Source organism: Phocoena sinus, chromosome 20 (assembly GCF_008692025.1).
Source record: "Phocoena sinus isolate mPhoSin1 chromosome 20, mPhoSin1.pri, whole genome shotgun sequence".
Lineage (NCBI taxonomy): Eukaryota > Metazoa > Chordata > Mammalia > Artiodactyla > Phocoenidae > Phocoena > Phocoena sinus.
The window spans coordinates 27014248-27131691 of NC_045782.1; the positions used below are offsets into that span (position 1 = coordinate 27014248).

At 43.4% G+C, this 117444-nt stretch overlaps 2 protein-coding genes across 11 annotated transcripts; one reads left to right on the top strand and one right to left on the bottom strand.

The window, feature by feature from the left end:
• Positions 1-25806: 25806 nt before the first annotated feature.
• On the bottom strand, positions 25807-51122 carry C20H17orf67 (chromosome 20 C17orf67 homolog). The gene is made up of 4 exons (XM_032617446.1): positions 51054-51122; positions 49770-49870; positions 28325-28462; positions 25807-26174 (listed from the first exon to the last, which is right to left on the bottom strand). Exons 1-3 carry the CDS (start codon positions 51106-51108, stop codon positions 28346-28348), a joined length of 273 nt encoding a protein of 90 aa, XP_032473337.1. The 5' UTR covers positions 51109-51122; the 3' UTR covers positions 25807-26174; positions 28325-28345.
• A 10358-nt stretch (positions 51123-61480) lies between these two features.
• DGKE (diacylglycerol kinase epsilon) lies at positions 61481-111330 on the top strand. 10 transcript variants are annotated; one of them, XM_032616746.1, is made up of 13 exons: positions 61481-61667; positions 62214-62690; positions 70068-70227; positions 72008-72127; positions 74203-74346; positions 74591-74748; positions 75126-75177; positions 76269-76382; positions 77428-77499; positions 80166-80293; positions 80509-80620; positions 81004-81179; positions 81865-86320. In XM_032616746.1, exons 2-13 carry the CDS (start codon positions 62236-62238, stop codon positions 81890-81892), a joined length of 1719 nt encoding a protein of 572 aa, XP_032472637.1. In that variant the 5' UTR covers positions 61481-61667; positions 62214-62235; the 3' UTR covers positions 81893-86320. The 10 variants fall into 10 exon arrangements, 8 of the variants coding, with proteins under 8 accessions (XP_032472637.1, XP_032472642.1, XP_032472640.1 ...); XM_032616751.1 differs by having other exon boundaries at positions 62464-62690; XM_032616747.1 differs by lacking the exon at positions 61481-61667 and adding an exon at positions 61780-61949.
• The last annotated feature ends 6114 nt before the right edge of the window (positions 111331-117444 follow it).

Here is a 117444-nt window from a genome sequence, read left to right on the forward strand (position 1 = left end):
ATCTCTTCATCTATGAAGTGGATATACTGTGGGGATAGTGTGAGATGGTACATCTGGAGGGCCTAGCATAGCATCTGGTGTATAGAAGGGGCCCCATTGCACATTCATTGTTCTATGCTTATCATATAGCTCGGGCCTGTTGTGCTGGAGAGAACACCCAAGCACAAACCTCGCAAACACTTCATGCTTGTTCACACACTCACCAAACATTTACTGAGCACCTACTCTGTGACAGGCACTGCGCCAATCACTGGGAACACCGCAGGGGACAAAGCCACGTGTGGTTGGGCTCAGCGCACCAGATGGGCCACTATGGCCATAACCACGCTGAGAAGTCCACGGTTGTGACTGCAGAAAGCACAGGGCAGGTCACAGTGTTTTGAGACACCATCAGAAAGATGGAGGTCTGGTTGGTGAGGTCAGCGCAGGCCTCGCAGAGAAAGTCAAGCTTGGGAAGCAATGTGAACCATGAGCTGGGGGTAACCAGGCAATTGCCAAGAGCAAAGAAGTGTTCCAGCAGAAGGAACAGCAGGTGCCAATGTCCTGGGACGGCAGAGCGTGGTGGGTGTGAGTGACTAAAATGAAGCTGAAGTGGCCACAGCGGGGAGGGGCCCATCAGTACAGGAGGATGGAGATGGAGGTAGGGGCCGGACCACAGAGGGCCAAGTGCAAAGATAAGGGGTCTGGGTTTTATCCTGAAAATAATAGGACATTTAAGCAGGGATGCTTGGAACATAAACATGTCATTCTCTCAAATATATTAATTTATTCAACAAACATTTACCAGGTAACTTGTATGTATATAACACTGTTCCAGGCACCATGAGAATAGGAAAGATGCCCTGGGCACTAAGGCTCTAATAGAACAGTGGAGCAAATGGGTATGTTAGCAACGGTTTATTGTAGATGAGCCCTGGACTGTGTATCATAGACAGGGGTTCAAGTCCCAGCTCTGCTGTTTACTGAATAACCCAGAGTCCCTTGAAGACAGTGACTAGGTTTGATTATCTTTGGGTCCCCAGCATCTGGCACACAGGAGGATGGGTAAACTTAGAATAATCACATCACTGTGGATAATATCAATAAGGCTTTACGTTTGTTTAGTGCTTTATTGTCTTTAAAGCAATTTCACATACTGGATCTTATTTTATTCTCACACCATCCTCGTGAGGTAGATTCAGGACCAACTACATAATTTGTGAGGCCAAGTGCAAATGAAAATATGGGCCTCTTTGTTCAAAAATTAATAAGAGGGCTTCCCTGGTGGTGCAGTGGTTGGGAGTCCTCCTGCCGATGCAGGGGACACGGGTTCGTGCCCCGGTCCGGGAGGATCCCACATGCCATGTAGCGGCTGGGCCCGTAAGCCATGGCCGCTGGGCCTGCGCGTCTGGAGCCTGTGCTCTGCCACGGGAGAGGCCACAGCGGTGAGAGGCACGCGTACCACAAAGAAAAAAAAAAAATTAATAAGAATGTCATGACAGTGGTAGCAGAGCGTTAAACCAAGGTCAGTATCACTATAAGGATGGGGTCCTGTGTTACCGCACAAGCTGCACGTCCATGAAGCCAGTTCTGGGTAAATTCTATTTTATTCATTTTAACAGGTGAGGAAACTGAGGCACAAGGGAAAGTGACTCTGTCAATGTCACTCAGCTGGTACCCAAAAGAGTAAGCCTCAAAAGAAACCCAGGCCTTCTGCTTCCAGGTCCAGGATGCTTCCTGGTAAAACAGGGCTGACTCACTTCTGCTCTGGGTTGCAGCTCTGCTCTGGGCTGTGTTCCTGGCAGGGTAGTTGTAAGCATTGTTTGAAAAGTGATGTAGGCAGCAAAGTGGATTGCAATTGTTCATGATGTTGCATGAAACCCTTCAACAGGTCCCGTTGCTCTCAGGAGAAAGGCCAAAGGTGGAGTCCCTTTGCAGTCTGATCCCTGATGAAAATTCTCCAGCCGCACCACCCACCCCTGCTGCCTCATTCAAAATGTGCTTCCCAACCACACACACCTTCCTGCAATTTCCCAACTGGACCTTGCTCCCTCTGACTTCCAGGCCTTTGCTTGTACTACTCCCTGTGCCCCAGATGCTGTGCTATGAAGGGTGAGTTCAAGGTGGCCAACTAATGGAGGGAGCAGGGCAGGATAAGAAAAGGCATCTAAGGCAGATGACTAGTCTGTCTGCATCCTTGGAAAAACTATCCATCCATCCATCCAACAAATATTCACTGAGCCCTGTGTGCTATACACCAGGTATTAAGTAAGGCACTGGGCATCCAGAGATGAATAAGCCATACCTCCCACCCTCAAGAAGCTCACAGTCCAATGGAAAGACAAACAAGTGTTACCCATAGTGCAAAACCAATTTCATAACCTATGTGAATCCAGACTCCTTCCCATAATTTATGCAAATTCTTTCTTTCTTCTTCCTGATCCTGTCTCCATTCTTGTTCATAAGTGTCATCCCAGTATGGCCTTGAGACAGTTGGGACAAAGCCCTAAACCTCTTTACTACTTTTCCATAAGAAATACAATTCCAGTGATGATCTTATGGATTTGATGACTTTATTATATAGGGACCTGAAGAGTTATGGTACAGGATTATGTCTCACACTCTACAGCCTTCCACCATCTTGCTGGTTTGCCATCCAGAATCCTTCACTTCCCCAAAGCCCAGCGATTAGCATGGACCCCTCCCCACTGCACAGCCCCCTGGGAGTATCATCTAGTCCTCGCTCCCTACCCTGACACACCCCCCAAGGACAGCTGGCTCCCCAGAACCTGGTGAAGATAATGTGCTCAAAGTCACAGAACGGGACCACGACAATACAGGAAGTGGTGAGCGCTACAATGGGGCAAGTTCAGGGTGACCGTACAAGGCGTTACAGAAGACGGCTGGGTCCTGGGCAAGACTCCTGGATGAAGAGGCAGATCGGAAGAGAGAGAATATTCCAAACAGAACCAAAGACAAGGACAAGGAGGCCAAAGAGGGCCTGGCGATTTAGGGTCAACAAAAGCGGTTCAGCAGGGCGAGAGGATCAGGTGTGAGGGGCAAGGTGACACTGGAGAGGCAGGCAGGCCATGAGGCGTCGGAGGGCAGAGCTGAGGACCATGGACTTGAAGCTCTAGCTGCAGAGCCGCTGCTGAGAGCTCTAAAGCTGAGAAGTGATAAAATGATAAGAGAATTCAGAAAAATTATAGGGGCTGAGATATATGGGGTCACTCCATCCCAACCTGGAGGCTATGGGAGCCTCAAGCGCAGGGCCAACGTCATTACAAGGCAGCAATCTGCCCACCCACCCCACCGGGGAGTAGGTATGAGACCAGACAGAGCCACTCCTGGGGACAAGGTCTTGTGATAAAGACAGGCAGCAGAGCCCCAGGGTGGCTGTCCTTGTGTCCCTGGCGGGGGTGGGGCGAAGGTAGTGGCCTCACACCCACTCTGTTCTGCAACAAGTCCTCTTGGGGATCTGTTATCAGAGCAAAAACAAAGTCTGCGAGATTCATGGACTGTCAGGACCTGACAGAAGGATTCAAACTAATTTTCAAATGTCTTCAGGTCAGCAAAACCTCAAATGCACTTTTTCCAGAGCTCTTTCCTACCTCCACACGCCCACCACCACCCCATCACTGCTTCATTCTAGAAGCCGCACGGATTTCAAGGGAAATGGAATCAGCGTGGTCCTGCTTCTTTCACACTTGAATCCTCAAACAGGCTGTTTTGTAAGAGACCGAGCGCTTCCGAGACACCTTTGCAGACTCCCTGAGCATCTTGTTTTGAATCAGGAGACTGGATTTTGCCAGAACTTCATGTTCAAGTTCAATATTAATGTCAGAACCCATGAAATGTGAGTGGGTTCTAAATTCGGAGAAACATATTCTTCAATCTCTCCCCAAATCATTCCTGCAGCTACTGGCTTCGGAGGCAAGTTCTGTATTCTGTGTGGCTGTCCAATGCTGTGAGTCTTGTTTCTGTGCAGGACATCTGCCCTGACTTGAACTTTGACTCCCTACCAGTGTCCTTCCTGAATTATTTACACTGAGAACATAGCACCTAAAAAGATTTATTTAAAAAAAAAAAAGAAAAAAGAAAGAGCCGAGTGTCATTTTTAGAAAGGCGAGACACCCAACACATCCTACTCTGAGTAGATTTCTTTGACGGCTTATGATGTTGCCTGAATGGTAAATATACCCTCAGACTCCGAGTAAATAGTCCATGGCATGTAACTCGGGATAAAAGAGGAAATTTTACACAACGTGGCCACAGACGCCTTGTCATTTCCCGGAAAATTAGAGGGTCTTCCAGTGACCCTGTAAATTTATCACACAAGTATTCTTCCACGACTTCAGGAACAGATGGGGTCTGTTTTGATAATGTTTTCCAATCCCCATAGATAACACGGAGCGGGGCAGGGAGGGGAAGGGGGAGGGAAGGGGAGGGGGAGGGGGAGGGGGAGGGCGGGACGGCCTGCCATTGCCCCCAGAACGGGAAACCAGCGCTCAGGCAGGCAGCCGGGCGTTCTGTGCCTCTGGTCACTTGAAAGACACTTTGTTAGCACCGAGCATTTCGTTTTTGAAGGGAAGCAGCAAGGGATCTCGGGGAACACTCATTCCTGTACCTGGTAGCCCTTCACTAAAGCACTGAGGTGGGAAAGGATTGGCCGAAAGAGAGACTCAGATGCAGAGGAGGAGCTAGGATCAAAGACAGGCTGCAGGGCTTCCCTGGTGGCGCAGTGGTTGAGAATCCACCTGCCGATGCAGGGGACACGGGTTCGTGCCCCACCCGGGAAGATCCCACATGCCGCGGAACGGCTGGGCCCGTGAGCCATGGCCACTGAGCCTGCGCGTCCGGAGCCTGTGCTCCGCAACTGGAGAGGCCACAACAGTGAGAGGCCCGCGTACCGCAAAAAAAAAAAAAAAAAAAAAGACAGGCTGCAAGGGGTCTTGAAAGACACCCGTCTGCCTCCAGAGAGGATCACAGGGGTTCTGAAATCAGAGGGAGATTTCATGACTGCTAACCAACCAATTCCAGAATCTCAGTGGAGATGGAGAAATACAATCAATATCTTCCTGGTAGCAATTGTGCATTCAGTTTAAAAAGCAGATTCCACCACTAATAATAATAGCTGATATTGACTGAGGGATTCCCAGGTGCCAGGCACCGGGCTGATCACTCCACCAGGTTAATGCATCTAATCCTCGCCACCCTGAATGTGAAAGGAGGAAAATGAGGTGCAAAGAGGTCACAGATCTGCCCGGAGTCTGCGGCTGGTCAGGGCAGGGCTGGGAGGAGTCCCCGGGAGATGCAGGGTGATGCTATGCAAATCTCTGGTCTCTCCACAACCTGGATTCCTCACCTGTAAAGTGGAGCTGACCTCAGCAATATGACACAAGACTTTTCCTTTCTTTTTTTATCTTTTCTCTCTCTCTTTTTTTTTTTTTTACCAGGCCCGTATGCTTTTAAACCACAGTTTCTTTCAGGGTTCTCATTTCCAACTTTCATCACTCATTTGTCCATTCAGCACATGTGATTGAGCAATCACTAGTTATGTTACCGTCATCCAGACTTCCAATCGGGACCTTTGTAATTAGCCCACCCACTGCCTTTTCACGGTGGGCTTTCCCATCATCATCGTGCCTTTGACAAGCATCTCTTTATGCCATTGTCTGTTTTAAAAAAACTAATTATATCTGTCTTGTGCTTTACTGTTCACAAAATCCTGTCCCATAGACTTACTTACTTGTATGCGATCTTTATGACAACCTAGCAGAGAAAAGAGAAACAGATATGATATTTATTATTACTGTCATTTTCCTATTTTACACACAGTGAAAGCACAGCCCAAGCATTCCAAGTGAATGCTGGAGCCAGGATTCAAACTCAGATCTCAGGATGCCTACACTGAACCCTTTCTGCATAAACATGGCCCACCATCTGGGGGCTCACCCTCCTTCCCCGCAGTGGGCCACGTTGGTAAAGGACAGCCACACAGAGCACTGCGGAGCTTGGCGGTTACACACATGGACTCTTGAGCCAGATAACCTGGGTTCTAAATCCTGCCCCTGCCCCGTACTAGTTGATGACCTTGGGCAAATGCCTCCATCTCCTCATGTGTTAAAAAGGATTGTTGTGAAGATCAATATATATTAATTATGATTGATATATATCATATACAATATTAATGTTTATTATGTTACAAATTAATTATAATCTAGAATACTGATCAATTTAGTATATTAATAGAAAGCTCCTAGGACAGTGTCTCACGCTTAAATGCCATCTAATCGTTCATTCTTTTAACATAATTATGGAGGCATCTGAAAGCAAACAGAGACTGGGAAGGAAAGGGCAGAACAGAGCAAAGAGCTCTAGCTGGGGATCCAGGAGGAGGAAAACTAACTGGAACTGACAGTCAGGAGATGTGGTTCTACTCTCCACTCTGCCACAGTTACAATCTGTGCAACTGGGGACAAATCCGTCACTCTCCACCTCTTTGGTTTCCTCATCTGTCTGATGGGAGGGAGTTAAACCACTTTGGGTAGGGGAGACTTGACAAAGACTCACCGACTCCCTCATCTGACCCAAAGCCTCTGGCGACCGGACTGCTGAGCACGCCAACCACCCCACTTTGATTAAGACCAGTGAGTGAAGACAATCAGTTAGTTTCACTTAGAATCAGTCTGACAAACTCATCTCAGTTTGCCTGGGACTTTCTCGGTTCTCAAACTGAGAGTTCCACATCCCAGACACACAATCCCAGGAAAACCAGGACAACCAATCACACTAATTAGGTCAGCCCCTTAAAAAATTCTGTAATCTCATCCATCATTCTCGAAGCTTTGCCACGCATGTTATCACCTTCAGATATTGTGCCATAACCGGGTTCCAACTGTGAACTTACTCAAATACACTTATTTCAAAAGAAGGTTTTACATCATTACTGCAGCAATCAGGATAGGCCAGGTTAGCTGAGGTGACAAAGCAGAGAGCTGGAAATATGCGGGAATAGCACTACAACTGTGAAAGCAAACCTGCATCGTGGGCCATGAAGAGAAGGGAGAATAAAAATCAATGAAAATAAAGTGAATGACACTAGCTAGTAGAGCTGACTAAAGCTTCTGTCTGGTCCCAGGTACCTGCTCACTCTTTGCTAAAAGGAAAGATTAGTAAGAATTTAAAACATCCTGGGATTTTTCTCCTTTCCACAAACAGGATTGAAAATAAAGTAAATTTATCACTCTGTGATTTTATCTTATTTAATGTCATGTCCATCTACCATCTAAAATCATCTCCCACGCCACCAGTGGAGGACATCAAATACACTGGGAAAGACAGAATCAGAGAGAGCAGAAAGGTGAGAGGGCAAGGGCTGGGTCATGCATTTAAATGTTCAGATCTTCGAGAGGCACCCTTCCCTCCAAAGCAACTTTTACCACTAGCTAATAGCAAGTCAGACAGGCCACAAGCTGAGAGGGGACCCCTCTCCAGCCCTTCTTTTATCAGGAATCCCACCTTGCCTAGGGCAAGTACTGCAAGAGACAGAGAACTCAGGAGAGGTCCTTGTTGCAACAAGATCAGATGGGAAGAATTTCAACAAAGCAAAGCAGCCACAAAGGACCCATGACTTTTAAATCCCAACAAGGTTTAGGCAAGTCCCCAAAACAGATTAAGAAATGACTGTAAATTCTCATCATGTGGTTGAAAGGGCCTACGTCACTGCTACTTCTTCCAAAGCCATAATAGTACCAAAAATAGTTTGCCACCTGAGATTGGTTACCGAGACAAATGCCAGATGGTGCTGCAGGAGAGCCCAGCCCTGCTCTCTGTAGTCTCCCCTTCTCCACTCCTCCAATTCCATGAGTGCCATTCACTTTCTCCATTCCAGCACTGACATGCTTACTTGGCTGGGCCACCTCATCCACTTTATGGCTTTAAATGCCACCTACAATGGCCAATGACTCCCAATCTTTAACACCAGCCCATCCCATCTGCTGCACTTCAGACTCCAGACCCTACCCAATAGCCCCCACTTCAACGTCTCACCAGGGTCTCAGACGCAACGTGTCCAAGCTGAACCTACAGTCTGCTCTGCCCCAAGCCCACTTCTCCTCCACCATCCACTCCTTTGCTCAAAGGCAAAACCTGGGAGTCTTCTGTGATTCCTCTTTCTCCTTTGTCACCCCAAATCCAGTCCTATTAATTTTACCACCTAAATGTTTATAGAATTGATCTTCTCCGTCCCACCCCTCCCACCCCACTGCAGGCCACCCACCCACATCTCTCCCCCAGCCAATTATGGAATCTCCTAATTCGTCTCCCAAGATCACCTTTGCTTCTCTCTAATCCTTGCCAATCCACAACACAGCTATAAGCAACTTTTTAAATGTAAATCTTATCTTCTTTTTAAATCCTTCAACTGTACCCTATTACCCTTGTAATAGAAACCGTGGCCTGAAATCCATTTCACCTGCCTTCACTAATCAAGATCGTTTTAAGGCTTGCAAAGTCCTCCAAGCATCACATAGCCTAAACAGTAAGATGTTTGCCAGAGTTGTTTTCTAGGAACTTGGAGTCAGCTGCTCTAGTTGGAGCTGAGCTGGTTAAGACTGGATAGGACCACCGACCCTTCACCTGGGCATGCACGAGTATCTACACTGAGTGACCTTTTGACATCAGATGCCTGAAAACTCCACCCTCGGAACATGCAGATAGGGAAAATCACCTTTCCCCATGCTCCCCATGTCTTAGAGCACCCTGATTCTTTATTCATTAACCCAGAAATGCCGTGGGCCTCTTGCCTTCAGGGAGGTGGATTTGAGATTTGCTCTATCATCTCCTCGCTTGGCTGCCTGGCAAATAAACCCTCCCTTTGCTGCAAACCTCAGAGTCACAGCATTTGGCAAGCCAGCCAGGAGGTAAGACAAGACAGACATTTTGTCTGTGGCTTGTCGGCCTTTTGCTGGTATTGAACCTGTGGATGAGTCCAAGCAGCTGCCTGGTCCATCTGTTCCAGGGACCATCCCTTGGATGGTGAGATGCCATCCTGTGGTGAAATGGTCCTGGTGAGATGCCACCAACCTTTGGTGCTTACTTTTGTTTTGCAGCAAAGAGACGGTTTTGGGGTTTCAGGGTTTTGAGGTTCAGAAGACTTTTTTGGGGGAGTAATTTTGTTAAAGAAATCACCTATTCCTAGATTGTCTTTGCAATCCTGACCAAATGGCAGGTTGGAGGCCCACCTGGCAGGATTTTGGCAGGCAACATGAAAAGTTACCACTACTGCGGCACTCCATACCTGAGTTAAAGGCCCAGGGCTCTAGTTCTGGTTTTGTTTGTGTTGGTCTCTTTTGTCTGTGTCTGATTGTCTTAATTGTAAAGAATTGGCTATTGGGGATTGAGCTTCTTGGTGACTATAAGCAAGGACCCTTAGAAAGATTTCATTGCTGCTACCACCTGGAAGTAAAACCCCTTCAATATGGGATATGTTAATCCAATTCCCTCTTGCAGCCCTCTAGGCTGTATTCTTTTAATTGGATGACTTTCAAGTTATGAATCCATGGTAAAGAAAAAGATGATTTTTTTTTGTAACACTGTGTGATCACAATATCCTTTAGACTCAGGAGCAAGATGACCTGAAAATGGGTCCTTAAATTACCATATAATTCTGCAACTAGATTTATTTTATAAACGGAAAGAAAAATGGGATGTAATATCCTATGTACAGTCTTACGTTACTATATCAAAATAAACCTGTGCAAAGAAGATGTAACCTTGGACTTCCATGGTGGTGCAGTGGTTAGGAATCTGCCTGCCATGCAGGGGACACAGGTTTGAGCCCTGGCCTGGGAAGATCCCACATGCTGCGGAGCAACTAAGCCCCTGAACCACAACTACTGAGTCTGCGCTCTAGAGCCCACAAGCCACAACTACTGAAGCCCACTCTCCTAGAGCCCATGCTCTGCAACAAGAGAAGCCACCGCAGTGAGAAGCCCATGCACCACAATGAAGAGTAGCCCCTGCTCACCACAACTAGAGAAAGGCCGCGTGGAGCAGCAAAGACCAAATGCAGCCAAAAATTAATTAATTTTTAAAAAAGGAAGATGTAACCGTATAGTCCAACAGAAAAGGAAGGCAAAGAAATTTGTTTTGCTTGACTCTAATGAAAAGGAGGACAACTTTCTCAACTTGCTGTTGATTCAGCTGAACACTCTGACTGCTCCTCCTCCACCCACATACAATGGTGTTGCTGCTCTTTCGTTGCCAGCACCTGAGCCAGAGCCTCAGGCCTGGCCACCTCAGTCTCTGAGGGTCAAGAAATAAGAATGGTCTCCCCCTCTCATACCCACTAGGGCACTCCATTTGGCCAGGGAGCTACCCTACTCTAGTTGGAGCTGAGCTGGTTAAGACTGGATAGGACCACCAACACTTCACCTGGGCATGTACAAGTATCTACACTGAGTGACCTTTTGACATCAGAGGCCTGAAAACTCCACCCTCAGAACATGCAGATGCCAGTAACCTAGTTATGCAGGGGGGCAAGATTCATTAAGGCAAGTCCCCATTAGGGTTGTAAATGCTGAGACTGGGCAGTTGATGGGGTTGAGAAAAAGGAGTGGACTCAGATCAACTTCCAATTAATTTAACTGGAAGAGCAACATGCCATCTTATAGAGATGATCCAAAGAGAATGGAAAATCTTTTCATCGATTTTTTTTTGCAACCCACACCCCAACCTCGACAGATGTTCAAAATTTACTAAATATCCTCTTCACTTCAGAATAACATACAACAGTGCTGGATAAAGCTACGGAAGAGGTAGATCGGCTTCACACAGTACCTGGCAAGCTGGTACGGGAGGCAGCAAGGGTAGCTGTACCAGCAGTGGATCCTAACTGGGATGTGAATGCTAGGGATAGGCTAAAAGTTGAACACTACTAAGAGTGCATTCTTACAGGATTGTGAAGAGGGGCACCAAAACAAAGAAGCCTTAATAGAGTACAGGAGGTAAAACAGAAACCAAATGAGGATCCTTTGGAATTTCTAGAAAGGGTCTTTACAGCCCATAGGCAGTATACAGGTATAGACCTATGTTCCTGGAGAATTTAAAGATAGTTGATATGACTTACTAGTCAGAGTGCCCCCAATATACAGAAGAAACTGTAAAAGGTAGAAATGTTACTGAATTAAGTGGTATGGACCCTGCTTGGGCCCTAGTCCCGCCAAGGCCCTCTGCCTTGGCTGGGAAGGTTCTTTTTCCATTCGTGTTCATGCAACCAAAAACAAAACTGAAGCTGAGATGGAAGCAGCACAAGCTTTATGCAATGGCCAGAGAATGGTGACATAGGAACTTAGTTCACAAATCAACTTCTCCCCTTAAGTGAGAGGGATTTGCTTTTAAAGAGTAAGAACAGTGGGAGGAGGAGTGAGGCTAATGATGGGGAGGCATAAGCATTAGTTTTCTGGGAGAGAGACAGGGCTTTCCTGGAAGTGGGGTGTCACCCCTTTATGGTCTGTGACTTCCAGTCCTGGCCACTAGTAGGTGTGTCATTCATTATGCTAATGTAGTAAAATCAGCGTAGAATGAGACTCAGGGTCTGTTGGAGATCAGATTCGTTGCCATCTTGGTTTCAGCTGGTTCTATCTGGTTTTTGCTTTTCTCTTCCTATAGCTTCCTTTCTTTGTGTCTAGACTTTGTACCTTAAAGATATAAGTTAGGGGGGCTTCCCTGGTGGTGCAGTGGTTGGGAGTCCACCTGCCGATGCAGGGGACACGGGTTCGTGCCCTGGTCCGGGAGGATCCCACGTGCTGCGGAGCGGCTGGGCCCGTGGGCCATGGCCGCTGGGCCTGCGCGTCCGGAGCCTGTGCTCCACGGTGGGAGAGGTCACAGCGGTGAGAGGCCCATGTACCGCAAAAAAAAAAGAAGAAGATATAAGTTAGTTCCTGTTCAAGGGAGGGGGTTGATGGGTTTTGAGCAAGGGTCTGGTGGCAACCCTGGTAACAGAAAGTTTAGCGATGCCTATGTCTCAAGTTGTTGAAATTGCCTTTAAAGTTTTTGATGGCAGAGACCAGGTTCAGGAGAAAAGGGAACAACAGAGAATGAAGCAGGCCACTCTGCTGGCTGCTGCCCTAACACAGGGAAGAGAAGGGCCAAACTGAGGACCTCAACAAGGGACTCAGCAAAAGGGTTGCACCTGGACAAATGGACACAAAGTACCACCAGAACAGGCTTGTGCATTACAGACTCTATTGTTCCAATCCTGAAAAGAATAGCCTGCAACCATTCCAGAAGAATACACCAAAGAAGGAAACTCTTAAAGGAGGAAACAATGAACCTCTAGGCTGACATCTTGGAAGATTAAACAACCACAGGCCAGATCCATCCTCGCTGGACTGGACCTTACGAGGAACGCAGTGAGATATGGAAACCATGCTGCAGAAGAAAAACTGCAACCAAGATCATCCAAACCTTGGCTCATTGGACCCCCGACATTGACTTCTCTGAGTGGGCAGGGGAATGCCTAACAGATCTCAAGATCCTTTTCAGAAAGAATCTGTGAGGAAGAAATTAAGGTGATCGTCTTTGTCTGCAATACAGCAGTGGTGACTTTAGTAAGGTTAAACTCTTCAGAGGCAATTTAGATCACTTGTTGCATTACCAGAATGACTGTTCTCTGCTAGTTATGCCTTCTCAGTCCTCAAGCCCTTGTTAGGTCTACGCCCCTTATCAGCAGGAAGTAGCCAGAGCAATTGTTGCCTCTCTTCCTCAAGGGTGAGGAATAATCAAGGGGGGCTGAAACCGTGGCTTAAATCCATTTCACCTGCCTTCACTAATCAAGGTCATTTTAAGACTTGTATGTCCTCCAAAACTCACATAACCTAAACAATAAGATGTTTGCCAAAGTTGCTTTCCAGGAACTTGGAGTCAGCTGCATCTAGTTTGAGCTGAGCTGGTTAAGGCTGGATAGGACCACCGGCCATTCAACTGGGCATGCGTGAGTATCCACTCAGTGACTTTTGGACATCAGAGGCCTGAAAACTCCACCCTCAGAACATGCAGAACCCTGTAGCCTAGATATACCTGCACAGAACCACATTATTACACCGTCTTCCAATCACCTTTCCCCACGCTCCCCATGCCTTAGAGCACCCTGCTTCTTTATTTGTTATCCCATAAATACCCTGAACCCCTGGCCTTTACGGTGGTGGGTTTGAGATTTGTTCTCTCATCTCCTCACTTGGCTGCCGTGCAAATAAACCCTCTTTGCTGCAAGCCTCGGTGTCTCAGCTTGCTGTCCGTTGGGCAAAAAGAACCTGGCTGGATAGCAATGAATCCCCAAGTCCTTAAGGTGGCTATTAAGGCGCCATGTGCTATGCCCTCCTATATGTGCAGGCTTACCTCCACCCATGCTCCCTGCCCTGGGAGCCTCTTCACTCCTGCCCCACACACTTCCTCCACCTTCTCCTCAATGCCAGGGTGTTGAACAAGCTAGGAACAGGCCCTCTCTCTGCCTAGCACATTCCTCACAACTCAGCTTAGCACTCCTCTGGGAAAGCTTCCTGATCCCCAGGCCAAAGTAGGGCCCCCTCACCCCCATATAAACCCCAGAACACCCTGGCCTCCTCCTTCCCAATGCTCAACATAACAGCATTTCCTGTCCATTAGCTGTTGTCCATCAGGCTGCCTGTTCCTTGGAGACAGGGACCCACTGGTATCCCCACACCTAGTACTGTGCCCAAGGGTATAGCAAGTGCTCCATAGATATTTGGAGACTGAGTGATAACGATGAGAGTCACTCCCCAGTGGTCTGGGTCCCCACCCGCATGCCTCTCTGTGACCTTTCTGAAGAAGACTTAATAACATGCATTCTAGTCTTAGAGAACATGGGACCTGGTGACACCACTGGGAACACTGACAAAAATGTGTCTGTGGTGGGTTCACCCCGCCCTCAGGAAGGACTAAGGATGGACTCATGCTGCAACACGCACAGGAAGAGCCTGAGCTAGTGCTGCCGGCACGGGGTGTCCTAAGCCTTTGGTCTTGGCTTTCTCTTCCTAGAGTATTTATATCCATCCGGAGAAGCCGGCTGGCTTCATTAATTGTGAACGTATGTCCACCCAAAGCAGCCATAAGCTGAATGTATTGAATACCAGACCTTATATGGGCATCCCCTGTTGATTTATATGTTAATATGTGACATGAAGGGGAGGGCTAAGGCGGAGGACCAAATGTTCGCCTTCCCCTGTGATCTCAAAGGCGCGAGTCTGTTGGTGCATTGTTTGTTTTTAGTGGAGTGACTACCTTTCCTATGAAAACAGGGCATTGTAAGGCCCACAGACATTTGACGGCCAGCATAGGGACAAGCATACAGTTGAGAAGTGACAGCAAAAAGTGCACATTCTGTGTCCGTGTCTCCAATGAGAACCGCTAACATGCAGTAGATGTTAGTGCCCGGCACCCTCAACACAAATGCACCCACTCATTCAATCCCCACAATAGCTCTATGCGGCGGGAACTGCTGTTACGCGCTTTTTGCGAATGGGGAAAGCAAGGCCCAGAGAGGTTAAGGGATGGGCCCCGTTAGTAAGTGGCAGAGCTGGAATCTGAATCCAGGCAGTGTGGCTCCAGAGTCCTGAGTAGTCAGGACCCATGGGGATCCATTCAGTCTAAACCAAAGCCAAACCCAGGGACCCGCTTCCAGAGGACTCCAGCCCCTGCCCTGATTGGTCTTTTCTCTCTTGAGGGCTACAGAGAAGCTGCAAGCATAGCCCTGGCTTCAAGGAGTGCACGTGTCTATAATAGAACAAGTTAGCTAGTGTGAAGTGCCATGCCAGGGATCCAGGGGCCAGGGAGTGGGTCATCCAAGGAGGCAGAGGTCTTGAAGCACCGATCACCAGGTACATCCCTACTCTGCAGTTACCAGGTTCCATGGCAGCGGGCAAGTCGGCGGTTTCCTCTTGCGAGGCTCAACTTCCAAATCTGTAAAATGGAAATGCTGATGATAACATCATGCTAGTTCCTGTCTCCCAGGGATGGTGTAAGGATTGTGTGAGAGAAAACGTGCAAAGCATTTAGGACAGGGAATGTCTTCAATAAACATTGGTCCTATTATTTCTAGCCAGGGGGGTTCAGGACATCACCAGTTATTCATTCACAAACATATATCAAGCACCTACTAACAATGTACCAGGCACCACGCCAGGTGCTAGGCACACAAAGAAGGAGATGGCAGCCAGGCCTTCAAAGAGCACATTGTTCAGAGAGGCTGTGATATGGTTCTACACAAGGGACAGCGGGGGAGGGGGACACAAGGCTGGTGGGAGCCTTGGGTTCTTTCAGGGGAATCAAGAAGGTGCCACGGAGGAGGGCGACAAGGATGCAGGAAATGGGGCGAGGTTGTTTCCTACATTTGCAAGAGCACCAGTAAGGGGCCAGCTTCACAGCATCCAACAGTGGGGTCAGTGGGCTTGAGGAGGGGGGTCACCATCACACAGGGACTGGGTTCCAGGCAGGCAGCTCTGATGTGGTGAAGTCTACATCCACGTCCTCAAGTCTTCTTTATCTCCAGACTCAGCCCGAGACAAAGAAATAACTAAACATTGAAGCAGGAATCTAAGTTTGGGTTTTTTTTGTTGTTTGTTTTGGTGCCCAGTTATTTGCCTGTTAGCCAGCCCCGGGATAAGACAGAATTTATGTCTCACCAAAGAGGCACCAAAAAGGGAAGGAGAGAGAGACAGAGAGAGAGGAGATTATGCAGAGTTTTGTGTTTTTTTTTTTTTTTTTCCTTCAGAGTGTCTCCTCACTAGAATCCTGCCGCTCTGTCTCCGGGGAGCGGTTCGCCCTCCAGAAAATATGACACTTTATTTCCTGCCCTTGTTTGTTAACACACCCCATTACCATCCATCTCAGTTTCAAATAACTGCCAGCCGGCATTAACGCCCTCCTCCTCGCCGAGGCAGAAAATAGAAAGGGAAGAATTCAGCAGATTTTCCCCCATGGCACCCTCGGAGGCACCAAGATAACCAGAGCAGAAACCACAATTGGATTCTTATTCCTTCAGCCCAGGAATGCGAAGGACGGGACGGTTTAACCACCTCCTGCATTTTCCTGCAAAGAGAGGCTTGTTATTTCGGTTGTCTGGGCTCCCTTCTCTGCTACGGAGAAAGATACATTAATTAATTAATTTTTTTTTTTTTTTTTAACGTTAGGCAGGAGATGTTACAAACTGTCAGGAACTGTCAGTGGGCGCCTGCCCCAGTCAGGTAAGCGACCTGCGGCGGAGACACACTGACCCCTAGTGGCCGGCCCGGCCCTCGCAGCCCCGGCGCCCCGCCCTTACCCTGGGCTGAATAAAACCGCTCTTTCCTCCCTGCAGCATTGTGTGGGCTGCGGGGTGGCCAGTGTTGTGTGCCCACCGCCTGCCCCAGCGCAGGCACAGACAGACACACACAGACACATACACACACCATGTCCAATTTCTTCTCTCCTTTTCCAGTTCCATAGAGCATACGTTTCCTAAGAACCTTCACAGTGCCGGCTCTGGGTTACAGATAAGGCCTGTTTCTGTTTCTCTGGTCCTGAGCAGTTGCTGGAAAGGCAGACAGGGCCCCAGCAGGACACAGGGCTGGGAGGGAGGAAGGGAGCCGGCTTTGTGGAGGGGCTGCCTTGTGCCAGGCACTGTGCATATATTATCCCACTGGAGCCCCACAGTGGCCCCAATGGACAGATTTGGAAACTGCGGCTCTGGCTGTCCAGTGGCTTGCCCATGTCACAATGCTAATGTTTTACTGATTTTATTTATTTTAATAAGCAAATATTTACATAACACTTACCTGCCAGGCATTCATCTAGTGCTTTATCTATATTACAATTAACTAGATTGAATCTTTATCATGATCCTATGAAGTAAGTACTATTATCTCCATTTCACAGATGAGGAAACTGAGGCACAGAGAGGTTAAGTTACTAATGAGTTGTGGATCTGGATTCAGCCCCACAGTCCAGCTTCAGAGCGCTCTCGACCGTGGCGGGGCTCCGTGTACCCTGGATACTGGTAAGGAGGAGACCAGGACTCCAAATCCAAGCTCTTCCCCTGACCTCCTTTATCCCCTGAGGATAAAGTGCTGCAGCCGTGCAGGAGAGCGTGCGGTGCTTCTAACCGCTGCAACAGGAAGAAGCCTGGTAGAGGAGGTGGCATGGAAGCTCCTGCAGAGGAGCTCCTGCATGGTCACAGACCATGCCACTGACCTGCAGAGCCCCAGGCCTGGCACATGGTGGGGCGGGGTGCTCAATAAAAGCTCAGCTGGACTGGACCTTGAAAGAAGGTTCAAAGACCTTGAAGGACGTTTCGAGGAAGGTAGGAGAGAGGCTACGAGGGCTGCACGTACCACAATGCTGAGGTAGAAAAGTACAGGTCATGTTTCCATTACCAACCCCACAAAAAGGTATTTTCAAAACCGCCCCTGCTCTTTTGGGCCAATACAAGGGGATTAGCTAGACTGCAATTGAGCGCCCCCTGCCGCACACACCTGTGATTAATATCATCTAAAGTGTGTGTGCCCCTCCCCGCTCTGAATTTTATCTCATTTGAGCTTCACAGCAGGCCCATGAGATAAATATAACCAGCCTCACATTTAACATGAGAAAACGGAGGGCTTTTCCAAATGGGCTAAGTAACTTGTCCCCAGTGTCCCAGCTAATACATAGAGACCTGGACACCTAGGCTTCCTGACTCCAAAACTCATGCCCCCTCATGCTGTCACCATCAGCCAGGACCCCCATGCAGGGAAAGCCCAGCACCCACCCTGGCAGCCCCGTCCTTCTCTCATGCAGTGTTTAGAACTGGCCAACTTGTTCCCGTCCTGCCCCAGCCGTTCCCTCAGCCTGAAATGCTCTTCCTGTACATGGATCTTCCCGCAGTTGGCTTCTTCCTGTCATTCCGGTGTCAGCTCAAGTGTCACCTCCTCTGAAAAGCCTTCCTTGTCCACCCAACTGAAAATAGCCTTCCAGTCACTCTCTATTTGCATCACTGTTTTGTCTTCTTCCCAGCAGTTATTCATCCCTGATAATTTCGTGTTCAGTTACTATCGTTAGTCTCATCTCATGTATAATACGGGCTATCAATTACATGGCACAAACCTACCGTGTGCCAGAAAGGTTTCAAGAACTCTGCACACAGTAGGTCATTTACTCTTCACACTATCCTTTACTGTAGATTCTATTATTATCCCCATTTTACAGAAGAGGAAACTGAAGCAGGGGAAGTGCAGTAACTTGTCCAAGATTCCACCTCTAGTAAACACTGCTCTTAGCCACTACAAAGACATCAGCCCTTCAATAACAAAAAGACAAGGGAATTCCCTGGTGGTTCAGTGGTTAGGACTTGGCACTTTCATGCTTTCACTGCTGTGGCCCAGGGTTCAGTCCCTGGTCGGGGAACTAAGATCCTGCAATCCCCGTGGCACAGCCAGAAACAACAACGACAAAAACAAAAAGACAAACAATTGAATTTTTTAAATGAGTAAAGGACTTAAATAGATATTTCTCCAAAGAAAATACACAAATGGCCAATAAGCATATGAACAGATGCTTCATTAGTCGTTAGGGAAATTCAAATCAAAACCATAGTAAGATACCTCTGCACACCTACTAGGAAGACTATAATAAAACAGAAGATAACAAGTGTTGGCAAGGATGTGGAGAAACTGGAACCCCCATACATTGCTAGTGGGAATGTAAAGTGGTGCAGCCACTATAGAAAACAGTTTGGTGGTTCCTCAAAAAGGTAATCATAGAATTACCATATCACCCTGCAATTCTACTTTTAAGTATACACCACAACACTGTGAATGTACTAAATGCCATTAAATTGTATACTTTATAATGGTTAAAATGGTGGTTTATATTAATATATGTATGAATTTTAAAATTTTTTTTAAAAATTCAACCTTGTCTGTCTTGTTCATTTCTGGGTCCCCAGGGCTTAGAACAGTGCACGACACACAGTAGGTACTCAGAACATATTTGTTGGAGAAATGAATAAAGAGGACCAGGGCCCAGGCCTCCCAGCTCTCAGTCTTGGGTTCTTCCCATAGCATCAGGAAGCTCTAACTCAGTGGTTCTCAACCTCTTGAGAGGGCTCACTAAATCACCTCAGTCACCTGGAGGGCTCACTAAAACCAGACTGCAGGGCCTCAAGCCCTCGGGGTCTGAGAGTTTGCATATCTGACAAGTTCCCCACTGGCCTCAATGTAATAAAGGCCATATATGACAAACCTACAGCTAACATCACACTCAATGGCAAAAAGCTGAAAGCATTTCCTCTAAGATCAGGAACAAGATAAGAAGGTCCACTCTCAACACTTTTATTCAACATAGTTTTGGAAGTCCTAGCTACAGCAGTCGGAGAAGAAAAAGAAATAAAAGGAATCCAAACTGGAAAAGAAGTTAAACTGTCACTGTTTGCAGATGACATGATACTATACATAGAAAATCCTAAAGATGTTACCAGAAAACTACTAGAGCTAATCAATGAATTTGGTAAGGTTGCAGGTTACAAAATTAATACACAGAAATCTGTTGCATTTAGGGCCACACTTTGAGAACAACTTCCCTCTGTGGCCCATTAAACCACCAAAGAGAAGAGAAGAGGAACCTTGACATGACCAAGAGAGAGGAAAGGCAGGGCCAACATCTAATTAAAAGAGAAACAGAGAGATTTAAACTACCTAAACTGAACCACACAAAAAATGTTGTCAGTTTTTTTTTTTTTTTTTAATTTATCATTTTTGGCTGCGTTGGGTCTTCACTGCTGCGCACAGGCTTTCTCTAGTTGCGGCGAGTGGGGGCTACTCTTCGTTGCGGTGCACGGGCTTCTCATTGGTGGCTTCTTTTGTTGCAGAGCACGGGCTCTAGAGCACGGGGACTTCAGTAGATGCGGCACGTGGGCTCAGTAGTTGTGGCTCGTGGGCTCTAGAGCACAGGCTCAGTAGTTGTGGCGCACGGGCTTAGTTGCCCCACAGCACGTGGGATCTTCCCAGACCAGGGCTCGAGCCCGTGTGCCCTGCATTGGCAGGCAGATTCTTAACCATTGCGCCACCAGGGAAGCCCTGTTGTCAGTGTTAATCAGTTGAAAAATCTCTGAGGCAGAGACTTGTTTTCTATCAGGTGAGTTTACAGGTTTGGTGCAGAGGGTAACGGAACCAGAGGAGACTTACTACCTACCACCTCGTCTCAGACACTCTCCGCTCACTCCTCAGAGGTGAGGCCACACTGGCTTTCAGGAAGCTCCTACAACAAAGTGGCTCCTTCCCCACCTGAGGGCCTTTGCACCTGCTGCTGCCCCTGCCTGCAACAACTCTGGCCCTTACCCTTCCCTCCCTTTCTTCCCCACCTCCATCTCCTTTGTCCAGCTAATTACTTCACAATCATTGAAGGCTCTCCCTCTAGGAAATCTTCCCTGACAAGCTGTACTAGCTCAGGAATTTAAGGATGGTTTAACATTAGAAAAATCTATTATTATCACATTAATATTGTTACAAATAATATGGCCTTTTCTTTGGCCATGCCACTTGGCTTGCAGCATCTCAGTTCCCTGCACAAGGGATTGAACCCAGGCCACAGCAGTAAAAGCCTGGAACCCCAAACACTAGGCCACGCAGGAACTCGCAGTATATTTATTTCAATTAATGCAAAAGAGCATTCAAAAAATTAAATACCCCTTTATAATTTTTTTTTCAAACTAAGAACGGACAGGAACTTCCCTAGCCCCAAAATAGCTTTCTACCAAAAGGCTACAGGAATCATATTTATTCCCTTTAAAGTTAGGTATGAGGCAAGAAGACACTATTATGACCTCTGTTCAACACTGTTCTAGAAGTCCTAGGTACAGTGATAAGACAAGAAAAACTAATAAGGGTTATACCTCTTGTAAAAGAAGAAACAGTATTGTCATGGACAATAAGATTTTCTACATAGAAAATGTGATGGAACTTACAATATGTGAGGGACATTTGTTTCCTGTTTCTTCATGGTGGTAGCTCCATTAGAATAACACCATTGGCCTCTATTTGCTCCCTCACCCACCCTAAAAGAGTAATTTATCAAGTCTGGAGAAGGAGCTGAGCCTGCACAGCCCAGTACCCTCCTTTCTACTCACTTGGGGAACCAGCCTGCCCGTAGGAACCTCTCATCCTCTGCTCCTCTACTCCATGGGTTTTACAACGGCAGGGCCTGCAGTTTTCCAGCTCTATGTGCAACTAGGTACATTTAATTATGGAATTGAAACTGTGTAACTCAGATTGGGACTTGAACCCACGTTCTTTTAACTGAAATCACACACCTGGCTCAGGACTTAATGAAGCTCAGGTTCTTTTTTCTTCTTTTTCTTTTTTTTTTTTTTTGCGGTACATGGGCCTCTCACTGTCGTGGCCTCTGCCGTTGCGGAGAACAGGCTCCAGACGCACAGGCCCAGCCACTCTGCGGCACGTGGGATCCTCCCGGACAGGGGCACAAACACCGCATCCCCTGCATCAGCAGACAGACTCTCAACCACTGCGCCACCAGGGAAGCCAGCAGCTCAGGTTCTTGATGTCTCATGGCAGAAAGGGTTCAGTGAGAGACAAAGAGATAGGTAAGAAGTGGATTTATTTAGAGAGAAACACACTTCCCAGACAGAGTGTGGGCCATCTCAGAAGCTGAGAGCAGCCCCAGGGTTTGGGGTTCTCAGTTTTTATAGGGGTGGGTAATTTCATAGGCTAATGAGTGGGAGGAGTATTCCAGCTATTTTGGGGAAGGGACGGAGGTGTCCAGGAATTGGACCAACGCCCACTTTTGATCTCTGATGGTTGGCCTCAGAACTGTCATGGCGCTGGTCGGTGTGTCACTTAGCGTACGCTAATGTATTACGTATAATGAGGCTTGAGCGTATAATGAGGTTCAAGGTCTGCTGGAAGTCAAATCTTCCACCATCTTGGACCTATTTGGTTCTAATCAGTTTATGTCATGTCCTCGGGCTATGTCATTCTTTTAAATGCTGTGCCCTGCCTCCTTCCCTCCTGTTTCAGAATGGGGTATTAAAGAGTCTGTTGTAGCCACAGATTTAACCCATATTTTGCAAAGAACCTTATGAGTAATAAAGGTGATAGCTTGTACCTCTGTCCATCTGACTCCTGCATTTACTTCTCAATTTGTTCTAAACTTGGGAGAGGAGCAAATGTCATACATAGTAACCCTCTCAAATCCCCAAAGTATTAGAATTAATAAGAGATATCAGAAAGGTAGCTGGACACAATCAATATATAAAAATCAATATGATTCCTATACACAGCGGAATAACCAACTAGAATATGTAATTTTTTTTTTTTTTTTTTTTGGCTGCAATGCATGGCAGCTTGCAAGGTCTTAGTTCCCCTACCAGGGATTGAACCTGCACCCTCACCAGTGAAAGTGCAGAGTCTTAACCACTGGACTGCCAGGGAATTCCTTAGAAAATGTAATTTTAAGAAAATTCCAGGACTTCCCTGGTGGCGCAGTGGTTAAGAATCCGCCTGCCGATGCAGGGGACATGGGTTCGATCCCTGGTCCTGGAAGATCCCACATGTCGCGGAGCAACTAAGCCTGTGCCCTACAACTACTGAAGCTCACACACTCTAAGGTCCGCGTGCTGCAACTACTGAAGCCCAGACACCTAAAGCCCACTCTCCGCAACAAGAGAAGCCACTGCAATGAGAAGCCCGTGCACCGCAACTAAGAGTAGCCCCTGCTCGCCGCAACTAGAGAAAGCCCGTACGCAGCAATGAAGACACAACGCAGCCAAAAATAAATAAATAAATAGAAAATTCCAATTATAATTTTAAGAGTCCTGCAAGGTCTCCAGGAATAATGCTCACAGAACACAATCTTTAGAAAGAAAATCATAAAATTGTAACGATGGACGCTAAAAAATGGCCTAAATAAATGGAGAGATAGACCTTGTTCAGAGATAGGAAGTTTCAATAATGTAAAGATGGCAACTCTTTCTCAAGTAGGGAGACAGCCCTTCTGTATTCTGGATTCCCCCAACCACTCTCTACCACTTCTCTAAATAAGAAGTTTTAAAATATAAATAGAGAGTGAGAATTTATCTTGATTGATAAAATAATGCCCAAGAATTTTTTTTAAGTAGTAATGGCTACTTTTATGGAGTGCTACGCAGTAAAGGAATAATCACAACATTTTGAACTAAGTATTATTATTATTATTCCCACTTTACAGACAAGGGAGTTGAGGCCCAGAGAGGTTAATCAATTTGCCCAAGGACACACAGCTAGTCAGTTGGTGGAGCCAGGATTGGAATGCAGTCTGGCTCCAAGCCTGTTTTCTGCTGCTGTCAAGTTTGTCCTGAGGTGCCCTCACTCTCACTCACCTTCCATCTGAGAAGCTGCTGTGAGGGGGGGAGGTGACATTGGAGTGAGCTCACTGTGAACACAGAGCTCTAGCCCCTTTGTCTGTGGTCTCTGGGAAGTGTGCACCAGGTAAAGTAAGCACAGCCGGCCTGTGTGTCCAGAGGAGGAGGCTGAAAATCAGGGTCTATGTGATAGAAGAAGAATGCCCTCTGATCGTAAAAGGAGTGTTTGCCCCTGAGATGTGAGCTGTGTCCAAGTTTCCTAGAAACTCAAGGAGGCCCCTCCTTCTCTGCTGGGATGTGAGACCCTGGCTCCCTGTGGGTCTGCTTTATTTTTAATTCTGCTTCATTCCTGCTCTTCTTTGGAACCTATCAATGTCATTACCTTGCATCCTGTCCCCCACACACATGTGCAGCTCCTACTTCTTGGAAAACACTCTGAGACACAGGTGGTGTGGTGGCCTGAGCAGGATGGTTCTGTCTGCCACTACGCCCCATACAAGTCCCTGTATTAAATTTCAGAATCCATGGAATGGGTCTGGCACTCAAACAATGCCCCTGCTAGATGGGAGGTGCAATAGTGTCCCATTAAGGTCCCATTCTGAGCACTCAAGGAGCTCAGGTGAGAAAACGACTTAACCACTTAAGGCAGATGGATTTCAGGTTTAAGGGCAGAGGTGCAGAATGGTTGGGGGACCAGAGTAGTGAGGGGTTTCCTAGGGTCAGATTCCAGCTCTGGTAGCCCGCGGTAGGCAGAATAACACCTCCCCTCAAGATGTCCACATCTCCATCCCTGGAACCTGTAAATATGTTACCTTGAGTGGCAATGGGGAATCAAGGTTACTAATCAACTAACCGTAAGAATGGAAGGTTGTCCTGGGTTATCCGAATGGACCCAATGTAATCACAAAAGTCCTTAAAAGCGGAAGAGGAAGGCAGGAGAGCTGGTCAGAATGATATGGTCTGAGAAGAACTCAACTCATTATTACTGGCCTTGGAGACAGAGGAAAGAAGACACAAGATGAGAGAGGCAGGCAGCCTCTAGAAGCTGGAAGAGGCAAAGAAACAGATTCACCCCGAGAGCCTGCAGAGAGGCTGACACTCCGACTTTAGCCCCACGAGACTCAGGTTGGACTTCTGACCTCCAGAATGTAAGATAATAAACGTGTGTTGTTTTAAGTTTCTGGTCATTTGTTACAGCCAAGGTAGAAAACTAATACACTACCTAAATTCCGTAAACCTCAGTTTCCTCATCTATCAAGTGGGAATAATAGCCACAGCTACTGCACAGAGTAGGCGTTGTCGACTGAAGAAAAACGCACTGCCTAAATATTTTAAGTTTTATTCGGGGACCTTACTGAGGACTCTCGCCTGGGAGACAGCCTCGCAGATAGCTCTGAGAACTGCTCTGCAGAGGTGAGGGAGGAGCCTTATACACAGGAGTTTTTGCTGGGAAAAAAAAAAGCAAACACACAGGTAGCTGAACATTGAAAGATTACTGCTAATCACAAAAAACCAGACATCTCAAGTTAATGATTTTAGTGCTTTTCGATGTTTAGGAAGTTGCAAGTCTGGGCTCATTGAAAGTATTCCTTAGATATGCATCTTCACTAACTAGGGTCAGTATCCTGTTTTTCTCCGTCGTGAGTTCCCCTCAGGACGCACCCACGGTCCAAGGGCAGTTCAGTGGCTGATGGCTTGATGGCCAGCAACATTCACTGTTTACTGAAACGGCAGGCAACATTTTTTTGTCCACAGTGTGATGAACAAATGAGGCGCTGTATGTAAAAATCTTAGTGCAGGATTCAGCCCATAATAGAGATAAAATAAATGTTAGTATCATCATCGTTGAGAAGCTCAGTAACTTTCTCGTGGACAAGCCCTCCCGGCTCCCCTGGCACAGACCCTCCTCTGTAGCCCAGGGTGGACGAGCATCTCTCCTTATCCTTCTTGAGGATGTCATCACATTCTCCCTAGGACCACCTGGTCCACTTTCCCTTGCCCTCCCAATTTCTGCTTTTGTTGGTCTTTGATAGTCCAATCTCTGATTCTGGGGTTTGTGGGCAGGTGAGGGGCACTAGGATATGGAAGCTGCAACCCACTTTCCACAAGAAATGTCCCCTTGGCTAGAAGACCAGGGTGTGGAGCTGGTACTAAGTTACGGCTCTATTTCCAGAGCTGGCCTTAGGTAAATAATCGCTTTACCAAAAGAGATGGCTCTTGTGAAAAATTGCTGGGTGTTTGTATTTTTATCCATTCATCTATTCAAAGAACAGTAAATTTTCTGATCCAGGAGTCACAAAGATAAACAAGGAAGAAAAACCTCTGCTTCTCTTTTTGTAGGAAAGGAAAGGAGACAACCATGGAAAGCAGGCTTAACACCAGTGTTTATTAGAGCAGAAAAGGAGAGGGGAAAAAAAAAAAAAAGCAATGACCAAAACCCCAGCCGCCCCAAGTGGTGTGCTTCACTTAGCAGAACAAGGCTTGCTCGCTAAGCCCTCTCCTGTTCTGGAGGCCCCAGCTCCACCGGCCCCAGGAAGGATTCTCCCTCTGCTCACCCTGCCACAGTGGCAGGAAGGCCATTGCGGGGCAGGGAGGGGGGCCTGGAGTTTAAGCGATTGGTTTTAATGAGCTGTGCGCGTTAGTCAAATGAAGCAGCACAAATATCTACCATCCATCCCCAAGGCAACCTCTGCTGTGCCCACAGTTCACAAAGCCTGAAGACGCCCATTCCACAGCCGAAAAAAGAAACGAAAGGAGCCGCATCTTGTTTCAATAGTATCCGGGCCGCTGTTTATCAAAATGCTTGCTGGAAAAGAACAAGAAAAGAATGTTAATGTGATGATGATGTTGATAAAAAAGAAGAAGCGGGGGGGGGGGGGGAAGAGAGGAGGGGAAGGGGGGAGGGGGAGGAGGCGGAAAAAGATATCAAGCTGCCATTTCCCGAGCACTTCCTAGCATGCGCCAGGGCAGCGCTGTTTTCCCTGCACTGACTTTTTTGATGCCCAGAACAGCTTTATGAGGGAGGAACTCTTCCGTGTTACAGGTGAGGACACCGAGACAGAAGTTAGGAATCTTTTCTGAAATGGAGTCACAGTCTGAATGCTGCCTGACTCCAAGTTCCAAGTGGCCCCATCCCTCCAGCCACTACGGCCTGGTTTTCCTGGTTGAAATGGCTGTTGCCTGGAGCAGGGCCTCCGTGGGATCCTCTGTTTGGCAGGAGTGACCCCCGCCCCGCCACCACCAGCATCCCGGGAGCCTCTCCCCTCCCCTGGCCTGCACCACGGTTGACAAGTGCCCCTGCTCATGGAGCCAGTCACTATGCTCCAGGCTCTACCCCAGTTTACAGATATAGAAATGGAGACTCAGAGAGGGTAGGTGACTTGTCCAAAGTCACAGAGCAGGAACACAGAGCACCAAACCCAAGTCCGCCCAACTCCAGAGTCTGAGCTCTTAAGTACTCCGCAGTGCTGTGTTCTGAAAAAAGCCAAGAGCAGGCTTCTGGTGCTGGAGGAAAAAGGTCCCTGGTGCCAGGGGTGGGAGAAGCTCTGACCTAGAACAGGGATCCAGAGGCAGGGGGGACCAGAGCAGGATGTCAACCCAGCCCCTAGCCCTCAAAAGCAGAACTCCTATTCCATTCCTAGCAGATGCTCCTCTCACTGTCTGTTAAAGCCCCTCACAAGGACCGTGCCCGCCCCCATCCCCAACACACACACACACACACACACACACACACACACACACACACCCAGGTTCCAGCAGTACCGCCCGTGGAAAGCTTGCAGGATTTGGAGTTGTCAGAAGACAGACATACCAACTACTGCCCAGCATGACTTAGTAGCTTAATCACGCTCAGTTAGGTCCCCTATAAAACAGAGTTAAAACACACGCCCTGCGGGCTTCCCTGGTGGTGCAGTGGTTGAGAGTCGTGCCCCAGTCTGGGAAGATCCCACATGTCACGGAGCAGCTGGGCCCGTGAGCCATGGCCGCTGAGCCTGCGCGTCTGGAGCCTGTGCTCCGCAACGGGAGAGGCCACAACAGTGAGAGGCCCGCGTACCGCAAAAAAAAAAACACGCCCTGCAATGATCAGGAGTGTTAAGAGGATCAAATGAGAGATTTTGTGCGATAGCGCTCTGAAAATTATAAAGAGCAATCCTCTAACGGGAGTGTTCCTGTGTCCATTCACAGCAGCACAAAATAAACAACAAGGAAACAAGATTTCTCTTAACAACAAATGATCGAGTACCCAGTTATATCCTGTCCTGCTTAATACATACAAATTACAGAGGAGAAATGAAACGCACTAGGCTTAACCTCTGAAGGGATTTTGCTATGTAATCTAGCAAGAATTGGAAAGGGGACGAGGAGATGGACACAGACACACTGTGAGTGAAGCATCAAACAGCCTCTCGCAGGAACAGAGGTACAGAGGTGGGCTGTGCTGGGAATGCTGAACCATGCAGGTCAGGGGGACTGAAAGGGCAAAGCCAGAAGAAGAGGGAAGATGGGACACAGGCTGGGCAGAGTCCCAGTCTGGAAGGCTGTGGGGAGGCAGTAAAGAAGTTGCTGATCCTGGTGACAATGGTGACCGTTGTGATGGATGTCACAGTCAAGCCCATGGATGCTGACCCCACCTGGAGAGACCCAAGTTTCAGCAAGCCACGTCTCTCCAGATTTGTATCCCAGAGGGACCCTTTCTGGATGGCAAATAGGGTCACATCCTTCCCGTACTTGGGATCTTTTGGTGACTCAGCAGGAGTCAGGCCCCCATGCGCGTCCCCAGTGGTCCTCTAATCCTGGCTCCCACCGACCTCTCCTGCCTTGCACTTCCCGTTCTCCAACCCGTAACCAGCTCACCCGCTGGTTCCCCTAACACCATGCTCTCGAAGACCCCCGAGCCATGCCTGCACTGCCCACCGCCGTCTCCCTGAAACAGAAGGCCAGGGAGAAGGAACGTACCGGGGGCTGGTCCCGAGCTGCTTACACAGGATGGACCATGTTCCTGTCGCAGTGGGGCTTGCAGTGGGGGTTCAGCCAGTGCTCCAGGAACTGCTCCTCAGCACGGCGTTCCAGGCGGAGCAGATGGTGCATGTACTCCTGGCAAAACAAACCCACATCGAAGAGAAGCTTTTATTCACGGTTGATGGTCGAGCTGCCCATGTGCGGGGTACAGCTGTGGTTCTGAGACAGGGCAGCACAGCCAGGCAGGAGAAACCGCCACCAACCCTAAGTGCGGAGAGGGTGTGTATCCATGGGAACGCATAGACACTGCTGATGGAGAGTTACATGGAACAACCACTTTGGAAAACAATCGGTTGCCTGCAATCCAGAAATTTCACTCTTGTTTATAACCTCGAGCAATGATTCTCAAATTTCATCAGGCATCAGAATCACCCAGAAGACTTGTTAAAACCTACAGACTGCTGGGGCCCCACCTTCAGAGCTTCTGATTCAGTGAGTCTGGGTTAGGGCTCCAGAATCTGCATTTCTAACAAGTTCCCAGCTGAGAATGCTGCTGGTCACTTTGAGAACAAGAGCAGATACGAATGTTCATAGCAGCAACAAATCTGTAGTAGCAAAATTCTGGAAACATCTGGAAACATGTTAAATATCCATTGACAGGAGGATGGATAAATAAATTATGGTAGGGTCACAACGTGGAATATTATACAGCAATGAAAAAGGTGAATTATAGCTACATACAACAACACAGATGAGTCTTAGAAATAGCATAATGAGTGGAAACAGCAAGTCCAGGAAGACAGTGTTTATAGTGTGACACCATTTTAATAAAGCTCAAAACACGCATAACTAAATAATATATATATTTATTTATTTATGGCAACGCACATTCGCGATAAAATCATCTTTTTTAAAAGGCAAGGGATAACTGTGAGAAAGCTGGAGTTGCTATACTATTATCAAACAGAATAAACCCTAAAGCCAAAATAAAGTTGCTAGGGATAAGGGGCATTTTATAAAAACAGCCTGGTAGTTCCTTAAGATGCTAAACAGAGTAAACATTTGACCCCACAATTGTGTATACAAGAGAAGCGAAAGCATATGTTTGCACAGAAACGTGTACACAGCTGTTCACAGCAGCACTGTTCATCATAGCCAAAAAGTGGAAACGACCCAAATGTCCATCAGCAGATGAATGGATAAAGAATGTAATGTATCCCCATACAAGGGGAATACTATATGGCCATTACGAGGAATGATGCATGCTACAACCCGGATGAACCTCGAAAACATTGTTACATGAAAAAGGCCAGTCACAAAGGACCACGTGTTGTATGATTCCATGTCTATGAAATGTAACTGGCTCTACGTGTTGGTGTGTCCACAACAGAGAGCGGCTGATTGTCCGGTGCTGCCCATCTCCGTGACCAGCCTCTCCATCGACTCAGGAACCCGAGCCAGACGTGGACCAGCGTGTCTCCCTCAGACTCATCCTGAGACTGAGTGTGAGGACTCTGAGCCTATCTCCAGAAGAGTTCTCAGGTGACGCCCTCCATCTCTGCCACTTCTGCAGGTCGGGTCTCCACCGTTGCCACCCAGGCTGTCCCAGCTTCCTCACCCCTCCATCCGTCACTCTACCTCCCGTTCCGCCCACACCGCGTCCCACACCCCCCACCATTTCTGCTCCAACCTAACAGACTGATCTGCCCAAATGCAGCCCTGAAAGGGCCACAGCTCTTCAGAGGCCTTCGGCAGCACCGCCTTCCTGCAAGGAGGGAAAAGGTGATGACCAACTACCCCTTGGGCTTGGTCTGTGGCTCTGGATAATGTCACTGTAACCAGCAAGTGAGGACACCTCCTCGTGGGATCTACCACCTCCTGCCACTCTTCACAACAGCAGAGAGGGCCCCCTCCTGCCCTGGTCCATTGTTGTCACTGACAACAAAGCTTTGTTGGTCTCTGAGCCTCTCTAGAACCACAATTTCTCCTTCAGATGGTTCACCTAAAGGAACTTTAATGAAGGAACCATTCACAGGCGTGTAAACAGGGTTAAGGGAACCACTGAAGCACATTCCAGTACTCAGGGACTAGCAATAGAGAAAAGCCCCATGGCCATGCCTAGACCTGCAGGGCCCAGGGCAAAGGCTCAGCCTCTGTAAAGCAGGGGAAGAGCAGGAGACAAATACCCAGTCCTCTCTCTCCTCTTGCCCTCCATCTCCTGCCAACCCCACGCAGAAGCCAGCCGGCCAGGGATCCAGGCGATGCAGTTTCTAGGGGTCCACTTCCGGAGCCGGGCAGAGCCAGGTGGAGGACGGATGGGGGACAGGATGGAGAAAACCAGCAGCTGTACCAGGATGATGGCGTATGAGGGGTGTGCTGTCGCCCTCAGAAGCAAGTAAAGAGCGTAAATGGGGCTTCCCTGGTGTCGCAGTGGTTGGGAGTCCACCTGCCGATGCGGGGGACGTGGGTTCGTGCCCCGGTCTGGGAGGATCCCGCGTGCCGCGGAGCGGCTGGGCCCCTGGGCCGTGGCGGCTGAGCCCGCGCGTCTGGAGCCTAGGCCCGCGTACCGCAAAAAAAAAAAAAAAAAAGAGCGTAAATGATAGCTGTTACTGATGTTTGCTGCAAAGGAGCCGGCTTCTTGGGCTGTGCATCCGTCGATCAGCGACCTCTGAACACACTGATCCAGCTGGAGGAGGGGCGATTGTTCCTTTGCATGAAGTTATCGTCTCTCCGCCTCCTCTCCCTCAGTTTGCTCTTGCTCTGCCCTCGATCAACAGGAGTGTCACTTCCAGGTTCAGGGTAAGCCTCCTCTTCCCAAAGTGGCTTGATCTTCAACAAAGCCAGTTCAGGCTGTGAGTTTTCTGTGTATTGTTTCTCGTTGCATTATCCCATATAAATGATACACCAGGAAAATGATAAATCAATAGGATGCTTCTTAAATAAGAGTGAAGTGTTACTTCTCTTGTCTTAATCACTTACAGATTCTCTTCTCTCCCTCCATACCTTGCCTCTCCATGCCCTGATGCAAACAGAGAAGTGGTCCATGGGCATTGCCCAGACCACCAGCAGTAGTTCTCCACGCGTCTGGCCGTGACCCCACATGGCTGGTAAAGCAGAGTTCCAGCCTGTTCCCGGGCTCCCACCTCTTCCCCACTCTCCACCCCCACCAGCCAAGCAACCCCTAAATCCCGCGGATGCTCTTGGATCCCATCTCCCCATCCCCACTTCCCCTGCCCAATCTCAGTCCCCACCCTCCTGCTAGATCCCTGCCACTGCATCTGGAGGGTTCTCCCTGTCTCTCGTCTTACCTCCTTCCTCTACATTCCACCCCACAGCCAGGGTGGGTTTTTTTTCCTTTTTTCTTTTTAATAGACTTTATTTTTCAGAGCACTTTTAGGTTCACAGCAAAATGGAGCAGAAAGTACAGCAATTTCCCATATACCCCCTGTCCCCACAAACACACAATCTCCCCCATTATCAACATCTCGCCCCAGAGTGGTGCGTTTGTTACAAGAGATGAACCTATGTTGACACAGCGTCATCACCCAAAGTCTATAGTTTACATTGGGGTCGCTCTTGGTGTTGCATATTCTATGCGTTTGGACAAATGTATAATGTATCCATCATTATAGTATCATACAGAGTATTTTCACTGCCTTACAATCCTCTGTGCTCTGCCTATTCATCCCTTCCTCCCCTCTAACCCTTGCAATGACTGATCTTTTTACTGTCTCCATAGGTTAGCCTTTTCCAGAATATCATATCATTGGAATTATACTGTATACAGCCTTTTCAGATTAGTTTCTTTCACTTAGTAATATGCATTTAAGTTTCTTCCACGTCTTTTCATGGCTTGATAGCTCATTTCTTTTTAGTGCTAAATAATATTCCACTGTCTGGATGCACCACAGTTTATCTATCCATTTACCTACTGAAGGGCATCTTGGTTGCTTCCAAGTTTTGGCAATAATGGATAAAGCTGCTATAAACGTCTGTGTGCAGGTTGTTGTGTTGAACATAAGTTTTCAACTCATTTGGGTAAATACTAAGGAGCATGATTGCTGGGTCATATGGTAAGAGGACGCTTAGTTTTGTAAGAAATTGTCAGGCTCTCTTTGAAAGTGGCTGTACCGTTTTGCATTCCCACCAGCAGTGAAGGAGAGTTCCTGTTGCTCCACATCCTCGCCAGTATTTGATCATGTCAGTGTTCCGGATTTGGGCCATTCCAATAGGTGTGTAGTGGTATCTCATTGCTGTTTTAATTTGCATTTCCCTGATGACATATGATATGGAGCACCTTTTCTTATGCTTGTTTGTGATCTGTGTTCTTCTTTGGTGAAGTATCTGTTCAAGTCTTTTGCCAGGGTAGGTTTTTTGATTGTTTGTTTGTTTGTTTTGTTTGTTTGTTGCAGTACGCGGGCCTCTCACTGTTGTGGCCTCTCCCGTTGCAGAGCACAGGCTCCGGACGCACAGGCTCAGCGGCCATGGCTCACAGGCCCAGCTGCTCTCTGGCATGTGGGATCTTCCCGGACCGGGGCACGAACCCGTGTCCCCTGCATCTGCAGGCGGACTCTCAACCACTGCGCCACGAGGGAAGCCCCGGGGTAGGTTTTTAAAACATGAAAAATGAAAATGGTTTTATTGTTTTTTTTATCACAACAGTGATACATATTACTGTTTTGAAATTATGTAACAATAAAAAGTTATAAAGAAGAGAGTGAAAAATCCTTGTTGTTTGTTTTGTTTGTCTATCTCTTTATCCTGTTGCAAAGTGACATTTTTTAAAATCTACCCATGTTGTTTCCTCACTTAAAATACTTGAATGGCTTCCACTGGGCTCAGGAGAAATTCCAGTTCCTTAAATGTTTTGTGGGGCTCCCGATGATCCAGCCTCACCCATTTCCTCTTCTCCCACCATCAACCCTTTGCACTCCATCTTTCCCTGGATTGGCTACACTTGCTCTGCTCTCTAATCTCATGCTATTTTCTCTGCCTGGAACACCCCTGTGCCTTCTCTTTTTCCTGTCTCACTCCTATCTGACTTTTCAGCCCTCAGCTTAGATGCTTCTTCCTCCAGGCAGCCTTCTCAGGTTCCCTGTGACCCCATAGCTCTCTGGACTTCTCCTGGCATAGCCCTGTTACTCTGCTTAGCAGTGACCACATTCTGACAATAGGGACTTAATTGGGCCACATCAGATTTTTTAGTGGAGGTGCCATGTGTCTTGGCTCACATATTGGCACGTGAACTTTATGTTTCCCCCCAGAAGAGATAAAAATGACTTTTAATTTGTGGGATGTATGTTGTCGATATTGCCCTGAAATAAGCCTTGGTGCTGAGATTATGGGATGGGAATCATTGCAAAGTGTGCATGGAACAGTCCACATAAACACATACGGGTAACCCAAAGCTGCAGGCCATTAATCAGAGAAGTGGCATTTCACCTTGGGCGAGAGTAGTCATATGTGGTAATATAAGATTATTTTGGCATGTATAGATATAAAAATCCTAAATCATGAAAACCCTCCTATGGCATTAATGAAGCTTTAACAGACGGCCCAGTCGATAACTTTGAGTTTTTAAGTTTCAAGAAAAACCCCTAGGAAGTCTACATCCTATTTTAAATATAACATTTTTTTTTCAATTTAATGACTGTGCAAAGGATTGAATTAGGAGGTGTCCAATTTTCCTGAAATGTTTTTTCTTTCCCCCAGGACTCATGCAGTTTAAAATTGTTTTGATTATCGTTGTTTTCATTTAACTCTTCAAAATGCACCCTGTGTCCTGGGCGTGGAGTCTCCAGGGCAGCTGGGGAAGGGGTGGATGCTGGGAGGGCTCCTTATGGGATCCAACAAGGATTCCCCAGCAGCTTGCTGGACACGTTTGTGAGTCTGGGGCTGAACCCTGCCCTGTCTTCCCTGTCTGAGGAATCTTTGGCCAGAAGAATAGTCATTGGGAGGAACAGGAAGGCAGTGTGGAGGCTGGTAAATAAGGAACAAAGACTTCTCAGCATACAGTTTTGCTTATTCAACTGTTCCGTGTAAGGAGCTCACTGAAGGAAACCCACGTTGCCATCTTCTTGCCTGCCTGTTTGCCAGAGCGGTGTGATGGAGAGGGTAAGAGGTTTGGGTCTGGGTCCGGATCAGGGTCTGGTTCCAATCAAAACCCTGCCAATACTATTGCTTTACCTCTCCAGCCTCAATTTGTCCATCTGCAATGTGGGGATGGCCCTCGCACTTATCTCACTGGGTTGCCAGGATTAAATGAAATGGTACAAATAAAGCTCTGTGCCAAATATGTAGTCTCCATTTTCACTTCTAAACCCATTCTCTCCCCTCCTTCACCTGGCCTTTTGCACTAAGAGACTGACCTAGATGAACTGCAACCACAGAGCCTTGTGTCCTGGGGTTTCCGGTTGGGTTTGGCGTATAGGAGGCGCCAGCAGCAGCCTAGAGGTAGGAAGGGAGAGGTGAGGGTATGTACTCCCCTGCAACCTCTCCGAGGAGTCTCGGCAGGTTGGCTGCATCCCTCCCCTGAAGACCCAGCTCCTAGACGGCTGCCATTCTGGGTCTGGGAACCATACTCTTTCCTTCCACCCTCATGCCTCAGGAGTCTTAGCCCTGCATCCTTTATCATTTCTTGTTAGTTCACCTTCCTCTTGCCACACCTTTGTAAAAAGTCTCTTTATTAAGCCCTCCTCAGTTAATTTTGGTTACTATTATATATGGAAGATGTGAGCATGCCTTGAGGTTGTAGATGGAGCATCTCTCCCAGGAATTGGTCCACAGGAAACTTTCAATAAATGTTTGTTGAATGAAATATAACTGTGGTCCTCAAAGCATGGTCTGTGCTCCCCTCGGGGGGTCCATGATGTCAAAACTATTTTTCGAGTAATACTAAGACATTTGCCTTCTCACTGTGTGCATTGGTGGGTAAAACTGACACCTCGGCAGGAGTCAAGGCAGCAGCACCCAACTGTCCTAGTGGTCGACATATCCTTCATCACACAGTCGCAGTTAAAATAAATACAAATAAAACATTCTCAAGATGCCAGTTTCACTGAAGCATGCCCTGGTGAAGCCGAAGAAAATGACCAACAGGAAGCATGCAGGCAGCACTTCTGCTGCACGACAAAGTACAATGATTTTCTCAAGGAAAAGCACCTGGGGGACTGTTGGCGTCAACAGTTGAACTAGGTGTGTTTTATGCGTGTGTTTGGCAGACATCTTCCCAAAAGTGAATGAAGTGAGCTTATCATTTCCAGGAAAACTGACAGTGCTTGTTACAAAATGATAAAATTTGAGCTTTCAAGGGGAAATTAGAACTCTGGAAAACTTATATTTGTGAGCATGAACCTGACAGCTTCCCAATAGTTAAAGCCTTTTCCAATGAGATTGGTGGTGATAAGAAAGAATGTCACCACTGATACACAGCATTTATACACCACTTATAATTATATGCTCACTGGTATCCTTATTCATCTAATCCCTGTCCGTCTCAGCCAAATACCCAACTGGCTTTTTGACGAGAGTGTCCAAGGAATACCTAGTATACGGTTTAGTGCTTGGCACATAGTAGGGCCTCAATAAAACTCACAGGAGAAACGTATAAACAAGTGATGAATAAATGAAATGACTCTTCTTTCCCCATAATCCTACTAAATCCTCCTTGGGAGTCTCCTGGGCATCTGTGTCAATCTGCTCATTATAATGGCCCAGGCCAAACGTACATAAAAAGCATCAAAGAGTAATATGTATTTCACACCCCTAAATAGAGGCTGAAATCACTGTTGAAGAGAAACAACCAAAACAGACACACACATAGAGAGAGAAAGAAACAAGCCCTGGTTTCCATGACATTTCACTATTTATTTAAAATGTTAGGGAAATGAATAAGCCACAAAGGCCTAAAAGCAATCATTAGTCAAAGATGAAAAGCCAAACTGCAAATCTGCTGAAAACCACAAATTCAACAATTGTGTTGGCTAAGTTAGAAATGACCCAGCATTAATGGTACTCTCAAATGTTCCTGGATCAAGAAAGAAGGGGTAGATGAAAAATAAGTTTTCTTTTTTTTTTAGATTCCTTTTTTCAAGGGGAAAAAAATTAAAGCAAAACAAAAACTAATATCTGCATTTCGTGTCCAATGCCAACTGGAATGATTTAAGTAAATAATTTCTCAAGATTTAGAGCAGAAATTGGAGGGGGTCCTTTATGATGGCACAGGAAAGGTGTGATAATGAAATTAAATACCCACTGGAACCTGATCCAAGCTGAGAATCATAAAGTAGACAGTTAATCGATCGAGGTGGGATCTTTTTCCAAGAAGGCAAAATCCTTCCCGTGACATTTGCATGAAATTAAAGGTCCATCGACATTTGGATGAATTATTTTGCTCGTTAGTAAAAGCAAGATAATCATATAGGCAGAAGGGTGGCTCAGAACTTAACTGCTCTGGGCCACTTAGAAGGCTTAGCCCTGAAAGAAGGCAAATCAGTGATGTGCACAATTTGTATCTCAGTCGCTCTGAACTGGTCTTGGAGATCACAGGGAACAAAAGGGTAACGGAGTTACTACATACATTTGTCAAGGGGCTAAAAATGAAAGCATATTTCACAAAGCCTATTTACAATAAAGCTAATATGATTTATACTTGCCCCGCAAGAACATTCCTTAAAGGAACACAGGCCAAAATGGAAAGCATATTCCCAGGGCACACAAGTGCTTACGAATACAATCACAAAGGACATAATTTTAGCTCGGATGTCATCTTTTTTAGAGAATTTCCATGGTTCACCCCAGCAGTTGGCAATAATTTTTTCCCTAAAATTTGGGACGACTAAGAGAAATTTAATGAATTTAAGTGAGGCAATAGAAGATTTCTTTGAAATAACCTCCAGGTTCTATGGTAGAGTAATGTCCTACAAAATTTCTCCCCTGGAGAGAAGCAAAGAAAGGAATAGAAACAAGTATAAGGAGCATTTAGTAAATGTCAAATTCTGTGCTTGGTGCTGGGGACCCAGAAGTGAAACAAACAGTCCATCTGCTCAAGCAGTTTAGAGCAGTCTAGTAGGAGAGATAGATTTTTTTTTTTAAGTCAGAAATAGCAATTTTGTGCTGTGAGTACTAGGCCACAGGGATGCTCTAATCCATGGTGGGAGGGTAGGGGCATCAGGAGGGCCTCTTAAAACAGGCATCATTTCAGGTGAATCTCTACAAATGAGTAAGAGTTAACCAGGTAGACAAGAGCAGAAGAAACAAGTACAAAGGCAGGGGCTGTCAGAGAAGAACTTCAAACACACCATCATTCCAGACAACCTGCTTCTTCTTAGGTTTCTAATGCCAATGAGTGGCACCAAGGTGTCCACACAGACACCCACACGTCCCTAATCCTCCCTCACTGCATCCACTCTGCCCCAGAAATGGCCAACTCATATCCAATTTAAGATATTATATCATGCTCCCATTATCTTTACCTTAAAACCTCTACTGAAACATTCTTTTGGATGACAAGACACAAATTATTTTTTAAAGCTTTTAGAAAGCAATGTGGTAATATATACTAAAAGGTTCAAAAATACCATATTCATATCCTTGGATCCAATAATTTATTTTCTGGGAACATATCCTTAGCAAATAATTCAAAATATTAAAAGCACTTTAAGAACAAAATTTTAGAGTGCTGTTTATAATAGAAAAAATAGTGGGAAAGGGAACCTTCCTACATCGTAAGTTGGAATGTAAATTGGTACAACCACTGTGGAGAACAGTATGGAGGTTCCTTAAAAAAACTAAAAATAGAGCTACCATATGACCCAGCAATCCCACTCCTGGGCATATTTCTGGTGAAAACCATCATTCGAAAAGATACATGCACCCCAATGTTCATAGCAGCACTAGTTACAATAGCCAAGACATGGAAGCAACCTAAATGTCCATCGACAGAGGAATGGATAAAGATGTGGTACATATATAGAATGGAATATTACTCAGCCATAAAAAAGAATGAAATAATGTCATTTGCAGCAACATGGATGGACCTAGAGATTATCATACTAAGTGAAGTAAGTCAAAGACAAATATTATATGATATCACTTATATGTGGAAATCTCATAAGATGATACAAATGAATTTATTTACAAAACAGAAACAGACTCCCAGACTTTGAAAACAAACTTATGGTTACCAAAGGGGAAAGGTGGGGGGAAGGATAAATTAGGAGTTTGGAATTAACATATACACACTACTATATATAAAATAGATAACCGGGCTTCCATGGTGGCGCAGTGGTTGAGGGTCCGCCTGCTGATGCAGGGGACACGGGTTCATGCCCCAGTCTGGGAAGATCCCAGACGCCGCGGAGCGGCTGGGCCCCGTGAGCCATGGCTGCTGAGCCTGCGCGTCCGGAGCCTGTGCTCCGCAACAGGAGAGGCCACAACAGTGAGAGGCCCGCGTACCGAAAAAAAAAAAAAAAGATAACCAACAAGGACCTACTGTATAGCACAGGGAACTCTACTCTTCTGTAATAACCTATATGGGAAAAGAATCTGAAAAAGAATGGATATATGTATAACTGAATCACTTTGCTATACACCTGAAACTAACACAACACTGTAAATCAAATATACCCCAACATAAAATAAAAATTAAATTTAAAAAAAATAGTGGAAATGATCTAACTAACAAAAGAGGGTAATTCACTATCATTATGGTTATAAAGAGTTTCTAATAATATGAGGAAATGTGTATGTTATAATATTAAGAGAAAAACCAAGATACAAAATTGTAGAGTGTGATTATACTTTTTAAAAATACACACAAAAAGACTAAAAAGAAATACATCAAAAATGGCAATGCTGTCTTTGGAGAGAGGGAGTAAGACTACACCAGATTTTTTTTTTCTTCTTTTGACCCTTTCTTGGTTTCCAAGTTTTGTATAATAAATATGAATGGCTTAAATTTTTATTTGTAATTACACAAGTAACACATGAACGTATTGTTACTGTTTAAAGTTTAAACATCAAATATAAAGTTCCCTAGATCAGTACCTGCAATCTTAACCTCCTGAATGAGATGACATAATTAAGAGTCAACTGATCATATTTCTAGACCTTTTTCTAGAAATTTACATACATATAGATGTACCTATATATAGTATTGTTTTGTGAGTGAGTACTAGGAGGGTAGGACCAACTCAGGGGAGATAGAAAAAGTGACATTGAGAATGAAGAAGAGGGTACCAGGCATAAATAATGGAGAATAGCTCTGCAGGCAAAGGGAATCATTGGTGAAAGGATGCTGAGACCAGGGAGAGGATGGTTTATTTTTAAAAACAGTGAGAAGTTCCAGGTGGTTGGAGCATAAATGGCCTTGGACGAGTGGCAGGAAATGGGACACAATGGTGGCTTAGGGCTGGTCTGTCTCCCAGGCCAAGATACTTGGCCCTTATCTTATAAGCAGTGAGGAGCCAAAGAGGTTTTTGTTTTGTTATATTTTAAAAAGTATTTATTCAGCTGCTGCTTTGTAAAAAACAAGAAGAATGAGAGCCAAAGTCATCACTCAGGCACTGTGCTTTGCATGCTTCCTCTCACAATAAGTCTCTGAGGTAGGTTTGATTATCATATCCCATTTTATAGATAAGAAAACTGAGACTTACAGAGTTTAAGCAACCTGGCCAGGATGTGATAGCCAGTAAGTGGTGAGCTGGGATTCAGACTGAGCGCTCTGCTGCCCCACTCTTAAACCCTCTCCTGTGTTGTTTTCGGTGAAAACTACACATACCTTTATTAAAAATAAAAAACTGAATGTCCTGAATTGAATAATGTCCCCCCAAATTTCATGTCCACCTGAATCCTGTGAATGTGGTCTTATTTGGAAACAAGGTCATACTGGAGTAGGGTAGGCCCTAAATCCAAAGACTAGCATCCTTAGAAGAAGGAAATTTGGACACAGGGACACACAGGGAAGAAGGCCATGTAAAGACAGATGTAGAGATTGGAGTAATGTAGCTACAAGTGAAGAAATGCCAAAGATTGCCAGCAACCACCAGAAGCTAGGAGAGAAGCATGGGACAGATTCTCCCTCCAAGCTCCCAGAAGGAATCAACCTTGCCAGCTCCTTGATTTCAAACTTCTAGCCTCCCAAACTGTGAGAGAATAAATTTCTATTGTTGGACCTCCTTGGTGATCCAGTAGTTAAGACTCTGCACTTCCACTGAAGCGGGTGCAGGTTCGATCCCTGGTGGGGAAACTAAGATCCCACACACTGCCAGCACGACCATTAAAAATTAATTAAGTGGGCTTCCCTGGTGGCGCAGTGGTTGAGAATCTGCCTGCCAATGCAGGGGACACGGGTTCAAGCCCTGGTTCTGGGAAGATCCCACATGCCGCGGAGCAACTAGGCCCGTGAGCCACAACTACTGAGCCTGCGTGTCTGGAGCCTGTGCTCCACAACAAGAGAGGCCGCGATAGTGAGAGGCCCGCGCACCGCGATGAAGAGTGGTCCCCGCTTGCCCCAACTAGAGAAAGCCCTCGCACAGAAATGAAGACCCAACACAGTCATAAATAAATAATAAATAAAAAAAAAAAATTAATTAAGTAATTAATTAATAGATAGATAGATAAGTAAATAGATTTCTATTGTTTCAAGCAATCCAGTTTGTGGTACTTTGTCATGGCAGCCTTAAGAAACTAATATACTAAGTAATAGCAAAAAGCATGAAAATAAAAAGTATAAATTTGTCCCAAATTTTATCATGGTGAAAATAATGTCATTATTGTTTGGCAACATGTCTCCATATACATATGCAGATAGAAGAGCAGATAGGATTTCTTTCCATTTTGAAAGTTGTACACACAAAACTTTCATAATATCAAGTGTTGACAAGAGTACAGGGATCTAGGTATTCTTATACACACTACTGGTGGGGATCTAGGTATTCTTATACACACTACTGGTGGGGATCTAGGTATTCTTATACACACTACTGGTGGGGAGCTGGTAAGTCAGTTTGGCAATTTGGCAGTACCCACTTCACCTGGAAGTACATAAACCCTCTGACTCAGAAATTTCATTTCTTATCGCTGAACTCGGCAAAACACACATGTGTACAAGGATCTTCATCATTGGAAATAAGTAAAATGGCCATTGTTCCAGGCAGGGCTAAATAAATAAGTTGTAATATGTCTCAGTCCATTCGGGCTGCTATAACCTGAAATACCACAAACCAGGCAGCTTATAAACAGCAGAAATTTATTTCTCACAGCTCAGGAGGTGGAAATCCAAGATCAGGGTACCAGTATGGGTGGGTGAGGGCTCTCCTTCAGGTCACAGACTTCTCGTTATATCTTCACGTGGCTGGTGGGACTAGGGAGCTTTGGGGGCCTCTTTTATAAGGGTGTTAATCCCATTTACAATCCATGAGAGCAGAGCCCTCATGACCTAAGTACCTCCCAAAGGCCCCATCCCTTAATACCATCACTTGCGAGTTAAGATTTCAACATATGAATTTGGGGTCTGGGGGGACACAGACATTCAGACCATAGCATCATACATTTACCCTATGCTTCAATTTAAAATGAGCTAGAACAAGATGTATTATTGAGTGAATAAAAGCAAGTTACAGAATAAACGCAACACTGCTTTCCACATAGCCTGAACTACATCAATGAAGGGACAAGCAAGCCTGACACATTCAAGGCGCAATGAGGAGGCCAGCATGGCTGGAACAGCGGCAGGGGTAGGAGGCAGGGATGAGATGCAGGTAGAGGCCAAGGAGGGAGCAGAGGGAGCGGACAGACCTCTAGGGCCTAGTAGGCGACTATAGGACCATGGATTTGTCTGGAGTAAGGCAGGAGGTCATTGGAAGGTTTTGAGCAGGAGAAAGATGGGATCCGGTTTACGTTTTTAAGAACTGACTACTGCTTCTCTGCTGAGAACAGATGCAGAGGGATCTAGAGAGGAAGAGGGAGGCAGGGTAACAGAGTATTGCTCAGTCCACTCTAGGGACTCGGGTGGTGGCAGGGGAGGGTGAGAAGTGGTCAGATTCTGGATTTGGGACCCATGCAACTAGGAGGAGGTGGCCCACCTTACCCCACCGTGGAAGGCAAGGGCAGGGCTGGTGGAAGGCAACAATCTGGAATTCCTCCTGAGGCTGTTAAGTCTGAGATGCTGGTTAAATGTTCCAGTGCAAACAGCCAAGTGGACAGTCGCGTGAGGGAGCTCACAGACAGAGTCCAGGCTAGAGATAGGAACGTGTGGCCATCAGCATAGAGGTGATATTTAAGCTCGGGGACTAGAAAAGGCAGAGAGCAGAGCCCTGGGATGCTCTGACATTTAAAGGACCGTCAAGGGCTAAGAACCCAGCAAAGGAAACTGAGCAGCAAAAACCACAAAGCAGGAGGAGAAACCAGGAGCCAGGGGTCCTGGAAAACAGGAATCCACATGAGCAGAGCGCCCAGAGGAAGGAAGAGGGATCCTTGTGTCAAAACAAAACAAGCGCAGGCTGGTTCCCAGTCCCCAGGATGCCCGGAGCAGAGGCTAAGAGCCACTTCTCTAGGACAGCACTTCTTAAACTTAAATGTGCACCTCGGTCACCCAGCCTTGTGGCCCAGATCCGCCTTCAGGTATGGGGAGGAGCCTGAGGCTCTGGGCTCCCAAGTGAAGCCCAGCGGCCTGGCTGGGGACCACTTTTTGAGTTGCAAGCGTTCAGCCCTAATCCCTGAAAATCCACAGAAGCACAGTCATGACTGAGGACACATTCCAGGGAAAGTTCAGGATTCTTCTTTCTAGCTTCTTCCCTCTAACCACAAGTCCAGCCCTTCTTTTCACACAGCCCTGTCCTCATCAGATTCTCAAATTGTTTTTCCTCCATTAGGACCTTGAGGCTTTGTTACAAGCTCTTCTAACATGATGTCTTCACAAACTGAAGTCCTAAGTCCTAGAGTAGCAAATGAATTCAGTTGAAACCCAGATGTCTCCAGATGGGGTGTCCCCACGTGAATCCCAGGCTTCCTGGAGTGCCCATCCCACTCCTGTGACATCTAGAACCCAATTCCCCAAAATCTCTGAAGATCTGGGACTCGTGCTTCTCCACCACTGCAGCGTCCAGATCTGAGCGACTACCTCCCTCTTTCGTCAGCCCCCCTTCAGCACACACCTGCCATCTGTCATTCCCCCAAAGAGCCACTAACACAAGGTTGCTATGCACAGCAGACTTTTCCTACGGTTTGGAGGCTTCACAGGGTAATCACAGCACAGAGCTGAGAACAAGTTCTAACCCAATGTCAAGGCGTTGCCATAAAATAGATGTGTTAGCTATTTCCTGCCACAGGGAATCTGTCAGGTCTGGGCCCTCTCTACCTCCCCACCTGCCCCCTCTCTCTGACCCGTGTTCACATCCCCCAGCTCAGGGCCTTTCATCCTCTTCCTCCCCAGCTGCCTCCATGCACTCAGAACCCCTCCTGCTTTCTTCCCCGGAGCCGGGTCTCCTCTTCCTCTCTCCCCCCATCCTCACTGAGGCCCTACCTTTCTCCATCAAGGGTGCCAGCAAGGTGTTCCCACTCCTCTGGGGTGGAAGCCAGCCCTCCCCACAATGCAGGGCACACCAGTGATCTTTTCAATGCATTATCCACCACACAGGCAAAAAAGAACAGTTGTTGCCATGAATAGGCAGGATACAAGGTGTCAAAAGGGTCCAGTCCCTTGCATGTGTGGGCATAGCTTGCCTGAACCTGTTTCTGAAACACCTATCATCCCACAGAAGCCAACATCTGCCAATATTAAAGCCAAGTGTCAAGAATATAACATTGTTTTACAGATACTCCCGAGGAGAGACTACTGCAAATCTTCATATGTGCTTTCACTTTGAATTCTTACTACCTTTGAATTCTTACTACTTTCCCAAAGCACCATCCATCTCGTCAATGGCCTCTCCCCTCTCTGAAAGGGTTTTCTTCCGCTCAGTCCCTCAGAGGGGAGAAGCGAAATGAAATAATGCACCCGGTCATCTCTCGGTAATTTTGAGTTAGTGGTGAGCACACGAGTCTCAGAGCTCAGCTCCCGAGGGCACACGCATTCCCAGAGATCACTACCTCTGCTCATCCATCCCAGCCCACCTGTCTGTCTCCAGGCTGCCATGGGAAGGAGGTACGATAACATGTCCAACAATGTAATCTCCCATGTCCCACGTATAATGGTAACTGAAGGCCAGCGTCCGAGAGGCTGTGTCCTGAGCCTCTAAACGGCTCCTGCACGCCAGCCCCAATCCCATCATCCCCCCACTTCAAATCCCTTGGTGGCTCCCACTGGGTACAGAACGGAAGTCCACTCCACTATGACAGCCAGGTCCTTCCAACCTGGCCCCGAGAGGACCTTCTGTGCCCACCACCCATCATCCCATAAATCCCAGACACTCAAGTGAAGGTCAAAAGGCAGGAAACTGGAATCCAGAGCTTCTGAAAAAATTATCCTGCAAGGCCTGTTCCAAAACACACATGCACACACAGAATCATACACACACCCATACACAGACGCTCACATACACACGCACACACCCCCTCACACATGTACAGTCACATACATATCCTCACACACACACCCTCACATACATATATATCCTCATACATGCACGGTCATACACAAACGTTCACACACACTCACACGCAATCCACACATACACGCAATATGTACCATCCTGAACACACAGGACAGTGTGTCCATCTCTAGCAAAGGGATATGTAAGCAGATGGTTTGCACAAAGAAAGAAGGAGAATAGAAGGTGGTCTCGGCAAGAGGTAAAGAGCAGGGAAGGGTGGTTCCCTTGGCCAGAGGTCCCACCTCATGGCCTCCTGGTGACCTGCTGACAAACGTGGGGTCACTGCATCCAACGCTTCATTCAGCAGTGATGCAGGCTGGGATGGCTGTGACATCTGTCAGCCGCTCAGATAAAAGGGGTGAATCGAAACAGGGTCCTACTGTACAGCACAGGGAACTACATTCAATATCCTGTGATAAACCATAACGGAAAAGAATATGAAAAAGAATATATATATATAAATGTGTTATATATATATAAATGCGTTATATATATGTAAATGCGTCATATATATATAAATGAGTCACTTTGCTGTATAGCAGCAACTAACACAACACTGTAAATCAACTGTACTTCAATACAAAATACTGTCATCTTTTTAAAAGGGGGTGAATTGCTTCTTTTTATATAACAGGTGGTTCGTATTATTCATCTTGCTCTCAATAAATCCCTTAATAGGAAAAGTCAACAACAAGCCACAAGGGGGAACCAGGTCAGACAGCAAGTGCAGGAGGCCGGGAGGCCCTGGTGTTTGAGAAAAATGCCTACATAAGCCCCTCCAGGGCCTCCAGATAAACCCCTCTGGCCCTCACCAAGTCCACAGCCGGCTGCCAGGGCTCTTCCTACCAGTTGCTGACTGGCACCAAGAACCTATCATCCTGAAGCTCTATCCAGACCCTCACATTCTATATGAGACCTGGGATGAAATTTCTAGTCAGACTCTGGGCCAAACTCTGCATTTTACAGAGAAAACTGGGTTTTCTCTGTAAGGAAAAAAAAGGAAAGGACTCATCCTCATTCTAAAGCCCAAAGTCCACAACCACTTTGTGCAGAACACCGCCTGGAATCACACTGAGGGGGAACTCTCTTCCCACCTCACCCACCGCTGCACTGCCTGTAAACTCCACATCCTTCAAGCCTCAGCTCGGTGGTGTCTCCTCCAAGAAGCCTGACCAGCCTCTCTCCTCCTTCCGGTTGGAGCTTGAAGGCCCTCTCCTCAGACCCCGTGTGCCAGATGACCTTGTTAGAGAGCTGGAAACAGGCTGGATGCTCTGGCTCATCCGTCACCATGCAGTGGACACAAGCATCTCAAACGAACGAAGAATGTCTAGTCTATGTCCTCAGTGCCTGGTGCTCGGCAGGGCACAGTCGAGGTAAAGTATAATTAAGTGCCCATCTTGGTCAGCAAGGAGTGCTCTCTGATCGACCACCTGACCCTCTCACTCTGTCTCTCTGACCTGCATTTGAACAAGTATCCCATCTACTCTCCAGACCCTCATTTCAACACTCAGCTAAATGCATTCCCAACCGGACCACGGGAGCTGCTGTTACCCATGGCGGGTCTCCCCCAGAAGGCTTGGCCCACTGGTTCTCAGCTTCAGTTGCACATTGATGCCACCTAGGGGGCTCTCACCCCCCTCCCCAATGCCTAGGACACACCGCAGGGCACCCCTCTGTGCGGGGAACCCAGGCATCAGATTCTTAACCTCCCCATTTGGTTCCAGCATGTGGCCAAGGTTAAGAAACATGCTCCTAAGAAAAATGTGATTCCAGAAACTATGTGTTGGTTCAGCCAGTACTGCGTGTGGGTGGATGTATGACAGTGCGAGAGACACACAGAGTGACACACGCAGTAAAAGAGAAAGAGACTGTCCATCATCATAGCCAGTGTTCCTCACCCCCGGCACTATTACATTTCAGGCCAGATCATTTTTGTTGTGGGAGCTGCCCTGTGCTTTGTAGGATGTTTAGCAGCATCCCTGGCCCTAACCCATTAGATGCCAATAGCAAACCCTCCTCCCACCAGTTGTGACAACCAAAAATGTCTCCAGACATTGCCAGATGTCCCTGGGGTGGGGGAGCAAAATCACCCCCAGATGAGAACTACAGGTATAGGCTAGCCGCCAAATAACTTATTGCATTTTTTTTTTTTTTTTTTTTTGCGGTACGCGGGCCTCTCACTGCTGTGGTCTCTCCCGTTGCGGAGCACAGGCTCCGGACGCACAAGCTCAGCGGCCATGGCTCACGGGCCCAGCCGCTCCGCAGCATGTGGGATCTTCCCAGACCAGGGCACGAACCCGTGTCCCCTGCATCGGCAGGCGGACTCTCAACCACTGCGCCACCAGGGAAGCCCAACTTATTGCATATTTATGTTCACATTTCAACTGTAGGTCACACAGGCATTTTTCCAAACTTGAATGAGTGGCTGAGGATTCTGGACACAGGTCAGTGTCTTTGTGACAGACATACAGGACTGTACCATACACGGGATGGGTAGGAAATGGTGGGTGAGTCTAGAGAGAATCACAGAAACTAGATCAGGCAGGTTCAAGGCAGCTAAGATGAGTCAGTGGTGGTCAAGCCTATAAAAGATGACCAAAACCAACAAAACCCAAAAAGCCAGATATTCAGTAAAGTAGTAACGCCAGAGGCAAGCAGAGAGTTGTCACAGGTGAAGGCAGGTGATGACCAGGAGCCAGGAGGAGGGAAATGAGAGAGAAGGAGCTCTTGGAAGTTCTGGGCAGGGAAGGACCACCCCAAGCAGCGTTTGGGGATAAAGTGTAGCACGGTGTGCAGCTGGCATGGGGGGAGGAAGGAAGCTGGGGGCGGAAGCAGAGCCGTAATACCCACACCCACGTGCTGCCTGATGCCTAAACCAACTCCAGTCCCTGCCCAGGCCGCCCTTCCACAACCAGAGCTCAGGGCAGCCAGGGCCAGATGCCGGCAGAGAAAACACCCAGCCAACGCTGGGGCTGAGCAGAGCCTGTCTACTGAGCACCTGGGGGGGGCCTGCTGCCTCAGAGCCCCTTGAACCAGCCTCCCACAGCCTCCAGGGCCCCCAGGGAAGAGCCTCTGGAACGGCCCCTCCAGACATCACCCCAAAAGAGCAAAGAGCCAGTTAGAGTTCCCCAGGGACCCTCGGGCCAGGCATCCTGCTCCTCACTGGCTCCCTCACCATCCACGCCGCCCCTTCCCAACCCTCATCCCCCGTGCTGGAGGCTTGGTTTCCCCCAATATCCCCTCACATTCCTTCTCATCCCCTCGGGATCCTCTGTCTCTGCGCACCTCTGAGCCCCGGTGTGCTCAGACTTCAATGCTGAGCCTCTTCTAAATGCATCTCAAACCATCTGTCTAAAACCCGACTGTGCACTCGCCCATTCGAGACACGCTTTGATTGTCCTCTACTGAACCCAAGGAAAAGCCCAACGTACCCGAAGCCCTGCTGCTCTTGCTCCGGCCCACCTCCCAGACCCCTTCCACCTGCGTGTGGAGATTCCAGCCGCCTCTGACTTCTCCCACCCAAGAGAACAAAGCCACGCCCACCCCTAACAGCCTGAATCGCTTGCTCGTTTCTAAGCCGTTCTGTGAAACAGTGATTTGCTGATTCTTCTGTGTCTGCCACCAACTCTGAGCAGAAACCCAGGCGGCAGTCTGCAGCCTCGGCCCCACCCCGTCCCCGGTACTTAATACTCAAAGGAGTTGTTACTGCTTGCTGAGTACCATTTTAAGCGCCTTACTATGAATTACTTTATTCTCATAAAGTAGTTGTTTCATGCTCTTATAATAATAATATTATAGAAATATAAGTAATAATATTGTTTACCCCCTTTTCATAGTCGAGAGTACTGAGGTACAGAAAAGTGAGGAGACTTCTTCAAAGTTATATAGTTTGAAAATGGGGAGATTCAAACCGGGACAGCCTGCCCACAGCCAGTGCTCTTCACCGCTGTGCGACCTGGCATCACACTGCGAGACTTTTAAGTGAACTAATCCAACTACTCCCACGATTCCGCAGGGAGCAAAGGCCAGCGCTGCCGCAGATCCTCTGGGCCTCGACACAGAGATGCAATGAACAGAGGGTGAGCGTGCGGCCCGGCTGATGTGGGCGCAGGTGGGAGACCAGCCTTGACCACAGACACGGCTTCACAGACACGCTGACTCTGCCTGGGTCCCTGCCACTTACCCTCACCTGAGTTGGGTAAAAATACCAGGAATGTCAGCACTTCCGTCGTGGGAGGGAGAGACAAGCCAGGCCCGAATTGGCCCGAGGCCAGGGTGGCAGGGTCTAGTAGCACCCACCACAAGTCACAGAATGAAGGCAGTGGAGGGTACTCCGGTTCAGAAAGACTAGGTGGATGCCACAAACCTACAGGGCAGAGCTGAGGCCAAAGACCAAAATCGGAGGCACAAGGCGAGGGTGGAACCTGGTGGCAGCAGGGGCAGAGGTTCTGCCTACCCAGACAGAGCATCACTAGCCGGGGATGCTGGTCCAGCTTGCCCGGCACCCAAGGGAAGAGGGAGCAGATGGGGTTGGCACCAGCCTCAGGGCACAGCTCCCTATCATCCCATTCAGGGGAGCCACCCAGCCGCCCAAGCGGGATTCTGGACTCCCACCATCGGCCCCACTGTTTCCACTTTAAATACTGTTCGAACAGTAGGGGAGCAGAGCTGGCACCTCCGGAGAAGAAAAGGCGTGAATAAGAAGGTGAGATCACCTTACACCTGGGACTCCACAGAACCTCCATCTAGCACCCATGCTGGGCTGGGACCAGCACCTCATTTGGGTTCATAACGAACAAGCATTCAAATGATCTCCCTCTCCCTTCCAACAGCCAGAGCCCGGAACTCACCCTCATGGGCTCATCGGGGAACCCGGGTTTGCTCGGCCTGTCCTGGCGCCGGGATCTCAGGACCTGTTTGGCCTGCTTTTCCGTCAGAATCGGGGAGGCCCCTGAAAAAGTCAGAAAGGGACCTTAGGGACTCTCAGACACACGCATCCATGCTCCGTCTCACCGTCCAAGGCGAAGCATTTGCAAGTCCAATTTGGGTCAACGCACAAAAGTTCTTTCAAAGGGACCTGTCCCAAAGGACGTGGCGTTCCCGAGGGCTCAGAGGGGAATTTTTAATTGTTTCTAATATGGTTAACTCAGAGTAAAAGCTGCACATTTACCTGCTGCCGCCATGGCTCATTCCTCTAAAGGTGGCTGTTAATTTAATGAACATGTTTCTTTAAACATATTTTCTTCAGTTCACTGGTCAGTGTGTTTATTGTCCCTCAGGGTTGCTTTGGTGGGATTCTTTTAAATCCTCAATACACTAAATCAAGTGTAAGTTGTTATTAGAAAATTCCCCCATGACAATAAGGTTATATTAAACTTGATAAGCACCCACGATCCCTCAAAGAAAATATTATAACTAAAGTAAGTCAAGTTTTGATAATCACACACAAATTCTAATTTTTATTTTATTTTATTTTTTTTTGTGGTACGTGGGCCTCTCACTGTTGTGGCCTCTCCTGTTGCGGAGCACAGGCTCCGGACACACAGGCTCAGCGGCCATGGCTCATGGGCCCAGCCGCTCCGCGGCATGTGGGATCTTCCCGGACCGGGGCACGAACCCGTGTCCCCTGCATCGGCAGGCGGACTCTCAACCACTGCGCCACCAGGGAAGCCCACAAATTCTAAAAGATACTATTATAATAAAAGTATATCAAGGGAATTCTCTGGTGGTCCAGTGATTAGGGTTCCTGTTTTCACTGCAGTGGGCCTGAGTTCAATCCCTGGTCGGGGAACTAAAATCCCACAAGCCACACGGCATAGCCAAAAAAAAAAAGGAAAAACGAAAGTATATCAAATTCTGATGATCTCAGATAAACTCTAAAAGACGGTATCCTTGAAGATTTATCAGCATTTTTGAGAATTAGTGTTCAATATGTTTAAAGATTAAAAAAAATAATTTATCCCTAATTATACCAATTCCGGGAGCCTGCTCTTAGGAAGACAAGAAAAGAAGCACTGAATTATTATACATTACATATTACTTGAAATTTTGAAAAAATATGTTAAAAATATAAGATAGACTTATTTCAGTTTATCTTGTCAGCACAGAAATAGGTTTCGGGAGTTAATGCTCACCTGAGAAGAAAATCAGTAAGGTGAGAGACAGCACGAGCACAAACAACCTCTTCATCCTGCCTTGATCCCTCTCTGCGCCTGTTGCAGAATGAATCCCCCCGGTCAAAGAGCCAGCCTACTTGAAGAAAGCCACATCCGGCCCAAAGGCTGTTTATGCTCTGACTAACGGCACTCACAGCAGGATGCTAAACGCATCTGACGCTACATTTTCAGTATGATCACGAAAATATTTTCCTCTGAATTCCTATAAATTTTCATCCTGAGGAAGGAAATTATCCCTCTGTCATCAAACTTTTGGAGCTTGAATTTGACAAAGCAACACATGACAACCATTTCATTTAAATAGATATGTCTATATATACATCATGCAGTAGTTTGTGTTTATCTGTAGCTTCAGTTTATGCTCCTACTGTTTCATTGAGAATTAATCACCTCTCACATTTACATATTTTATGACATTTTTCCAAAACCCATTCACCGATCCATTTTGACCTTCCCAGTAATTTCAGAAATTAGCAGGGAAATTAGCAAGGAGCCTAATGAGGGGAAAAATTTTTTTTTCAGCTGACCTTGAAGCCAGATAGACCAGGGTTCATGCCCAGGCTTCCCCTCTTTCTAGCAACATAAACTTCGGTCAATCACTTATCCTTTCTGAACTTCAGTTTCCTCTCCTGTACAAAGGAAATAACAGTACCTACCACATGGATGATTAAGGATGAGGGATAAGGGATGAGATGCATGGCTCATCTTCATTTTACAAGTAAGGAATTGGGGTTCAGACAGGTGAAATGATGTCCAAGTTCATATATTTTGCTGAAGTCGAGCCAAATTCTTCTGTTTTTAAAGCCTGGAGCTCTTCGCATTATACCCCAAAGGGGCCTTGTACAATAAGTCAGTAATACTGTAAGTAGCCTTACTCCACACTTAAGTTTATTTTTATAAAGATAATAAAATCTCAATAAGCTGAAGTCTTTTTAAATTCAAATCACCAATATATATCACATAAATTATTAAATATATTATAAAAATATGTGTGGAAGGTATGTGGCATTTATTGGGATAAAATTCTCAGTTCAGAGAAATGATCTGATGTTTCTGTAGTTACTTTGCCAGCTCAAAAGAAAACAACCCCCTATCGGTGGTTGCCCAAGTTTATGCTAATGTTGTGTAACTGATATTAAACTTAAATGTTCTGCCCATTCTGCTGGTATAAAAATAGTCTGAACCGACTGTTATCAAGGAAAAGAAATCATGCACTGTTAGCAAAGTTGCCTCATGTTAATTTGCTCAAAATTAGATGTTTGGTTTTATGTACTCTGCTGCTATTGACATCCTTCTGTTCTCATACAGTTTTCAATAACTGAGAAATTTTAGGAGCACTATTTTAGCAATATACATTTGTCACACGAAGCAGGTTTTTTACGTGCATTGTCCAGTTTTTTATTCTTTTTGTTCTTTGTGGTTGGAACAAACACTAACTGCATTGTTTTGTTATATCAAATAAACATCTTCTATGGACCAGAAAAAAAATGTATACCTAGCTAGAAATTTCTAATGTATCCAATGTAAATTCAGTACAAAAGTATTTTTTAATTTGGTAACTGCTGTCTGTATCAGTACTGTCCAATAAAATCATAATTAAGTTATGGATGCAAGCCACATAAGTTAAATTTTTCTAGTAGCCACATTTTTTAATAGTAAAAAAACAGGTAAAATTGTTTAAATTATATTTTATTTAACATGAAATACGCAAAATATTGTTTCAACATGTAATCAAGATAAAGTACTAATCAGATATTTTACATTCTTTTTTTTTGTACCAAGTCTTTAAAACCTGGTGTGTATTTTATACTTGCACATTTCAAGTGCTCAGTAACCACATGTGGCTAGTGGCTACCACACTGAACAGTGTAGGTCCAGATTCTTCCATCTCTCATGCCACTACCAGAGTCTAGGCTACTGCTACTTCTCACCCAGCCTCCTGCACCAGGCTCCCAACTGGTCTCCCAGCTTCCCTCCCTGTTTGCTTCAATCCATTCTCCATGCAGCAGTAATGATGGTCTTCTTAAAACAGAATTACAAAATATAAATTGGACCTCATCACTTCCCTGCTTACGAGTCTTTCTTTATCTTCCCACTGGGTTCAGAACAGAATCAGAAACCCTACCATGCACTACAGGACGCTGCGTTACCTGGGACTGTGGTTTTTTTCCAACCCCACTCCAAGCTCACCCCTCCAGCTCATGCCAATCCAGCTACACTTCGTTACTTTCAATTTAACAAGCTCTTTCCCACCCAGGATCTTTGCAAATGCTCTTCCTCCCTCTTTTAATGACTGGATTCTTCTCAGTCTTCAGGTTTCAATTTGTAATTTCTCTTGCTCAAGCAAGCCTGTCTTTACCAGCATACTTAATGAAGGTTCCCTGCCACCCCACAACCACCATGACTCTCTACCTCACAGCACTCCCCGTAATGGGTAAATGTTGTCTTTGTTTACTTTTTAAAATCTGTCTCCTCCACTGGACCGTAAGCTCTAGGTAAGCTTATGTTACTTTTTTTTTAATATTGTTTCTAATATTCTCCATTTATTTATTTGTTTGTTTGTTTGTTTTCGGCTGTGTTGGGTGTTTGTTGCTGCGCGCAGGCTTTCTCTAGTTGTGGCGAGCTGGGGCTACTCTTCGTTGCGGTGCGCGGGCTTCTCATTGTGGTGGCTTCTCTTGTTGTGGAGCACAGGCTCTAGCCACGGGGGCTTCAGTAGTTGTGGCTCGCGGGCCCTTAGAGCGCAGGCTCAGTAGGTGTGGCACACGGGCTTAGTTGCTCCGTGGCATGTAGGATCTTCCCAGACCAGGGATTGAATCCGTGTCCCCTGCATTGGCAGGCGGATTCTTAACCACTGCACCACCAAGGAAGTCCCTCTTCCCAGACCAGGGAATGAATCCATGTCCCCTGCATTGGCAGGCGGATTCTTAACCACTGCACCACCAAGGAAGTCTCGTGTTACTTTTCTAATTTTAAAAAAAAAGAGAGAGAGAGAGAGAGAGAGAAAAGGGAACCTTGGGTGGACAGGAGAAGTGAGACTGGAGAAAGCCTGTATCCCACCCTGGGATGCTGGTTCAAGGTCTCAGGTGGAGAGGGCCCCTCAGGTGTGATACTCACAGGGTCATTCAAATGCCTTTCAGGTGGGCTCTGGAGATATCATCTCAAAAGGGGGAACTATAGAAAAACTGAAAGAGCAAGGTAACCTGATTGTGAGTGTCACTCTGGTGGGGAGAATTCTCTTCTACCTGCCTATGCTCCTTTCTAGGGAAAGTGTCAGCCAGATCAATTAGGTGAGTCAACAGGGCTCACCGTAGAAGACACAATTCCCAAAAAATCCACAAGGTGGCAGAGTAGAGAGAAGAACCTGGGACAACAAAGGTCAGGGGAAAGACACTTCAGGCCACCAACATTCACCATTCCGGAAGTTGCCAAGAATACCAGGGAATCCATTGGAGGTGGAGAGAGGTGGCATTGCAGTGCCTCAGACTATTTTCCTAGGATTTTAATTGATCTGAAGGTCCCCATCAGATACTGAGACATGGGACAGCTACATTACCAATTTGACAACATTTAAGAATATATAAAGGAAGAGTGCTACTACCCATATCACAGTACCCTGACATAACTGATATTTTCATTCATGTGGGTTTCCCATCTCTTTTAAAAAGAAATCCTTAAGTGTTTAAACATCAGTGATAAAGCTGACACCATCAAGTTCTCAACACCATCACACTGCATACTCTTTCAATAGGATAAGACAGTGATTTCAAATCCTATGAGCTAAAGAAACTTCAGAAACAAGGGAACATCTTTTTTTTTTTTCCTATAGAAAGCTGCTGAATCTGTCTCAAGAGAATTATAACGTGTCCACATTCTTTAGGCCCAGAGCCAATAAAATAAATTCTAACATTCCTTTTTGCAGTTGTTTTCTTTTTTATTATTAGTTTTTTTGGCTCCCTTTCCCACTAGACTATAAACTCTACATTTTTATCATGTACATATAATTGTTGTATACTATTCATAACAGTACCTCCATAAATCTCATGTGTACCTACCCACACATTAATTTATAGGCACACTGTGTGGGCAGATGTTAGGTTTGGGTTAGGCAGATCGAATTATTAGCACCAGTTCTTCACCATCACCAGTGCACATCTATGCTCTTCACCATATGACTTTGCAGTCCTGCCCCTTAACTTTGGGCCCAACCACGTGACTTGCTCTGGACAATGGGATGGTAGCAGACATGACACAAACAGAGGCAGGAAATGTGTTTGCAGAGTTAGGGGTACCCTCTTGCATTTTGCAGCCATTGCTACAAAAAGAGCTTCCCCCAGACAGCTGCCATCCTTCAAGCTAGGTCTCAGAATTAACTCCCATGAAAAGTGTCTGCACAGATGTACAGCCTCCAGCAGACCCACCCAGCCCAGTCCAGCCTCACTCAGCTGACCTCCAGCTACCACCACCTGTAGCAGAGCCTCCCATTAACCTGCAGACCCTTAAGAGGAAATGATTATTTCAAGCCACTGAGCTAGGAGCACTTTGTTACACAGCACTACTCTGACAACAGATAACTGATACAGGGGGTATAATGGGATGGTCAGCGTGTCCAAATCTGGCTGCTTTGGGGTCTAAGTTAATAATAGGGTCCTGCCAGATACTTCATTCAAAAGTGAAAGAATATCTGCTGTGTGGACTGAGTGATATAATGGTCCAGATTGTGGGCTGCAGAGTTATCAATAGAGCTGGGCTTGAATCCTGGCTCTGAAACTTATTATCTGTGTCACACTGAAGCTGTGTGACATTGGGCACATTTCTTTACTATCCAAGTCACTGTTTACTCACTATTAAAAAATAATAATTATTATAATAAAACTTACATCTTAAGGTGTTTTGAGACTTAAAAGAGAAAGTGTATGTAAAGTACTTGACAGATATAGTAACTAATACCTGGAAACTATTACTGTTTTATTATTCCTCCTTCTCTGTGAAATCACTCTTCTTTATATTTGCACACCCTCCCCATTCTCAGACACATGATAGAAAGCCTGTAAAAAAATTTTTAATGACCAAATGATATCGAGATTAACCAAACACATCTTAAGATAATTTTATATACTGTTGAAATAAAAATACATCTTTATTAGAAAATAAAATATGGCCCCTTTTAAGTGTGAGTTGCTTTCCCCTGCTCTGTCTCTACACCCCACGCCCTGAGTTTCCTTTCATGTGTCCTCAGTCCTGCTACACAAACACACACCTTCCTCTCTGGAGCAGCAATACAATGGTAAGACGGTTTAGCCTTGGACAGGGCCCTTTCTGGCCTGCTGCATGCTTCCCCGAGCAGGCTATAATTTCTGCTCTGGGCCAGGACGTTGGCCTCAACTTACATCTGCCCAGCAGGTAAGGATGGCCAAGGTCTCACCAGGTCCCTGACAGCTATTGCAAGGCTTCTCTCCAGCCTAAACAGGAATGACCACGGCACTGGCAAAGGTGTAGGAATGTAAGATGGTACAAATAAACATATGAGGGATGGAGCATGGACTGAATAACTCGTGAAACCACCTCTAAGGCTACTGTTATATTTCATTGAGGAAAATGGCTAAGGCTGTAACTGGAAGAGAAAAGCTCCAATTCTTCTGGAGAAAAAAATACTGAAATATGTGTTGTTTTTCTCTGTGGGATTTCAGTTGGGATGACAAGCTTGAGGGATTAAGAGATACTCTAGCAGCGGTTCTCAAATCTTAAGGTGCCTAAGAGTCACCGGGAGGATCATCAGACATCTGAGAAAGCCTCTGACACGGAAGATGAAGACAAAAGAAACTACGGGAAAAAGCAACTTGAGGCAATCACGGATCAGGCAAGGAGAGGAAGGAAAGAAATATCTAACAGTATCCTCCGAGAGACGAGAGAAAAATTTTGCTCCCATGAAGCATGAATAGGATGCTGTAAAAAAAGTAAGACTCAGAAAACAAATCAACAAAAAAGCTCTTAGAAATTAAAAACTCAATAAAAAGATTCAAAAATAAAGCTATGAGAATCTTTTAGAATATTAGAGCAAAAATGAGAGATTAAAAAAAAACTGAGAAAAAAATGTTTACACAGAGGACATTTATCCAAAGGATTTGTAAACTTATGTCCACACAAAAACCTGTACACAGATGTGTCTAGGAGCTTTACTCATATTTGCCAAAACTTGGAAGCTACCAAGATGTCCTTCAGAGGTAAATGGATAAATAAACTGTGGTCCATCCAGACAATGGAATATTATTCAGCACTAAAAAGAAATGAGCTATCAAACCATAAAAAGACATGGAGGAAACTTAAACGCACGTTCCTAAGTGAAAGAAGCCAATCTGAAAAGGCTACACACAGTATGAGTCCAATGATATGACATTCTAGAAAAGGTAAACCTATGGAGACAGTAAAAGGATCAGTGGTTACCAGGGGTGAGGGTCTGGGGAGAAAGGAATAAGCAGAACCCAGATGATTTGTGGGCACTGTAATATCCTGTATGACACTATAATAGTGGATATATGTCATTATACATTTGTCCAAACCCACAGAATGTGCACCACCAAGAGTGAACTCTAATGCAAACTATGGACTTTGGGTGATGATGCTGTGTCAATGTAGGTTTATGGATTGTAGCAAACACGCCACTCTGGTTCAGGATGTGGATAATTTTTCTGTGCTTTCTGCTCCATTTTGCTGTGAATCTAAAACTGCTCTAAAAAATAAAGTCTATTTTAAAAAGAGAGAGAAGAGGGAGGGGGTATGGGGATATATGTAGGCATATAGCTGATTCACTTTGTTATACAGCAGAAACTAACACAATATTGTAAAGCAATTATACTCCAATAAAAATGTTAAACAAATAAGTTAATTAAATAAAAATAAAAAGAGAGAGAATGGTCTAGGAGGTCCAACATCCAGATAACAGAAGTTTCAAAAAGAACACAGAAAATAGAGAGGAGGAAATCAACAAAGTAATTCCAGAACTGAAGGACATGAGCTTCTAGACTGAAAGGGTCCAGAAAACCTGGCAAAATACATGAAAACAGACTCACACCAAGGCACATCTTTGTGAAATTTCAGAACACTGGAGAAAAAGCGAAGATTCTACAAGTTTCAGGAAAGCAAAAACAACTTGCATTCTTGGGATCAGGAATAAGAGTAATGTCAGACATCTCTACAGCAACACTAAAAGCAAGCAGAAATGGAGAACTGTCTTTAATGGTGTGAAGGAAAATTATCTCCAACTTGGAATTCTACATGCAGATAAATAATCAGGTATGGAGGGTGGAACAGAGACATTTGTAGACACCATGCAAGGACTCAAAAATAAGCTCAAAATGGAATAAAGACCTAAATGTAAGGCCAGAAACTATCAAACTCTTAGAGGAAAACATAGGCAGAACACTACATGACATAAATCACAGCAAGATCCTTTTTGACCCACCTCCTAGAGAAATGGAAGTAAAAACAAAAATAAACAAATGGGACCTAATGAAAATTCAAAGCTTTTGCACAGCAAAGGAAACCATAAACAAGACCAAAAGACAACCCTCAGAATGGGAGAAAATATTTGCAAATGAAGCAACTGACAAAGGATTATTCTCCAAAATTTATAAGCAGCTCATGCAGCTCAATAACAAAAAAACAAACAACCCAATCCAAAAATGGGCAGAAGACCTAAATAGACATTTCTCCAAAGAAGATATACAGACTGCCAACAAACACATGAAAGAATGCTCAACATCATTAATCATTAGAGAAATGCAAATCAAAAGTACAATGACATATCATCTCACACCAGTCAGAATGGCCATCATCAAAAAATCTAGAAACAATAAATGCTGAAGAGGGTGTGGAGAAAAGGGAACACTCTTGCACTGCTGGTGGGAATGTGAATTGGTACAGCCACTATGGAGAACAGTATGGAGGTTCCTTAAAAAACTACAAATAGAACTACCAAATGACCCAGCAATCCCACTACTGGGCATATACCCTGAGAAAACCATAATTCAAAAACAGTCATGTACCAAAATGTTCATTGCAGCTCTATTTACAATAGCCCGGAGATGGAAACAACCTAAGTGTCCATCATCGGATGAATGGATAAAGAAGATGTGGCACATATATACAATGGAATACTACTCAGCCATAAAAAGAAATGAAATTGAGCTATTTGTAATGAGGTGGATAGACCTAGAGTCTGTCATACAGAGTGAAGTAAGTCAGAAAGAGAAAGACAAATACCGTATGCTAACACATATATATGGAATTTAAGAAAAAAAGATGTCATGAAGAACCTAGGGGTAAGACAGGAATAAAGACACAGACCCACTAGAGAATGGACTTGACGATATGGGGAGGGGGAAGGGTGAGCTGTGACAAAGTGAGAGAGAGGCATGGACATATATACGCTACCAAATGTAAGGTAGATAGCTAGTGGGAAGCAGCCCCATAGCACAGGGAGATCAGCTCGGTGCTTTGTGACCGCCTGGAGGGGTGGGATAGGGAGGGTGGGAGGGAGGGAAATGCAAGAGGGAAGAGATATGGGAACATATGTATAACTGATTCACTTTGTTATAAAGCAGAAACTAACACACCATTGTAAAGCAATTATACTCCAATAAAGATGTAAAAATGTATATATATATGCTTCACATGTACCCTTGCTCTAAAAGCTACTGAAGGATGTGCTCCACAAAAACTAGAGAATTCACCAAGAAAGGGGAAATCACAGGACCTAGGAAACAGAAGGTGCAAACAGGAGCGCGGTGAAGGGGATCCTGGATGACCTCTGTGTTCTAACATTGGGGGCAGGCGGTCCAGTTGCTTCTAATATTTTAGAAACAACTTAAATAGCCAACAACGGAGTTAAGGTTACATAAACTGTGAACTGTATTCATAGAATGGAATATTATGCAACCATTAAATATAAATTTATAAAAACATGTAAAGGATATTTTGTCATGTTAAATGAAAAATGAGCTAGATAGAGAATATATCTACCATATGATCAAAATTATGTGTACAAAAAAGTTATCCATTGTTTCCATAGAAAATAATGGAAGAAAATAGGCCAAAATGTTCAAACATAGAGTGTCTTTGAGGTGAGAGATGGATGATTCTTTTTCTTCCTTTATATTTTTCTGTATTTCCCAAATGTTCTATAATGGGAATGGGGAGGGGGAATCCTCACTTTTTAAAAGTATATTCTTTTGTTACCTTTCCAAATCTAAATTAATTTAAGGGCTCTGCCTCAACTAGGATTCATAAAAGACAACGATATTTCCATACACATGAAGGCTATCAGAGGGGAAGGGAAGCTTTAGAGATCTCATCCAACCGTCCCATGTGGCAGATGAGGAACGTGAGGCCCAGAGAGATGAACAGACAAGCACAGGAAGATACAATTAGATGTGTGAGGGCAGGAATCTGATCCCAGGCCTCATAATGCCATCTAACTGCTCTTCCCATTTCACCACATGCCCTCCCTCAATCTTCACAATCCAGGTTATTAAATGTTTCAGCATTGCCACTCCAAGTGTGGCCTGGGAACCATCAACATTAGACCAGTTATTAGAAATGAAGACTCTCAGTCCTCATCCCTGAAAAAGGAAATAAGAATCTGCTTTTTAACAAGACAGTCCAGGGCACAGTTTCTCAGAGAAGTAACAAAATAAGAGAAATTCTCTCTTTGATGGTTTAGATTGAAGCAACTTCGATGACGAAGTTAAAACAAAGTGATCTCAGCCCCAACACTGGGTTTGTGACAACAATCATGTACCTCTGTTTTCCTCATCTGTAAAATGGGGATGATAAATTTAGCATGGCGCGTGGTAAGTGCAGAGATTGAAGCTGGGGTGCAGTAAGCCATTACAAACAGGGCTAATAAATCCTTCTTGTTAGGCATGTTTCAACAGTCCTGGCACTCTGGGAGAGCTGGGGCTCTTCGCACAGTGCTTGGCACATAGTAAGCCCTCAGCTTTCTGTTTAATAAGTAACTAGCGGGAGCGCAGGTGACAGCTACCAATTTTTTACTTGGATGGTCCTGTTCTATCGGAACATAACACTCTCAAAACTGCCAGTTTTCTCCCTTACAACTTTCAAAACTGCGCCAGCTCCCACCTCCACCAGTGAGGCTGGAAGTCACAGAAAAGGTTAATTTATACTGTGTAAATCATTCATGCTAGAACTCTCGCTGATTACAGACTCAGAAGACTCAACCATCCATCCTCTCTAACGCCCCCACCTAATTGTTACTCCGCCCACTGTTCTCCCTAAGCCACGCCCACGGGGGGGCCGACCTTCCCATCAAGCTCCTCCTCCTCCTCCTCCCCGTCCCCAAGGCCCTGCCGCCGCAGGCCTCTCGGCCTTCCGGTCGCACATTACACTCAGTACAGCCACCGAGCTCTAGCCGCAGGCCCCGCCCTCGCCCGCGGCTCCAGTGGACCTGGGCAGCTCCAGTGGCGTCCGCACGCCCCCGCAGGCCTCCTGGTGGCGTCAGGGTGCGAGGAAGGCCCGAAACCTGGCCCCGGGAGCCGCGCCACCGCCCCAGGCTAGGTAGGGCCGGAGGGGCGGGTGGGGTCGGGGCCCTGGCCCTGGCCCCCGAGGCCTCGCGAGAGGGGCGGGGCCGCGCGGTGGGCGGGGGCGGGCCTGGGAGGCCGCGCGGGCCCAGGAGCTGCAGTACGTGTATGTTTGCTGGGTGTGGGCTAGTGGTTACGGGCGCTAGCAGGCTCCGTGCGGCCCACGCGCGCCGTCGCGCCCAAAGAGTAGGCGCCGCACCGGCCTTCCCGTGGGGGCGGCCTGTACATTGTGATTGCGCCTTTCCCCGTGCCGGACGAGGTGAGAAGGCGGTGGCCGGGCCCAAGGAGGAGGGAGGGGACGGAGCGTGACAGCCCGGGGCGCCGCCCCCTCGGCGCCGCAGGTCCGCGGCGCGGCGACCCGGAGGCACTGGGGTCGGGCCGCGGGGAAGACGGCGCGCGTGCCCCTCTTTGGAGAGAGCGGAGCCACCTGGGCCGACGGCGCTTTTGGGATCCCCTGAAAGGCAGGAAGGAGGGCGGGACGGGGACAGCGAGCCCGAGGTGGACCCGCCCGTGTCTCTCCTAGTTAGAAATAGACCTTGGGGAAGATGGAAGGGGAGAAGCAGCCGGCGCCTTACGAGGGCCTGTTTGCGGACGGGCACCTGGTCCTGTGGACGCTGTGCTCGGTGCTGCTGCCCGTGTTCATCACCTTCTGGTGCAGCCTCCAGCGGTCGCGCCGGCAGCTGCACCGCAGGGACATCTTCCGCAAGAGCAAGCATGGGTGGCGCGACACGGACCTGTTCAGCCATCCCACCTACTGCTGCGTGTGCGCGCAGCACATCCTGCAGGGCGCCTTCTGCGACTGCTGCGGGCTGCGCGTGGACGAGGGCTGCCTCAAGAAGGCCGACAAGCGCTTTCACTGCAAGGAGATCATGCTCAAGAATGACAGCAAGGCCCTGGACGCCATGCACCACCACTGGATCCGGGGCAACGTGCCCCTGTGCAGTTACTGTGTGGTTTGCAAGCAGCAATGCGGCAGTCAACCCAAGCTCTGCGATTACAGGTACGGCCTTTGTGGGTATTGATTGTCCCACAATGCTTGGAGGGAGTCAGGATTTCAAAGAGTGGGCGTAGCAGCCTGCTTTGATCTCCACAGATGGCCTCAACTGCCCACTTAGAGGACACAAGCTAATAAATAGCCCTGGTATTATACACAATGAGGCAGCTTTGCAATAGTCATTTGCCTCGTTGATTCATCTAGCCTACACTCCTTAGCCAACTTGCCCTTTTGGGTAATAAAACTTAGCTCTTAACTTTCATCCAGAGGTCTCTAAGTGCCACATACTTTATGGCCATTGTATGTTATATTTTAGCTTTTGTTTCTATTGTTTAGCTCCATTTTGCATGAGAAAAAATGAAGTATGAACAAATTTAACTTTTCCCTGGAGTCTCAAAACTGATTCATCCTGGGTGTTGTGTTATGAATGTACAATGAAAACAAGTGTCATTCCAGAGGAGCACTTTAAGTATCTTTTCTAATCTATATTCGGTGCCATAGTGAAATACACTCCAAAAGAACACTCCTTTTGCCAGATGGTCTTTCAGGACCTGTAGCATCTTAGACAAGTGACTTTGATTAATCCAAGAATATTTTAATCGCTTTTAAATACACACTGGACAACACATTTGTGTTCTTAAATATTGTCTGAAAATAGGTGAAGATGTCCTTTCCTCATGTTAGAGGTTGGTAATAAAAGGGGATGCTGCTTTGCAGATTATCTGTTCTAACTCATTTTACATTTGAGAGAATTTGATAGTTCAGAGAAATTTACTCAGTGGTAAAGTAGAACTGGCATCCCGGATTTCTAACCCCCAGTACAGGGTTAGGAATACTAACCCCTAGCCTCTTCTCTGCCTTAAGTCTGGACATCTTCATTGTGATGGGTTTTGTTTCTGACAAGTTGAAAAGTCCCTAAACATATTTAAGAACAGAAATAGAAAGCTGGCATGAGATAGCAAGTTACTTTTTTGATTATATTTTGTTTATTTTATTTAAAAATCCTTTTTTTAATTAGCATGAGCATTGTTATATCAACAATTATTTTTAAATCTTATTTTAAATAATTTTATACTTAAGATTTAGACTTTAAAAGTTACCAAAATATATGCTTTAAACAACTACAGAGATTTATAACCATTTTTACTTGATATCTTTCAAATTTAGATGTCTTTTTGGCATCAGTGAGAGCTAGAGCTTTTAAAAAATTTCATAATTGTCTCCCTAGTTAAGCTTCAGTCTTGGAGAATTGGGATTAGTTGGAAAGAAGGCATGAATTGAATATTGTTTTATTTCCTTCCCTTCTTTGTGTCTGTGCAGAATTAGGTTAAAATGGCTTCTATAAATATCTTAACTGCATTTCATATACTCCTTAACAAATAATAATAATGCTCTGATTCTCCAACCAAATGATCTTTCTAGAAATGCATATCTGATTGGGGTTTCTGCTCTGTTTAAAACCCTTCAATTACCCCCATCACTTAAAGTGATGGTCTTTCAGTGTTAACTCCAAATGCTTATCGTGGTATACAAGGTCCTCGTGCTCTCTGGACCCTGCCTGCCTGTCTAGTCTTATCTACCACCATCTGCATTAAACTTTATGCACCAGCAACATCAGGCTGGTTGTGGTTTCCTTTAAATACCCTTTTCATACTACCCTTTTTTTCCTCAAGGCTTAAGTATCCTCCTCCTGGCTAGCTCCTAGGCATCCTTCAAAGATTTTTTTTTTTTTAATTTATTTGGCTGCGCCGTGTCTTAGTTGCAGCATGCGGGAACTTTTAGTTGCGGCATGCAGGATCTAGTTCCCTGACCAGGGGTCAAACCCTGGCCCCCTGCATTGGGAGTGCAGAGTCTTAACCACTGGACCACCAGGGAAGTCCTTCTAGGCATCCTAATGACTCATCTTGTGCCCTTTACTCCAGGAACACTTCCCTAATCTACTCACTCCTGCCCCCAATTTTTCCTTCTTAATGATGACATCATATCCTATATCTCAGTAGTTCTCCAGAGTAAGGTCCCCAGACCAGCAGCATCAGTATCACTTGGAAACTTGTTACAAATGCAAATTCTAACACAGATTTAGATTTAGCACACAAAATTAAATAAAATATTTGTATTTAATACAAAATAAAATGTTTACAATATTTGAGACATACTTAGACCAAAAATTGTTTGTTGTTTATCTGTAATTCACATTTAACTGAGCATCTTCTATTTTTCCTGGCAGTGTTAGCCCCAGCCCAGACACACTGAATCAGAAACTTGGGCTGGCAACCAACAATCTTTGCCTAACAGGCCCTGCAGATAATTCTAAAGTTTAAGAACCACTGCTATATTTATGTACTTCTTAAACATGAGCCTCTGTCCTTAATTTTGTGTTCCCTCCTTTGAGCACAGTGAACATGTCAGTGATAGGTCTCCTTTTCTGCCTTAGCTTGTTCTTACTGGTTACTGAGCAGTCTGTTCCCAGCATGCTGGAACTCCTCACCTATGGTAAAAATGGTTCCTGTATAATTTAGGAAGTGTTTATTATTCCCAGGAGAAGAGAGCAAGTGTCCTGAAGTAGTATGTATTTTATAATATTCTGATTTATTTTAGCAGATAATTTTATGCAGGATTACAGTCTGCTGTGACCTTCTGTAGGAGTGAGATATTTTGGAAAAAGGAACAGAATAAATATTTACAGCCTTTAAACACAGACCAGACTGTCCCTCTCTGGATTTTATCCAGCCCTGGGGAGGGCTCCTTCTGTGTCTGCGTCACATTCTTGGGAAGTCTAAGATTTCAAGTGAACTGTGAAGACTGTTCAACAAGGTAGCATTTTGAAGGGCCATATGACAGGTGGTAACTGATTTTAAAGGCTACAGAATAAGTGACAAAGGACTTTTAATTTATACTCACTGTCATTATTTAGTTTTCACATATTAAGCATATATTTGGTGCCAGGCACTGTGCTGGATCCTATTTTCCCTGTAGGCTTCTTTTCTGTGTTTTCCTGCCTCTGCCCCAACCACGGCAGGGTATGTCTGCACCTAGTATCATCTTATCACTGCTCCCCACACTTCTTTTGTTTCTTCTAACCTCTATTCTGACTAAAACAGGAAATCAGGTTCTATTTTTAAGTATTCATTATGTTTATTGAGTAAACCTTTGTTCCTTATAGTGTTCTGTCTCTCATTAAGAAAACTTTTTGGTTTATATTGTATTTTTATTTATAAAAACCTTTATAAAACACTTTTTTATTTATTAAAAAACCTTTTATTTATAAGGCCTTTTCTTCATTACACCCCCCTCCCCACACACACACACACACACACACAGTGATTAATAAAACAGGCTTCTGACTCTTGGAAGGTAATTACATTGGCAGCTTTACTCTAGGCTTTGAACTTAAACTTTATGATTCTGGATTCTAATGTTTATTCATTTCATTAATTATATGAAACAAAGAAAGGATACCAGATTATCTTCTGGAGCAGAGGTGAGCATACTTTTTCTATAAAGAGCCAAACTGAGTATTTCAGGCTTTGCAGACCATATGGTCTGTTATAATTACTTCACTCTACCGTCCATCATAGTACAAAACTAGCAACAGACAGTACATAAATGAATGGCGTAGCTATATTCCAATAAAACTTATTCACAAAATTAGGAGGCAGATGTATTTGTAGTTTGCCAACCCCATTCTAGTGTGAATTTCATAGATGACCATCTCAGCTTCACATATAGTTCTGTTGCCTCTTCCAGCATACTAAAGAAGAGAGCTATTGTGAACAGGTAACTTTAGAGAAGACTTTTTTTTTTTTAATAAAACAGTCATACTCCTGCACAAGAATGGCACATAGGGTAGTGTTCTGTGTCTTCATAAGGATAAGTTACATAATTATGTTTACTTGTCAAAACTCAGCATATGTACATATTTGTACATTTCATCGTATATAAATTTTACATTGAAAGAAAAAAACCTATAAACAAATACTGACCTCAAGGTAATGATATGCCTGCTTGCCGAGGTGTTTAAGAGATATTCTAATGTCTGCGATTTATTTTTAATGCACCAAAAATAAGATAGATTAATGGATAGCTAGAAATGAAACAAAGCAATTACAGTTAATATATTAATGTTGGAATATAGGTGGTGGGCTTACCTGTGTTCCTGTAAAAAAAATTTTTTTAATGCAAAAACACTTTTAAAAGCAAGGAACTAATAAGAACCTACTGTATAGCACAGGGAACTCCACTCAGTACTACTCTGTAATGGCCTATATGGGAAAAGAATCTAAAAAAGAGTGGATATATGTATAACTGATTCACTTTGCTGTACACCTGAAACTAACACAACATTGTAAATCCACTATACTCCAATAAAAATTAAATGTGTGTGTGTGTGTGTGTGTATAAAAGCAAGGAGACTATCATTGTGTTTTGGAAACACTTGCTGAAGTATTGAAAGGTGAAATCTCATAATGTCCATAATTTACTTTCAAATGATTCAGCAAAATATGAGTTTATTTTGAAAGAGAGAAAGAAAATGTGGGAGAAATTGTTACTTAAGAATCAGAGTTAAGGGTTGGTTTAAGGGTATTCATTTTGCTATTCTTTTGACTTCCGTGTGGGTTTAAAATTTTTCAAAATAAAAAGTTGGGGAAAGAATAAAGATCATAAGCAATCACTCAAAGACATGACTGCTAAAACTAAAGTATCAAGACATTATTAGTAATGTCTTATTTTCCCATCAGGTTTGAAATCTAGGTCAAATAAAATAGCAATTACAAAATATATATCAAGAACAGGTCTCAATTTTGATTGTGGTATTTCTCAGGAAAAATATAAAGCTGAATAAGGAGTAAGTATTTTGGCTTTACCTTTACAGAGCAAAGGCTGATAATAGCCATCACCTTGGTCAAGAGTCTTTTCTGAAATTTATGAGAACTTATTAAATGACAAAGGTGTCACAAATCAGTGGGATAGAAAAGATTACTTTATAAATCATGCTAGGACATGTGCTCTTTGAGGAAATAAAAGTTGACTCTTCATATCACACTCTATACCAAAATAAACTCCAGATGGATTGAAGCAGGAGTTCTTAGTTCATAGACAGATAAGGTTCCAGGAAGCCTGACACTTTCATGAGATTCTCAGTGGAATCTGTAGCCCCAGAAGGTTAAGAAGCACTGAATTAAAGGCATAAATATGAAAACAAGTGTGTGGGGGGAATAGCTATAGGCAAATATCTAATTTGGAAAGGTAAAGGACTTCAGAGCATGAAAGCATTTAAATAAACCATAAAGGGAAATACAGATCTGTCTAGCAAAAAATAAACTAAAGTACATTAAAAGGTAAATTTAAGAGAAAACTGAAATGATTGCAATAACTATGACAGAAAAGAAGTTGATATCCTATATAAATTAAAAGTACATGCAGTTATTAAAACCTAGTAAAAGATGAATATAGACCATGAATCAATTCACAAAAAATTATGATATATCCATGTGATATGATATTAATATTCTTAACAAACCATGTTTTTTAAAAAATACTTAATGGCATAGGACAGAATTCATGATACAATTTCCAAAGAAAAGTACTGTCCAGATATATATATAAAAATACATCATATCCCTAACCTGAAAAATAAATATATAGGGACTGTAAAACTGAGAATAAATACATCAAAAAGTTAAGAGTAACTATCTCTGGATGACTTTTATGTCTTTCTATATTTTCTAAATTCTAAAGCATAAGCCAATATCATCTAAAATACAGTTTTTAAAATGTATACAAGTAGTTCATGAATACATACTGGTGTTTAGAAACTCAAGCAATACCAAAGAACATAGAGTAAAAAGAGAATGTTCTTCTCGTCCCTCGGTCCCATTTTTCTTCCCAGAGGAAACCATTGTGAAATAATTCAGTGGGTTTCCTTACAGGTTATTTTCAGTAATAATATACTAGTTTAAAGTTAACAGTAGAGCAGTAGGTAGAGGTGGTATACTTTGGCTGCATTAGCAGTCTGTCGTCGTTTCTCAAGCTTAGGTTGAAAGCAAGTGTTAACAAGGTTATCCTTGCAGATAATTGTAATTTGGGCAGTAAATAGGATTCTTGAGTTAATAGCAGTAATTACTTGATAAAACTGAACATCCAGCTGCAAAAAAACTTTAAAATAGAAGTCCAAGAGAGTTGACCTTGGGGTGAAAGAGTTTTTATCCTCTTTTTATTTTTAATTAATTTATTTACTTATAACCATTGTTTTCTGTTGACCTGTTTTTGTCTGTACAGTCAGATTTGCCTTATCTGTGAGTGGATTAAATACTTAGTAGATTAATAATAGAAACCCAGGACCTTTGCCAGCACTATTCTCTGCTTGTTTCATGCATGCATTCAAATGTAGAGGCAAATTTGAACATAAATATCTGTCTGTACTTCAGATGCAAACATATAGATTAGTTTCATATTAACTGCCAATAAGAAGCTGACTGTTTTACTATGTTTGCTAAAGTGTTTACAGATGGTTATAAATCAGGAGGTTTTCACACTGGACCCTGAGGAACTCTTTTAAGGACCCAGGCCCATGGGGCATTTAAGCTGAAGGCCTTTAGGCCTCATGAACCTATTCCAGACAAAGCACAAATCGATAGTACACAAAACCATTGTTCTAGACCAGCTTTGTTTATGTGGATTATATCTACTAATATTTACCACGTTGTAAATTAAAACTGAGAAATTGTTTAAATATTCATTTTAAAAATAACAATAATGGTAACAATATTTTTGTGAAAATTTAGTGAGAAGATTGGCATCGTTTTACTTTTTTGGTACATTTCTTTGGTGTGGAAGTCAGCTAGCGCCTCCTATCTACTTCTGCATTCAGTCTGTTGATTTAGTACATATCATATAGCTTCCAGAAAACTCCACCGTATACTTTGGATAGAATGAAGGTGAAATAACATATTATTATTAAAATGATTTTAACCTCAGAGACACCCTGAAAGGATCTTCCCCAGACTGCACTTTAAGAACCACTGTTAGATTAAACTGTCAAGTATGCTCAAAGTTTATTGTTCTAGGGACTTCCCTGGTAGTCCAGTGGTTATGACTCTGCACTTCTACTGCAGGGGGCACGGTTTTGATCCCTGGTCAGGGAACTAAGATCCCACATGCCGCATGGCCCCCCCGCCAAAAAAAAGGGCATTAAAAAAAAAGTTTATTGCTCTATTTTCACTGTGCAGGTACAATTATAAATTTTTTACTTGCCAGACTTTTTAATTGGTGATGAAATTACTATTTCAGTTTTTTTTTTTTTTTGACAAAAATGATTGGTTTGCTGATGAGTAAGATTGTGGTTTAAAGTTAATTATTGTCTTTGTTTTTTCCTTCCCTCAGGTGCATTTGGTGTCAGAAAACAGTACATGATGAGTGTATGAAAAATAGCTTAAAGAATGAACAGTGTGATTTTGGAGAATTCAAAAACCTCATCATTCCACCAAGTTATTTAACCGCCATTAATCAGATGCGTAAAGACAAAAAAACAGATTATGCAATGGTAATCAGAGTTTACTGTTCCTTATGTAACTGATTTCCAAAAAGTTAATTTAAGTCAATATATGAAACACAACTGTGTGTGTGAAAAGAATCATTATGGTAAGCCATAATACCCTACCCACTTGCTAAAGATGTGCCACAAATTTTGGCGCTTGAGTTCTTTCAGGTCTAAAGGGAAATTGGAATATGTTATATTAGTGGATCCTAAATCACTGAGTCCACATCACTTGAGGAGCTTTTTAAAAATACAGACTTCTGAGCCCACCTCCATCACCATGTTTGATTTAGTAGATCTAGGGTAAGTCCCAGGAATCTGTATTTTGTTTAAGTCCTCAGATGATTCTGATGAACAGTCGGATTTGGGATTCATGATTATTGTCAGTGAAAAGAAAACAGATTTTCCTCACACGTTGTTCTAAAAGAATTTTTTCGTTTGGAACCTCACGTAGGGGCCTGGAGATAAGTTTATGTCGCACGTTAGATGCTCCCACAGATAATGGTGAGCATTAAAGCTGTTGACAATACTTGGCAGTATGTATGTGTATGAAAATTGGTACAGACATCTTTCAGTCTTCATGTAGTTCTGAAGCAAAAACTGTAAAATCTGCATTTATTTCCTGCTTGAATGTCCCAAAGTAGTTAAACGATTTTATTCTAAAACTAAATAGTGTTTTTTCCAAGTTCGGATTTTATATCTTAAATGTCATCTTTGTCAATATTCCTGCAAAAGAAAGAGGGATGTTAAAATTTAAAACATGTTTAATGTTGCTGTGATACTTTTTTTTAAATGGACAACGCTTATGTATCTGAATTCAATCTGAGATCATAGGGGATGAGAATCACTAAGTAAAACCGTGGAACATCTTCATTAATGTTATATCCACAAGGAGAAGGGGAGAGGAAAGAAGTGGTTAGATTAGAGAAACATTAATTTCATTTGACTTTGGGCTTTGTACAGTTCTGGATTCTTGACTCTATTTCTGAATATCCCATTAAAAAAAAAAAAAAGCTTGAAAATTAGAATTCATCCAGAAGAGGACAGTCAGGGTTAAGAGAGCAGAGAAGATCAATGTCCATTCTAAGAAGGGTTGAAGCGTGTTGCCTGGGAGACAAGACTGATAAACAATATAATGCTTCAGGTGTTTGAACACAACAGTTATATGGAAGAACAAATGAAATTATTCCTTGCCTCAGGAATCAAAAGTAGAACAATGGGGCTTCCCTGGTGGCGTAGTGGTTGAGAGTCCCCCTGCTGATGCGGGGGACACAGGTTCGTGCCCCGGTCCAGGAGGATCCCACATGCCGCGGAGCAGCTGGGCCCGTGAGCCATGGCCGCTGAGCCTGCGCGTCCGGAGCCTGTGCTCCGCAACGGGAGAGGCCACAACAGTGAGAGGCTCACGTACCGCAAAAAAAAAGTAGAACAGTTAAAGTTATTGAAAGACAGATTTTTAACTCAATTTAAGTCAGAACTTTCTAATAATTTGATTTAGTAGTGGAATGGGCCGCCTTGTTAGTGAATTCCTTCTTAAATGAGTATCCAAGTATATACTGGATGACTTATCTAAAATAATGTAGAAGAGAATTATATATTAAGCAGAAATTAGTTCATTTCTAAGGAACTTTTCCATTCTTAGAATTCTTTGATTTTTATATTGTATCGATTGGGATAGTTGTTTTTCTCTCAGCAAATTTACAGCACTGTTGTTATTAAGAAATGAAAAAACTTATTGCTCACCATCTTTGAGATATTAAGGTCTTTTCACTCACATTACTTTTTTTAGCTAGCATCTAAGCTTGGAAAGCAGTGGACTCCATTAATAATCCTGGCCAACTCTCGTAGTGGAACTAATATGGGAGAAGGACTGCTGGGAGAATTCAGGATCCTCCTAAATCCCGTACAGGTAACCAAAGAGAAAACCTTCCTTTCTGTATTAATCTTTTCATTTTTAGTTTTACATTTTCCCTAAATTGTAATGGTTGTTAATGCTTGAAACCAGTAATCATCTGATTGTAGGGAAGAAGAATAATTATGAAAGTACTGAGCCATTCACATATGTGGAGAAAGAGGGGTTCTCATGGTGGGGATGTAAAATGCTGCAGCAACTTTAGAAAACACTTGGACAATTTCTTAAAAAGTCAAACAGGGACTTCCCTGGTGGTCCAGTGGCTAAGGCTCTGTGCTCCCAGTGTAGGGGGCCCAGGTTCGATCCCTGGTCAGGGAACTAGATCCCACATGCCACAGCTGAAAGATCCCACACACCGCAACTAAAGATCCAACAACGCCGCAATGAAGATCCTGCATGTGGCAACGAAGATCCCACGTGCCACAGCTAAGACCCAGCGCAGCCAAATAAATAAATAGATATTTTTTTAAAACAAGAAAGTCAAACATAAATTTACCGTACCCCCTAGAACTTCTAGGAATCTACCCAAGGGAAACAAAAACATATATCCCACAAACACTTTTATGCAAATGTTCATAGCACCATAATTCATAATAGCCAAAATGTGAAAATACCCCACTGTCCATCAGTCGGTGGCTGGATAAAACAAAGTGTGATATACCCATATGAATGGAATATTCAGTGATAAAAAGGAACTACTGATACATACATACTACAATAAATGAACCTCAAAAACATGCTGAGTGAAAGAAGCCCAATGCAGGGGACCCATATTGTATGATTCCATTTATATGACATGTTCAGAAAGGGTAAATCTATAGAAACAGAGAGTAAAACAGTGATTGCTGGAAATTGGGAGTAATTGCACACCAACGTTTTTAAATGTAAGAATAAAAGACTCAGACCATTAAGATTGAGCTGACATGCTAGCGGCTTCTATTTTGAAAAACTAAACAACTCATTGTGCAACCATCATAAATGCAGTAACTTCTTTCTAATTTGTAATTTTCCCTTTCAACATTACACAACTTAAGGAAATATAAAAATAATTTTAAAAGGAAAGAGAAAGGGGAGTTCCCTGGCTGTCCATTGGTTAGGACTTGGCACTTTCACTGCCGTGGCCTGGGGTTCAATCCCTGTTCAGGGAACTAAGACCCTGCAAGTCACGTGGCGCAGCCAAATTAAATAAATGAATAAAATTTTAAAAGGAAAGAAAATCACCTGCATTATCTCCACACAAACACATCAGTTGTTTTCAGTTGTCCACGTTCTTTCCATGAATTGTCTGTGCATTTACATATTAGCATTTTGTAACAATAATCTAGGTAGAAGTTTACATTCTGTTTTCTTTACCTAAAAGTATATTTTTCCGTGTTGCAACATAGTCCTCATAATTATGTATGAAATGACTAAGGAATAATCAAATGGATATATCTATATCCAGTCTCCTGCTGTTGGAGGTCAAGTTTCTCTCTAAGGTTGTGCCATTATAAATAATGCCACACTAAATATCTTTACACACAGGGCATTTTCATCTTTTGAAATATTTTCCTGGATCATTTACAGAATTATAGGTATCAAGGATCCTTTCATCTTTATGTCATTTTATGCATATTTCAGAATTGTTTTCCAGAAATTGGTACTAACTTGCACTAGTAGTGGAGTTTTTGAATCCAGTATAAAATATGAAGCACTAGTTAAAGGTGAACTTAGCACAGCCTGGTTTTATGTGAACAGCAAAGAGGCAATATTGTATAGTGGATAAACTACAGGATTGAATTTGTATGTCAGCACCTAATTATCAGAGGAAGCGTAGGTAAGTTATTTAACCTTCCTGTGCCTCCATTTCCTGGACAGTAGAATGAGGTTTGCTCGTGCTTTGTAGGGTCAGCATTGGGATGATCCACAGTGAATATAGTCTGGCATAGTGCCTGGCATATTGTTAACGATAAACGCATCGTAGCCAGTATTGTTATTCATGCATATCTATGTACTCATCTAGAAGGAAATTATCCTCGCAGATGGATGACAGTGTTGGATAAAATAATTTTTTCCTTTTCTTTCACGTCTAGGTTTTTGATGTTACTAAAACTCCCCCTGTCAAAGCACTGCAACTTTGTACTCTTCTTCCCTATTACTCAGCTCGAGTCCTTGTTTGTGGAGGGGATGGGACTGTGGGCTGGGTCCTGGATGCAGTTGATGAAATGAAGATTAAGGTATCCATCTTTAAGACCTACTTGCCTTTCACAGAAGCACTTCTAAGATAACTATACAGTATTTGTGCATATATTTTTTATTATGCAGATGAATATTAGAAGACATTGCCAATTTTAAATATTGTGATTGAGCAGTTATTATTATATTTGTATCTTTATTGCTTTGGCTTTAAATTTTACCAAATACTATTACCCTACAAATAGTCTGAAGAGAAAAATCAAAAATATATCTTCTATATTGTAGGGACAAGAGAAATACATTCCACAAGTTGCAGTCTTGCCTCTGGGAACAGGCAACGATCTATCTAATACCTTGGGTTGGGGTACAGGCTATGCGGGAGAAATCCCAGTTGCACAAGTCTTAAGAAACGTGATGGAAGCAGATGGAGTTAAACTAGATAGGTAAGTTATACTTCCCCCCAAAAGTAGATTTCTTGAGCTTTGGGAATATTGTTTGGATTATAAATGAAACCTTGTATAGTTATAAAGTTAAATGTAATTTAAATGTAAAAAACTATGTTAGTTGTACTTATACATGGCTACTGGTGTTTTATTTTGTTGCTGTATATTTTGTTGTTATGTAAGGACTGAAGTCATGCATTAGGCTGAGTACTCATTTCAAAACTTACATACTCACTTAAATGTGCTTATTTCTCCAAATGCTATTTTAATAGAACAACCTCGTCTACCAGGTGTCCAGAGTTGATTGGTAATAATTATAGTTAATTGGCAGTTAATTTGGTAATAATTACTGATTCTTTTTTTAACTTCTGTTTTAGATGGAAAGTTCAAGTAACAAATAAAGGATACTACAACTTAAGAAAACTCAAGGTACGTTTTTAGGGCTGCAGTTTCGAGTGGTCTCAACAAGCATGATGGAGTGCTTCCATTGTGGTGCTGTGGTGGGACACAGCGACAGTTCCTTATCTCTAGGGAGCTGGTTATGAAATAGGCTGGGGGTGTGCCTGGTTCCGCCCTGGTAGATCAGGCTGGAAATATTTCAGGGGAAGTGACCTGGGAGTTGGTCCTTAAAATTTAAATACAATTTAGATCAACAGAGAAAGGAACAAAAGGCTTCCCAGGTAGAGGAAATAGAGACGAGAGGGTGCACATCATGGTTAGTAAATAGCAAATAATAGAGAGATAGCAGATCTGTATTTTTAAAAAGATACTCTGGAGATAGTGTGAAAATAGCTTAGAAACCTGCACTATGACCCAAAAAAAGGGAATCTTAGGATGAGGACAATTCAGAGACGTTTTAGAGGTGGAATTGATCAAGGCTTGGCAGCTGATTGGTATTAGGGGAAGCGAGAAAAAACATTACTGCCAGATTTCTAGTTTTTATGACGGGATGCATAGAAGTGACATTAACCAAGATAAGAAAAATAGAGTTTCAGGTTTGAATAGGAAGAAAATGCGTTAAGATTTTGGGCATGTCACCCTTGAGTCTGTGGCCCACTGAACAAGAAGTCAGAAATGCAAGCTTATTGCTCAGGAAGAAGATTAAGTGCAGCTAGGTTGAGGGGATCCAGGCTGGATTGGGAAGTAAGATAAGTTAAGCGGGGACCAGTAGCCTGATTGAGACTGAAAAAGCTGAGAGCCTGAGAGTTGCAATGGAAATAAAAAGCAAATGTAATGGGAACACAGGAGTGGAAAGCCTGGGTGCAAAGTAGAGCCATTTAGATGTAGCATATTAACCAGAAATGGAAAGTGAAGTTTATATCTTATAGGATCAGCCTTTGAACTGAAGCTTTATCTCTGGAAACTTCACTGGATAGCATAAAATAACTCTACGCAAAAAGTGAATGCAGAAAGTACTTAATTTTCATAAAGAACACAAAGACTAAGATTTACATATTTATTATATAACACAGGCTTGGATGGAAGCATAATCTGTTGCTTATTTTTACCCTTTTCCACAGGAATTCACAATGAACAACTATTTTTCTGTTGGACCTGATGCTCTTATGGCCCTCAATTTTCACGCTCATCGTGAGAAGGCACCATCTCTGTTTTCTAGCAGAATTCTTAATAAGGTGTGTTGGATAAAATAACCTTTCCTGCTTATCACCTAAGGTACAGTAAAAATCAATAGTTCAATTATATCTAGCACTCTTTCAACTAGATTGAGATAGAACTAACTTACGGAAACATTTACCTGTTCTGTTTTATGTGAGACTGTCAAATTAGATCCTTAAATGTATTAAAGTATTTCATAACCATGACAAAATTTTTTTAACTCAAGAGTTGGGATGTTTTACAGCATATTTCGCTTAGATGGCAACTAAATGGAATATATGAGAGCTTATCTTACTTAAATGGCAAGTAGAATTGGAAATAAATTTAGGCAGGATAAATTTTTGGTGAAGTCATTCATGGAAAACTAGATTCCATTGGCCTGAAAAGACTCTAAAAGGCAGATGAGGTAAGAAAAGGAGCAGTTTGTTTACCGCACTTCTAACTGAGATCATCTCTGGTTTCTAGTACAATTGATTCCTTTGGTGGAAGTTTTGTCTTGGAATCTTTTTAATGACTTTTGGTGATTGAGCAATAGGATGCAAAAAATAGATACAAAACAGTTTTGTTCCTGGTTCTGTTTTACAAATATTTCAAATTTACAAATAGCTCTCTTTTATTAATATAGTTACTAAGGCAATAAGAATTGCTGTTTATACAGTTGCTATTTAACATCTCAGTGCTTCCATCAACCTTTCTGTATTCAAAAGTGATTATAAAATGTTTGCTAGACTTACCTGTGTTACTTTCATTAAGTAATCTGAAGTACTAGGAAAAGGTGGAATTTTCTAATTTTAACACAGTATTTCTTTATAAGGTGTACCTTTTTGGATAAACTGGGAGAAAACAGCATTTAAGCACAAACCACCCCATCCTACATTCCCCTGAAAAAATGGGCTAATTAAACTCAGAAGTAATGGTGCCCCTTCTTCCATCTGTATCTAGTCCATTCTCTGGATACATGACTCAACCATCACATCAGGGAGCTTCGGTTCAGTGTCTCTTTCTTGCTTACAGGGCTTGTTAGATTGCTTTAATATCATATTTTCTGTCCATTTCTCATAGGCTGTTTACTTATTTTATGGAACCAAAGATTGTTTAGTGCAAGAATGTAAAGATTTGAATAAAAAAGTTGAGGTAAGCCTTTTTTTTTTTTTTACATCTTTATTGGAGTATAAGCGCTTTACAATGGTGTGTTAGTTTCAGCTTTATAACAAAGTAAAATCACGTATATATATACATATGTTCCCATATCTCTTCCCTCTTGCGTCTCCCTCCCTCCCACCCTCCCTATCCCACCCATCCAGGTGGTCACAAAGCACCGAGCTGATCTCCCTGTGCTATGCGGCTGCTTCCCACTAGCTATCTACCTTACGTTTGGTAGTGTATATACGTAAGCTTTTAAACTTTTAGGTGGTTTCTGGATTATGAACTTTTTTTTAACGAAAATGCTGAACTTTCTATTAACATATTTTGCTCACACATAGGGAGTATTTATTGTGTACCAGGCACTTTACTAAGTGCTTTATACACATTTTCCCACTGAATTCTCACTACAACCTGTAAGGCAGGTACTATTATATTCCCATCTCGCAGAAAACTATTGGAAATTAAATAACTTGCCCACATTCACAAAGTGCCCAAGGATATAGGTAACCAGGTTTTGAACCCGGGATTATGTAACTCCAGTCTGTTACGTAGACAGACTCTGAACAGCGTCCATGTGAGTTCTCTGACACAGTGCCTAACTCATCATGTACTCAGAGGAAGTTTAAGCCCAAAATTTAACTCCTATTATGGTTGTGATGTGTCTCTCTTACATACTAAAGCAAAATAGAAACGTATGAGCAATAAAGATAGGATATTCATGATTGCTTATTGCTACAGCACCCCTGACATCACGATATGGCAAAGTTTTATATGTATTCCTCGCTTGCTTCAGAAAAGAATCTGTAATGGTTAATAGCAATGGCAAAGACATTAATACAGAGAAACCTAGAACTACTAAAATAAGCAAAAAGGGGGACTTCCTCCACAGTCCAGTGGTTAAGACTCCACTCTTCCACTGCAGTGGGCATGGGTTTGATCCCTGGTTGGGGAACCAAGATCTCACATACCATAGCTCAGCCAAAAAAAAAAAAGTAAGAAGGGAAGAGCTAAACAATAAACAACTTAGGGAAAGAGTGAAAAAAGAGCCAAGAGGGAGGAGCCTGACTGTATACTCACCAAGGAAGCTGCTGCGGTGGGGTAGACGCTGAGCTCACGGCACAGGAGGGATGGCGAGGGTTGCCGTAAACAATGTTGCCTTCTGCTTTGTCATATTTCCTTTTTCCTGGGCTTTGATAGCAGGGGTAGAGTGAAGCATACAAGGTAGCACTTTTTTTTTTTTTTTGGTCTAATAGTTTATTTATACAAAAATTATTTGTGAAACCACCTACAAAATGCCAGGCACTGTTCTAGGTACTAGCTGTACAGTGATAAATCCCTCGGTCTCACTAAGTTTACAGTCTGGAGAGAAGAAAGACATTTAAATCATATTGCAATGGCATGAGAAGTGATCTGATAAGGAAAATATGCGGTCTTAGAGGAACAGATAAGAGCAGTACATAACCCAGGGACTGGAAACTGTCTAGGGAAAGTGACTGACAAGGAAGTCTTTCTGGAAGAAGTGACAAGCTGCTGTCTGCAAATTAAATAAAACTTAGCTAAATGAAGAGAGGTGAAAATTATTCTAGGCTTAGAACAGCACGTGTGGAGGCCCAGAGACAAGAGAGAACGTGACATATTTGAGTGTGTTCAAGCTGGACCATAGCTTGCGGAAGAGAAAGGGATAAGAGCTGAGGCTGGAGAGATGGACAGAGGCCAAGATCACAGAGGAACTTGTGACTTGTTAAGGAACTTGGATTTCATCATGAGCACTGAGTCAAGCCATTGAAGGGATGTAATAAGGGGATAAGTGTCAATATAACCAATCTTTGAGAGATGAATAAGAGGACAGTAAAGCTAGAGAAACGATGGGCTGCTGGACTAGGGTACTGTCAAGAATGATGGAGAAGGATGGATACTTAGAAGAAGCAGCATCAGTTGTTTTTAGTGATTAATTGGTATGGAGGGTAAAGGCACAGAAGTCAAAGCTAATTCCCAGGTTTCTGGTTAGGCTGCGGCGTTGGGGGCGGGGGAGTGCTACTCTTTCTTGGGAAAGTAGATGAGGTGCCACAGTCAGTTGGCAGTGTTTTGTGGGCAGTTAGATTTATAGATCTAGCCCAGTTCACTTTCCTGGACAAGCAAAATAGAGCCATCAGCACAGAGATGGCAATTAGCAAGATGGAAGTGGCTCAGATTTCAATCCAGAGTATGTAGAGAAGAGAAAGGAGCCCAGTACATAGCTATGTGGAATGCCTTCAACGTGAGGTTGGGAGTAGTGACTGAGGAGGAACATCCAGAGAAGTAGTCAGGTTCCCAGAAAGCAAAGGAGGAGAATAATTCAGGAAAAGAGGAAGGGGTCAACAGTGTGAGGTGCTATTAAAACAGCAAGTTAGATACAACCTGAAAATATAAGGGGATTCAACAAAAAAGGATTTCTTTGATGACCTTGGTTTTAGAAGATTTCATTTGTTATAATTCATTTATTACAGTAAACATTGAACAGGTGAGAAAGGCCAGGTTACCTGGAGTGAGGAGTACGAAGCAGTCTTCCTACCAGCTGTCACATCTTATGTGTATGAAAATGGATGGGAATTCTAAGTGACTATGTCTGGCAGTAGCATACCCTGAAGTAACTTACTCCTTGTATTTCTTTAAAGCTAGAGCTGGATGGTGAGCGAGTAGAACTGCCGAATTTGGAAGGTATTATCGTTCTGAACATTGGCTACTGGGGCGGTGGCTGCAGACTGTGGGAAGGGATGGGAGATGAGACTTACCCTCTAGCCAGGTATGTACATTTGCAAGTGGTTTTTTATGTCACTGGTTTCTGTTGTTCTTTGTAGACTTTTAACATATTTCCCACAGATTTTCTTTATTGTATACCTTGTTAATATCAATACTTAATAAGTTGTTGGTCCACCTATGTTAAAAAGTAATTGTCCTATTGGGGTTGATTTTATTTTATTGCATCACATAATCCATATTTCCTTTGTCCAATTTTAGGCATGATGATGGTTTACTGGAAGTTGTTGGAGTGTATGGGTCTTTCCACTGTGCTCAGATTCAAGTGAAACTGGCAAATCCTTTTCGAATAGGACAAGCACATACAGTGCGGGTAGGTGAAATATTGCTACAATGGACTAATTTGTCCATTTCTAAGCCATTGATGTGTAGAAGTAAATATACATGCTATACCTTGCCTTAAACCAGTATGCAGTTTACAGCCCATGCTGTTGGTCACCCTCCACCAGGGGTGAGTAGAATGGGGAGAGACAGGAAATATGACCCTCAATCCAGCGGAAGAAATGAAGTGTTCAGTGAAAAAGAATCCCTTAAACAATTGAGGAATAAAGATATATTCAGGTTAATTTTCTAAGAATGAAATGCTAATAAGTGTCCCTGAGAAAGAGGGTTAAGGGACTTGGGATGTTATTAAGGAAGATTTTTCTGAGCTTTTTGGGGGCTGACTGTTTTCTCGTTATTTGTCCCTAATTCCAGCTGATCTTGAAGTGCTCGATGATGCCGATGCAGGTCGATGGGGAGCCCTGGGCCCAGGGGCCCTGCACTGTCACCATAACCCACAAGACGCACGCGCTGATGTTATATTTCTCTGGAGAACAAACAGATGACGACATCTCTAGTACTTCAGATCCAGAGGACACAAAGGAAACTGAGTAGGTGGAGGAGGAAAAGAGAACTTAGTGTAGAATCCTCACAGACGAGTAGATACACATTCCTCCAAAATAGAACTCTGTCAGCTGGTTTAGTCTTCATTTCATCAGTAGTGTAATGGGTATACATTTATGTAAATAGCATTCCAAAAACAGCCAGAGTTCCGGTTGCTTCCAAATGCCCGGTCTTTTTTCAGCAAACTCTTTGATCATGTAGCACTAACTGAAAGTCCCGGGACATTCCCTGAAGGCCCTGTGTTTGAGAGTTGGCTCACTGAAGTGTGCGCTCGTTCCCTATTCTTGAGCCACACAGTTGATGGACACATACGTGCAACAAGATGTGGGTGGGAAAATCATTTCCATCTTAATTTTTACTGTGGTGACACCATAACGTTTTAAAAGTTACTTGCATTTTTGAAAGGAGATAGTTGGTGTCAAACTGGCATGGTTCATGCTGGACATCCTCCCTGCAGCATGCCTCTTAAGATTTCCTACAGCCCAGCACCAGGTGGATCCATAAAGATCTGTTTCCAGGAAACCCCAGAAGGAGACATGTAAAAGAAAGACAACACTCAGATTTTTTATTTTAAATTTTATTTTAGGAACATTTTCAGACCCCCTAATGTTGTTTGGTTAACTCTGTTAATGACCAAGTTGAGCTGAAATTCAGCATCTTGTTTTATCCCAGTGTAGGCAAAAGAGAACCACCTAGGTGAATTGCAAAATTAACAATCAGAGCACTTTGGATTGGAAGTTACAGGTTTTGAAACTTCCCTCGTGGTCCAGTGGTTAAGACTCCACGCTTCCGTTGCAGGGGGAGTGGCCAAAAAAAGAAAAGAAAAGAAAAAGAAAGTTACAGGTTTAAAGCTGGATGGTTCACCGACTTCTCTTTTGATTAAAAGACAGTGTCAACAATTCAAAAAAATGTACTAAAGAAAATTTACCAGTCAGATTAACTGCCCAAAAATGTTCAGTGTTAATTGATAAGTTTTAAAAATTTAGTGGTCTGGTAGTATTTTGAAATATAGTAGTCTTTTATATCCAACGTACTTAACAGATTTTCCCCTTGGGGAAGTGGATATGGAATCCTCTGCTAAAATGTTTATATCATATTTATTTTAAAATGAGAGATATATATTTTTTTACTTATTTATTTTCTTCATTGTCGTATACCTGTGTTTAGTGTTTACAATATATTGCTTTATTTAATAAGTTAAACTGATCACATAAATTCTGCTACTCACAATCAGAAGTGTAACCCAAGTAATAGTTGAAACCCATAATTTAATTCTCGTGACAGATACATTATGTAGATATTCTCATTCTTCAGAAATATGCCGAGGGTGCCCCTCTGCTGCTCCCCAACCTACTCCCTCAGGTCCTGCCGTGGGGCCGCCCCACGGGGCCTCCAGCCTGGTGTTTTAGGACAAATGGCCCATTTGTGGGCTTGGTGGTCTTTTATGACATTAATCTCTGAAGGATTGGAATGTATCCCCTCAACACCGTTAGCTCCCCTTAAGGGGCTATTATGAATCTGTCATCGATTATGAGTTGCCAGAAGCTTAAATTTCAGTCACCTTCAGGCCCAGGCCATGTTTTGAAGGAACAACTAAGTAGTATATACAGTAGTCAATACATTACATTAGAATGCTTTTATTTTGCTTAAATTAACCTCTTCCAGGTCTCAGTGGGAGCAGCTAAAGTCTAGTATTCTTAAGATTTTGTGAGCAGAGCTGTTTTCACCTTATTCATATACCATTCATGGTAGGTTACCTATTGCGGTGGTGGGAGAGTTTGTAGATTTTCTTTCAAGGGGCTGATCATGTTTTGAGTATAATGAGCTTCATTGTTTAATTCATGGTCAAAATTGTTACAGATATCACATTTTACAAATATACTGTTAAATTCACTTTGCTTTAGGCTATATTTTATCTATAATTCATAGTGCTAATTATAGAATCAAAGTAAATATTTAATATGGGATATCAGAATTAAAATAATCAAAATAACTTAGCATTTTTTTTAATTTTTAAAACTGTAACTATAATGTTACATTTGATTTAGAACAGATTTATATACAACACCCTCATTTACTTAAAAACAAATTGTTTTTTCAGTTTTCATAATCCAGTGAAGGTTTTCCCTGCTTTGACCCTTCACAAAGTTTACCTATTACTGTACTCACTCATTCAGACTTAATTTTTATTTAGGAAAGTTATTTCAGAATACCATATCATAAAACATACTATCTTATTTTTTTTAAATTCGCTAACTTTTTGGGCACATTTACTCAGCATTTCAAATAAATGTGTAGGCATGTGCCTTGTTTTAAATAAGTACAATTTATAAGACTCGTGTTTGCAAGTTATATTTTAGAGTAGCAGTTGTTGACATTACCAGGGATTCCACACTTTACAAAACATCACTTGCCACAGGATTTTTCTGTTCCATTTTAAACTTGATTAAAAAAAAAAAGAAGAAAAAAGTAACTTCTAAATTCTCAGGAAGAAGTGTAGTAAAGCATGTCTTCATGTCTTTTCAGATTTCTCTCATCTTTTACTGTTCTAATGCATTCCTAACTCCTCGCAAACTTAGTAACTTAAATACTGAATACCTGGCAGCTCTTAGGGATCCCATAAGTAGATGGAGATAATTTTCAGTGCTTTGTTATATTTAATAGAAATCAAACTGACTTGTGTTTTAAAATACAAGTTGTCTAATGGTAAGATTACATGATCTTAAATGTGTTTTAGGTTTTCTGCGACAATTAGCTGTGACCCCTTAATGTAGCTAATGTTTATAAAATTTTATAGTCAAAATTATTATTTTTTTTAGTGTGTGTCAAAAAACATGTAGTATATGTTTGCCTACTTAGAGTTGGAAAATATACTGTGACTCAGAAATTGTAAACAGTTCTTTTTGTGCTGTAAAAATGAATACTACCAGTATGTCAAAAGAAAAATAGTGTGCGTTTGTAATATAAGGTAAAATTGTATTTAATGTATATTATGGAATTTTACATTTGCGCTGACTTAGGAAACTTTAAAGGTGATGTTAATTTACAGATTCCTGTGGATCTGAATACGTAATTTGTAAGCTTTTTTCCCCTCAAAACGATAACACTGAAACAAGAGCCAGCACTTTATATTCACACTTTTAAAATATTCTACCTAATTTGGGACAATGGAACATAGGTAGATTTACTTTAAAGATCTAGAAATTTAAAAAGAAAAAACAGTGTTGTTACTCTATCCCAATCTGAATGAAGGCGTGTTCTCAGCAACAAGACAGAAGAGGTTGTTTTGGTTTTGCTTTCTAGAAGTATGCCCCTGCCTTTCTCAAATTTTCCCTTGAAGGCTTATCTCCTGTTTCTCCAAGTATATACCCTGCAGTCTGTCCGCAGCATCAGAATCACCTCAGGGACTGGTTGACAGTGTGGCTGCCTAAGCCCAGCAACCAGCCGTTGACTTGAGGAATTGGGGTCCCTGGAGGTGGGACCTCGGCATCTCTGGTTTCATGAACAGGCACCTCACACGCTTCTGATGCACACTGAAATTTTAAAGTTACTCGTCTGTACCTCCTGTGTTCACCCAGGGCTTTTGCCGGCTAGATACTATGCAGAAATGTTGAATTAATTGGATGTTCTTAAATGTGTTTTTCCTTCACTCCACTAACTGCTTTCTTCCCCCCAAATCTATCTTCTAAAGGAACTGTATGAAAAATTGGTTCGTATCCTATCCAGATTGATAAACTCTGTTACATAAAAATTGGTAGCCTCAGATTTTTCTGTGGAACTATAGGTTCTGGGCTCTGATCCATGGAGTCTTGGAGGACAAGCAGTGCTTCAGGGGCCGGTGGAGTGGAGCCCACTGGGGCTTCTGCTTTCTCCCCACGCCGGGGTGCTGCTTCAGATCAGATTTCGGTACATAAAACACTTCCTTTTTTTAAAAAAAATAGTTTCCACTATTTTCTTTCAAAGAGTTTGGAAGCCACTATAATGACTCTGTCACCTGGTTAATTTTCTACTGATTTTTACATATTCAGAAACCTCTTGTTTTTTTGTAAAAAGAATATTTTGGATGTCTCAGTTGCTGCCTGGAATATGGCCACTTGGAATATGGCTATTTCACAAATTTTGAAGGCATTTTGTTGAATAGTAAAGCACTGACTTAGCCTCTGTTCCTTGTACTTCTAATTTTAGTAAAGTATAGAAATGGTCTGTGTATTTAATTTTAGTTATGTAAGTACACACACACACACATTTACCCCCATGGCCCTGACTGTGCAGTCAGTGCATGAGGCTCACAGGTCTCAAAAAGGTGCATTCTGAGGTTCTGGAGAAAGAATCAAAAACTGTCACCCTCGAATACAGAAGTTCACAAAACTTAAATGATTGAGGTTAGTCACCTACAGAAATGTCTGCAGAAACTAAGTCACCTAGAAGCTATAAATTTAAGTGTACTGCTGATAGTAGACCTAGGACACTTCAGTCTCTGCAAAGATGTCCTGAGCTACCTCACCGATAAAGGGAAGTGTCAAAGCAGAATGCGCCTTACAAGATAAGCTATAGGAAATCGCCATCACGTGGTACTTTTTGATGACTGACTCGGAATGCGGAAAAGAGAGCTGGAAAGTTAGATTGCCTTCCTTGTTCCTCTAACATTGTCCAGGCAAAGGGACAACCTGATTGGATGACAAGATTGGGCTATCTGAGCAAATTCCTAGAGTAAGGAAGGGTGCTTTGTGTACTTGGGTGACAGTGGCTCGTAAGAACTTTTGTTCTCGTTACTCCAGTTCTGGGCTCTGCCAGCAGTCTTCTTCTCAAATTTGATCAGCTTGAATGAGCCCAGCACATAAATTGGCACTCTGGTTTTAGTTCTGTTTTGTGCAAGTTTAGAGCAGCCAGACCCTCGGCCCTGATCACCTGCAGGTGGACTGACTGGATCGGCTCTGTGAACCCACAGTGTCAAGGACGCTTGTGACGGGTCCGCTCGAGCAGCCAGCTGTGTACTTTCTCCCCCCTTGGCCTCAGTACTATGTCCCTATCACTAATTACCCTGTGTTAACTGCTTTTGTTGTGTTGGGTCTGTATTGTGGTCAATGCCTACAGACAGAGAAATGTGAATTAAAGCATTTGATACATTGGGGATGTTTGCTTGTTTTTTAATAAAATTAAAGTGCAGCACTTGAAAAGTATGATCCTGTGTTGCTTTCTTTGACACAACAACGAGAAGACGGCTTTGAGTTACTTTCACAGAAGATGGTCCTTGGCCTATAGCAGAACAGAAATTACAATGTGTGGCAAGTTCTGGGTCAGATACGTTTGGACGGAAAGGAAAATATACATACTTAGCAACTGGCTTGTGGCAGAGTAGACCAGTAAAGGAAGTCAAATAAATGAGGTGCATTCATCTCATTTTCAGCTGTTACAGTGGAAAGAGAAGAGAATTTATTTGAAATATCTAGGTTGAAAACCCATCCTCTACCACTGTTTAACATTAGGCAAGTTATTTGTTCTGCTTGAGCCCCCCAGTTCTTTATAAAAGTGGGAGCTATGCCAATGGAGAGGTTGCAGACTCAGGTGCTTAGAGGAGAGAGGCAGGAGACAAAGGTGGGGGTGGTGGGACTGGGCAGACTAGAGCACCTGACCGCAGGGAAGCAGGTCCAGGAGCACAGAGCTCATCTTTCTAGGAAAGGTAGAACTGGGGGCTTTTTATATGAAACCTAATTTTAAAATACGGGTTGGCAACTAACTACCTGTAGCCTCCCACAGGCTTATATGATGATTGTAATGGGAGGGAAAAGTGAAGGCATCTTATACTTGGCAGAAATTTGCACTTCCTTCCATTTGAATTTTTATAAAGCTTTATGATTTAACAGCTGTGATCTGGATTTCATATGACGTTTTGTGGCAAATAACATTTTTATTCATTTCATTAGAGGAAAAAGTGCAGTCCAGCTTCATTCTGTCATGTTAGAATTGTGTTTTTACAATTTTTTTTTGAAATAACTTAAAATTCACTGCTCATTTGCCTGTTTTTTTTTTTTAAACAGACAATGCCAAGCATAATGCACCCTTTCTTGATCATAATTTTAAACATGAGTTATCATGTTTGGCGGTGATATCTACAGAAGTTCCCAAGAAGGCTATTAACTAAATAGCCCCTGACAGTTCCACGTTTTGACTTCTTTTTTTTTTTTTTTTTTTTCCGTTTTGGCCGTGCCACACCCTTTGCTTAGTTCCCCAGCCAGGGATTGAAACCGGGCCACGGCAGTGAAAGTGCTGAGCTCTAACCACTACCAGGGAACACCCCATGTTTTTACTTCGTAAATTACAGCTTGGGCACTTGGGTATTATGCTAGATGTTTTATTTACTTTTATCTGATTATAATCTACAATTTTGTGAGGTAGACATTATGAACTCCGTTTCACAGATTGGTAACTCAGGGCTGGATGTTAATCCCGGGTCCTCATCCCTGCTGCTTTTTCATCATCAACACAACCACCACCAACAGTATAAAAAAAAGTTGAATATCGGCAGATATATCATTGTGCTGGACACTAGGAATGCTAGGGTTTATGATACAGCCTTCAGCAAGGAAACTGATCACATGCATGGAAGGAATTCAGAGATTAATGAACTGAAAGTGTTAAAACATTTCCTATAAATCGAAATTTAATTTTTTTGGTACCGTTGTGGAACTAGAAAATGAAAACTTTTTATCACGTGTGAGTAGACGGAAGGTAAATTCATCTATGACAAAGCTGTGTACGCTGTGAGCTTCTTGAGGACAGGTTGCTCACCTTGGGCATTTTGCATTCAAATTAATGAGCATTTGCATGTCTTTTTGCAAATTCTGTTCTGTGTGGTATGGAACACTTACTCTTCAGGGCATTATACTCATCCTCCAATTTCCGGCATAGGCGGGCACCCAGGAGTTTTGAACAAATGAAGTTGCTGAGGCGCTGCACTCGGAGACCAACCCTGGCAAACAGCAGGACTGTGTACTGCCAGAGCCTGTGTGTGTGCTCCTACAGCATGTCCGCGCACATCTCAGGCCCCAGTGCTCCAGCCAAGGCTCTGCCAACGGCCATGAACGGGAGCAGAATTCTTACCCCAAAATTCTTACCCCAAAATAACCACTTTGGCATGAGTTTTAGTTTGGGCTAAAGGTAGTCAAAAACACAGTAGATTCAGGGAAAGTTCTTTACGTCCCCCTCAATTGCTAAAATTTACATTGGAAAAGAGCCCGTACCAGAAGAGAGCTGTTATCAGATATACCTTATTACCTTAGAAACATCAGCATAACAGGACAACCTTTGTTTTTCAAACACCTCCTCTAGCTTCCTAGGAATGGCCTTCCTCCCCTTTGTACCCTCAGATCCCTACCCCTTTCTTTAGCTCAGAACGTTACAGAAGTTTCAATTACCTGGCTGTCCTTCGGGTCTTCATATCTTTACGGGGCTCTCACATGTACATAATTTTGTTTGTTTTCCTGTTAATCTGTCTTATATCAATTTAATTATTAGACCAACTGAAGAACCAAGAAGGAAAAATGTTCCCACCCCTACAGCCATGTTTAGACCATGTGACCATTCCTCCCTTGTAGTTGACTGGACCCAGGAAGCCCATCCACAGACCAGCAAGCAATCAGATTATCCACTGGGCTTCGTTTTCACAAAATGCTTTTGTAACCTTTAAATCTGTCCTCCTCAGAGTATGGCCCACAGACTGTTTTCTTCCAATCCACCAGGAAATAAGTACAGAAACTGAGAGTAAGAGTTTAGAAATTTGTATAGCTATCTTGTCAGTTGACTATTGGATCTAATCCTGATAAAAATGCAGCTTGTATTGTGTAAGTCTCTTTATGTCATTTTTCTCTTTACTGTATTTTATAAAAAATATTGATACATGATGCTGTTGACCTAAAACAATAGACTGCCAAATAGTTCTCCAGCAAAGATAGGTTTATCCCTGATCAGCAAAGAATTGTAATTCAAGGTCTATAACCATGGCAAGCCACATGCAAGGGAAGGAGCACTCCTATAGAGGGGGAAAGGAAGTTGGGAGGGCTATAGTAAACAAAGATTCCATGGCTTTTCATTGGCTCGGTCCTCGCCAGGAAAGAAGAGGAATATTTCTTCTTCCTGTTGGGCCGTACTATCATCGCAGGGTTTGAGAGTTCCTCATTCTTGTCTCCTGACTCTTTTTAATTGAGGTTTCTGTTTATTAATCTTTTACAGTGTATTAGAATTTTTTTTTTTTTTTTTTTTTTTTTGCGGTACGCGGGCCTCTCACTGTTGTGGCCTCTCCCGTTGCGGAGCAACAGGCTCCGGACGCGCAGGCTCAGTGGCCATGGCTCACGGGCCCAGCCGCTCCGCGGTATGTGGGATCCTCCCACACCGGGGCACGAACCCGTGTCCCCTGCATCGGCAGGCGGACTCTCAACCACTGCGCCACCAGGGAAGCCCTAGAATTTTTTTAAAGAAGAAAGAAACAAAAAAACAAAACACCTGATTTTGGACTTCCCTGGTGGCACAGTGGTTACGAATCCACCTGCCAGTGCAGGGGACACGGGTTCAATCTCTGGCCCTGGAAGATCCCACATGCTGTGGAGCAACTAAGCCTGTGTGCCACAACTACTGAGCCCACCTGTTGCAACTACTGAAGCCCTCATGCCTAGAGCCACCGCAATGAGAAGCCCATACACCGCAACACAGAGTAGCCCCTGCTCGCCCCAACTAGAGAAAGCCTGCATGCAACAACGAAGACCCAATGCAGCTAAAACTAAATAAAATTAAAATAACAAAAACAAAAAAACACCTGATTTTTCACTACATATGGTTTAAGAAGCACTGCTTTAAATAACATGCTTTCTTCCACTGGGAAAGGAGGGGCCGAGCTGCAGTGAGTTTCTGTTCCTTAGAAAAAGATAAACTCTGTTGCAAGAGGCTTGCTTTAATTTGGTAAAAGGAGCAGTGACCTTTAGTATCTGATACCAAAGCTTGTGACCATGATTCAGGTAATAGCCATGGACTCTGGACCAATGAAACACCCAGACAACAGGAGGAGGAAATAGGACTAGTAAGAAACTATTATTTCAAGAGCGGTAAGAAATTATGTAAACTGGAACATATAATCTAAGAACCATATGGTCTGGAATTAAGTAGCATAATAACATATTTGTAGAGCATTTCATCATTTAAAAAGCAATTTTATATGAAGTATTTTCTTTATTCCTCACAAAAACCCAATTGATTAGGCAGCACAGATAATAATTTCAATTTTCCAAATGAGTACACTGTGATTCAGAAAGGTTAGTGACATACCAGTGTCACACAGAGCTGGGATAAGATACCAATCCAGTCTTGTGACTCTAAAATCTAGTGGGGTTGTTGCTTGTTTTTTTCACTAAGTTATGTCACCTTCTGTGTAGGTCAGGGGTTCTTAGCCTTTACTGGGCCACAAGCAGACCTCTGTAAGAAGCTGATTATAGTTATGGACACACATACACACCTTGCTATCCTCATTCAGCAGGATTTTGCAATGAACTTCAGGGGCCTCCTAGACTCCAATTAAGAACCTCCGTACCAAGAACCAGTCCTAGCTGGATTCCTCAGACATATTTAGTATTAACTGGCAATGAACTTGCTCTGTCTAGTTATCTTCTGCCATCTTCAGTCATTTTGTACTCTGACTCATCCACAAGCCCATTGAGTACTACAGAGAACTCAAGGGTACACAGGTTCAGAAGAGCTGGCAGTGGAGGGATGCTTCAGGAAGAAAGGAAGTGTCATTAGGCTAAGCCTCAAAGGAAATTCCATTCTGCCATATTCAAAGGACATAGTGCTGGAGAGAAGCAAATATTTTTGTGTGTTTTCTTTTGTGTGTTTTAATTAATTTATTTATTTTTGGCTGCGTTGGGTCTTTGTTGCCCTGTGCAAGCTTTCTCTAGGTGCGGCAAGCAGGGGCTACTCTTCTGTGCTGTGCCTGGGCTTCTCATTGCAGTGGCTTCTCATTGCAGAGCACGGGTTCTAGGCGCGCTGGCTTCAGTAGCTGTGGTACGTGGGCTCAGTAGTTGTGGCACACGGGCTTAGCTGCTCCGCAGCATGTGGTATCTTCCCGGACCAGGGATCGAACCCAGGCGGATTCTTAACCACTGCGCCACCAGGGAAGTCCCGAGAAGCAAATGTTGATGTAGAAGACTAGTGGAAGATGCATTTGGAGAAATAACAGAAGACCAAGTTGTAGAGCATTGAACAAGGAGCTAAAGATGTCAGCTTTAAGTCTGTGAACCATATGGTGCCATCTATAAATGGCATTTTAAGAAGATTACTCTAGAAGTACTGTGGAAGATGGATCGGAAGGGGATGGATTGAAAACAGGAAGCCTAGTTTTACTATAATCCAGGAGCAAGCAGACTAGGGTTTGAATTTAGGTAGAGACAAGAGACACGGAAATAGAGGCAGAAATGAGAACATTTATAGAGGAAGAATTGACAGATCTGGATGAAGGATACCTTGAAGAAAGGATTAAATAGTCTCTCAAGATTTTGAACCTTGGAAAAGTGAATTTGTTCAACAAATATTGATGTGACTGATACAAACGGGGAACTGCTGGGTATCAGGTTCACACGTACAAGGCCAAGGCCAGCACCTGACTGATTCAACCAGTAAAGTTATAAGCAGCCATTTTTACAAGTAGCAAAGTTACAATAAGCCAAAGGTGCCAACTCCCCATGGTTTTTGTACAGCACCCAAAGAGGCAGAGTGACTGCAATGTGAGTTATGGGACACCCCATTGCTAAGGAGCTAATTCTAGATTGGAGGAAAGTGGTTTTGAAATTCTGAAGCCCAGGTCTCACCAGAACCCCATAGAAATGGGAAACTGGCTCATGACAGCTTCCCAGGGGGTATAAGGACGTGAACAGAAGATGACCTTGTACCGGCTCCTTATAGGCTTCCCATGATCTCATGCCTGGGAATGGAGCTGTTCCTCTACACTGGGGGTGGCAGTGGCTGGGGGGTGGTGGCAGGAGCTAGTTTTCAGGAATAGAAGATACACTTGGTACTAGATACATAGACTATAAAGTTAGATCAGGACATTCATGTACTGGCCAGACTACAGGAATAGGTTTTTTTTGCGGTATGCAGGCCTCTCACTGCTGCGGCCTTTCCCGTTGCGGAGCACAGGCTCCGGACGCGCAGGCCCAGCGGCCGTGGCTCACGGGCCCAGCCGCTCCGCGGCATGCGGGATCCTCCCGGACCGGGGCACGAACCCGCGTCCCCTGCATCGGCAGGCGGACTCTCAACCACTGCGCCACCAGGGAAGCCCAGGCATAGGTTTTTGTGTCATTCACAGAGAGGTGGGGCATCTTGAGTGTTGGACTTTCAGCTCCAGGTCCTGGGTTCAGGTCCTGGCTCTGTCACTCACTAGGTATGTGTTCCAGTCACCATGGCTGTGTGACACATTACCTGAAAACTAAGTGGCTTAAAATGGCAACATTTATTTTGTTCCTGGATCTGCAACAAGGGCAGGCCTCTGTACAGCTTCACATGAGTCAGATCTTCCTCCCAGCATATGCTGGGACAGCTCGAAGGCTGGGGACTGAATCGGTGGAAAGCTCGCCCATCTGGTAGTTGCTGTTGGCTGTCAGCTGGGGCTGCAGCTTCCTCACGCATGGTGTCTGAGTTCCCCGGAAAGCATCCTGAGAGGGAGAGCCAGGCGGAAGCCCTACTCCTTTGTGCCCCAGCCTCAGAAGTCACACGGTGTCACTTCTACCATTCACCAACGTAGTGACAAAGCCCTGCCCGGTTTCAACAAGAGGAGAAACAGACAGCCTCTATTGGGGGTGGGGAGGAAGGTTCTGGAAGAGCATGCTGTCCTGGAAAGAGAGCTGTGGCCATTTTCAGAGGCTACAATCTGCCAGAATGTTAACCTGATCTCTTTTTTTTTTTTTTTTAATTGTGGTAAAATACACATAATATAAAACTTACCATTGTAACCATTTTTAAGTGTGCAGTTTGGTGGCATTAAGTACACTCACAGTGTTGTGCAATTATCACCACTATTCATTCCCAGAAACATTTCATCACCCGAAAGAGAAACTCCAAACCCATGAGACAATAACTCCCTCTCCTTCTTCCAGTCCCTGGTCACCTCTGTTCTGCTTTCTGTCTCTGTGGATGTGCCTATTCTAAGTACTTCATCGAAGTGGAATTCATACACTATTTGTCCTTTCGTGTCTGGTTTATTTCACTTAGCATAATGTTTTCAAGGTTCTAACATGAGTCTCTTTTCTCATCTATAAGAACAATGAAGAATGGAACAGGGCTGCTTGGAGGACTTAATCAGATAGTACATGTTACGGTGTACAAATTTCTTGATACTCCTCCCATCAAAAAGTGAAATCTAATTCCACTTATAGGGACTGGCCTTAGTGACCTGTTTCCAATGAAGGGAATGCAGCAGAAATCGGGGTCTTCTGAGGCTTCGTCATAAAAGGTGATATGACTTTTGCCTGGTTGTTGGGACACTGGCCCTTGGGACTCAGCCCTTTCTTCAGTATTGCATAGAGAAAATGTATCTGCTGCCAGGAAAAGCCCCTAGCATTAACTGTCAGATGTGTGAGTGAGTCAGCCTGAAGACGATTACAGCCCAGCCTTCAAGCCACCACCCACAGACGCCAAGTGGAGCAGAAATGAGCTGTTCCAAGCAAACCCTACACAAGTTACAAAGTCAAGAGCAAAACCAATGTTATTTTTGTGTTTTTACACAGCAGTAGATAACCAGAACATAAGTTTCTGTTCTTATGTTCAAAGCCAACCAACCAACCAACAATCATTTCCCTCTTCTTCCTTGTGCCCCCAAATGACAGCCAAGTACTCGGAGAAGGTGACCTCACCCCAACTCAGGGGTAACCAACATGGTAATCCCATTCTCTTGGCAGCTGGAGGTGGACATGTGACCCAGTTCCAGTCAATGAGACATAATGGGGAGATCTGCTGGGGTACCTCCAGAAAAGACTGCCTGGCTCTTAAAAAGAGATACAGAGAGGGCTTCCCTGGTGGCTCAGTGGTTGAGAGTCCGCCCGCCGATGCAGGGGACACGGGTTCGTGCCCCGGTCCAGGAAGATCCCACATGCCGCGGAGCGGCTGGGCCCGTGAGCCATGGCCGCTGAGCTTGCGCGTCCGGAGCCTGTGCTCCGCAATGGGAGAGGCCACAACAGTGAGAGGCCTGTGTACTGAAAAAAAAAAAAAAAAGAGATACAGAGAGAAAGAGATGGTGTCATGACTGTGTGGGATACCTGCAACCACTGAGGTCATTTTTTTAAACCAGGAGGTAAGCAGAAATGAGGGCAAAGCCAACAGGGCAAGAACGGCAGTGTGGGAAGTTGGAAAGACCCATTGATGACAAAGTTGAGGCACTGACTCAGCCAATCCTGGAACTGCCCTTCCTTGGGAGTATACGATGGTATGTGAGATGAAAATTTTCCTTATTTTTTAAAGTTGGGTTTTTTGTTCATGGTCACCCAAAGCAACATCCTAACTGATATGTTTATGTCAAGTGTGGTATATTATAAGGAACATAGGAACACAGTCAGTGGAAATAAATGTCAGCTGTGATGATGATGATGAAGAAGAAGAAAGAGGGCGGATTCTTGGAGAGCAGAATACTCAGGTGAGAATAGCAGAGCTCCTGGATTTTGAAGAAAACGCTCCCCTTTATGGGGGAGTGGACAAGTAGAATCAACAGAGGACAAGGTGACAGGTAACCAGGAAATGAAAGAAGACGTGAAGTATGATGCCAGCCAAGGAGATGAGATTACAGGTATCTCCCACTTTCTGAAAGTTCACATTACACTCTTTTGCTTTTACAAGACACCTACCTTAGTCCCTGTTCTCAACAACCGAGAGATATCCAAAGAGGACTTTCGCTGCAGAGCAGATTCTCCTGCCATCACATCAGTGGTGACCTCAAAGGGGACAAACTTGACATGCAAAACCCAGGTGGTCGTATTTGCTGATACCCCCCATGAGGTGTTCTGCTAGATCAGTGATTCTCAGAGTGTAGCCCCCAGATCAGCAGCATCAGCAACACCTGTGAACTTGCTAGAAATGTAAATTCTCAAATCTCACCCTACACCTATTAAATCGGAAACTCAGGAGTGGAGACCAGGAATCTGTTTCCACAAGTCCTTGAGGTGATTCAAATGCCTCTAAAGGCTGAGAATCGCTCAGACTAAACACCTAGATGTTAGGAAATTTGCTCCTAAGGATGTTGTGTCTATGAATTGCCCTGTGGGGAGAAATGGAGAGAACTAAATCTGGGGACAAAAACAATTCTTTGGGGGGAGGGGGTTGGTGAGAATTTCCTATAGGGGTGTTACTGAGTCCAAGCTCTCTCTGCTTGCTGCACGACAGGCCAGTAAATCGGGAGACAAGGTTGAGGCAAGGAATAACGACTTTATTCAGAAAGCCCGCGAACCGAGAAGGTGGCAGACTAGGGTCTCCAAAAACCATCTTATTGGGGTCTGGATGCCAGTTTCTTTTATAGAACAGAGAGGGGGAGGAGGTGAGGCAATATAGTAAAAAGGCCATTCGTTTTGCCTGGCTTGGCCAGCATCAGGGAGGGATGTGTTAATTTCTTCTTTTCTGCAGCCATTCACAGGTGGGCAGGGTCAGATTGTCTCCCTGTGAGCTGAACAAAAGACACTTTAGTTTAACATGCAGGCTGAGGGGCAGGGTTCCCTGAGACAGGCCATTATGTATGATTATAATAACAAAGGCAACGAAAAGCAAAGGTTAAAGTCAAAGAAGCAGATCCAACATGGAGTCAGAATTGGTTCTTCCCTGTTACAATTTTCCACTGTCAGTGTCCATTCCACAATCTTGTGGGAAAAGGGGTGACAGCTATTCTAACTGCTTTGTCAGATGGATCTTTCTGGGAGGGTCCACCATTGGTGCCAGTGTTCAGATTTGTCTTTTTTGTTCCTCTTTGGAAAGTGTCTACTTTACATCCGTAGACTTAAAAAATACTGATGATCTAAAAGTTGAGACTTAAGTTTTATTCAGTGGGAATTTTGAGGACTTCAAGACCAGGAGGCAGCATCTAAAGTTAAGAAATTTAGCACTTTTCTATGTATGGGAAGATTCCAGGCTCACTGAAATCATTCCTTTGATACACACCTCAGATACCTGGGGCCTGTATGGTGTATTCTCATAGCCTGAGTTTCCTCAGGGCTTGCCGTAGGGAGTGGCTGCAGTCGGATGGCTGCTAGATGGCAGGTATCATTCTCCTTCCTGAGTTTCCTCAGGGCTCACCAGCTCACCTTGAGGGGCTGCAAGCACCGCTGATGACTGATAATGGAGGGAAATATTCCATTTCTCATATCTTCTCCCCTTGGTCAGGAATTTGACCAATATTTGGGAGACATTTCATGATCAAATTTTGTCCCACGGCGCTGGGAGGCTCATCCCAGATCAGGGAGAAATTCTTCATATGTCACTCCAGGTGTTAATTTTTGGATTAGGCCCTATTGATAATGAAAGATTCTCTGGATCCTCTGTCTAAGTATGATCCAGGAGACACCTTGCCTTGTTGCTTCCTCCCATACCTAGAATCACGCTATTACAATTATTTTATGTTATAAAGGTGATCTATTTCCTCAAGATGTTTAGCCAGAGAAGTCTTGTTGGAGGCCTGGTTACACACTGGGTAGTGTAAGAGACAACAATCTTATAAAATAGACAGGATATAAGTAATGCAGCTGGTAACATTGACAAAGTCATAGTGTAGCAGGGAGACACAAATCATAAACAGTTTGGAAACAAAGAACAAATTAAAACAATGATTAGTATAACTAGTTGTAATCCAGTTGCAATAACAAGCAACCAAAGGAACCATAACTGATTTAATGAGCCATCCATAGTTTCACTGTACCAGCCATGAATACTTATACATGCATGGCTTAATCTCTGAGACAAACATATGGTACTAGCAGGATCAACCAGGTAGAGAGAAAAAGATAAAATGTTTCAATTCTACTTACCAAGGTATAATTTACCAAATTACTGGAAGTCATAATTAGTTTTCCTTACACCTGGAAAACACAGATTTAAACCAATAACTTTTCAGATAGAAACCATAAAAAGTATAACCATATTCACCAGTTTATTCAGTCCTAGGTAATTAATTTGTGTTGATCTGGATGAAGTAATCAGGTTTTCCATTAGTTTTGTCATTCATTACCCAGTCCAGTGATATTATCTAAAGGCTACCAGAAACTTATATTTGTTAAAAAGTTCCTTTTTATGAGTCCTCTTGAAAATCTTCACTTTGTAAAAGCATCAGGACAAAACTTAAAATAACCTGGTTAAAGATTTGAGTACAATACAATTAGCAGGAAACTTGGATATTTCTATGACATGTAACATTGTAGAATAACTAGAATTATGATTGATAACATATCAGGACATATCAGATGTTAGATTCAAATTAAATTTTGGAATATCTATATTAATGACATTAATACATACACTATAACCTAAGGTTCATCTCCAATCCCTTGACAATATTTCTGAAATAATTTAACATGCCAAATAAACTTAGTTTAACATTCCTCTCTGAGATGTCTCCGAGATGTTCTTCTGAAGTATTCCAGAGTCAGCAGGAGGCTAAAAAAGTTTTAGTCAGATTTTGATATTTGGGAATTTTGTTAAAAACATCATAAAGGTTTTAAAACACAACAGGATCATAGGTCACTGTGAAACAATACTTATTCATTTAACCAAAATCACAAAACGATTAAAAGAAAACAAATATGGATCTCCTAAGGGCACAGAAACTCATACAATCTGTTATCAAAAAGGAGCACTTCTAACAGAGAGAGAGGTCAAATTCCAGTCTTGTATTAGCTTACTTAATAAAATCTGTTTACTTAGTTAACTTCAATCTAAATTTAGTTCATCCTGACCATGTATAAAACTTTCTCAGTAAAATGTACTTCCATTCCTCACACTTTCATAACTGAAAACACACATTCTACCACACTGAAATGTTTTATTATTTTCAGTAGCTTTAATTATAAATTTAAATAGAATCCCTGACTCTTAAAAATCTTAATTTCTAGTGAAAGCCAAGAGACAAGTAATAGTTACCAAAATCTGGAGAGACTATTGTAGCTTTTCAGACCTAAAGGTTCTTATCTCATTTACATTTTCTTTCCTTAGAAGTTTCTTCATATCAAGTTACTTTCCTTGCTGACAGATTTGCAACAGGTATAACAAGATTTCATTTAACTTCTATTAAACCTAGGTGCAGTGAAAGTATTATACTTAATGTTGATGACTCTAAAGACATGTCTATATTAATTAGATCTCAAACTTAAACATTAATTTAATACTAAATATTTCCCAGTTCACGTGAAACTGAAACTAATTTAGCTTAATTTCTCTTGTATTTAGAATTGTTTGGTTTGTAAGTGCTTACTTTTCTTTAAGCCAGTTAAACAGAGCTCATACACAAATCAACCTCAGCAATGTTATCCAACGACAAAGACACATACAAACACAGAAACAAACAGAGAGAACTCATTGTTCTCATTTCAAAATTTCAGCCCTGCAGGTACAGCAATGTAAAACCCATCAGTTTACAAGAGGTTGGATTAAAGTTGGGTTTCTGGTAGATGGAACAAATAAAGCTCACTTTTCTAGATGGCTAAATATTTACAGGAATAACACTGAGGATTTCTATTTACCCTTGACAAGTCAATTTCTAAATTACTTTACACTTTTTTCAAAATTTGCATTTTAAAAAGATAGCAGAGATGAGGGTTCTTGAGAACACCAAATAGGACATTTGCATCTCAAAGATACAGGCAAGTTTCTCCTAGGATGACTTTGTTTCCTTCTCTGCAGTTTCCATGAGCTCCATTTGTAGGCTTTAAGTTCCAGTGGGACCCTGACATCAAGCTTGTTCTGGTGAAAAAGTTACTTGAGCATTTAATTTACAAAGGAGATCTCATCCTAAAAAGGGGGGATTGGATACTCTGGCATATATAAGAAGTTATGTTTCAGGGTGAGGTCCCCTAGCTGGCCTTCTAGAGGTTGTAAGAATGAAGGGTTTTGTACTTCTCCAGAAACTCCTGTGAGTGAGATAGACTGCGATGTTTTCTGTGTCACCTTGGCGTTTACCACAGAATATGTGGCACCCGTATCTACTAGAAAATCAGTCAACTTGTTCCCCGCTGTCAAAGTTAGCCAGGGCTCCTGTGGGGAAATTAGAATCTGATGCCTCAAGTCTAAAGGAGTTCCCTGGCTTCTTACAGGATATTGGTGTAAGGGAAATTGCCCTGTTGCAGAAGTGATTCCTGGTCCAAATTGGGTGCCCTGTTGGGTCTTAGATGGTAATACTAAACCAGGTCCCTGTGCTCCAGGGTTAACATAGAAACTTCTATTCGATCCCCATGGGAAGGGGAAACAGGAGGTGGTGAAAGGAGTAAATATGTTGGCGGCATTGGGGGGGTGAGCAGCCCTCTGACTCCTTTTCCTCCTGATGCAATAGCATAAATGCTCCTACATATGGAATCCCACCTCTTTTCCCTGCTCTTTATCAAAACACTTCTAATTGCGAGATCATATAATAATTGAGGAAGCCATTCGAGCCATCACCTTTCTGAACTTAACATATATTGTGTCCACACCTTATTACAATAGTATATCATGTCTTTCTTAGTCATAGGCTCACGGCTATGTTTTGCCCATTTATCTAATATACGCCCCAAAGGGTTCTCCTTTGGGATAGATGGAGTATTTCCCACTTTTATAAGTTTGCTAACACCAAAACACAAAAGATGCAAACAAATTCCAACGCAAAAAGCACAAAGAAATTCCGACACTGATTCACACGAAACCAAAATCAAAACCAAAACCAACAAACCAGTTCCCAAATCAGGTAAAGTCCAACAATTCCCCTCTCCAAGACGGTACCCCCACCAAACAATTGGCTTGTCCTGTAAAGGAAAAGCCCAAATTGTGGGGAGAATATATTCCCGGTGCACACACCAGAGCAACTTACCCTCCAAAATTGACTCGTAGAAGTTTGTCGGTTCCTTGCTTCAACTGCCAAACACTGGTGTAGCTGGTGCCGCTTCAGGGAATTTTGAAGGGAAGATCCTCAGGGAAAATGGTCTCAGCCGCTGCTAGGGCCTTGCCCCAATATTCCCTGACTGGGGCCAGCTAGCCACGAGCAGCAAGGCACCTAGCTGGCTCGCCAAATTTGTTACTGAGTCAAGCTTGCTCTGCAAGCTGCACAACAGCCCAATAAACCAGGAGACGAGGTGTTGAGGCAAGGAATAGATTTTATTCAGAAAGCCAGCAGACTGAGAAGATGGTGGGCTAGGGTTCCCAAAAAACCATCTTATCAGGGTCTGGATGCCAGTTTCTTTTGTAGAACAGAGATGGGCAGGAGGAAGTAAAGTAAAAAGGCCATTAGTTTTTCCTGGCTTGGCCAGCATCAGGGAGGGGATGTGTTAATTTCTTCTTTTCTGCAGCCATTTACAGGTGGGCAGGGTCAGATTGTCTCCCTGTGAGCTGAACAAAGGCACTTTAGTTTAACAGGCAGGCAGAGGGGCAAGGTTCCCTGAGGCAGGTCATTATGTATGATTATAATAACAAAAGCAACAAAAAGCAAAGGTTAAAGTCAAAGAAACAGATCCAACTTGGAGTCAGAATTGGCTCTTCCCTGTTACAGAGGGATGGAGATTTTTCTACGTGCAAGATTGAAGAAAGGGCTCTCTCTTCACTGTAAAATCAGAGGATGGGCAAGGACAGAAGAGATAGGCTAGTATCTAGAGTGCTTCGAGGGGACCCTATGAAAGATTTAAACTGTACTTTTCCTTTTTTCCTAGGACTCTGGGAACAGTCATGTTTATGGTCTGGTTTTTAATTTTACTTTCCTCCTCTTATATAGATTCCTCTGGCTGCCCCCAAATGTACAGCAGAGTCTTTCAGGCACTGGAGTTTGTATCCTTGAAATGAAGTCACACACTCAGCAAATGTTTTGTCTACTGTGTCCCAGGCATTTTTCTGTGTATTTAGGAGACCGCAGTGAACAAAGGCCCCCACCATGGTGGAGGATGGTAACTTCAGCATGATCACAAGATCCCTGGAGCACCACCCTGTTACCTCATCACCAACCAATCAGAAGAAAGTCACACACCATGCAGCCCTCAACCCAAATTGTGCCTATAAAAACTTCTCCCCCCAAGCCATTGGGGAGTTCAAGGTTTGGGTTTTGTTTTTGTTTTTTTTCAATATGTATTTATTTATTTGGTTGTGCTGGGTCTTAGTTGTGGCAGGTGGGCTCCTTAGTTGTGGCAGGCAGGCTCTTTAGTTGTGGCATGCAAACTCTTAGTTGCAGCATGCATGTGGGATCTAGTTCCCTGGCCAGTGATCAAACCTGCGCCCCCTGCACTGGGAGAGTGGAGTCTTAAGCCACTGTGCCACCAGGTAAGTCTCAGTTCCAGGCTTTTAAGCACAAGCCACCCATTCTCCTTGCTTGGCCCTGCAATAAACCTTGCTCTGCCCCAAACTCCAATATTTCAGTTTGTTTGGCCTCACTGTGCATCAGGTACATGAACAGAGGAGCAGCTCCATCCTACATGAAGCAGCAGAAGATGACCCATGACCTAGAGAGGCAGGCACTTGGGCTACAACAGATTTAGCAAGTTGGTGGGGTTTTTCATTAAATATTGTTGCTTTGTTAAGAAATGTAGTGGCATAATTGGCAGCACAGGGGAAAGGAACTACCTACTGGAAAGGGAAAGATTAAAAATACACAAGAGAAAAGATAACTGTGGAATAGAATTCCAGCCTCTACTTTTCAGCTTCTTTTAGTTTCCATCTTGCCATAAGATTGGGAATTATCACTTCTGTCACTCTTTCCTTTTCCCCATGTAAAGACAGCTATTTCCCAAAAGGGTACAAGAGTGACCAGTACTGCTGTACTTAGTTCCTGGTAGTTGGTTACCTTCCAGAGAGGTGACAAAGGAAAGGTCACTGTGTGCCATTGTTAGAATGTGCTAAACAAATCTGACTTGAGGCATATTAAACAGCTAGACGTAAGGAGTCATGACTCATTATGAGTCATTAAGGGATAGAAATGCAAAACAGAAACCACTCCACCTAACAGGTGGGGTCCTGTTAATAGAGCAAAGAGCTGCTCCTAGAATAGTACAAAATTGTGCCACAACCCCACAACGGGCAAAATAAATGCAGAAGTTTTTTGTTTACATTTCATAGAATTTTTCTTAAGGTGACATCGCTGGCATCCATTTCTGACTAAAGATAGTTGGCACTTCCTACATCATTAGGAAACTTAGATTTAAAAAAATAACTTTCCAAAAAGGGAACAGAGCACAGATTGCATTCAGCCTTTTCTTTAAGTGTTGTATAAAGAGGTGTCATTTCTTACAGATAAGCAATGAGTGCTTTATAAAGTGGGAATAAATTTTTGAGCTTTTTTAAAAAAGAAGTAATTTCTGTTAAAAGAAGCATTTGTTGGATGTGGCATTTTGAGAAGTTAGTTTTTTTGCTCTTCAAAGGTGACACTACTCTTTGTGTCACTTCAAGGGTTATTGCATCTGATAGTCCCAGTAACATCAGAGGGTGATTAATAATCCAATATTATTCATGGATATTGGTATTGAAGGTCAAATGCTTTGTGTGTGTGTGTCTGTGAATCTTTTACATAGGGAAAGATGAATGTAAAGTTGCAAACTGAGTCTTTTTTTTTTTTTTTAATATGAACATTCCCCTATCCTCAAGAGTAAAACAACAGTATTTTTACAGAACAACAGTAAATTAACATAGGTGTTGGCAAGCTGAAACTAAGTGCTCCAGGAGAAAGAAAAGACTCAGAGGACTATGGCAGATTTTTTTCCCCAGAGATGACCACAGCATTATTTCCCATTCTACATGCTCAATTACATTAAATGCAGATGGTCTAAACTCACTGATTAAAAGCAGATTGTCATTTCTGCAAGATCCAAATACATGCTGTCTATAAGAAATACAGTTTAAATATAATGACACAGGTTAAAAGCAAAAGGATGGAAAAAAGATATGTCACGCTAACATTAATCAAAAGAAAGTTAGACTGTCTATATTAATATCACTCAAAGTAGTTTTCAGAGCAAAGAATATTAGCAGAGATAAAAAGGGTCACTTCATAATAATAAAGGGGTCAAGTCACCAAGAGGACATAAAAATCCTAAATATTTATACACTTAGGAAAAAAAGCTTCAAATTACATAAAAAGAAGAGTGATAGAGGGCTTCCCTGGTGGCGCAGTGCTTAAGAATCCACCTGCCAACACATGGGACACAGGTTCAAGCCCTGGTCCGGGAAGATCCCACAGGCCGCAGAGCAACTAAGCCCGTGTGCCACAACTACTGAGCCCACATGCCGCAACTACTGAAGCCCGTGCACCTAGAGCCCATGCTCCCCAACAAGAGAAGCCACCGCAACAAGAAGCCTGCGCACCACAACGAAGAGTAGCCCCCGCTCGCCACAACCAGAGAAAGCCCATGCGCAGCAAAAAAGACCCAACACAGCCAAAATAAATAAATAAATAAATTCATTAAAAAAGAAAAAAAAAGACTGATAGAACTTCAAGGAAAAGATAGATACATTCAAAGTTTTAGTTAGAGATTTTAACACCCTTTCCCAATAATTAATACAAGTAGACACAAATCAGTAATAATATAAAAGACCTAAACACTATCAACCAACTTGACAAATTGACACTTACAGAACACTCCACCCGACAATAGCAGCATACACATTAGTGTCCTTTTTTTATTGAAGTCTAGTTGATGTACAGTGTTGTGCCAATCTCTGCTGTACAGCAAAGTGACTCAGTTATACACATAGAGACATTCTTTTTCTATGGTTTTCCATTATGGTTTATCCCAGGATAGTGAATATAGTTCCCTGTGCTGTACAGTAGGACCTTGTTGTCCATCCATTCTATATATAATAGTTTTCATCTACTAACCCCAAACTCCCAGTCCATCCCTCCCCCACCCTGCTCCCCCTTGGAAACCACAAGCCTGTTTTCTATGTCTGTGAGTCATCTGTTTCTATTTTATAGATAGGTTCATTTGAGCCATATTTTAGATTCCACATGTAAGTGATATCATATGGTATTTGTCTTTCTCTTTCTGACTTACTTCATTCAGTATGGTAATCTCTAGTTGCATCCATGTTGCTGCAAATGGCATTATTTCATTCTTTTTTGTGGCTGAGTAGTATTCCATTATATATATGTACCACATCTTCTTTATCCATTCACCTGTTGATGGACATTTAGGTTGTTTCCATGTTTTGGCTATTGTGAATATGCTGCTATGAACATAGGGATGCATGTATCTTTTTGAATTACAGTATTGTCCAGATAGATGCCTGGGAGTAGGATTGCTGGATCCTATGGTAATTCTATTTTTAGTTTTCTGAGGAAACTCTACACTGTTTTCCATAGTGGCTGCACCAACTTACGTTCCCACCAACAGGGTAAGAGGGTTCTCTTTTCTCCACACCCTCTCCAGAATTTGTTATTTGTAGACTTTTTAATGATGGCCATTCTGACTGGAGTGAGGTGGTACCTCATTGTAGTTTTGATTTGCTTTTGCCTAATAATTAGTGATGTTGAGCAACTTTTCATGTGCCTATCGGCCATTTGTATTTCTTTTTTAGAGAATTGTCTATTTAGGTCTTCTGTCCATTTTTAGATGGGCTGGGTTTTTTTGTTGTTGAGTTGTATGAACTGTTTGTATATTTTGGAAATTAAGCCCTTGTCGGTTGCATCGTTTGCAAATATTTTCTCCCATTCCGTAAGTTGTCTTTTCATTTTGTTTATGGTTTCCTTTGCTGTGTACACATTATTTTCAAGTGCACATGTAACATTTTCCAAGATAGATCATATTCTCAGTCATAAAGCTTGATAAATTTAAAATAATTCAAACTGTTGTAGGAAAATGGGGCTCAAGAGGATGGTCATGGCCCGTGTCTCAGGTAAGTACCTGGAATGGGCCACCAAGTGAGGGACCTGGACTTCGTGCAGGAAAAAATTCAAGAGCCAGCCATAGTAAACTCAAAGCAGGTTTACTGAGAGAGAGACACTTTCCATAGGCAGAATGCAGTCTGTCTAAGGAGGCGAGAGCGGCCATGGGAGAAACACACTCCACAGACAGAGTGTGGGCCATCTTAGAAGATGACAGCAGCCCCAAAATATGGGGTGATCAGTTTTTATGGGCTGGGTAATTTCATAGGCTAATGAGTAGGAGGATTATTCCAACTATTTGGGGGAAGAGGGCGGGGATTTCCAGGAATTGGGCCACCACCCAATTTTTGCCCTTTTTATGGTCACCCTTAGAACCGTCATGGTGCCTGTGGGTGTGCATTTAGTATGCTAATGCATTACAATGAGCATGAAATGAGGCTAATTGTCTACCAGAAGTTGAAGCTCATGCAATCTTAGGCCTAGTTGGTTTTAACCAGTTTATGTCGTATCCTCAATGGCTATGTCATTCTTTGAAAGGTTGGGCCCTACCCACTTCCCTCCTGTCTCAAAACTATGGAAAGATATTCTCAAACACAATGGAATTAAATTAAAAACCAGTAAAAAAAGACATCTGGAAAACCCCCAAATATGTGAAAACTAAACAGCACACTTCTAAATAACTCATGAGCCAAAGAAGAAAGGGACACTTAAAAGTATTTTGGGGCTTCCCTGGTGGCGCAGTGGTTGAGAGTCCGCCTGACGATGCAGGGGACAAGGGTTCATGCCCCGGTCCGGGAATCCCACATGCCGTGGAGCGGCTGGGCCCGTGAGCCATGGCCGCTGAGCCTGTGTGTCTGGAGCCTGTGCTCCGCAACGGGAGAGGCCCGCGTACTGCAAAAAAAAAAAAAAAAAAAAAAAGAAGATGTGGTACATATATACAATGGAATATTACTCAGCCATAAAAAAGAACGAAATAATGCCATTTGCAGCAACACGAATGCACCTGGAGATGGTCATAATGAGTGAAGTCAGTCAGACAGAGAAAGAGAATATCGTATGATATCAGTTATATGCGGAATCTAAACAGAAATAATACAAATGAGCGTATCTACAAAACAGAAATGGACTCACAGACTTAGAGAATGACCTTATGGTTATGGAGGTGGGGGGAGGGGGGAGGGAAGGAATAGTTAGGGAGTTTGGGATTGACATGTACACACTACTATATTAAAAAGGATAACCAACAAGGACCTACTGTATAGCACACGGAACTCTGCTCAATGTTATGTGTTACGTGGCAGCCTGGAGGGGAGTCTGGAGGAGAATGGATACATGTATATGTATGGCTGATTCACTTTGCTGTGCACCTGGATCTATAACAACATTGTTATTGTTAATCAGCTATATATATATAAAATGAAGAATGCCTTTGATGGCTTATTAGTAGACTGGACGTGACTGAGAAAAGAATCTCTGAGCTAAAGTATATATCAATAAAATCCTCAAAAACGGAAAAGCACAGAGACCAAAGACTGAAAAAAAAAGAGAACAAAATATCCAACAATTATGGGACAACTACAAAACGTGTAATATATGCATAATAAAAATACCAGAAGGAGAAGAAAGAGAGAAAGGAACGGAACTATTTGAAAGAATAATGACTCAGAATTTCCCCAAGTTAACGTCAGACAGCAAATCACAGATCCAGGAAACTCAGAGAACACAAGTAGGAAAAGTACTTTAAAAGGCATATCATTTTCATGCTACATAAAATAAAAGATAAAGTAAAAACCCAGAAAGAAGTCAGAAGGAAACAAAAACACCTTACCAATAGAGGAACAAAGATAAGAATTACATCCAATTTCTCCTTGGAAATCATACACGGTAGAAGTGAAATATTTAAAGTGTTGAGAGAGAGAAAAAAATACCATCCTAGAATTCTGTACCCTGTGAAATCATCCTTCAAAAGTCAAGGAGAAATAGAATTTTTCAGACAAACAAAAAGTGAAAGGAATTTGCTGTCAGTAGACCTACTTTGCAAGAAACGTGAAAAGAAGGTCTTTAGAGAAAAGGAAAATAATGTAGGTCAGAAAGTCAGATCTACAAAAAGTAAGGAAGAACACTGAAGAAGGAATAAATGAAATTTAAAATTTTATTTTCCTTATTCTTAATTGATCTAACAGATAACTGCTTGTTCAATACCCACAATGTATTTGATTATGTGTGTTTATGTATATATCTTATGTTTATGTATGCTTGTGTATACTTATATATAAGTGAAATAAATGACAGCAATGATAAAAGGGACAGGAGGGATAAATTATGGTAATTTTGTTATTTTTAAAATTTTATTTATTTATTTTTGGCTGCATTGGGTCTTCATTGCTGTATATGGGTTTTCTCTAATTGTGGCAATCGGAGGCTACTCTACGTAGCAGTGCACAGACTTCTCACTGTGGATTCTAGGTGCACGTGCTTCAGTAGTTGTGGCGCATGGGCTCCGTAGTTGTGGCTCACCAGCTCTAGAGCGCAGGTTCAGTAGTTGTGACGCAGGGGTTTATTTGCTCCATGGCATGTGGGATCTTCCCGGACCAGGGATCGAACCCCTGTCCCCTGCACTGGCAGGTGGGTTCTTAACCACTGTGCCACCAGGGAAGTCCAGCATAACTTTGTTATTATAAGGTAATCACATTACCTGTGATGTAGTATAGAGGTATTTGAAAGTGGACTTCGATTAGCCGTAAATGTATATTGCAAATTCTAAAAAAAAAAACAATAATTGAAAAAAAATTTTTTAAGTGCTAAGAAAGAAGACAAAAAGGAATCATTTAAAATTCAAACCATGAAAGGCGGAGGAGCTTCAAGATGGCGGAAGAATACGACGTGGAGATCACCTTCCTCCCCACAGATACACCAGAAATACATCTACATGTGGAACAGCTCCTACAGAACACCTACTGGATGCTGGCAGAAGACCTCAGACCTCCCAAAAGGCAAGAAACTCCTCACCTACCTGGGTAGGGCAAAAGAAGAAAGAGACAAAAGAATAGGGACGGGACCTGCACCAGTGGGAGGGAGCTGTGAAGGAGGAAAGGTTTCCACACACTAGAAGTCCCTTCGCGGGCGGAGACTGCGGGTGGCGGAGGGGGAGCTTCGAAGCCACAGAGGAGAGCGCAGCAACAGGGGCGCGGAGGGCAAAGCGGAGAGATTCCTGCACAGAGGATAGGTGCCGACCAGCACTCACCAGCCCGACAGGCTTGTCTGCTCACCCGCCGGGGCGGGCGGGGGTTGGGAGCTGAGGCTTGGGCTTCGGTCGGATCCCAGGGAGAGGACTGGGGTTGGCTGCGTGAACACAGCCTGAAGGGGGCTAGTGCGCCACAGCCAGCTGGGAGTCCGGGAAAAGTCTGGAGCTGCCAAAGAGGCAAGAGACTTTTTCTTGCCGCTTTGTTTCCTGGTGCGCGAGGAGAGGAGATTAACAGCACTGCTTGAAGGAGCTCCAGAGACAGGCGCGAGCCGCGGCTGACCCCAGAGACGGGCATGAGACGCTAAGGCTGCTGCTGCCGCCACCAAGATTCCTGGGTGCAAACACAGGTCACTATCCCCACCTCGCCTCCCGGGAGCCTGTGCAGCCCACCACTGCCAGGGTCCCGTGATCCAGGGACAACTTCCCAGGGAGAATGCACAGCGCCTCAGGCTGGTGCAATGTCATGCTGGCCTCTGCTGCCGCAGGCTCGCCCCGCACTCCGTACCCCTCCCTCCCCCCGGCCTGAGTGAGCCAGAATCCCCGAATCAGCTGCTCCTTTAACCCCGTCCTGTCTGAGTGAAGAAAAGATGTCCTCAGGCGACCTACACGCAGAGGCGGGGCCAAATCCAAAGCTGAACCCTGGGAGCTGTGCGAACAAAGAAGAGAAAGGGAAATCTCTCCCAGCAGCCTCAGGAGCAGCAGATTAAAGCTCCACAATCAACTTGATGTACCCTGCATCTGTGGAATACCTGAATAGACAACGAATCATCCCAAATTGAGGAGGTGGACTTTGGGAGCAACGATATTTTTTTTTCCCTTTTTCTCTTTTTGTGAGCGTGTATGTGTATGCTTCTGTGTGTGATTTTGTCCGTAAAGCTTTGCTTTTACCATTTGTCCTAGAGTTCGGTGTGTCCGTTTTTGTTTTTGTTTTTTAGTGTAGTTTTTAGCGCTTGTTATCATTGGTGGATTTTTCTTTTTTTTGGTTTGGTTGCTCTCTTCTTTCTTTTTTATAATTTTTTTAAAAAAATTTTAATAATTATTTTTATTTTAATAACTTTTATTTTATTTTACTTTATTTTATCTTCTTCTTTCATTCTTTCCTTTTTTTCCTCCATTTTATTCTGAGCCATGTGGATGACAGGCTCTTGGTGCTCCAGCCAGGCGTCAGGGCTGTTTCTCTGAGGTGGGAGAGCCAAGTTCAGGACATTGGACGACAAGAGACCTCCCAGCTCCACATAATATCAAACGGTGAAAATCTCCCAGAGATCTCCATTTCAACGCCAAGATCCAGCTCCACTCAACGATCAGCAAGCTACAGTGCTGGACACCCTATGCCACACAACTAGCAAGACAGGCACACAACCCCACCCATTAGCAGAGAGGCTGCCTAAAATCATAATAAGGCACAGACACCACAAAACACACCACCAGACGTGGACCTGCCCAACAGAAAGACAAGATGAGCCTCATCCACCAGAACACAGGCACTAGTGCCCTCCACCAGGAAGCCTACACAACCCACTGAACCAACGTTAGCCACTGGGGGAAGACACCAAAAACAACAGGAACTACGAACCTGCAGCCTGCAAAAAGGAGACCCCAAACACAGTAAGTTAAGCAAAATGAGAAGAGAGAGAAACAGCAGATGAAGGAGCAAGGCAAAACCCCATGAGACCTAACAAATGAAGAGGAAACAGGCAGTCTACCTGAAAAGGAATTCAGAATAATGATAGTAAAGATGATCCAAAATCTTGGAAACAGAATGGAGAAAATACAAGAAACGTTTAACAAGGACCTAGAGGAACCAAAGAGCAAACAAACAGTGATGAACAATACATAGATGAAATTAAAAATTCTCTAGAAAGGATCAATAGCAGAATAACTGAGGCAGAAGAACGGATAAGTGACCTGGAAGATAAAATAGTGGAAATAACTACTGCAGAGCAGAATAAAGAAAAAAGAATGAAAAGAATTGAGCAAAGTCTCAGAGACCTCTGGGACAACATTAAATGCACCAGCACTTGAATTATAGGGATCCCAGAAGAAGAGAAAAAGAAAGGGACCGAGAAAATATTTGAAGAGATTATAGTTGAAAACTTCCCTAATATGGGAAAGGAAATAGTTAATTCCAGGAAGCACAGAGAGTCCCATACAAAAATAAATCCAAGGAGAAATACACCAAGACACATATTAATCAAACTATCAAAAATTAAATACAAAGAAAAAATATTAAGAGCAGAAAAGGAAAAACAACAAATAACATAAAAGGGAATCCCCATAAGTTTAACAGCTGATCTTTCAGCAGAAACTCTGCAAGCCATAAGGGAGTGGCAGGACATATTTAAAGTGATGAAGGGGAAAAACCTACAACAGATTACTCTACCCAGCAAGGATCTCATTCAGATTTGACAGAGAAATTAAAACCTTTACAGACAAGCAAAAGCTAAGAGAATTCAGCACCCCCAACCAACTTACAACAAATGCTAAAGGAACTTCTCTAGGCAGGAAACACAAGAGAAGGAAAAGACCTACAATAACAAACCCAAAACAATTAGGAAAATGGCCACAGGAACATACACATTGATAATTACCTTAAATGTAAATGGATTAAATGCTCCAACCAAAAGACACAGACTGGCTGAATGAATACAAAAACAAGACCCGTATATATGCTGTCTACAAGAGACCCACTTCAGACCTAGGGACACATACAGACTGAAAGTGAGGGGATAGAAAAAGGTATTCCATGCAAATGGAAATCAAAAGAAAGCTGGAGTAGCAATTCTCATATCAGAAAAAAATAGGCTTTAAAAAAAGACTATTAGGGCTTCCCTGGTGGCGCAGTGGTTGAGAGTCCGCCTGCCGATGCAGGGGACACGGGTTTGTGCCCCGGTCCGGGAAGATCTCACATGCCGCGGAGCGGCTGGGCCCGTGAGTCATGGCCGCTGAGCCTGCGTGTCCGGAGCCTGTGCTCCGCAACGGGAGAGGCCACGACAGTGAGAGGCCCGCATACAGCAAAAAAAAAAAAAAGACTATTACAAGAGACAAAGAAGGACACTACATAATGATCAAGGGATCAATTCAAGAAGAAGATATAACAATTGTAAATATTTATGCACCCAACATAGGAGCACCTCAATACATAAGGCAAATGCTAACAGCCATAAAAGGGGAAATCGACAGTAACACAATCGTAGTAGTGGACTTTAACACCCCACTTTCACGAATGGAAAGATCATGCAAAATGAAAATAAATAAGAAAACACAAGCTTTAAATGATACATTAAACAAGATGGACTTAACTGATATTTATAGGACATTCCATCCAAAAACAACAGAATACACTGTCTTCTCAAGTGCTCATGGAACATTCTGCAGGATAGATCATATCTTTGGTCACAAATCAAGTCTTGGTATTTAAGAAAATTGAAATCGTATCAAGTATCTTTTCCAACGACAACACTATGGGACTAGATATCAATTACAGGAAAAAATCTGTAGAAAATAAAAACACACAGGGGCTAAACAATACACTACTAAATAACCAAGAGATCACTGAAGAAATGAAAGAGGAAATCAAAAAATACCTAGAAACAAATGACGATGAAAACACGACGACCCAAAACCTATGGGATGCCGCAAAAGCAGTTCTAAGAGGGAAGTTAACAGCAATACAATCCTACTTTACGAAACAAGAAACACCTCAAATAAACAACCTAACCTTACACCTAAAGCAATTAGAGAAAGAATAACAAAAAAAAACCCCAAAGTTAGCAGAAGGAAACATATGATAAAGATCAGATCAGAAATAAATGAAAAAGAAATGAAGGAAACGATAGCAAAGATCAATAAAACTAAAAGCTGGTTCTTTGAGAAGATAAACAAAATTGATAAACCATTAGCCAGACTCATCAAGAAAAAAAGGGAGAAGACTCAAATCAATAGAATTAGAAATGAAAAAGGAGAAGTAACAAATGACACTGCAGAAATACAAAGGATCATGAGAGATTACTACAAGCAACTCTATGCAAATACAGCCTCTTCAATAAGTGGTTCTTGGAAAACTGGACAGCTATATGTAAAAGAATGACATTAGAACATTCCCTAACACCATACACAAAAATAAACTCAAAATGGATTAAAGACCTAAATGTAAGGCCAGACACTATCAAACTCTTAGAGGAAAACATAGGCAGAACACTACATGACATAAATCACAGCAAGATCCTTTTTGACCCACCTCCTAGAGAAATGGAAATAAAACCAAAAATAAACAAATGGGACCTAATGAAACTTAAAAGCGTTTGCACAGCAAAGGAAACCATAAACAAGACCAAAAGACAACCCTCAGAATGGGAGAAAATATTTGCAAATGAAGCAACTGATAAAGGATTAATCTCCCAAATTTACAAGCAGCTCATGCAGCTCAATATCAAAAAAACAAACAACCCAATCCAAAAATGGGCAGAAGACCTAAATAGACATTTCTCCAAAGAAGATATACAGACTGCCAACAAACACATGAAAGAATGCTCAACATCATTAATCATTAGAGAAATGCAAATCAAAACTACAATGAGATATCATCTCACACCAGTCAGAATGGCCATCATCAAAAAATCTAGAAACAATAAATGCTGGAGAGGGTGTGGAGAAAAGGGAACCCTCTTGCACTGTTGGTGGGAATGTAAATTGATACAGCCACTATGGAGAACAGTATGGAGGTTCCTTAAAAAACTACAAATAGAACTACCATATGACCCAGCAATCCCACTACTGGGCATATACCCTGAGAGAACCATAATTCAAAAAGAGTCATGTACCAAAATGTTCATTGCAGCTCTATTTACAATAGCCCGGAGATGGAAACAACCTAAGTGTCCATCATCGGATGAATGGATAAAGAAGATGTGGCATATATATACAATGGAATATTACTCAGCCATAAAAAGAAACGAAATTGAGTTATTTGTAGTGAGGTGGATGGACCTAGAGTCTCTCATACATAGTGAAGTAAGTCAGAAAGAGAGAAACAAATACCGTATGCTAACACATATATATGGAATGTAAAAAACAAACCAAAAAAATGGTCATGAAGAACCTAGGGGCAAGACGGGAATAAAGACACAGACCTTTTAGCGAATGGGCTTGAGGATATGGGGAGGGGGAAGGGTAAGCTGGGACAAAGTGTGAGAGTGGCATGGACATATATACACTACCAAATGTAAAATAGATAGCTAGTGGGAAGCAGCCTCATAGCACAGGGAGATCAGCTCGGTGCTCTGTGACCACCTAGAGGGGTGGGATAGGGAGGGTGGGAGGGAGGGAGACGCAAGAGGGAAGAGATATGTGGATATATGTATATGTATCACTTTGTATAAAGCAGAAACTAACACACCATTGTAAAGCAATTATACTCCAATAAAGATGTTAAAAAAAATAAAAAACATGAAAGGCAGAAAAAGAGTGGAAGAGAAAAATAGGAACAAAGAACAAGGGCGGCAAATAGAAAAAAGCGATGAATATGGCAGATATTAATCCAACTGTGTCAATATTCACTTTAAACATCAATGGTCTAGATGTACCAGTTAAAACACAGAGATTGTCAGAGTGGATCAAAAAACAAGACCCAACTATGTGTTCTCTACAAGAAACCCACTTTAAATATAAAGACACATATAGATTAAAAGTGAATGGATGGGGCTTCCCTGGTGGCGCAGTGGTTGAGAGTCCGCCTGCCGATGCAGGGGACGCGGGTTCGTGCCCCAGTCCGGGAAGGTCCCACATGCCGTGGAGTGGCTGGGCCCGTGAGCCATGGCCGCTGAGTCTGCGCATCCGGAGCCTCTGCTCCACAACGGGAGAGGCCACAACAGTGAGAGGCCCGCGTACCGCAAAAAAAAAAAAAAAAAAAAAAAAAAAAAAAAAAAAAAAAAAAAGTGAATGGATGGAGAAAAATACACTATGCTAACATTAATCAAAAGAAAGCAGGAGCAGCTATATTAATTTCAGACAAAATAGGCTTCAAAGCAAAGAAAATTATCAGGGATTTTAAAAAAAGGCATTACACAATGGTTAAGGGGTCAGTTCTTCAAGAGGACACAACTATTCTTAATATATATGCACCTAACAACAGAGCGTCAAACATGTGAGGCAAAAATGAATAGAATTGCAAAGAGAAATAGATGCCTCCACTATCACTGTTGGATAATTCAACGATCCTGTATCAGAAATGGACAGAGTCATAAGGACATCAGCAAATTCAACAACACTATCAGTTAACTGGATATAATTGACATCTATAGACTATTTTATCCAACAGTGGCAGGATATACATTCTTCTCAAGCTCACATGAAACATTCACCAAGATAGATTTCATTCTGAGCCATAAAACATACCTTAGCAAATTTAAAAGAATAGAAATTATACAATGTCTGCTTTCACACCACAATGGAATTAAGCTAGGAATCAGTAACAGCAAGGTAACTGGAAAATCCCGAAATATGTGGAGATTGAAAACACTTCTAAATAACACATGGGTCAAAGAAGAAATCTCAAGAGAAATTTTAAAATATTTTGAACTGAATTAAAATTAAAACACAACTTATCAAAATTTGTGGGATGAAGTGAAAACAATGCTTAGAGGGAAATTTATAGCATTGAATGCAAATATTAGAAAAGAAGGAAGATCTAAGATCAACAATGTAAGTTCCCACATTAGAAAACTAGTAAAAGAAGGCAAGTTACGTCCAAATTTAGCAGAAAAAGAAACAACAAGAAATAGAGCAGAAATCAGTAAAATTGAAAACATGAAATTAATAGAGAAAATCAATGAAACCAAAAACTGGTTCTTTAAAATAAATCAGTAAAATCAATAGGCCTCTAGCCAGACTAAGACCCAAAAAAAAGGACACGAATTACTAATATCAGAAATGAAAAAAAGAGATATCACTACTGATCCTATGAGCATTAGAACATTAATAAAGGGATACTATGAATAACTCCATGCCCACAGATTTGATAATCACTTAGCATCCCAGTCTGAGGTGTTTGCACTTGGATTATTTCATTGATGACTGGAAGTCACCCAAGATATCTGTCCCAAGACAATGAAAATATCTGCCCAAAGAAAAATTCCCTGATTCCACTGTTAGCCATTAGACATGTATTTCAGGTGATTTTAGAATAGGTATTCTGTCCCTGCTTCCAGCCATCAAGGGTTCTGAAACATTGAGGTCCAGACCCAGAATGGTCCAATCCAGCCAGTATGGAGTGAATCCTGGTGGTGAGTAAACACTCAGTACTCAGACAGAGGAACATTCTGAATCCTGAATGATTCAGGAATTCTCAGTGGGAATTCTGTCTCACTGAGCTCCTGGCTCTAGGAGAGGGACTGACCTAGGCAAGACCTCTTCCAGATTTGACCTGGACGAACTGGTTGTCAAGGCTGGGTGAGAATTTACAACTTCTAATAGATGGATTAGCTCTTGTTTAATGGAGACAATATCACTGGTCTAGGGGTAAGAAATTGGGGAGCTTCAAACTTCATGTATCTTTTCCTGGAATAAACTACCCTCATAAGGCAAAGAACTGCTTTTTGCATATGACACTGGATGGAGGACTAGCATTGAGTGTGGGCACAATGGTGTTGCTGCCAGGGACCCAAAGAGGATGGGCCATGGGTCAGGGTGCAGGAAGAGTGAGGAAACTCTCTCGACATCTTTCTCAGAGGGGACACCTCTGAGAAAGCGGAGTTGGATCCTTCAAGGCCATGGGACCCTTGTAGAAAAGACAGGTGAGATGAGTACAAAACGGAGTCTTCAGGGATGCTTTAAAAAGCTGAATTGTTGGTGCCATGGAAATGGAAAATCATCATTAGTCACTAATGCAAGTTTGGAAATGGTGTGTGACCCCTGGTTAAGAGCCAGTTAGCAGTGAAGCAGCTTCTCAAATCCTATACTCACATTCCATCTGTGTTTAAGAAGGTTTTAGGGCATAAACCTTCTGGGAAATCCCTATGGAGAAAGACCATCACCTAGAGTCACACTACATTCGTGTCTGCTCACTAAGTCCCTCACAGGGATTCTGTGGAAATCTAGGATGAGACCCGCATATCCAGGCTCCAGGACTCTTCAGAAGCCACAGAGCATGGATTTCTCCCATGACTGTCAGACACTGTCAGCCCACGCGGTGGACCCAGCAGCTGGACATCCTAGAAGCACTGCAGCCTGTGCCATGCCCCACGCCATGCAGCTTCTCATCAGCAAGCTTCTGAGGGAAGGGCCTGGGGGCTGCCCAGCAGGAACTTTTCCAAATCCAACTGGAAGACGTGCCCCCACCTACATGTTTTCAATCAAGAAAAGCCAGAAGCATATGGGGAAATGTAAAAGAAACTCGAGTGTCTGAACTTTTGAGAGGAAATAACCTCAGCGCAGAAGATAGGCAGGAAAATCATCAGTCATGAGGCGTTTTTACCCCAATGATGCCCTTCCCACTGGGCTTTCTTATTGCGTCAGTATTACCATCCCTTCCTTTACCCCCACTCTTAGACCCACTGTTTTAGTGTCTTCCTGTAGTATACGCACTAAGATTGTTCCACAGTAAAAGACAGGTAGACCAACACCCGGGGTCAGTAAAGGCTGGGGTGCCTCCCATTAATCAAGGTGCAATGGCCTTTTAAGACCACCTGGGAACTGGAGAGAAAACAGATGGAAGACCCATGAGAGAATCGAGGAAAAATAAATGAGTCATTCCCTGACCACAGGTGACTTTGAAATTAGCCCCTCACACACACACATAAACACACACACACACACATAAACACACATAAACACAAACACACACACACACCACTCACCACCCTTCTGTACTTTACTAAGGAGTCTAAAGTTACTGTCCTGAACTTTTCACTGGAACAGAAGAGTGTCCCATGACAGTTTAAGTGGCATCTCTGAATGGGAG

Bases quoted from the DNA above. Each gene is read 5' to 3' on its own strand.
- DGKE (XM_032616746.1), top strand. From the start codon at position 62,236: ATGGAAGGGGAGAAGCAGCCGGCGCCTTACGAGGGCCTGTTTGCGGAC. The intron at 62,691-70,067 runs GTACGGCCTTTG...TCCTTCCCTCAG, and splicing joins CCCAAGCTCTGCGATTACAG to GTGCATTTGGTGTCAGAAAA. The intron at 72,128-74,202 runs GTAACCAAAGAG...TTTCACGTCTAG, and splicing joins TCCTCCTAAATCCCGTACAG to GTTTTTGATGTTACTAAAAC.
- C20H17orf67 (XM_032617446.1), bottom strand. From the start codon at position 51,108: ATGAAGAGGTTGTTTGTGCTCGTGCTGTCTCTCACCTTACTGATTTTC. The intron at 49,871-51,053 runs GTGAGCATTAAC...TGACTTTTTCAG, and splicing joins CTTACTGATTTTCTTCTCAG to GGGCCTCCCCGATTCTGACG. The intron at 28,463-49,769 runs GTGAGTTCCGGG...TTGTTTTGCCAG, and splicing joins TCCCCGATGAGCCCATGAGG to GAGTACATGCACCATCTGCT.